Raw genomic sequence first — 122,452 nt, 5'->3', positions numbered from 1 at the left:
CTAACCCTAACCCTAACCCTAACCCTAACCCTAACCCTAACCCTAACCCTAACCCTAACCTACCTAACCCTAACCCAACCCCTAACCCTAACCCTAACCCTAACCCTAACCCTAACCCTAACCCCTAACCCCTACCCTAACCCTAACCCCTAACCCTAACCCTAACCCTAACCCTAACCCTAACCCTAACCCTAACCCTAACCCTAACCCTAACCCTAACCCTAACCCTAACCCTAACCCTAACCCTAACCCTAACCCTAACCCTAACCCTAACCCTAACCCTAACCCTAACCCTAACCCTAACCCTAACCCTAACCCTAACCCTAACCCTAACCCTAACCCTAACCCTAACCCTAACCCTAACCCTAACCCTAACCCTAACCCTAACCCTAACCCTAACCCTAACCCTAACCCTAACCCTAACCCTAACCCTAACCCTAACCCTAACCCTAACCCTAACCCTAACCCTAACCCTAACCCTAACCCTAACCCTAACCCTAACCCTAACCCTAACCCTAACCCTAACCCTAACCCTAACCCTAACCCTAACCCTAACCCTAACCCTAACCCTAACCCTAACCCTAACCCTAACCCTAACCCTAACCCTAACCCTAACCCTAACCCTAACCCTAACCCTAACCCTAACCCTAACCCTAACCCTAACCCTAACCCTAACCCTAACCCTAACCCTAACCCTAACCCTAACCCTAACCCTAACCCTAACCCTAACCCTAACCCTAACCCTAACCCTAACCCTAACCCTAACCCTAACCCTAACCCTAACCCTAACCCTAACCCTAACCCTAACCCTAACCCTAACCCTAACCCTAACCCTAACCCTAACCCTAACCCTAACCCTAACCCTAACCCTAACCCTAACCCTAACCCTAACCCTAACCCTAACCCTAACCCTAACCCTAACCCTAACCCTAACCCTAACCCTAACCCTAACCCTAACCCTAACCCTAACCCTAACCCTAACCCTAACCCTAACCCTAACCCTAACCCTAACCCTAACCCTAACCCTAACCCTAACCCTAACCCTAACCCTAACCCTAACCCTAACCCTAACCCTAACCCTAACCCTAACCCTAACCCTAACCCTAACCCTAACCCTAACCCTAACCCTAACCCTAACCCTAACCCTAACCCTAACCCTAACCCTAACCCTAACCCTAACCCTAACCCTAACCCTAACCCTAACCCTAACCCTAACCCTAACCCTAACCCTAACCCTAACCCTAACCCTAACCCTAACCCTAACCCTAACCCTAACCCTAACCCTAACCCTAACCCTAACCCTAACCCTAACCCTAACCCTAACCCTAACCCTAACCCTAACCCTAACCCTAACCCTAACCCTAACCCTAACCCTAACCCTAACCCTAACCCTAACCCTAACCCTAACCCTAACCCTAACCCTAACCCTAACCCTAACCCTAACCCTAACCCTAACCCTAACCCTAACCCTAACCCTAACCCTAACCCTAACCCTAACCCTAACCCTAACCCTAACCCTAACCCTAACCCTAACCCTAACCCTAACCCTAACCCTAACCCTAACCCTAACCCTAACCCTAACCCTAACCCTAACCCTAACCCTAACCCTAACCCTAACCCTAACCCTAACCCTAACCCTAACCCTTAGAGTACTTAACCACAACTCTAGCTGTTGTTAGAGTACTTAACCACAACTCTAGCTGTTGTTAGAGTACTTAACCACAACTCTAGCTGTTGTTAGAGTACTTAACCACAACTCTAGCTGTTGTTAGAGTACTTAACCACAACTCTAGCTGTTGTTAGAGTACTTAACCACAACTCTAGCTGTTGTTAGAGTACTTAACCACAACTCTAGCTGTTGTTAGAGTACTTAACCACAACTCTAGCTGTTGTTAGAGTACTTAACCACAACTCTAGCTGTTGTTAGAGTACTTAACCACAACTCTAGCTGTTGTTAGAGTACTTAACCACAACTCTAGCTCAAGTACTTTACCGCACACTCTAGCCAACTTTCCCACCCTCAGCCACGCCCACCCTCCTCCCTTTTTGCTCACTCTCTTTTATAGCAGATGATGGCAATATTTCAGTACTTATGGTTTCTAAATTCCATAGCATATCTACTTTGGCTTCCTTTGGCTTCCTCTACTGCACTGAGCTACTACTTTTACTTTACTTAAAATACAAACTTTTAATAAGCTACTACCTTCTGCACTTGTTTTCATAATTGCAAAACAACTTTGACTGACTTCACTTTTTTTTTCAGCAAACCACTATTAACAAAACAACTTTTTTTTCACTTAAACCAGCAAATACTGCACTAATAAAGCTAACCTACTTTTGTCTTTTCATCATCAAGCGCTACTTAAGCTTATAAGCAAAACCACTTTTTTCTTTTCTTTTCATGTTTTACTGCACTTTTTTCTTCACTAAAACAAACAATGCACTAAGCAAAACCACTAATTTATTGTAAGGCTCCCTGTCAGAAGCTGGTTAAACCAGCAAATGAAATATTGCACACTATTTGCTCTCCCTTTTTGCCTAATTTTTTTAGATTAGGGCGTGCAAGGCTCCCCGTCAGAAGCTGGCTAAACCAGCAAATGAAATATTGCACACTATTTAAATACGGGCTCTCCCTTTTTGCCTAATTTTTTTAGATTAGGGCGTGCAAGGCTCCCCGTCAGAAGCTGGCTAAACCAGCAAATGAAATATTGCACACTATTTGCTCTCCCTTTTTGCCTAATTTTTTTTAGATTAGGGCGTGCAAGGCTCCCCGTCAGAAGCTGGCTAAACCAGCAAATGAAATATTGCACACTATTTAAATACGGGCTCTCCCTTTTTGCCTAATTTTTTTAGATTAGGGCGTGCAAGGCTCCCCGTCAGAAGCTGGCTAAACCAGCAAATGAAATATTGCACACTATTTGCTCTCCCTTTTTGCCTAATTTTTTTTAGATTAGGGCGTGCAAGGCTCCCCGTCAGAAGCTGGCTAAACCAGCAAATGAAATATTGCACACTATTTAAATACGGGCTCTCCCTTTTTGCCTAATTTTTTTAGATTAGGGCGTGCAAGGCTCCCCGTCAGAAGCTGGCTAAACCAGCAAATGAAATATTGCACACTATTTGCTCTCCCTTTTTGCCTAATTTTTTTTAGATTAGGGCGTGCAAGGCTCCCCGTCAGAAGCTGGCTAAACCAGCAAATGAAATATTGCACACTATTTAAATACGGGCTCTCCCTTTTTGCCTAATTTTTTTAGATTAGGGCGTGCAAGGCTCCCCGTCAGAAGCTGGCTAAACCAGCAAATGAAATATTGCACACTATTTAAATACGGGCTCTCCCTTTTTGCCTAATTTTTTTAGATTAGGGCGTGCAAGGCTCCCGTCAGAAGCTGGCTAAACCAGCAAATGAAATATTGCACACTATTTAAATACGGGCTCTCCCTTTTTGCCTAATTTTTTTAGATTAGGGCGTGCAAGGCTCCCCGTCAGAAGCTGGCTAAACCAGCAAATGAAATATTGCACACTATTTAAATACGGGCTCTCCCTTTTTACCTAATTTTTTTAGATTAGGGCGTGCAAGGCTCCCCGTCAGAAGCTGGCTAAACCAGCAAATGAAATATTGCACACATATTGCACACTATTTGCTCTCCCTTTTTGCCTAATTTTTTTTAGATTAGGGCGTGCAAGGCTCCCCATCAGAAGCTGGCTAAACCAGCAAATGAAATATTGCACACTATTTAAACACGGGCTTGCCTAATTTTTTTAGATAGCAGGCAAAACCAGCAAATAAATTATTATGATGCTAGTCATCTTAATTGTACGTACAGCATGATATGTTTTACCTCCTTCTTTTTTAATTGTCTCGAATGAGCAAAAACATAATCACACTATTTACGACTAACGTTTGGCCTGGAGTCTCCTCTTGATACTTGGTGTTTCTTGATACTTGGCGTCTTTGATGTCTCTTAATATTCTGATGCTCTTGTCTGTAAGGAAAAAAATACTGATTTAACTTAAGAATTTTATTTACCTAAAAAAAAGTGTTGAGCTGTTTTTGAACTTAATACACGCGCCAGGAGAAGAATCGAGGCTAATTACTACCAGTCTCGATTTCAGGCCGCGACAAAAAATAAAAAGCTGCCATAGCAGGCGGCTTACATACACACAAGCTACAAGCTAAAGCCAGCGCTCAGCTGTAGGAGGCTTGAAGCTGACATTGGGAAGCTGACATTGGTAGGATTGAAGCTGGTAGGCAGCTATACCAACACTTAGACACTGACCTGACACAAGCTACTTCGATCAGGCAATTAAGCTAACACAAAGCCAGTGCTAGCTAACACAAAGCTCTACAAACCTTATAGCTTGGAGCAGTACTGGGTTAGGTAGAGGAGATCTGATGGACATAGAGGCTGCTGGGTTCCTCAGTAGAGTATAGAGAAGGTAGAAGAGAACTTGAGGTAGAGCAGAGGTAGAAGAGGCTGAATAATGAGCTAGACTGCTGGGTTGCTAGTTAAACTAAAATCGTTCTCACTAAGGTTTCTCCAGCATTACCTTACATGGTAGTACATCACATTCCATATTACAGAGTCTTGGCAAGGTTTCTCCAGCATTACCTTACTTGGTAGTACCTTACATTCCATATTACAAGAGTTTAAAGGTTCATAACTGTCAACACATTCAGATGACTAATAAAGATTAATGTACTAAATTGCTGTATAAATCATTGAAATTGCGGCACAAGTTCATAATGAATTAGCATACACTCGCTTTGGTTGTTCCACCCTAATTACTGTACACCCCTAGAGAGTACAGAACAAGGTAAACAGTGAACAGTAAGGTATCATGTCTCAGAACAACATAGAAGGACATGTGGCATGCTCGGTACGATCATGTAGCTATTCTGCTGTCCAATCACCAGTAAGTGTCATTGCGCCCTCTGTTCCGATTTATAAATCCCAGGGTCACAGCTAGTCCCTAAGGCAGGGCCTAGCACAGGCTCTACATCACCCTGAGGCATGATCCCAACTGTACAAAGCTCTAATCAGTACTAACCTAGATACAAAGATAATGGGCCACCTGCCATGCACACAAGCTCAAAGCTATTTTATAATTAACACACAGTAACTTACCCACTGGAATAGGTAGCACTCAATGGAGGTTTCCTCCTGTTCAGATGATGGAGTGGTTGGTTGATCCATTGTATGGTGGTACTCCCTCCGTTGCATGCACATGAAGAGAGAGAGAGGGATAGAATAGTCACCCATACACCACACAGTTACAAGCATAAGCACAGCATACACTCGCCTTGGTTGTACCACCCTAATTACTGTACACCCCTAGAGAGTACAGAACAAGGTAAACAGTAAACAGTTAGGTATCATGTCTCAGAACAATATAGAACCTGTGCCAGGACATGTGGCATGCTCGGTACGATCGGGTCATGACAACGTAGCTATTCTGCCTCATTCCTGTCCAATCACCAGTAAGTGTCATTGCGCCCCCACTGGGCAGTATTGCTCTGTTCCGATTTCTAAATCCCATGCCTTCAGGGCTACCGATACCGCAACGCGATGGCAGGATCCCAAAAGCAAGGAATCTAGAAATCGAACAGAGGCTATACTGTCAAGTTTTCCCAAAGGTAAGGATCGCTCAAGACGCTTGACTTGCTGATCATACAACAGGTCAACAGGGTCACAGCTAGTCCCTAAGGCAGGGCCTAGCACAGGCTCTACATCACCCTGAGGCATGATCCCAACTGTACAAAGCTCTAATCAGTACTAACCTAGATACAAACCTAGATACAAAGATAATGGGCCACCTGCCATGCACACAAGCTCAAAGTTATTTTATAATTAACCTTACCCACTGGAATAGTCAATGGAGGTCTCCTCCTGTTCAAGTGGCAGGATGATGGAGTGGTTGGTTGGTCCATTCTATGTGGTACTCCCTCCGTTGCACATGAAGAGAGAGAGAGAGGGATAGAATAGTCACCCATACACCACACAGCTACAAGCATAAGCACAGCATACACTCGTACCACCCTAATTACTGTACACCAGTACAGAACAAGGTAAACAGTAAACAGTTAGGTATCATGTCTCAGAACAATATAAATCCTGTGCCAGGACATGTGGCATGCTCGGTACGATCGGGTCATGACAACGTAGCTATTCTGTTTCATTCCTGTCCAATCACCAGTAAGTGTCATTGCGCCCCCACTGGGCAGTATTGCTCTGTTCCGATTTCTAAATCCCCTGCCTTCAGGGCTACCGATACCGCAACGCGATGGCAGGATCCCAAAAGCAAGGAATCTAGAAATCAAACAGAGGCTATACTGTCAAGTATTCCCAAAGGTAAGGATCGCTCAAGACGCTCGACTTGCTGATCATACAACAGGTCAACAGGGTCACAGCTAGTCCCTAAGGCAGGGCCTAGCACAGGTTCTACATCACCCTGAGGCATGATCCCAACTGTACAAAGCTCTAATCAGTACTAACCTAGATACAAAGATAATGGGCCACCTGCCATGCACACAAGCTCAAAGTTATTTTATAATTAACCTTACCCACTGGAATAGGTAGCACTCAATGGAGGTCTCCTCCTGTTCAAGTGGCAGGATGATGGAGTGGTTGGTTGGTCCATTCTATGGTGGTACTCCCTCCGTTGCACATGAAGAGAGAGAGAGAGGGATAGAATAGTCACCCATACACCACACAGCTACAAGCATAAGCACAGCATACACTCGTACCACCCTAATTACTGTACACCAGTACAGAACAAGGTAAACAGTAAACAGTTAGGTATCATGTCTCAGAACAATATAAATCCTGTGCCAGGACATGTGGCATGCTCGGTACGATCGGGTCATGACAACGTAGCTATTCTGTTTCATTCCTGTCCAATCACCAGTAAGTGTCATTGCGCCCCCACTGGGCAGTATTGCTCTGTTCCGATTTCTAAATCCCCTGCCTTCAGGGCTACCGATACCGCAACGCGATGGCAGGATCCCAAAAGCAAGGAATCTAGAAATCAAACAGAGGCTATACTGTCAAGTATTCCCAAAGGTAAGGATCGCTCAAGACGCTCGACTTGCTGATCATACAACAGGTCAACAGGGTCACAGCTAGTCCCTAAGGCAGGGCCTAGCACAGGTTCTACACCACCCTGAGGCATGATCCCAACTGTACAAAGCTCTAATCAGTACTAACCTAGATACAAAGATAATGGGCCACCTGCCATGCACACAAGCTCAAAGTTATTTTATAATTAACCTTACCCACTGGAATAGGTAGCACTCAATGGAGGTCTCCTCCTGTTCAAGTGGCAGGATGATGGAGTGGTTGGTTGGTCCATTCTATGGTGGTACTCCCTCCGTTGCAAATGAAGAGAGAGAGAGAGGGATAGAATAGTCACCCATACACCACACAGCTACAAGCATAAGCACAGCATACACTCGTACCACCCTAATTACTGTACACCCCTAGAGAGTACAGAACAAGGTAAACAGTAAACAGTTAGGTATCATGTCTCAGAACAATATAAAACCTGTGCCAGGACATGTGGCATGCTCGGTACGATCGGGTCATGACAACGTAGCTAATCTGCTTCATTCCTGTCCAATCACCAGTAAGTGTCATTGCGCCCCCACTGGGCAGTATTGCTCTGTTCCGATTTCTAAATCCCCTGCCTTCAGGGCTACCGATACCGCAACGCGATGGCAGGATCCCAAAAGCAAGGAATCTAGAAATCGAACAGAGGCTATACTGTCAAGTTTTCCCAAAGGTAAGGATCGCTCAAGACGCTCGACTTGCTGATCATACAACAGGTCAACAGGGTCACAGCTAGTCCCTAAGGCAGGGCCTAGCACAGGCTCTATATCACCCTGAGGCATGATCCCAACTGTACAAAGCTCTAATCAGTACTAACATAGATACAAAGATAATGGGCCACCTGCCATTATTTTATAATTAACACACAGTAACTTACCCACTGGAATAGGTAGGAGGTCTCCTCCTGTTCAAGTGGCAGGATGATGGAGTGGTTGGTTGGTCCATTCTATGGTGGTACTACCTCCGTTGCACATGAAGAGAGAGAGAGGGATAGAATAGTCACCCATACACCACACAGCTACAAGCATAAGCACAGCATACACCCTAATTACTTACTGTACACCCCTAGAGAGTACAGAACAAGGTAAACAGTGAACAGTTAGGTATCATGTCTCAGAACAACATAGAATCTGTGCCAGGACATGTGGCATGCTCGGTACGATCGGGTCATGACAACGTAGCTATTCTGCATCATTCCTGTCCAATCACCAGTAAGTGTCATTGCGCCCCCACTGGGCAGTATTGCTCTGTTCCGATTTCTAAATCCCATGCCTTCAGGGCTACCGATACCGCAACGCGATGGCAGGATCCCAAAAGCAAGGAATCTAGAAATCGAACAGAGGCTATACTGTCAAGTTTTCCCAAAGGTAAGGATCGCTCAAGACGCTCGACTTGCTGATCATACAACAGGTCAACAGGGTCACAGCTAGTCCCTAAGGCAGGGCCTAGCACAGGCTCTACATCACTCTGAGGCATGATCCCAACTGTACAAAGCTCTAATCAGTACTAACCTAGATACAAAGATAATGGGCCACCTGCCATGCACACAAGCTCAAAGTTATTTTATAATTAACACACAGTAACTTACCCACTGGAATAGGTAGGAGGTCTCCTCCTGTTCAAGTGGCAGGATGATGGAGTGGTTGGTTGGTCCATTCTATGGTGGTACTCCCTCCGTTGCACATGAAGAGAGAGAGAGGGATAGAATAGTCACCCATACACCACACAGCATACACTCGCCTTGGTGGTTGTACCACCCTAATTACTGTACACCCCTAGAGAGTACAGAACAAGGTAAACAGTAAACAGTTAGGTATCATGTCTCAGAACAACATAGAACCTGTGCCAGGACATGTGGCATGCTCGGTACGATCGGGTCATGACAACGTAGCTATTCTGCATCATTCCTGTCCAATCACCATTAAGTATCATTGCGCCCCCACTGGGCAGTATTGCTCTGTTCCGATTTCTAAATCCCATGCCTTCAGGGCTACCGATACCGCAACGCGATGGCAGAATCCCAAAAACAAGGAATCTAGAAATCGAACAGAGGCTATACTGTCAAGTTTTCCCAAAGGTAAGGATCGCTCAAGACGCTCGACTTGCTGATCATACAACAGGTCAACAGAGTCACAGCTAGTCCCTAAGGCAGGGCCTAGCACAGGCTCTACATCACCCTGAGGCATGATCCCAACTGTACAACGCTCTAATCAGTACTAACCTAGATACAAAGATAATCCATGCACACAAGCTCAAAGCTATTTAATAATAATATTAACACACAGTAACTTACCCACTGGAATAGGTAGCACTCTCTCCTCCTGTTCAAGTGGCAGGATAATGGAGTGGTTGGTTGGTCCATTGTATGGTGGTACTCCCTCCGTTGCAGAGAGAGGGATAGAGTAGCCATCATGCTGCCATACACGTACACAGCTACAAGCATATTTAAAGCGCAGCACTCATAGTAAGTGGGCGGGGCTATTCTTTGGGACAAAGGGCGACTCATTCATGAGACTACTATATCATATGCAGGCATGCATGTGGGACAAAGGACGACTCATTCATGAGACTACTATCATGCAGGCATGCATGATTCCGCTATAATTAATGATTAATTAATGGCAAAATTATTTTTATTATATTAATGGCAAAAATGCAGTTAGGTGTCTATTATTGTGTGTCAGTCTCTTAGTTGTCCTGCGAGTGTCCATAATTATTCAATCCATGGGCAAGGGAGGGCAGCAAATTGTATCATGATCGTAATAAAAAGGCGTATTACATGGTATAGTAGAGTCTGTCCCGGGTGGTGTGCTGTCCTAGCTGGTAGTAGGTAGGTCTTGTAGTGTTGGTTAGTTGGTGATGCTGGCTCTTAGTAGAACTTGCTGCTCCCTCCGACTAGGTGTGGGGATAAAGACACGGATGATGTGTGTACTGTACACAAAAACACAGCATGTACGACACAATGCATGGGTGGAGGTGTGGTCAAGAGGGTTACCATGTATGGGGGTGTGACCACATATCAGTACAGTGAGTGGGGGTGTGGCCCCATATATACAGGATGTGCAGGTACAATGTGTGTGGATAGAGGTGTGGTCTGCACTGATAATAATGAAGTGATTCCGTATGACCAGGTGAAAAACATAAAACAACCAAACCGACAATATACTAGACTATAGAATGAACTAAGAATGAACTAAGAATAAGCTTAGCCTGCGTAAGCAAGTTGGAGGAAGAAGCTGAGCAGAACAGAAACCGATCCAAACAGTGGCATACATTAATTTAGTGTAATAATTATACAGAATAACTTCTCCTGCATTGGTCCATCAGAGCAGTGGAGCCATCATCAGATCATTGCCACCATGGGAGTCCTCTCTGTATAAACTTACAACACACTTCACACTTCATGTAATATAAATGGAAGACACTCCCACGCACCATGCAAAGCTATGGTTTCCTGGCATTGAAATGAGAACAACTATACAACATTTCTCGAGGGCTCAAATAATGAACTTTCCCGCTACACAGTAGTAGAGGTCAATGCATAAGTGGAGTTAACTACCTAATGCTGGTACAATAATAAAATACAATTTCTTAAGCCAAGAGTAGAAGAAATGTTTTAAACTGGCTAGTGATTGAAGGCAATTGCATCTGACCCAAAACAGAGAAGGTACCGTACAATAATTATCAGACTATACCTTGTGTGGCCGACTCCCTTTGTTTAGAGTAGCCTTTCCTGTCAGAAAATCACATACACTGCCTGCAGATTGAGTGATGAAGAAAGGGGAGCTCAAGATGCTACTCTACAGTCAATTACTGATAATGTTACGAAATGTACAAGCAACAGAATATTCGTACATGATACAGTAACTGGACCTTTGGTGTCTATTATTGTGTGTCAGTCTCTTAGTTGTCCTGCGAGTGTCCATAATTATTCAATCCATTGGCGAGGGAGGGCAGCAAATTGTATCATGATCGTAATACAAAGGCGTATTACATGGGTATAGTAGAGTCTGTCCCGGGTGGTGTGCTGTCCTAGCTGGTAGTAGGTAGGTCTTGTAGAGTGTTGGTTAGTGGGTGATGCTGGCTCTTAGTAGAACTTGCTGCTCCCTCCGACTAGGTGTGGGGATAAAGACACGGATGATGTGTGTACTGTACACAAAAACACAGCATAGGATTGGGGTGTGGTCAAGAGGGTTACCATGTATGGGGGTGTGACCACATATCAGTACAGTGAGTGGGGGTGTGGCCCCATATATACAGGATGTGCAGGTACAATGTGTGGATAGAGGTGTGGTCTGCACTGTATAAAAATTAATGAAGTGATTCCGTATGACCAGGTGAAAAACATAACAACCAAACCGACAATAATATAGACTATAGAATGAACTAAGAATGAACTAATTAAGAATAAGCTTAGCCTGCGTAAGCAGGTTGGAGGAAGAAGCTGAGCAGAACAGAAACCGATCCAAACAGTGGCATACATTAATTTAGTGTAATAATTATACAGAATAACTTCTCCTGCATTGGTCCATCAGAGCAGTGGAGCCATCATCAGATCATTGCCACCATGGGAGTCCTCTCTGTATAAACTTACAACACACTTCACACTTCATGTAATATAAATGGAAGACACTCCCACGCACCATGCAAAGCTATGGTTTCCTGGCATTGAAATGAGAACAACTATACAACATTTCTCGAGGGCTCAAATAATGAACTTTCCCGCTACACAGTAGTAGAGGTCAATGCATAAGTGGAGTTAACTACCTAATGCTGGTACAATAATAAAATACAATTTCTTAAGCCAAGAGTAGAAGAAATGTTTTAAACTGGCTAGTGATTGAAGGCAATTGCATCTGACCCAAAACAGAGAAGATCATCTAAGTACCGTACAATAATTATTAGACTATACCTTGTGTGGCCGACTCCCTGTTTAGAGTAGCCTTTCCTGTCAGAAAATCACATACACTGCCTGCATTGAGTGATGAAGAAAGGGGAGCTACTCTACAGTCAATTACTGATAATGTTACGAAATGTACAAGCAACAGAATATTCGTACATGATACAGTAACTGGCCCTTTGGTGTCTATTATTGTGTGTCAGTCTCCTGCGAGTGTCCATAATTATTCAATCCATGGGCGAGGGAGGGCAGCAAATTGTATCATGATCGTTAATACAAAGGCGTATTACATGGTATAGTAGAGTCTGTCCCGGGTGGTGTGCTGTCCTAGCTGGTAGTAGGTAGGTTTTGTAGTGTGTTGGTTAGTTGGTGATGCTGGCTCTTAGTAGAACTTGCTGTCCCTCCGACTAGGTGTGGGGATAAAGACACGGATGATGTGTACTGTACACAAAAACACAGCATGTACGACACAATGCATGGGTGGAGGTGTGGTCAAGAGGGTTACCATGTATGGGGGTGTGACCACATATCAGTACAGTGAGTGGGGGTGTGGCCCCATATATACAGGATGTGCAGGTACAATGTGTGGATAGAGGTGCGGTCTGCACTGTATAAAAATTAATGAAGTGATTCCGTATGACCAGGTGAAAAACATAACAACCAAACCGACAATAATACTAGACTATGGAATGAACTAAGAATGAACTAATTAAGAATAAGCTTAGCCTGCGTAAGCAAGTTGGAGGAAGAAGCTGAGCAGAACAGAAACCGATCCAAACAGTGGCATACATTAATTTAGTGTAATAATTATACAGAATAACTTCTCCTGCATTGGTCCATCAGAGCAGTGGAGCCATCATCAGATCATTGCCACCATGGGAGTCCTCTCTGTACAAACTTACAACACACTTCACACTTCATGTAATATAAATGGAAGACACTCCCACGCACCATGCAAAGCTGTGGTTTCCTGGCATTGAAATGTGAACAACTATACAACATTTCTCGAGGGCTCAAATAACGAACTTTCCCGCTACACGGTAGTAGAGGTCAATGCTGGGTACAATAATAAAATACAATTTCTTAAGCCAGAGTAGAAGAAATGTTTTAACTGGCTATAGTGATTGAAGGCAATTGCATCTGACCCAAAACCGAGAAGATCATCTAAGTACCGTACAATAATTATTAGACTATACCTTGTGTGGCCGACTCCCTCTGTTTAGAGTAGCCTTTCCTGTCAGAAAATCACATACACTGCCTGCAGATTGAGTGATGAAGCACAAGATGCTACTCTAGAGTCAATTACTGATAATGCTACGAAATGTACAAGCAACAGAATATTCATACATGATACAATAACTGGCCCTTTGTCTCTCAGAGGTAGATCCACTCCATCCCCGGCCAATAACAGATTATCTTCTCCTCGATCAGAAAGCCAGCATTCTATGTTGCGGCCTGGAAGGCTAAGAATCATAGCACCATCCATACATCCATATAAAGTCAGTACCCAATGAATCATTACAATATGAAATACAGCAGATAATTGCATAATTATAGTGATGTAACTAATGGCTTGGAGATCTATATAATCCTGTGCTCATTAAAGGGGCTGAATACCAGAAGATAGTACACTACATCACTTACATAATTATTATACTGACCCTTTCCTGTCGTATCTTGTAGTGCTCTTATATATACGTACGTCAGCAGCCATTCAGTGATAAAAATTAAGAGTGGGGCGTCCCCCATAAAAGATGAAATGACAATAAAATTATGAGAGTGATTGAATGCTGAATCCTGTGCTGTGCAGCGTTGAGTAGTTATCTGTGAGTAAGACATGAGAGAACAATATAAGGACTTAACACAAGGCTGTCACTATAAAAATAATAATTATTAATATCCAACTACCACCTTGCTAGCTATATTTTTTATAGCACTCACCAAAAGTTTACCGACGTACATTAGGAGACAGCCGGCAGTACACCACACCTCGCGCGCCTTGCTCGATCTCTCTTTGCCTAGATCGTGGCTGCAAATGACATGTGCTCTATCGATAATTATGTCATGACATGCGCATATGCTGACAACTAAAATTAAGTTAATTTGTGGTGTGTACCTGAAGGTAGGCAGACAATTAATGTAAGGTTTCTCCAGCATTCGGTTTCTTCATTGGATGGGTTAGAGTTAGGTTCAGTGCATTTGGCCTGGATGGTATCACGTGACCGCAATGACATCAATGTACTGAACGTGATTCGTGCACACATGCATGCACACATGTCGGACCTCGATCCTCTGGGGCCGGAGTATATTATAGTACATATAATGATAGGTACACTATTTGCATTAAATAATTCAGTTTTATTAATTTGACCTCATTACAACAAAAAAACTAAGCGGCATGATATAAACGTTACTTGTGTGTATGGCATGTCGACACAAAATTAATACTACAACTGAAGGCAGCTACTGCCTTCATAGTTACAATGTTATGATCTTTTATTTACAGGTCCAGTTTTTCTCTGCTTTTCCACAATGAGGTGTGTGTAGTCACGAATAAGGTGGGCAATCTGGGAGGCCTGCACAGACCACATGCACACACACAGTCATACTGGGAATTACTACATGTACGTTCTTACCTGACTAGTGTTGAACACAAACTTAGTGCCTCGAGTCAAACTTTCAGTAACAATCATCAAGTTCTTGAGCGAAGGGCTACACAATCAGGCAATAATAAGTGTATACCTTATAAGGCAATTAGTTGCTTACCTATAGTTGACAATGTTCTTGTACTCATAGGTAACAAGAGAGTCCTTATCTCGTCGCTTGAGTATGTGTATGCCAGTTTGATTGACAGCCAGCCAGAGGTTCTTGGGTAGTGTGGTCGTGTAACCTTGTAACACATCAAATATGGTGGATCCATAGAGGGGCCATGTTCGCACAAAGCTCATGTAGGCTTCATTGCAATCACTCTCTGTCAGATCACTATATTCCCTGTGTTTCCTAGCAATGTCCTCAGGGCGCACACGCCCACGCATGTGCTTGGGTATGTTCCGCTCAATTAGTGTCCTGTGTATTAAGAGAAGTATGTACAGGTACACTAGTGTGATCTGCGTACGTGTAGTCGACAAGGTTTGATTGCTCTGATACTGTCCCCAGGACCACTTGTGCTCGCAAAGCAGCCAGATACACAGCTTCAGACACACTCACAGGGAACCTATCACTCACTACATCATCAATAGCTTGATGGAGAACAAGGTTCATTTCAACAGGATCATTCGGGTTCACAAAGGGTTTTACAAACAACCGTTTCTGCAAGTGTGCACTAGGGTAGGTATGTGCAGGTATAGAAACACTGTACCTTGAATGTAAGCTTGAGTATCTTGGGGGAGTTGGTACTTCGTGCATACTTCTCCCACTTGAACATGGCGTCTGCCACCTTTTCATTGACAAGCATGTTCCTCTCCAATTGACCAAACACTTCAAACAATGAGAATCCTTGTGCCCCACGCAAGAGACCAACACGATCCTTGACAACCTCCACCACCTAGGCGCAATACAAGAGAGGGGGGTACGTGAGAGGGGGGGTACACGAGAGGGGGGTACGTAAGAGGAGGACACATGAGAGGGGGATACATGAGAGGGGGTACGTGAGAGGGGGACACGTGAGAGGGGGGTATCGTGAGAGGGGGACACGTGAGAGGGGGACACATGAGAGGGGGTACGTGAGAGGGGGACACGTGAGAGGGGGACACGTGAGAGGGGGGTACGTGAGAGGGGGGTACATGAGAGGGGGACACATGAGAGGGGGTTACGTGAGAGGGGGTACGTGAGAGGGGGACACATGAGAGGGGGTACGTGAGAGGGGGGTACATGAGAGGGGGACACATGAGAGGGGGACACATGAGAGGGGGACACATGAGAGGGGGACACATGAGAGGGGGTACGTGAGAGGGGGACACATGAGAGGGGGGTACGTGAGAGGGGGGGTACACGAGAGGGGGGTACGTAAGAGGAGGACACATGAGAGGGGGGTACGTGAGATGGGATACGTGAGAGGGGGACACGTGAGAGGGGGGTATCGTGATAGGGGGACACGTGAGAGGGGGTACGTGAGAGGGGGGTACATGAGAGGGGGACACATGAGAGGGGGTACGTGAGAGGGGGACACGTGAGAGGGGGGTACGTGAGAGGGGGGGTACATGAGAGGGGGTACGTGAGAGGGGGGTACATGAGAGGGGGACACGTGAGAGGGGGGTACATGAGAGGGGGTACGTGAGAGGGGGGTACATGAGAGGGGGACACATGAGAGGGGGGTACATGAGAGGGGGTACGTGAGAGGGGGTACGTGAGAGGGGGACACATGAGAGGGGGTACATTAGAGGGGGTACGTGAGAGGGGGACACATGAGAGTGGGGTACATTAAAGGGGGTACGTGAGAGGGGGGTACGTGAGAGGGGGACACATGAGAGGGGGTACGTGAGAGGAGGGTAAGCTGTTTGGGGATATAGCCTACCTCTTGTGTCGTGGCTGATGCATCAAACTCTATAGCTCGGAACTGACCATCCATAAAGTAGAAGCGCTCGTGTATAGGACGTCTATATACAAAGAGGTCACACAAGCTATATGATACACACACAGTCTTACCTTCTGATGACACACTGCACTTCTCTATAGGACGGTGGGTACTTCCTGTTCTTGGCTGTTTGAGTGCGACTCATACACTATATACACAAATCAATAATTACACACACACATTTAAGAATGTACCTGCATGGCAAACTGGGCAAACTTCCCCTCTTCAGTAGCTACATCAACACCACAGCGCCTCAAGTGAGCCTGGAGATAGTTGACTATAGCTCTGTTGCGAGGTACCACCACTCCGGCCAATAGACATAGACAACGCCAGTTCTGAATGTTGATTCTTCCATTAGGGTCTGGTTGGTCAGTTGTCTGCTTGATGAGCTGTAGGTAGAGCTCATTGCAAAGTGCCTCTTTCTCAAGACATTTCTGAAGAGAGAGCTGCACCATCGTGACACAGTCGTCTGGGTCCACCTCCTCGAACCCTGACCCCGATGATGGCGTAATGCCTGCATGTACATGCACACTGACTTATTACACACTCCTCACACACTCCACATGCACACACACACACACACACACACACACACGCACACACACACACACACACTCCACTTACCGGCATGTTGCTGAACAGTGTAAAAGAGAGTGAGGGCCATGGTATCTAGTTCCCCTCCAGTCTCCCCTTCCAATACAGTCAATGGCTGCTTGAGCATGCTTTTACTGTACGACCAAAATGAGGCTTTGAAGATCTTCTCAAAGTCTTTCTCCTCTCGTGCTTTCTTGAGTTTCTCTAAGCGAGCACGATTATACCGTCTGAGGGTGGTAGTTAGGAAGTTGCCTTTGTCTGGAGGTTCTTGTAACATCTTGTGTTCCATTAAGGCTCTTCTGCAACTCCACACTTCTTGCCACAGCTTTGCCCTCTCCTCCTCTGACAGACGCACCTATAAAGCATGTATCATCTAATCATACAGTTCATGCACAACCAACTCACAGCTTTAGTTTTAGCCTCTCCCACTCGTTGCCAGTTGCTGTGTACTGGAGAGTAGCTGGCAATGAGGTTAGCAATGTCTTCCTTGTGGCCTGTCTCAAAGCTGAACACTTTCTGCTCCTCTGGTCCACCAGATTTCATGCAGAGAGTGATCACTTCTTCAATAATGTTGACCTCCACACTAGCCAGAGCATTGTAGGCATACTCTGCCATTATCTGTACACACAAGGGGACCATATTCAGCTCAACAACACCTCCTATATGATGCCACTGCACATTAATGTGTAAATGTGGTTTTTACTGTCTGTCTATAGTAGACCACGCAAATGAAAGCCATTACTAAAAAAGATTTTCCCAGGGATCAGTAAGTAGACGCCCAGTGTACACACACCTGCTTGCTTTTGGTGTTGACAAACTTGATTCCCTGCAGGTCTATAGCCAGTAGTAGGCTGTTGGGATAGGACCAGAAACCCTTGTAATAGACAGGGAAGAGCATACTACCATACAGAGGATAGTGCTTCACTGAAGTCAAATACCAGACCTTGGCCTGAATTTCAGTCTTCCCAGTTCCATATTTCTACACACACACACACACACACACACACACACACACACACACACACACAATAAGTGAAGGCAGTGGACTTAGTTTGTATTGAGTACCTTGTGTGCATCACCAATGGCCGCCTTCCATTCATTACGTGTGCGTGCTGGATTCCCTGACACTATTCTCTGTGGTAGGAAGCTCTCAATCTCATCATATCGATTAGCAAGTGCTTTAGAATGGTCCCCCCAGAGAACCTGTGCTTGCAGACCTGCCAACTGAAGAGCCACAGCTTCATTCACAGGGAACTCATCCACCTACACACAAGGACACAGTCATAAGCCACACACACACACACACACACACACACACACACCCACACACACACACACACACACTATCCATACCTTGACTACTGAGTTGACTGCCTGGGCATACATGAGGTGATACTCGACTGGGTCCTCTGGTATCTCCTTGGGGTGTCGAAACACTCTCTTCCTGAACACAAACTTTGAGTCCCCTCCTCCGAGTGCAGAGGTGTACGAAGGTTTCCTAGAGACAGTTGTGTACATCGTCATGGTGATGGAGGATCGTTTGTCTCTCTCCCATTGAGAAAGGACATCTCCCAAATATTCATGACTCTTTATAAAGTGCTCTGTCTCAGGATTTACCTGATAAACAGATAATTGGCATAAACATAATGCAAATGCTATTTGACCTCAAGTGTGTAGAATGAGTGTACAGAGCCTTCCCACCAGGTAATAACATCAGTGTGCATATTGTGATCACTGTACCTCATAGAGAGCCCATCCATCCACATTCTGTAGCTCAATCTTATCAGCCAGAGAGCGGATGACATCCTGTGCAGTGGCTGAAGGATCTACTCCCATTGCCTTGGCCTTGCCATCCAGGAAGTAGAACCTACAAATGAGCGGGTTCAGATTCTTGACCGCCTATATAATGGAGAGGGGTGACAAGTGAAGTGAGTGGGTTGTACACATTCTTACAGCCATCTCAATGGTGGACGGTGGCAAACGCCGTGCCGATACTTTGGTTAGCCTCATAGTGTGTAGACAAGCGGTTGCATAGCGACCAATGGTACGATCATCACTCAACGTTTGAAAGTAGGCCTGGAGAAACTAAGAAAACAGAATATTAATAATAACATTCTCAGAAGTGTATAATTATGATACCTTGTTGAAGTTCTTGCTGGGTGGGAAGGCAATGGTGCACAGAGTGAGGAAATGCCAGCCTCTGGAGACAGCTTCATCACTCGGGTTGTCTGTGATCTGACGAATCAGTTGACAAAATATCTCATCTCTTAGTTCAGGGCGCTCGATACCGTATGCAATGGTGCTCTGAATGATGAGATTGTATTGCTCTGCCTTGAGGTCTCCACGCAGCAGCTTACACAGATCCTTGAATATACCACAGGCCAGGTTCACATTCTCTGGGTCATGCATGTGCACAATGGATGTTGGTAGACTACTCGACTTGCTGAAGGAGAGCATATCTTGCTTAGAGACTGGGTCCTTGACTCGTGGGGCTCTACGCAAACTGAGAGTACTGAAGCCACCAGTGTCACGAGGGAAGTCATTGAAGTACATCTCAGCAAACTTGAGAAGAGGATATGCCGTTGGGTCAAACGCTTCTTCCTTCTTATTCGCATCTTCTTCCACACCCAGCAGCTTCTTCATGACTCTCCTTTGTCTACGTTGTGTGCGTGATAGCTCCCCTTTAGCTGAGGGAGGGGCTGGGGCACGACGTGACGGCTTCTTACGTCCTACCTCAGCTGCTTTCTCTGCAGCTTCAGAGCTCTGAAACATGGTCTCTAGATCAGCAGTGATCCCAGCTAGGAAGTCTTTCTCTTCCTTGCCCACTGCCTTAGGCCCATCTGATAGGAAATCAAACATCTTATCAAGGTCTACATCTCCAGTTTTGTTGACAGCTTTTTTGCTTTTGTGTTCGGCCATTTTGGCTAGTGTGAGTAGCTCCATTTGTGCAGCTTTGTACGCTTCTTCCATCGTACGCTCGGCAGAGGCTTTGGCTCGTTTCTCATCCTCCAACCTTTGTAGCCTCCTCCTCTCGGCCAACTCTTTAGCTCGTTTCTTACGCAATGCAGCAGCCAATTCTCTTGCCATCCAGCCGCGATAGTGTGCCTGAAGAACAATCACAGCGCGTCGCATTCTTACAAACTGTACACGAAGTCGATTTCCTCTATAAATCTTCTGCAGGACAAGTGCAGCAGACCTGAGACGCAGGAAAGCTTTGCGAGCCACCCATCCTCTCCACACCTTCTGTAACAAGATCATCTTGACACTCAATAGTTCCTTCCTTCTCTCTTCTAGAGGATCAAACACACTGTTCCGTAAGAACACTTGACTCTTGCCAATCTGCCACTCTGTGCTTGGTAGCTTGAGGGAAGTGAGAATGAGAGCAGCAGCTTTCTTATCATCGGCTGGTAGTGGATCTTTGGTTGCTAGGCAACTGTATTTGTTGAGGAACTCTCGAGCTGGAACATGAACGGGATAACCTTCTCGCCGAATCCTTACAATGTCCAACATTCCAGAATATCGTAGTTGAGTGACGATGAGGTCATCATCGTACAACTTGGGAGACTTGCTGTTGTTAGGCTTCAAGCAACGTACATACCTGCATGCATGCATGTACATGTGCAGTGTGTGTCTAATGGAGTCATTGCTTACCAAGGAGTGGTGGAATCCAAGACATCCACAAGAGCCAGTAGCTGGGTTCTAAACGTGTCCCCCACTGTGGGCTTGCCTTTGCCTGTCTTGGTAGCACTGATCAAACCCCTTGACTTTGTTGCTTGACTCTTGGCCCCCTCCATATAAGCAGTCAGCAAGTCCTGCATGGCATAACAACATCTTTCAACAGCCATAACTTCAGTATCGTTGATCCAATTTAATTTCTGAAAGCTTATAAAAAATGAATCAAATTTTTCGGGGCCATAATTTGTCTCTTTTCGGCCTTGGACCATCGGCTATAATAATAGTCAACACATTTGAAACGTCTCTTTCTAAACTCATGTTCTTGGAAGAATGGCTATAGTGGCTGTTCAAAGATGCTGCTCTAAACATTTAACGCTGCATACGAAATACACACATACACAAACGTACCCTGAACTTTGTGATCTCTCGAGTGAACGGAGAACTGGAGCTCTCGAGATAATCGAAAAACATATCTTGTTGCACATCTTTGTTCTTCTCTAGGAAGCCCTCTACACTGTAAGTGACAGGACCAGCATAGTGCGTGATGCCAAACTCTACACTCCATAATCGTTTGTCTGCTCCCTTGACAAAGTTGCCATGAGCACCCATCTCACGATGAAGCTTCTGAAGGAACGACTCATCCGTGGCCTGAGGGGTCATATGATGGGGGCAGTAACGAGGGGTCATATGAGGGGGGCAGTAACGAGAGGTCATAAGGGGGGGCAGTAACAAGGGGTCATATGAGGGGGGCACTGGGACTTACCCGTGGGAACCTGCACTCTTCATCCAGCAGCCTAATGATGCACTTGGGAGGTTTCTCTATGAGCTCCAAACAGAGAGAGTTGTCAGTGAAGGAAATGTGCGAGTAGTTTATACCCTCCTCCTTGTACTATAGGGGTCAGGGGTCAGTATAGAGGTCAAAGGTTATATGATATTTAACGTACAATCTGTTGCTCCAGTTGAAAGACATAATGATTGAAGAACTTGTGAAGCTTCTCGTTAGTGTAGTTGATGCATAGCTGCTCAAACGAGTTGTGCTGTATAGGGAAGTAGGGTCAGAGGTCAAAGGAGGGAGTTGGGTAAAAGGTTAAGGTACATGTAGGGAAGCTAGGGGTGAAAGTACAGGCAGAGGGTAGGGGTCAGAAATCAATTGCATGGATATTGCTCTCACTTTGAAGTTCTCAAAGCCGAATATGTCGAGAACACCGATGAATCTTGCAGACTCAGTGCCAGGGTTAGTACAAGAGTTGATCTGATGCACCAACCAAGAGAAGGTTCTTGAGTAGAGTGCCTTTACCATGGCATGTCTGTTCTCCCGTGCCTGCATGTATGGGGGGGATAGCTATTGACTCACTATATTATTATATCCTCACCTCATGGAACTTGAGGGCGATGTCAGTGGTGGTTCCCTTGACTGTGATCTGACGTGTAGTGCAAACCTTGCGCATCTGAGCCTCTGAAATACCAAGTAACTTAGCTATCTTGACAATCACAGCTCCATCTTCCTTAGTGAGCTGACATGCTTCAGACTCAGTGTCTTGGAAGTCAAGGTTACCAATCCACAATACAGCAGAGAGCACACGGAATATACCAGTGGAAAGGTCATCAGAAACATTGAGCACCTAAGATAATAATATATAATAATTACAGTAGAGACACATTAAAGATTACCCCCCCCCCCCCCCATAACCTGATGGCTGGTAGCTGCCACCCCCCACCCCCCCATAACCTGACTGGCTGGTAGCTGCCACTCACTTGAAGTGCTAGTCTCAACTGGTCAAACATCTCGACATCATTAACTCCCTCCAGTGTGTAACAGCCGCTCTGGTTGAGGTACTTGTAGGTGGATGGTGGCTCTAGCAACAACTCCCTACGCATTTCCTTGTTAGCCATTCCTGCAGCCACCAACTGATAGAATATGTGATAGTTGCGTTCATCTGTAGACTGGAAACTGATGCGAGACAACTCAAGCAGATAGTCCTGGATGATGCAGCCACTGATCTGAGTACGGTTGTCAAAGCACACCTGAATAAACTTGCCAAATCTGGAGCTGTTGTCATTTCTCACAGTCTTAGCATTGCCTGTGTGGGTGGTGTGTGGGTGATGTGTGGATGGTGTGTGGGTAGTGGGTGATGTGTGGGTGGTGTGTGGGTAGTGGGTGGTGTGTGGGTAGTGAGTGATGTGTGGGTATAGTGGGTGGTGTGTGGGTAGTGGGTGGTGTGTGGATAAACGTACCAAATGCCTCTAGGACAGTGTTAGCTTCGAGGATCTGATGCTCTACCCACCGTGTTACTGAACACGTAACAGAACATAGATACTGCAGAATGAACTTGGTAGTCTCAGTCTTGCCAGCGCCACTCTCTCCACTGATAATACACGACTGATTGCAACGCTCGTCTTGAAGCGATACAAGTGCTGACTCAGCAGTAGCAAACACATGAGGAGGAACGTCCGACATCTGGTGGCCATGGTAACGCTCAATCATGTCCTGTTATAATTATGAAGTGTATAAAGTGTGGAGTAGTTAGTGTGCTTAGTGTGTGTTTAGTGTGCTTAGTGTGCTTAGTGTGTTTAGTGTGTTTAGTGTGCTTAGTGTGCTTAGTGTGTTTAGTGTTTAGTGTGCTTAGTGTGCTTAGTGTGCTTAGTGGGGTACTGACCTTCTCGTATATATCCAACATATAGTAAGGATTCACTGCCACGAGGATAGTGCCAGTGTATGTCTGTGAGGGATGATAACAAGGCAGCGTGCAGAGCTACGATGACTTACATAGATCCTCCCCTGGTGGAAGCGGACCTTGAGGTTTGTATTGATGCCATACTCATCTATCTCACTTATAACAGTCATGTCGGGCACACCATCTTGAGGCCGAGCACCTGCAGGACACATAACGAGCTGCGCGTTACCCCCCCCACCATGCATGCAGGCGAGCTACGCCCCCCTTTTAGACTAGCTATTCCGCAGCCTCTACAACATGCATGCAGAGACAGAGAAGTGGCTAGTGCTTACCTTCTGTGACGAGCCTGGGTCTGTCCAGTATGGAGCTCATAGTTGCAGCAACTCAAGGACACACTGTCTATAGAGAAGCTGCTATGAGACCAGTTAGGAGACAAACAAACAAGTCGAGGCAACGCCCATCTATTGAGGCCTCCCACTCATGAGTCACGTGATTCTCTCATGGCGTACTAGCGCTATAGCTGCTCTGTGCTGTGTTTCAGTTGGTTGTTAGAAGTTACTTGATGGTCTGCCAAGGCTTGGGCTGTCCCCTTCAGCAAAGATGGCTGCCCTCCAGCAAGGGTGAGTCTGTACAGGCCCTGTACACACTCTCACCCCCCCCCCAGGTCAAAGCCTATGGGTCTAGGAGTAACCTCTGCTCTGAGTCATGCCGGCCCCACGGCCCTGGTGAGTACCAGTACATCATCAGTGTCCATTATTAGGCCCTGTCTGTAGGACCTGAGACTCACTCACGCTCTGGAGGAGTGCTTGCGATCAGCCGATATGTTTGACACTCGTGTAGGAGAAGCCCATCGTTTGCTGGTTCTGGGTCGTCTGAATGAACTAATGAAGCGCTGGGTTACCCAAATCTCCATTGATAAGGTGCCCTTCTCTTGTGGAGTGTGTGTCTATTAACAGTATGTGTTTCAGGGAAAGACAGAGGAAGAAGCCAAGCAAGTGAGTGGCAAGATCTTCACCTTTGGTTCATATCGTCTCGGTGTGCATGGCAAAGGTTAGACACACAGTGTTGGAGTGTGATATGACTGTCTCTGTAGGTGCTGACATCGACACATTGTTAGTCGCCCCTCGACATATCAACAGAGACGATTTCTTTGATTCTTTCCACACCCTCCTATCTAAAGAGAAGGGTGTGACCGATGTGCGGGCTGTGCCTGATGCTTTTGTACCTGTCATCAAATTAGTGTTTGAAGGAATAGAGGTGATGTATTCATCCTACTAGCTGTGTTCTTATCTCTGACTGTGTGTGTTTGCAGATTGACTTGTTATTTGCCCGCCTTGCCCTCCCCACTCTTCCCTCTAATCTCAACCTCCTGGATATGAGTCTCCTCAAGAACTTGGATCAACGCTGTGTACGCAGTCTCAATGGTTGTCGTGTGACTGACTCCATTCTGTCACTAGTACCTAACAAAGATACCTTCAGACTTGCCCTGCGTGCTGTCAAGCTGTGGGCTAAGAGTAAGGACACCACTGTGCCTATAACTATATGTGTCATTATCTAACCTCTCCATTACTCAGAGCGTGGGATCTATTCCAATGCCCTGGGTTACCTTGGAGGGGTGTCCTGGGCCATGCTGGTGGCGAGAATGTGTCAACTCTATCCCAACGCTGCAGCTTCAACTATCGTACTCAAGTTCTTCTTTGTGTTTGAGAAATGGTACGTGTCTGTGTGTGTGTGTGTGTGTGTGTGTGGGTGTGGGTGGGTGGGGTGTGTGTGTGTGGGGTGTGTGTGTCTGTGTGTGTCTGTGTGTGTCTGTTGTGTGTGTCTGTCTGTCTGTGTGTGTGTGTGTGGGTGTGTGTGTGTGTGTGGGTGGGTGGGGGTGTGGGTGTGTGTGTGTGTGTCTCTGTGGGTGGGTGTGTGTGTCATTATCTGCTGTTATAGGGAGTGGCCTAAACCTGTGCTGCTCAAGGCTATGGATGAAGACACTATGGGACTAGGTCATTCTGTATGGGACCCCAAGGTAATGAGTGTACTAGCCACACCCCCTTTAATGCCACACCCCCTTATTCAGGTGAACCCTTCTGATCGCTATCATCTAATGCCCATCATAACACCGGCCTACCCTCAACAAAACTCCACCTTCAACGTGACCCACTCTACTCGTGACATAATGATGAGGGAGTTTAAGCGTGGGCTAGCTATGTGCACTGACATGCTCTCTGGCTTTGATAACATCTCATGGACACAACTGTTTACACCCATCAACTTCTTCTCTCTATACAAGTGAGCACACACTAGACTGTGGTCGTCTGGGTTGGGGGGGGGGGCAGGGTTTCATACAGGATTTTTAGCTGGGTGGTGGTTATCTGAGGTGCAATTTGAGTTTTTTGTGTGCTTCAAACCATACATTTTACTAGTCATTGATGAGATTTTAAGTCATGCATTTTTATTATGACATCATTAATTTTCAGATTTCTAGGGGAGGGGGAATTTGGCTGGGGGTGGGAAATCCCAGGGCCCCCCCTTCTGTATGTAACCCTTGTGGCAGATTAGCAAATAGAGACATAAATGTGAGCAGTGGTTTTGTGGTTTGCTGTGTGGTAGTCATGTGCTGTATTGGAGTACAAGTATACATTGACCCTGTGTGCAAGCACTACATTGACCCTACATTGACCCTGCTTGTGTGTAGGCACTCATTGACCCTACATTGACCCTGCTTGTGTGTAGGCACTCATTGACCCTGCTTGTGCTTGTGTGTAGGCACTACATTGTCATCTGTGCCAAAGCCACGGATAGTGACAAGTTGCTCAAATGGAATGGACTAGTGGAATCCAAGATTCGTATTCTGATTGGTCAGTTGGAGAGCAATGAAGGAATAGAGTTGGCTCACATCTACCCTCGCTCCTTTGGTCCTCCCACACCAGACTCGTGAGTTGACCACACCCCCTTCCTTTCACACCCCCACCATTGTCCAAACAGGGAGGAGTGTCTACTCATGTGGTTCATTGGATTAGTGTTCCTCAAGAACTCTTCAGGAGGACTTAAGATCACCATCACCATCACCAGTGAGATACAGACCTTCACTAATGCTGGTAATAGCCATCCCGCCCACCTAGTGTGTGCTGTGTGTTTCATTCCCTCCTTTTTGTTCAGTTGTGGCAGCTACCAGTAGAAATGCAGAGGTCAGAGAGGGCACTGAACTAGAGGTCAAGCATGTGAGAAGGTACGTGTGTGTGTACTGTGTGTACTGTGTGTACTCTCCCCTCTCCAGGAAGGAGCTGTGTTCCTACCTGCCAGAGGCTCAAGTGCCACCACAGGCTAAGAGGAAGCGACCATTGGTGAGTGTGTGTATGCCGCACAACCTTAACCACACCCTCACACAGGATGTGATGGAGACACCATCTCCAGTGCTCTATAAGAAACCTCGGGTAGCTACAGAAGAGATCTCCTCGCTGGCATTGAGTGATAGCTCCCTGGACAGCAGTCTCAGCAGTCTCAGCAATAAGGTAACTGTCTCACTGTCCGTGCATTCATTGTCTCCGTCTGTACAGAGCTCTAGTGTGTGTGTGTGTGTGTGTGTGTGTGTGTGTGTGTGTGTGTGTGTGTGTGTGTGTGTGTGTGTGTGTGTGTGTGTGTGTGTGTGTGTGTGTGTGTGTGTGTGTGTGTGTGTGTGTGTGTGTGTGTGTGTGTGTGTGTGTGTGTGTGTGTGTGTGTGTGTGTGTGTGTGTGTGTGTGTGTGTGTGTGTGTGTGTGTGTGTGTGTGTGTGTGTGTGTGTGTAGTGTCTCCTTCTGTACAGAGCTCTTGTGTGTGTGTGTGTGTGTAGTGTCTCCTTCTGTACAGAGCGCTGGTGAAGAAACTGCTGCCCCTCCAGCCTCCAATAACAAGATTGTCCTTAAGTTGATCTCACCTCCCAACAAATCATGACCTGTCTGTCCTGCACAAACTCATCTATCCTTTCATGAACACTCTTATTATGTACGTCCTGTCTTGTCATGATCTGTGTCACTGTGTGTAGTGCATTGCATTCTTGTGTATACATTGTACCACAAATTAATAATGAAATAAAAATTAATAAGTTACTTATTACTCTGACGATTACCTCCGAGTATTAATTAATGACGAACATGTTCCCATCTGGTCGACCCACTGCTAGCGCTAGCGACTCTACTGAAGACAGTGCTCCAAGTAAGAACATAGCTCTATATAGACACACACACACACATCTCCATCCCCCCCACACACACACATCTCCATCCCCCACACACACACACATCTCCATCCCCCCACACACACACATCTCCATCCCCCCCACACACACATCTCCATCCCCCACACACACACATCTCCATCCCCCACACACACACACATCTCCATCCCCCCCACACACACACACATCTCCATCCCCCCCACACACACATCTCCATCCCCCCCACACACACACATCTCCATCCCCCCCACACACACACATCTCCATCCCCCCACACACACATCTCCATCCCCCACACACACACATCTCCATCCCCCCCACACACACACATCTCCATCCCCCCACACACACAGGTTGGCTGCATAATCCCAGCTTTGACCAGAGTGCGAGCAGCTTCGACTGTATTCATCCCAGCGAACCACGCCCCCCTGAGCACACCACCTCTCATAAACACAAACAACCTCCTACTAAACCTACTCAAGATGTCTACACAATTAATGCCACTCAAGATAAAAGCAACCTTCGTTATGATTCTCTATACAGTGGACATGTGAGTAGTTATACTCGACAATTCCCCGTATTGGGCCTCAGCTCAGACCAAGCTATCTCATTGGACGATGGACGAGGAAGAAGAGGAGGAAGGAACAAACGACACAAAGAAAAGTCCAATAGATATTTCACGTCCCCTTCCCCAGCCAAGTGTGAGGAGATGCTATCAGTGTGTGGGTCTGAGGTAGTGAGCCTTGGTGAGGTAGTGAGCCTGTCTCCATCTGATGGACCCACTCATGAGAGCTATAGCACCACTGATAGCAGGACGAGGGACTACAATCAAGCTTTAGCTGCAGACCCTCACAATGTTCAACTGTGGCTCAAGTTTATTACTGCTCAACATTCCTTATGCAACGGTGTAAAGGAGGCAGCAATGAACGATAGGAAGATGGCCATATTCGAGCGAGCCTTGTCTAGTAATCCCAAGAGTGTTGAGTTGTTGTGTGGACACATGCGACTATTAGCTACTCTCAAGGAGCCCAACTTTGTGCTCAAGCGATGGAAGGAATTAGTATTCATCCAACCAAATGTGCCACAACTTTGGATGGGCTACATCAACTTTTGTCAGAACGATTTCACTAATTTCTCTAGTGAAAGTGTTGGGTCTGTGTATGGCAAGTGCCTCCACACCCTCTCCATGATCCAAGAAGGCACTCTCAAGTCCCACTCTCCTCTTCCCAACAGCCAACAATGGACACTCCATATCTTCCAGTCATATTGTGAGTTCCTGAAGGGATCTGGACACACGGAGAGAGGAGTAGCTGCTTACCAAGCCTTGTTGGAGCTCAACCTTTGCTCTCCATCTCATCTGCTGGCAGCACCTTTGGAGACACTACTCACTGAACTAGGCCACTTCTGGAGGAGCCACTCACCTAGACTGGGAGAGAGACATGCTCGAGGCTGGACCAACCAACCACCTCAAGGTACTACACTGTTATACTGCATTGCAAGAGAACTCTCTCTTGCACTTTATATGCTATAATCATAGGTACATGTATCTATTCAGTTTGGCCCTATATATGAGCAAGCTTACATGATATGTGCTTCTGTTTTCGTAGCTAAATTGAGAAGCCAATACTTTTGTTGTGAACAAATATCCAATTTCCGTTTTGATAGTGCTAGAATAATTATGGTGCTCTTATACACTTAGCCTGGGGAGACGTTAACATTCCTTATTAGGTCCTCAGCTGGACATAAATCTGACCTCTGACCCCCCTCTGGAGGACGATGATGTTGACTTAGTGAGTGGTGTACCAGAGAAGGAGGCGTGGCTTAGACTGGAGGGTCATAGAGGGGCGTGGCATTTCCTGCCCTGGGTACAAGAGGAGGATCCATTGGACAGAGAGAGAATCGTGTTCTTTGAGAGCATACAGTCCATATTGTTTAGAGTGGAGAGCAAACAACTGAAACTGGAACTGGTTATGAGATTTCTGCAATATTTGGGTGCCCTAACGCCCACTCCATATACAGGGTATGTTGTTGAGCCTGTACAGTTGTCGTCAAGTATAGTGTCCGTGTTTAGCAGTCTGTTGTCTGATGGTGTGAATATCGGCTCTAGTTTGAATCCATCCCCCCTTGCCTGTGAGAGTATTGCTGAGTTAGTAGAGGTCCTATCAGAGAGTCTACTACACAACCAGCAACCTCCTCCCACCCACTCTCTTGTGTATGCCACCATCTCTTACCTGTGTCAGCAATGTCTGACCCACCTCTCCTCTTGTGAGCATGCAGGCACACAGTTAGGTCTAGTCTGGACTGCTAACACACTCAAGGCATCACAAGGAAACACAGCACTCAAGAAACTACCTCAGAAGGTCATCAAAACGTTGTTAAAAACTCAACGGAATAATCTCGAGTTGTGGAGGTGTTGTGCACTAGTTGAGCATTTGCTAGGTAATGATTGCCTGGCTGTATTCCACACTTTATTGGCTTCATCTCTGACACCTCGATTGGTTGCCACCCTGGTAGAGGTTACCATGACTACAGCGGACCCCCCACAAGCGGCACTCAATGCACTCCTGTGCCTGAGTGAGGGCACCTACACTACAGGTCCTGTAACACCTACACGAATATTGAGGGCCAACTTTTCACCACCCTCCAATGGTTCACCTTTGAATGTGTTGCACAGTGGTTTGTGTAAGGTGTATTTTGAGTATCTGACTGCAGGTTTGTCCCGTGCCTGTGCTACACTAGAGGAGCTGTGTTCTTGTCTGTGTGCCCACAGTGACCTACTACTAACCCTTCGAGTGCGGCAAGTGCGGTTGTGTCTTCAGTCTCCCCGCACTGAGCCCCGATATCTGAGAGGAGTGTTGGAGTCTGGGTTAGTTGTGTGTCCAGGTCATCCTTGGTTGCTGGCTAACAAGCTCTTGTTGGAAGAGCAGGCCTTTAGTGTGGGCCGGCTACACAGAGGAGACCCTAGCTACGGAGGGGGACAACTGTTTGCTGTGCTGCAAGAGCTAAGACGATTGGAGAGAATGGCCACCCTGAGTGGTAGCAGCAAAGGAGCTCTGAGGAGGGCACTGGGCCTACTGGAGACTGCTGTGGGCCGGGCCCAACCAATGGGCCTACTGGAGACTGCTGTGAGCCGGGCCCAACCAATGGGCCTACTGGAGGCTGCTGGTACACAGCCACTGCTGTGGAGAGTCTATCTTATTGTACAGGTGAGTGTGTGTGTGTGGTTTCTATTGATTGTGTATTGACCACGATTACCCACAGGCCCTGGTAGATCCCAGCCAGTTGATGGCACTGTTCTATAGAGCCATACATGCCTGTCCCTGGTCTAAGGTGAGTTATTTGTAAGGCTCTATAATGCATTCCAATAATATTTCTCCTAGGCTCTCTATATGGAGGGTGCTGCACTGCTACCAGGCAACCAACTCAAGCAAGTGTTGGAAGTCATGGAGGACAAAGGCATTCGATTGAGAACACCTTTAGAAGAAGTACAACTGCTATTAACTGAGTGACTACATTTTTGTATGCTTGGTTGCTTTTTCATGTATATGTGACTCTGTTTGTTGCTATGCTTTGTACATGTATCATGTGAACTCAGCTAAAGCACAGGTGCCAGTCAAGTATAGCTAAATAGAGATAGACCAAGAATGGCCAATGCTGTGGATAGAGGTCTGAAGAGGTCTCACTGTCAAGAGCAGCCCTGGGCACTTGCAGGAATGTGAGCTGCTGTATAATGAGTTGCTGTACCCTATTAGTCAGCATGCCACCCAAGACTCTAACTGTGTGCCTCATGCCTCATTAGACCCACTATTCTAGGAAGCCTTTATAAAGTAATTGACAATTTTAACTTTGTTGATGGTATTAAATTATATAAAGTGGACAAAATTTCACAATTAATTAGTTTTGTTGGGCTCTGTGTGCATTGTGATCATTCAGTGTAATTAGCCAACTCCAGTGTTGTTAGGGAACCCTCTTCATTGTGTGTGTAGGTATTCTAGGTATGGTGTTGTATTCTCTGCAGGGAGGCCAGCAGTCCTGAGGTGGTGTAGGGTTTAGTATGGTGTTGTATTCTCTGCAGGAAGGCCAGCAGTCCTGAGGTGGTGTAGGGTTTAGTATGGTGTTGTATTCTCTGCAGGGAGGCCAGCAGTCCTGAGGTGGTGGGGTGTAGGGTTTAGTATGGTGTTGTATTCTCTGCAGGGAGGCCAGCAGTCCTGAGGTGGTGTAGGGTTTAGTATGGTGTTGTATTCTCTGCAGGGAGGCCAGCAGTCCTGAGGTGGTGGGGTGTAGGGTTTAGTATGGTGTTGTATTCTCTGCAGGGAGGCCAGCAGTCCTGAGGTGGTGTAGGGTTTAGTATGGTGTTGTATTCTCTGCAGGGAGGCCAGCAGTCCTGAGGTGGTGGGGTGTAGGGTTTAGTATGGTGTTGTATTCTCTGCAGGGAGGCCAGCAGTCCTGAGGTGGTGGGGTGTAGGGTTTAGTATGGTGTTGTATTCTCTGCAGGGAGGCCAGCAGTCCTGAGGTGGTGTAGGGTTTAGTATGGTGTTGTATTCTCTGCAGGGAGGCCAGCAGTCCTGAGGTGGTGTAGGGTTTAGTATGGTGTTGTATTCTCTGCAGGGAGGCCAGCAGTCCTGAGGTGATGGTGTTTGATGGGTTCCCTCAACGAAAGCTCCACTGTCCAGCTCAACCTGACAATTATCTGATGGCGTTTCTGGAGCTATTGGATGATGACATCATTCAAGATTTCCTCTGGGTGGACGGATGTGCCAAGCTAGCTGATAAGGTACATACACATGTCCCCTTTACTGACAATGGCATCCCGTGTGTGTGTGTGTGTGTGCAGTATCTACTGGCCATGGTGTTTGTGTACTTCAGAAGAGCCAATCTCTCTCTCAAGGAATTCGACCGACTCAACTTCTTTATAGCATTGTAAGTGTTCACACACACACACACCCCCGTACCCCACACACACACACATACACACCCACACACGGTGCCTGACTCGAACCCTCTTTATTGTGTGAGCAGGTATTTGGCCAATGATATTGAGGAAGATGAGGAAGATGAGAAGTACGAGATATTCCCTTGGGCCATTGGAGAGGACTGGATGAGTCAGTTCCCCAAATTCCTTCTAGCGAGAGACAGTCTGTGGAATAGGATGGGGTTCAGGGCCGTGGTCAGTAGGAGAACCTGTGATGAGGTGAAGCCATGCACAGTTTCCTGTTTACACTGGCTCTCTAGCTAGGGGTATTTTAGAGCATTCCAGCCACTAATTGGATGTCACGTCTGTTGCCATGTTTAGTGTGTTGTTCCCACTGTAGGTGATAGGTATGGTTCCAGGCCACCCTGCTTGGTTCAGGGAGAGACAGGCTCATCATGCTGGAGCACTCAGACCTTATCTGAAGCCCCCCTCTCCACGTTATGGCCGCCAGTCACCTGCCTACTGCCCACACTGTGCATGCCCACAACCACTACTACCTAAGAGGGATCTGCTTGATGACATTGATGGACAACAAGGTATTTATAGCACTGCATGTATAATAATAGAATAGTAGCTGTCTGGCCTAGCCAAATGGTCCCAGAGTGCTAGCATAGAGAGCTGACTATATTGGGTAGAGTACATTCATCTCTTGCCAACCTCCCACCCACTCTCCAGGTCTGCTCATGATGGAAGCAAGAGAAGAGTGAAGTAACTCTATAGCTATAGTCATACGAACCAGTGTCATGCATCATGTGTATGTGCACCTTTTTAACTCATGTTACACTGATTTTTACCTGATCACTTATTATTCACTATTGCTGACAATCTCATGACTATTGATACATAAATTATATGACCACATTACAAGTGTTGACACAACTATTGTTCTGAAGTGTTCTAAGTGGCTAATAAGTCTTTGAGGTGCATGCCTAAGGCTTCCTCCTGAGAACTGAACACAAGAATTCTGTAGCAATGAAACATGATAGCTGTCAAGGTTGGCATGCATGCAAGATGACCTCTAAACCCATTATACCTGTGTGTTGGTAATGACTGGGTTAAGGTGTACTACCACTGCTGTGAGTGTTAGGGTGGCAATGACCAAGTGTCAGGTTCTCTAGTGTAGCTAGAGCAACTGACAGCTCTCACACTATGTGGCAACACTTTGTTAGGTACCAGTCAACAAGCAACACCTTGTCAGTAATTGAGAGACACCTATACTGTACTACAACAGAACATCTTGATTACTGTGCATGGTAGGTAGGCCATGCATCACAGTAGGATAGCACTGGATCCACCACACTGCCACCTGCATGAACAACATATCACATGTTTCTTGATCACACACAATCTTTACAGCATTCATTGTCTCACCGCATTAATTAGAGAGCTTTGGTGACATTGTCTTGTATACAGTGGACATTGTTTGCATGTGTAGTAGACCAGGTGCTCCCAGCTATACTCTCAGGGGGACCCAGATGGCCCCAATATACACACAATGATACATTGTATACTGCATGGTATTAGAAGATAGAGTGGTTGATTCTAATTCCCTAAACACACACTACTCTACATGCACACAATGTGTTGGTCAATCAAAGACACCAGCATGCTCCCTGTGTGTGTGTGTGTGTGTGTGTGTGTGTGTGTGTGTGTGTGTGTGTGTGTGTGTGTGGGTGTGTGTGTGTGTGTGTGTGTGTGTGTGTGTGTGTGTGTGTGGGTGGGTGTGTGTGGGTGGGTGGGTGGGTGTGTGTGTGTGTGTGTGTGTTGGTACTCAAACCCCCATCCTGCTCTCTAGTGGGAGGTACTGGTATAGTGTACAGTGTATAGTGAGTATAGGTATTGTATAGTGCAGTGCATGGGAGTAGGGACTGTCGCTGCTGCTATCACACAGCTGAGATATTCCCCTACAACTTGAAGCCACTATATGTGCAGTCTTGCCGGCAATATCTGTGAGGTAATAATGCATCACTGAAATGGATCACATGATTACCTTATAAGGGAGCAAGCATTAGGCGTGGGGCAGGAAGTGAATACCTTATTGGGAACTAATAAGCAACTATATAATTATGCATTACCACATCCTGTGGCAAGGGTTGTGCATATAAAAACATCCTTGCAAAACTGAAGTTCAGAAAAGCAAATTTGCTACAAGTTTTATAGCACTTCAGCTACAAAAGATTTATACTGCGAAGTTCAGACGTGCTGGCACGACTGCTGGAATTAACTTCTAAAATGCTTGGAGATAGAACCACCCACTCAATGACTACTACGGATCCCTTTGCCTCCCTTTCCCAATTCCCCCACCCCTCCAAGATGCACTCCACAGACAATGACGATCGATCATCGATAAGTACAAGCGATAACGACGAGAGCTGCAGCCTACAGCTCAACAACGAGAAACTCCACAAGGTTGGACAACTGCCTGCTGGAAAAAAGACCAGAGGACGAGTAAAAATCGAGATGCAGTACATACAAAACAAGTTGAGAAGATACACTACATTTTCAAAGAGAAAGTCAGGAATCATGAAGAAGGTATGTGGCTTCAGGGCTTGTACGTACATGTACACGCTTTACCTTGTACTTCTTAACCACAGGCGTACGAGCTGAGCACTCTGACTGGGACCCAAGTCATGCTGCTGGTCGCTTCGGAGACAGGCCACGTCTACACGTTCGCTACTCCCAAGCTGCAGCCTATGATCACCTCGGAGGCTGGCAAGGCTCTCATTCAGACGTGCCTGCATCAGCCCGACCCACCCAACCACAACCTGGGAGATTATGACATTAGGATGTCAGCGACAGGTTTCGAGGAGACCGAGCTGGGCTACCAACTACCAGAGGATGCCGACTTCAAGGTAAGCTAGCTAGCTAGCTATAGCTGTGTGTGTGGAGTGTGTTTAGCTAGCTAGCTATAGCTGTGTGTGTGGAGTGTATTTAGCTAGCTAGCTATAGCTGTGTGTGTGGAGTGTGTTTAGCTTGCTAGCTATAGCTGTGTGTGTGGAGTGTGTTTAGCTAGCTAGCTATAGCTGTGTGTGTGGAGTGTGTTTAGCTAGCTAGCTATAGCTGTGTGTGTGGAGTGTGTTTAGCTAGCTAGCTATAGCTGTGTGTGTGGAGTGTGTTTAGCTTGCTAGCTATAGCTGTGTGTGTGGAGTGTGTTTAGCTAGCTAGCTATAGCTGTGTGTGTGGAGTGTGTTTAGCTTGCTAGCTATAGCTGTGTGTGTGGAGTGTGTTTAGCTTGCTAGCTATAGCTGTGTGTGTGGAGTGTGTTTATGAACCTCCCTGTCTCTGCAGAACTCTATGGGAGATCCAATGGTCTCGACAGCCACTCCGATGCATACCATTGTGAACCCCTCTGTGGTGACTATCCCCCACGGAATGATGTCCATGGGATTCCACCCAATGCCAGAGTGTTCCCCTGTGCCCATATCCACAGTGTCGCCCCATCATTCCTCTCCCCCGCCCCCCGGGTACAGTCACAGTCCACCCCACCAAACACCCGGTAGCCCTCATAGAGCCTACGGGAGTCCCTATCACCCTGGTAGCCCAGCTGGAGGCATGCAGCAATGCATGATGGAGGAGCTAGGATCACCATCGCTACATCATGTGGCCCAAGGGACAATGATTGAGACCTACATTGACAGATCACCAAGCAGGAGCCCTATTCAACATCACAAGTTCCATCCGTCCCAAGGGCTTTACACGAACAGTCCTCAGGCGATTCGAATCTAAACTGTCTCTTATCTCACTTGTCTAGTCTGTTTCTCTAATTTGAGCTGGTCTCGCTTCTCGTTGTATTGAGTTTGCCCCTAAAGCTACTCACCTACTCATGTTCTGCTGGCAGAACTGGCAGCTGGCCTGCCAACATGCAATAAATTGTTGAACTCTATTGACTGTGAATTTGTTTATGTGGGCATGCACTGAGACACAATACTCCCCCCTAAAGTTGACATACCATGAATCATGAGGTCCATTAGACATAATGGCTAACAATGGCTGGACACTATTGCAGCATGAAGTAACATTAACGTAGGTGAAAGTATTCGTGCAGAAACACTAAAAAGATTTTTCTGAGGTTAGCTACAGTGTTCCAGTCTATAGCTTGAGCATTGTCCGATGACTTGTGCCAGACAGAGGGGAATGGGTAGGCTATGAGATGCACTATAGGTACACCTGCATGTGGGGGAATGGGGAGGCTATGAGATGCACTATAGGTACACCTCCATGTGGGAGAATGGGGAGGCTATGAGATGCACTATAGGTACACCTGCATGTGGGGGAATGGGTAGGCTATGAGATGCACTATAGGTACACCTCCATGTGGGGGAATGGGTAGGCTATGAGATGCACTATAGGTACACCTCTATGTGGGGGAATGGGTAGGCTATGAGATGCACTATAGGTACACCTCCATGTGGGGGAATGGGTAGGCTATGAGATGCACTATAGGTACACCTCCATGTGGGAGAATGGGTAGGCTATGAGATGCACTATAGGTACACCTGCATGTGGGGGAATGGGTAGGCTATGAGATGCACTATAGGTACACCTGCATGTGGGGGAATGGGTAGGCTATGAGATGCACTATAGGTACACCTCCATGTGGGGGAATGGGTAGGCTATGAGATGCACTATAGGTACACCTCCATGTGGGGGAATGGGTAGGATATGAGATGCACTATAGGTACACCTCCATGTGGGAGAATGGGTAGGCTATGAGATGCACTATAGGTACACCTGCATGTGGGGGAATGGGTAGGCTATGAGATGCACTATAGGTACACCTCCATGTGGGGGAATGGGTAGGCTATGAGATGCACTATAGGTACACCTCCATGTGGGGGAATGGGTAGGATATGAGATGCACTATAGGTACACCTCTATGTGGGAGGATGGAAGCATTAGTACATACACACACAAAGCTGTTTACTAGCTGTCAGTTGGCAGAGACCCAGGAAAAGGGCTTCAGTTGAGATCACAGGACAATGTAAGTCACACTAATTGCATTGACACTCTATAGGCCCAACAGAATAACTAGAGCAGACAGGTACCCACATCAAAACATACCTTTATCAAGAAATGGTTTGTGATCATCTTCAATGTGATAAAGACCATAAGCTGTGCGCTCATTGAAGTAGTGGCTGGAGTGGCCCTCTAAATGACCATCATCATGCAGCCTCCGCTCTGTAAGGGACGAATATTATACAATAGCTAATGAAAGTGCTGACATGTACACACTTATTATCACCAACAAGCGTAATCAAGCGTAAATCTCACGGATTGTGTAACCCAACACGCCCTAATATGGGAGACTATGAATAGATAAGATATTTATAGCCTTGGAATGCGTCCTAGCAACCAACAGGTGTCCTAGCAATCAACAGGTGGCCTGCATAATAATGGCCACATATTAGATTATGGTTACAACACCCACGCCTCAGCTAGAGGCCGCCCTCACACCTCAGCTAGAGGCCGCCCTCACCTATCTTGACCATTCTCTGGAAGAGTTGACTGCCTGGTTCATACATGTCATGGAAGGATGGACTCGCTGCTCCAATCAGGTCCAGCAGTACAAACGCTGTCATAGCCTCTAGCCCATTGTTATCCTCCACACTCAGTAGCTCTCCAGCCATGTCAGTAGCCAGCCTCCTAGCGCCATACAGGGAGTCGGTAGCTGTCCAGTAACGAAATGCTTCCTCCCCATCAGTGAAGATGAGTTGGAGTGAGTAGTCAGCTAGCTGAAAAAAAAAAGTCAGCTAGCTGGAGGGAACAGTACAGTACACACAGGTTGTAAGCAGTCAGCTAGCTGGAGGGTACAAGTACAGGTGGACCTTACCTCTCTCTCCAGTAGCTTCTCATCGAGAGTGAGAGCCAGGTCCAGTAGTAGGGCCACAGGGAGGGCAGAGTCAGTAGCTGCTAGGAACTGTTTCCCAGTGAGTATCTTAGAGTCGTAGTGAGCAGCCAGTACAAGTCTCTTGCTCACATGAGGGTCCAGAGTGGCTATGATGTTAGTGAATGGTTTCCTGCCTAGCGGAGTATCATCTTCAAATGAATGCTCTGTAATGTTCCATCGAGAGCAGTTCAGCTGACTCAGTCGAGACACTATATACTATTATAATAATAAATACTGTTATGAAATATTAATTAGATTTGTGAAAATATAGAGAACAGGGAGGAGGAGGGAGGAATCGAACCCACGCCTTACGAAGCCAAAGTCAAGTTAACTAACCACTAAGCTATCTAGTCATCATTCTGCCCCACCTATATATTTATAATACAAGTACCACTAATTAATTAATTGTAGCAATGTACAGCTTCTCATGAGATAGCTCCTTACCTTGCGCACTTCCTCATGACCGGGGGTCCCAGGCACTCTCTCCTTGAGCACTCCAGGGAAGTCATGTGTTCTCAGAGACTCTATATCACTGCAACGCATGATAGAGCGCACTCTCTGGCTACTGAGCATCTTGAAGCGATGCTGTGTACATGTGGCCCATGAATGATTGTGTGTGTACATAGTATAGTGGATCTTACAGTAGCAGCAGCAGCAGAGGTGACCAGCGTGGCCATACCGAGTAGCGCCAGCCACGAGCAAAGGTTTCGACCTTGACCGTAGACAGACATCTTTGTTGCTTTGTTGATGAGTGGGCTCTTATTAGAACAAATGCTCTTTAATTAGAAATGGCTGAAGGAACAGGACCGTCACGCTCGCTAAAGCTCTCTTACTTTGACTCTCGCGGACTGAACACGAAGGACTGGAGAGATGACGAGGAGAGGTCCAAAGCAGAGGGAGTACTGTCCAATCTCTCCACTGCCTTCAGTAGCATTATAGACAACCTCGGGGACCCGCGGCCACAAAGAGAGGGGCTAAGCAAGACTCCACAAAGGGCAGCCAAAGCTCTTCTCTACTTCACCAAGGGCTATGAGGAGGATCTCAGTGGTACGTACTCTCGTTGTGTCACTGCTACAAGAGCTCCGTACATGTGTAGAGCTTTATACACGTACATTATGCATATTAGATAAGAGGGTTAGTTATAATCATTATTATTATTATTATTATTATTATTATTATTATTATTATTATTATATCGGGCATGATTGAAGGCTATCTTCCCTCATGCTTGCTCAGGTGTGGTGCAGGAAGGAGTGTTTGATGAGAACCATGATGAGATGGTAGTGGTTAAGGATATTGAGTTGTTCTCACTGTGTGAACATCATCTGGTCCCCTTCTATGGTACAGCGCATGTGGGATACCTACCCAATGGGAAGGTGTTGGGTCTGAGCAAGGTAGCACGCATTGTGGAGATGTATAGCAGACGTCTACAAGGTAAGCAGCTCTTGTGTGTACCCTCCTTGCCTGCATGTGAGTGTGTGTGTGCAGTACAGGAAAGACTCACCAAGGAGATAGCTGAGGCCATTCTGAGTGCAGTGGGACCCACTGGAGTGGGTGTGGTGATACAAGCCAAGTAAGTGTACCCCCCTTACACACACTGACTCCACACTACTGTGTGTACCCCCCCCTCTCACACACACACACACCGACTGTGTGTACCCCCTCACACACACACACTGACACACACACACTACTGTGTGTACCCCCCTCACACACACACACTGACTGTGTGTACCCCCCTCACACACACACACACACTACTGTGTGTACCCCCCTCACACACACACACTACTGTGTGTACCCCCCTCACACACACACACTGACTGTGTGTACCCCCCTCACACACACACACTGACTGTGTGTACCCCCCTCACACACACACACACACTGACTGTGTGTACCCCCCTCACACACTGACTGTGTGTGCTTCCCCCCCCCATACAGGCACATGTGCATGACCATGAGAGGGGTCAACAAAGGTCACAGTCAGACAGTCACTAGCTCCATGCTAGGCACCTTCAGAGATGACCCACGCACTAGGGAAGAGTTCCTCACCATTATACACTCTAAATAAACAAGTATTTATGTATGATAAACAATATTATTTTATATATTTATTCTTATTGCTAATTAGGGTGAAGATTGATCGTTATCAAAAATAAAATTTTGAGCTGAATTTGTTTTGACATAAATCAGTCCTCGAGCTCACAAGGCTGTAATAATTATTGTCATATACAGCATACAAAATTAATATGATGATTGCAACACGAATCAATGAAAGTATAGAAAGACGCAGAACAAAGTGTGGACTTACAAAAATTGCTATGAAACTTGTTAAATGTAGAAAAGATAATCACAAAATATTGGCATGCAGTTTATTGATCAGCAGTAGTCCACTAGATCACATCCGGACCAGCCGGTTTCTCGCTTGATTGAGGGTCACAAACCAACGTCAGTGAGTGGGTGTGTGTGGTGTGTGTGGGTGTGCTCTAGTAGTCAGATTGCTCTGCAGAGGGAGACGATAATTTTAAATAATTTAACAATTTTTGACTCACCATCGAGTGCTTGCTCTGCAACCTTCTGAGGGAGGTCATTCATGTAATTATCCGCTGAGTCTTGTCGACCCCCTCTGGGGGGCAGTGGGGGTGGTGCATTGTAGGTCTGACTGGCCAGGGGAAACCCCTTCCCATTGGGAGAGTTGGGATATGTCACCAGAGACTTGGGTCTCAGAAATGCTGGTGTGTGGTGAGGCAGAGGCGCTTGTTGGAGCTGTCTAGCACTCATGCGTGGGAGAGTAGTGGAGGCCCGTGAGAATGCAGGTAGGGAGAGTCCCTTACTAGCTGGTCCACCAGTCATGCGGGGGGAACGAAGGGATCGCGTCTTAGACCCCCTTGGTTGACTCAGAGCGGAGGGGACAGTGTGGATAGTGTGGAAGCCTCCAAAGCTGCGCAAGGGAGGGAGACAGGAAATAACATTAACTAATAATTATAAACCTCAGACATTAGCACATGTACACACATGAAGTGATAGACTCACTTCCTCCCTCTAGCAGTAGCTGACTTCTTGGGTGAGATGACTCTCAGTGTCTGAGTACACTGTTGCTTCCAATCAAAGAAGAGGTTCTTCTGGTCCACTGTGAACACCTGTATACCATGAGTCAGAGTGATGTCAGAGTGAGGCTAGGCTAGTGAGTTACCTCATGTTGCAGTGCAGAGTCCAGTAGTCTAATGAAGGCTCCAAGGTTCTCTTCATTGGTGTCAGTATAGCTCATGAGAGTGCTGAACCCTGCACCACACAACACCAGTATATACACAACAAGCCTTGGGTCTCAAAACAACTGCTAATATTAATAATATAATCATTTGATATACCCCTTTCAAAGAGCTACGAAATGCATCCTTTAGATTTGTAATCAACACACACACACACACACCCACACACACACACACACACACACACACACACACACACACACACACACACACACATACACACACACATACACACACACACACACACACACACACACACATACATACACACACACAGTACACACACACACACACACACACAGTACACACACACACACACACACACACACACACACACACAGTACACACACACACACACACACACACACACACACACACACACAGTACACACACACACACACACACACACACACACACACACACACACACACACAGTACACACACACACACACACAGTACACACACACACACACACACACATACACACACACACACACACACACACACACACACACACACACACACACACACACACAGTACACACACACACACATACACACACACACACACACACACAGTGCACACACACACACACACACACATACACACACACACACACACACACATACACACACACATACACACACACACACATACACACACACACACACACACACATACACACACACATACACACACACACACACACACACATACACACACACACACACACACACACAGTACACACACACACACATACACACACACACACACACACACAGTGCACACACACACAGTGCACACACACACACTACACACACACACACACACAGTACACAGAGTACACACAGTACAGACCTTTCCCCATGGCCCTTGTGAGGAGAGAGGGGAGGTCCTCGTGGGGAAAGTTCCGAGTCAGCAGATCTTCTAGTTCAGAGTCAGAACTCGACTGGTGTTTGCTCTCATCCTCCTCGTCACCAGAGCCCACGGGGTCAGAGGTCACCTCAGTCGTCTTACGCACACTGGGACTGCTTGAGCGGTTGTATGGCTTGATGGGTGTGGCCAACATCTGCCGCAGCTCTTGTATACAGCATGTGAGGCGGCCGTGTTTCTCCATGTCCTGAGCCAAGGCAATGAAATGAACACAAAGACAGGGGTTCTGGCAGGCAGCCATCTTACCTGTTCTATCTCAACAAGGGTTTCTGGCCGACGTGCTAACTTGCGTATACTGAGAATGATCTTAGTCCTGGCACCCTTGGTCACACCCTGTGGCCAACAGAGTACAGTGTTGTTGCAGGTCATGCACAGGTCATGTACACACTACTCTGTAGTAGCTAGACAACAGGTGCTGACCTGATCTGTAAGATAGTCTTCAGTGATGGTAAGCATTTGTTCATACTCCATGTCAGCAAAGAGGACCTGGTACTTGTGTAGTCGTAGGCTCTTGAGCCACATAGGCACCTCTGTATGGACATAACACATGGCACTGTTGGTACAGAGACTGCCTTACACGCTGTGTACACAGTCTCCTTATGGAGAGAGCTCTCATTATTATTATACCTTTCATGCCTTCCTTCCAGTTAGTGAGCTCCTCTGGTCCACTGATCATAGCTCCAGGGGCAGTCATAGAGGTACTGGGTGCCATGCCAACCATACCCTTGTCCATATGTGCCATCAAGTATTCCTCAAACGATAGTGGTCCATCCTCAACACTAGATGGGCCATGAGTAAGCCTGCCTCCAGGAGGAAGTGAGTTGCTCTTAAGCTCATCATCAGAGAAGAACCCATCAGTTGCTCCCACAGCTTGCAGCTCCCCAGAGATGTTAATACGACCGCTACCAAGCCCAATGCCTGATGTCCAACTAGCCTCCTCAGGACTTGACTTGATTTGGTAGATCTTGGACGTAGGAGAGGAGGGAGGTTTCCGGTCGAAAATGTTCCGTTGTTTCCTATCGAGCTGAGAGAACCAGAATGTGAGAGCCTCTCTGTCGTCATGAGGGAAGGCAGGATGTACAAGGGCAAGAGATAGCAGCTGTCGACATTGATCAAGATAGTCCAGTACCTCGCTAGAGCCCAACATAACCTTAGGCAGTAACTTCATGTACTCTGCTCTAGCTTCGGAGCTACCGGGGTTGAGTAGAGGGAGATGCATTAAGAGAGATCCCAACGCTTGCTCTTCTGTCTGACTGTGCAGCGAGCTGAGGAACGCTGTGTGTGTGTGTGTGTGTGTGTGTGTGTGTGTGTGTGTGTGTGTGGGTGTGTGTATGTGTGTGTGTGTGTGTGTGTGTGTGGTGGATGGATACTTGAACTAAGTGCCATAGTTAGTGTGTGGAGTAATTTGTGGTCTATCTATCAACACACGAAATAGTATCTTACTAGCATTGTTAGCTTGTTTCTCCAGTTGAGCGATCTCTGGGTTCTTGACTCCATTCTGCAGAGAGTGCTCCAGTACCAGAGATAGGAAGCGCGCTTGTGTAGGAGACACCTTGCTAAGGAGAGAGTACAGAGCAATCGTCTGCTCGCAACTATTCCAACTCTGGAACCACTCGGAGACGAGACGAACGCGATCGCTGAACGCATTTCCCTTCATCTTGATAGGCTGTGTACAGAGAGCTAGCTACTCCATGACTCGCCACACACATACACACACACACACACACAGAGACGCTATTAGTGTTGGTTGGCTGACACTGATTGCCCCACAAAAGGCCTTGGTCCTCACAACACAACCCTAATAGGGAGAGAAGCCATGTAACAGCCTAACTGTATTCATTGCACTCCACGTGGTCTACTAAGATGTCTACTCCTAGTGAACCTCATCGCTCAGGTCCACTCAAGCAGAGGAACAAGGGACACAAGAATGGCAGGCACAAGAGCAAGGGAGAGATGACAGCCCTGGACAAAGGTGGGGGGTGTGTGGGGGGGTCATCTCATCACAGGGGGTCCTTGTACAGGTCGTGTGGGGGTTAAGACACTGTCTGGTGTGCGGAGGAAAGAGGCAAGAAAGGTTGACAAGAAGAACAAGGTATGTACGTACATGTCATCCAATGTAATCTGACGATGCATTTCTCCCTTAGTTACGTCAGTTGCGAACACACAAGCGGGACCAAGTGTTAGCGCATAAAAGGTGTATAGGGGTCGAAGGTCAACCTCCACATCTCGTTGTCCTCATCCCAGTATCTTCTGATGTACAACAAGTGTTCACTATGTTGACGGGTTGTCATGACAACACCATGGCAACAATAGCTGTTCCTGAGCTCCGAGAGCGTTTCACCATTTCCTACCCCCCTACCAGTAACCTGTACACCCTCCTAGACCTGGTTAAGGTGAGGGCTATAGCTCTAGTGTCCCCTCCATTGCCCTCTCCTCACAGGTTGCAGACACTGCAGTCCTGGTGTATGACATGCGTGAAGGTGGCTTCAATGCATCCTTATTAGACACTGTGTGTGCTCAAGGGCTGCCCACAACTCTGCATTTGGCTGTGGTGAGTGCATTCCCATGCTACCCACTCTCATACCTTACAGCCAATCCATACGCTGGTCACACACACACACAGGGTTGGGAGGAACTAGGTAGCAAAGCTCTCTCTCTGGCTAGGAAAAGCCTCCTCAAGAACATACACTCAAGGTACACACCGTGCATACATATTATGTGTGTATTGGTCCTTGTGCAGGTTTCCTGGAGAAAAGCTACATCTGTTCAATCAACAAGTAAGCAATTATTTGTGTACCTTTTGTGTGCCCACCCACACACTCACAGATCTGCCCACACACTCACAGATCCGCCCACAACTTCTGCGCACACTGTCTAATCAGAAGCGTCGCTCTGTGTTCACTAGAGACACTCATCCACACCTTCTAGTGGAGAGGTCAGAGTTCATAGCCTCGGAGGGTACTCTCAAAGTGTGGGGTTACATGCGAGGGAAGCCATTGGACATACACAGTGTAGTGTACATCCCTGACAAAGGGGAGTACCTACTCAAGCAGATTGATGGACCCTCTGACCCTTGTACCCTCAAGACCTCTACAAGCATGCAAGTGGTGAGTGGAGTGTCATTATGACATGCTATGATGCAGTATGACATCACACACAGGACCAAAGTGCAGTACTGTTGTTAGCAGATCCTTCACAACAGAGTTTAGATAGAGAGGTGACCCTTGACCCCATGGAGGGCGACCAGACATGGCCCACTGATGAGGAACTTGCTGCAGCCGCCGGTACTGTCAGTATATAACCACTATAATGTTATAATGTGTTGTGTCCCTATATAACCACTATAATGTTATAATGTGTTGTGTCCCTATATAACCACTATAATGTTATAATGTGTTGTGTCCCTATATAACCACTATAATGTTATAAAGTGTTGTGTCCCTATATAACCACTATAATGTTATAAAGTGTTATGTCCCTATATAACCACTATAATGTTATAAAGTGTTGTGTCCCTATATAACCACTATAATGTTATAAAGTGTTATGTCCCTATATACAACAGGTTCGCCTGATGGGAGGGGCCAGCGGAAGTTGCCTCGGGGAATGTCAGATTATCAAGCTTCCTGGATCGTGGACTCTGACCTCTCTGATAACGTGAGTGGTGGTTACTATGGTTACATTATTGTCACGTGTTGTACAGGCTGATAGCGGAGATGAGTGGGAGGATCCTCCAGTGTCATGTGACTCGATTGATGATGACAATGATATGAGTATCGGAGATCTGGAATCAGTGAGGAGTGTCCCTATATAAGTGTGGTTGTCATAACTACCCGTGGTATAGACTGCTGATGATGAGGACGGAGAGAGCTATGACCTCAAAATTGACCTCTCAGCAGAGCAGCGAGAGTAAGCCCACCCCCACACACACCCTCACACCTCACACACCCTCACAGGCTAGAGGCACTGCGTGCTGAGAGAGAGGCGTTGATGTTTCCTGATGAAGTAGACACTCCCCAAGACAAGCCGGCCAAAGAAAGGTTCCAAAAGTATCGAGGACTGAGATCATTTCGCAGCTCTCCCTGGGACAAACTAGAGAACCTTCCCAGAGACTACGCTAGGTATGCATGGTCTCCATAGCAACACCTGTATCTGTGTACCTAGGCAGCACTTCATATAATATCATCGTTACGTTGTGTGTGTGTGTGTGTGTGTGTGTGTGTGTGTGTGTGTGTGTGTGTGTGTAGGATCTTCCAGTTTGAGAGGTTTGGTATGAGCAGGAAGAGAGCTCTGTGTAGTCTAGAGGAGGCCAACGGAGCACTCGTGAGTGTGTGTGATGTGTGTGATATGTGTGATGTGTGTGATGCTGTAGCCCGGCTGGTACGTCACTCTACACATTGCCAACTACCCTCAAGGTAAGCTGACAACCTTCCTCACGTCTCTCTCTTTTATTGCTGCCTCCCAACAGATGCTTCACCCCCATCACTTGTGTATGGACTACTTCCACACGAACATAAGGTAGGTTATGTGATCTCTCAGGTAGTTATTACCATGTTGTGTGATATTAGATGTCCGTGGTGCATTTTGCTGTCAAGAAGAGTCCTGGTTACAGTCAACCCATCAAATCCAAGGTACAATACAATACAATGATTGCAGTGCACTTGCAACTCTTGCTCTATATAGGAGAGGTTAGTGTTTCATTGTGGTGTGAGGAGGTTCTCAGCTGCTCCTATATTCTCAGAGCACACTCCAGGAGACAAACACAAGGTAACTATGCACTAAGCTGATGACTATAGTATCCCGGCCCCTCCCTGTACAGTATGAGCGCTACATGGCTAATAGCGGTGTATGCATGGCCAGTGTGTTTGCTCCAGTGTCCTACCCTCCGCAACCAGTGCTGCTCTTCAAGCACCAGGAAGGTGTGTGTTGTGTGTGTGTGTGTGTGTGTGTTACCCTCCGCCCCCTCATTGTGTAGGTGGTGAGGCTGTGCTGGTGGGGAGTGGGGGTGTGGTGGGTGTGAACCCTAGTAGAGTGATAGTCAAGAGAGTGATACTCAGTGGGCATCCATACAAGATCAACAAGAGATCTGCAGTCATCAGATACATGTTCTTCAACAGAGGTACATCTACGTATTTCCTTTGTTATGCCTCGAGGCGTAGCCGCACGAGGGATACGGTAAATTAAGCTGACTGTGTGTGTGTTTGTCTGTGTGTCTGTGTGTGTATTCCAGCTATAACTGCTCAACGGTTACAATGCGACGAAAACTAACAGCTTCTATAGGCTTCTAGCCATGTTCTCTTGGATTTTGATTCGTGGATTAGTAAACTAAAGCTACTCGTGGTGTGTGCTAGTAACTAGTGTGATCTTGTGTGTACAGATGATATTGATTGGTTCAAGCCTGTTGAGTTGCGGACCAAGTTAGGGAGAAGGGGACATATCAAAGAGCCCCTGGGTAAGTAGCAATTAATGTGTGTACTAGCTCTCACTGCTTGTAATAATACAGGCACACATGAGCAATTAATGTGTGTACTAGCTCTCACTGCTTGTAATATACAGGCACACATGAGCAATTAATGTGTGTACTAGCTCTCACTGCTTGTAATATACAGGCACACATGGACATATGAAGTGTGTGTTTGATGGTCAACTCAAGGCACAAGACACGATCCTAATGAACCTCTATAAGAGAGTCTATCCCAAGTGGACGTATGAGGAGCCAGTAACCACACCCACCAACTGGACCCTATACCCTGAACCTTGAACCCATACATTGACTCTGTATAGTGACTGTGTGTGTATTGTGTTGCTTGTAATACAGCGGCCTATAATCGAGGCTATTGATCTATAATAATATTGCTACAGGTAAAGATCGTTTTATGAACATGTACCAATTATAGAACCAGCCTCGGTTAGGACGCCCTCTTTTATAACGCCCATAATCATTTTTTTGAGAAAAATAATTATTTTTTACTGGTTGTATAATTAGAACGTTTACGGTGAGAGCAAGTGGTACTCATGGTGATATGGCCGGTGTCGTTGTGAGAGCTCGATTGTCCAGCAAAGTAAGACACTATAGACACTGCATGACATTATCCTCTGTTCTGCAGTGCTTGTTGTGTGTGCGAGGTCTGAGTGAATGGAGCGCTCCCATTGGTCGACCAGCTCCAGTGGGTAGCACACCCTCAATACCATTCTGTGTGCACAGGAGCAAATACAAGAATCTTCCCGTGTACACTGACTACAAGAGTGGGCGGAGTCAAGTCCTCACAAGGGTCACAAAGGTCGACGGTGATGTCATGGTATGTGCATGTAGGTTTATAGTATAGTAATGAGAACAAGATTGCGTTCAGAAATAATTATTTTATTCTCCAAAGAAAAAAGTGGGCCAACTCATGGTTTCAGCTGCCATAACTTTAGTACAATGTCAAAAATGTTTATCTGAAGGAGACCTTTTAAATGGTGTCATCAAAATTTGAAGGATAAAAGTATTTGCCCATTATTTGGGCTTAATTATATCAATGGTTTGAGTACTCTTTCAGCTGCCATAACTTGAATTCCGTGGATCCAATGTCAATTTTTTTATGATTTTCTGAGTTCAAATGGTACTAAAGTTGAAAGATTGATATAATTATACAATCGTTTATAGCTGATTGCCCATAGCTTGAGATTGCGTTTTCAATAATGAGTGCATTTAATTAGCTAATGACCCCCATGACCCCTTGTGTAGGTGTTGGAGAGAATGCTGCGTCAGCATCTTGGAGTGGATGGTCTAAGGAGTAGAGCTGATGAGATCACAGGCAGTGTAACGCTCATTGGTAACCATAGAGACCAGGTTATCAAGTGGCTCAAGAACTTGGGATTCTAATAAACGCAATAAATCATATTCACTTTCAATTGTTGTCATGACGATCAGTTGTTTATTGACACTAATAATAATAATACAAAAAAACAATGTTAATAATGAACAATTAAGTGAACAAGTGGCATGGGATAAATGATTGTCCTGTAGGGTTATTTATTGATTAGTCTTCCACTTGACTGGTGGGGTCATCTGCACAGGGGTCAGAGGTGAACATTGCCCATCCCTCACTCGTTACATACCTCCAAGAGTCCTGTCAGTACTCGTACTATTAGTGACACTCTCACCTTCATCATCACTCTACAAGCACATGTATGCAGTACACACACACACACACACACACACACACAGCTCACCTCTTCCTGGGGTAGCTGGGACAGAATCTCTCTACCCTGCACAAATGGGGAGGGCAAGAGTAGGGGGGCTAGTATACACATGGGGGGGGGGGGGGAAGAGTGGGGGGGAGGCTAGTATACACATGGGGAGGGCAAGAGTAGGGGGGAGGCTAGTATACACATAGGGGGGGGGGGGCAAGAGTAGGGGAGGCTAGTATACACATGGGGGGGGGCAAGAGTGGGGGAGGCTAGTATACACATGGGGAGGGCAAGAGTAGGGGGGAGGCTAGTATACACATAGGGGGGGGGGGGGGCAAGAGTAGGGGAGGCTAGTATACACATGGGGGGGGGGGGCAAGAGTGGGGGGGAGGCTAGTATACACAAGTACACTGTGTGCAAACCTTTATGTCTCTATTCTTGAGGTTACCCATCCAGAAGGCCTCTGCACAGCCATGACTGCTCAGGAGCTCCTACACACGCCCACACACACGCCCACAAACACACAGTAAATGTACACGTAACTAGTTGTCTACTCACTCACCTTGACTTTGAACAAGAACTGCTCGAGAGTTTTCTTGAGTTGAGGCACATTGTTGATGAGGTTAGTGTCCTTGGCCACCTTACTGTGTCCACAATAACTCTGTAGTACTCTAGTGCTTTGCTGTAGATTCTTGAGCAATGCTATCACATCATCCTAGAGAGAGACACTGGGTACACACTGGGAGTAGCGTGTCAGGACGGTACCTTTCTGGTCTTGAAGAGTCCATCCAGCACTAGCATACCGGACCTGAGGAAGGCATCCACAAACTGACGGCCATTCTATAGAAGGACAGGGCAGGAGAGCATGGACACCATAACATAGGAACCTTAGCTAGCTAGCTATTGCCTGCATGCCCCAGATTATAGGCACACCTTGAGACATGATGAGAGGACTGCACTCTTATAGAAGGACTTGACTTGGCTGACTAGAATGAAGAGCACTCTAGCAGCTACCTCAAGCACATGTAGTCTCTCCTCTAGCTCCTCTTGTGAGGGAGGGTGACCTTTCTTAGGAGGAGGAGGTAAGCTCTTGATCTGGTGGACTAGACTGGACATCATGACACGATAGTACCAGGAATAGCTAGCCCTGTACGGTAGAGGGAGTAATAACGCATGCACGCACGCACGCACACGCACACACACACACACACACGCACGCACACACACACACACACACACACACACACACGCACACACGCACGCACACACACACACACACACACGCACGCACGCACGCACGCACACACACACACACACACACGCACGCACGCACGCACACGCACACACACACACACACACACACACACACACGCACACATACTTTGTGAGAGTGGGGTATTTGGTGGCCTCCTCTACAGCATTGTCCCCTATCAACTCAAGGACAGCCTCTCCACTAATTAGCTCTATAACGACTAGGGGCTCCCTCGCCCACTCAAGGTGATACTTAAGTAGATATTCGAGAGCATCCTTCCTAAGGGGTGTGGCCTCACTCACAAGCCACACCCTCCTCAACAGCCGCCCACACACCTCCCCTACACACACACAAGTGAGGAGAGGTAGAGAGCTATCATTTACTTACCTATGGTTGTGTGAAGGTGACTGGCCTTACACACTTTAGTGAGAGCGACCAACAGCTTTCCTAGAGAGTGAGCACAAGTGAGGGTGGGCAGTACACTGACACAGCCCTCCAGATACTTGCAAGCATCTCTGCATGAGTGCAGAGGTCGTTATCAGTGACATGAACCAATACAAGCATACGTGGCTTGTTGAGGTAGGGTAGGGCCAGTGGGTGTGGCCTGTCTCCTAGCAGCCAGAGTCTCCATACAGGAGGAGAGTAGGTTACTGTAGTCTCTATCCAATAGAAGTGGCCTGGAAGGGGTGTGGTCGTGTGGGTGTGGTGTGGGTGTGGTCTCACCAAGATAAGAAGGTAGCGAGACTCTTGAGCAGGAGATGGAGGCAGAGACAATGATGAGGGTAGTCGCCATGGGAACAACACATGTCCACTATACCGTCATTATCATCCAGCTGAGTCTATTAATGATACCATGATGCACGTACACACACCTCACACACCACACACACACACACACACACACCACACACACACACACACACACACACACACACCTGGAAGAATGCACAAGTGCTGTCAAGATGATCACACAAACTAGGCAGAATGGTTTCCATCATCTTGGAGAGTTCACCACCAGTGAAGTGACCACTCTTGCCCTATATACAACCAGGAGTACATGATAATGAAGGGGCTAGTACTTGTACACACCTTGCTGCCAAACACAGTGAAGGCAGTGCTGATCTTGGACTGGAGGTCCTCTAGCAAGAAGACTAGTTGAGGTGGTCTGATCTTGAGCTCATCTTTGCTCCTAGTGTGGAACTCAGAATCCAGGAAAGTGCGAGAGAGGACTCCGAACCCCAGGCTCTTGAATACACCAAGATCCAGCTCCCTGAAGAAGCCCTTGATCCTCCCTACACCACCACTCTTGTCAGTAGCAGCTATTGTCACCTCCTATACATGAGGAGGTACATGTGTGGGGGGCTATACACGAGGGGGTACGTGTGTGTGGGGGGCTATACACGAGGGGGTACGTGTGTGTGGGGGGCTATACACGAGGGGGTACGAGTGTGGGGGGGGCTATACACGAGGGGGTACGAGTGTGTGAGGGGGGCTATACACGAGGGGGTACGTGTGTGTGGGGGGTTATACACGAGGGGGTACGTGTGTGGGGGGGCTATAGCTCTCACCTTGTCAACATTGACAGTGGCAGCAGTCAGTGATGCAAGGCTCACTTCATTCCTGTACAAATGTAATGGGAGCTACACATAATAGCAGTAGCTAGCTCACGTCTTCTTCTTGGGTTTAGTGGTTGGTGTCCATGAGTTGACAAGAGGCGGTACCCAACCTGGTGTGGCAGCCATAGCTCTGTCCAAGGCCTCAGTGAGCTCTGTGATCCCTGTGAGTCTGAGCAATACCTTCCCTCGCATGTCAGGGTCTGTCTCGCTAGAGAACCCACACACCTGTGAATGAGTGGGTGGGACAGTGCCGTGTGGAGGAGGAGGACTTACTAGCTCTCTATACCAGTTGATGGTGTGGAAGAGAGAGAGGCAGATCTCCTGACACTTGTCCAGTGACAGTCCCTCTAATCCCGCTGTAGTTAACTGGTCTTCAGGAGGCAGTACAACCGGACACCCTGAGGTTGAGGGAGGGGTGTGAACAAGAAGTCGTTAAATCCATATGACATTCAGCTGGTGGCAAGTAAGCGCACAAGTTTAGAGTAAAAAACTCATAAGGAATTTGTTGCTGTGGCTAGAGCTTGAGTTCCACTGATGGGGCACTCACCTAGTAGAGCATCTATTCCCTCAAGGCTTCCATTAACCGCCGCCTCACACACTTTCAATAAATGAAAGCGTGCGGCTAGACTCCTCACCCCCTCAGCCCCCTCGCCCCCCACCAGGGGGAAGATGTTGAGAGCAATACAACCTTCATCCACGGTATCCAGTGCGTGTACGAGTGATGCTCCAGTAGGCAGAGGATCTGCTGCATCTACCAGATAATCATCCTGGAAGCTAGAGGTGACCTGCACATGCACACAGTATAATGGTGGTTGACTGACATGTGGTGTGTACCTGTTCTGACAGTGCTCTGAGTGTGTGTTCCTCCAGAGCTGGGGCCACTGCTGCCATCTCCTCACAAAACAATATCATAGAATCTACACTAACAGAGCAGAGCTCCATCACCTGGTCCAACAGTGAGTCAGCCTAGAGAAAGAGAGTTAGCTCAGAGTGTGTGTGTGGGGGTGTGTGTGGGGGTGGGGTGTGTGTGTGGGGGGTGGGGGGAGGGGGAGACTAACCATTTGTTTCCTGGAGGCAGTGAGGGATAAGGATGAGGACAGTGGGTCCCCTTCATTTGTGAGCTGCTTCACGCTTGTCACTGCTCCTATGATGCCCATATGACGGTAGCTGTGTGTGTGTGGGCGGAGGGTCACACTATACACACAACACACACAGGCACACACTTTACCTTTGCTCAGTGTGTAGCAACTGTTTGCGAATGAGTATCCTCAGCTCATCTTGAATGGCTGATCCCCTTTCTGGGTCAGAAAACCCCAACACTGCCAGCACTTGGTACAACTTGCGTATCTGAGCTGTAGTCAAGTACTCCAGTCGATCCAACACTCCCTGCATGTGAGTGGGCGGGTACACACAATACACACAATACACACACTCACTGCATGTGAGTGGGTGGGCACACACAATACACACAATACACACACTCACTGCATGTGAGTGGGTGGGCACACACAATACACACAATACACACACTCCCTGCATGTGAGTGGGTGGGCACACACAATACACACAATATACACACTTACTGCATGTGAGTGGGTGGGCACACAATACACACACTCCCTGCTGTACCTTAACGAGTACTGCAAATCGCTGCATGGCAGTGAAGTGTGTGTGGACTAGATCCAGGAGAAGACTCAGCGCTCTGTCCACCTCGCCACTCAAACCATTGTTGATGTGCATTATGAGCGCTCCCACCACCGCCTGTATGATCACATGATTAGACTGTATGCGTCACATGACTGATTGTATGCGTCACATGACTGATTGTATGAGTCACATGACTATACGTCACCTGTTGGTAGGGTATGTCTAGCGCTGCAAAGAGGTGCTTGTAGAGAGAGGCAGCAAACGAGGAAACAGTTGGTGACGCAGAGCATATTAGATTATCACACAGCACCAAGATGGACGAGAAATATTCCGTCAGTGCCTGTGAGGAGTATGTGAGGAGTGTGTGTGGGGTGTGGTATGTGTGGGTGGTATGTGTGGGTGGTGTGGGTGTGGTATGTGTGGGTGGTGTGGGTGTGGAGCGTACCTTAGCATGGGATCCTAGTGTTTCACTGATGAGGTCATCACTGAAAGCCCCAGCTCTTATCTTATTGGTCAGTAGTGTCTCTACACTCTTCCTCCGTCCTCGGATGGAGTGGAGGAAGAAAAGAACAAGAATGTCGATGACCCGATGATCGCTAGGTTCACTAACAGCCTCTATAGCCTGTAGACAATATGCCAGTACACACACACACAGTGTATGGTGTATAGTACCTTTAGCCAACCATCAGCGACAGGCTTGAGTAGTCTAGTGATGGCAGCAATGCTGTCAAACACTACAAAGTGAGCAGATAGTTCAGCAGATACTCTGTGAGGAGTGTGAGGAGTGGTGGGGGTGGAGTGTGATGAGTGAAGGGGCTTACTTCCTGGTCCCCCTAGGAGCATGAAGGGGCGTAGAGGTCATCACATTAGCATGAAGGGGACTGAAGTCCAGACACAGTTTAGACCGGAACTCTCCAATGAGCTGTATAATAATGAGTAGCAGAGAGTGTTGACATGCTTAGACTCACCTCTTGAGCATTCTTAGTTGTGACATGCTGCATGATGAACTGTATAATGGCTGGGAGGTCAGTCAAAGTGGCAGTTTGCAATTGTTCCATTGCTATATCCAGAATCTGTGACAAAGAGTAGCTGTAGAAATCAACTATAACTTTTGTACCTCTGCTGCAATGTGTCCATCAATGATTAGGTTGGATAAAGCATCCATTATTGGAGCAGTAAGTAATGGAGAGTCACTGAGCATGGACCTGAAACATGAATATAAGAAGAAAAATATTACATAGTCCATTCAACCAGCCCAATTAGCTCAGTCGGTAGAGCATCAGACTCTTAATCTGAGGGTCGTGGGTTCGAGCCCCACATTGGGTGTTACTTTTTGCGTTTATTTCTATTTTATATCAATCGTACTTGAGTAGTATGGCTGCTTCACCATGTTGTGGATCATCTACAATGTGTGGCAGAGCAGTAACAATCTCTCTTTGCACTTCAGGGGAAACTGCACCCACCACCTCCATTAGTTTAGAGCAAAACTCCTGCAAACATTAACAGTTTATTACACACATAGACCTATACATGTACAGTTGTGTAGCGTCGGCACACTCCCCACCTTTCCCTGTACAAGGTGGTCCAACATCTGTAGCTGATGCAGTATCAGTGTAGACAACTCTTGCTCATCCTTGGAGCTGTGAGCAGGTACACACAATAACAAGCCAACAGCATAAACCAGCGTACCTCTGACCAACCATTGTGCTGGCAGATAGTTTGTCAAGAAGGAGTATTACAATGGAGGGTTGCAGACAGTCCACTCCCAGGAGAATGCGTATGAGGCTCTCAAGACCACACACCCTCACACTGGCGGGGGAGGGGGAGGGGATAGTGTGGAGGAGGAGTTACACACATGCACTCACGTTATGTGAGCACCACCAGCAGCTTTGGCAGGAGACAGTGCCATTCTGAAGCGTTGTATATTAGCACAGTAATCAGCCAGACCTTCACAGAACTCAGTTACTGCAGGCTACACACACACACCAGTCATACACACCATACGCACACACACCAGTCATACACACCATACACACACACACCAGTCATACACACCATACGCACACACACCAGTCATACACACCATACGCACACACACCAGTCATACACACCATTACGCACACACACCAGTCATACACACCATACCCACACACACCAGTCATACACACCATACGCACACACACCAGTCATACACACCATACACACACACACCAGTCATACACACCATACGCACACACACCAGTCATACACACCATACGCACACACACCAGTCATACACACCATACACACACACACTATGAGACATACTTTGTCAAAACTGAAGGATGCTGAAAGCTTCTTCTGGAGCATGGATGGTTCAATGGCTGCAGTGTGTGAACTAGAGCAATGAATGAAGACGCACAATGACTAACGCAGGGTGGTGTGTTGGTCTCCTCCCAGCCCCACTCCAATGGCCTCCATCATACGACCAAATGATGATCTATTCCACGACAGCAGAACCCTCTTGCCTGTGTACACATTATGGTACGTAATTACTCTATACTTAATACTGTAGCTAGGTACGCCCCTACAGATGGAACGTTATGATAACGCCCTGATATACTGATATGTATACCTCACCACCCTTCAGTACAGAGCAATGCCTAGTCCCTCACCTGCTGGAGCCCCTGCCTGAGAGAGACTGCTCCTGTTGCTCCTCTTCCTGAGTGGCATAGCTGTGCCTTGAACAAGTACAATAGCTCTAGCTAGCTGCTGCTGCCGTTACAAGAGTATGTGTCGACTCTTTACCAGGTACCTTCATTGAAGATATCTGGTAAAGGTGACGGCGTCAATAGTAGCAAGAGTATGTGTCGACCTTTTACCAGACACCTCACTGTCGATGGCAAGCAAGAAGAAGCGTTCGTTGCAAAAGAAAGGAGTTTTTATATGCGAAAAGTGCGGCCTGTCCACCCCCTATCACTCATTCGGCACCAGCCACCCTTTCTCAAAGGCATTCGTGTGAGTTGAAAGTGTTTGCGCATCTTAATAAGCCTCTATAAGTGATCGTATTAGCCTACTGTAATTCACTCTAGCTCCTCCATTGAACCCCCTCCAGGCTTCTAGAACCCAGTTACTTGGCCCGTGATCCCTTCACTCCCTCACCTCAGCCACTGGTCCTGGGCTCTCACTGTAGCCTCTGTAACAAGACTGTGTGTGCAGCTTGCAGTATATTCTATACACGACGGTTCTGTACAGACTGTGTCCAGAGCAATATAGCCGAGTTCCCTAGAGAAGTACAACAGGTACTGGCTACTGTAGTTGTAGTGCTTGCTATCAGCTCTTGTATTGATGCAGGAGGTGCTAAAGAATGTCGAGTGTTAGTCCGCCCTGGACAGCAGTGGCATTGTTGGCTGGCCTGGGTGCGGGGTACCTCCTAGCATGCCTGCTCACCAGACACAAGAGCACTGACCCTCAACTATCCAGGACCATAGCAGCTCTCTCCAGCGAGGTGGCAAGACTTCGTGAGGTTGTGGAGGCTGTGAAGAGTGTGGAGCGTGGGCGGAGGAGTGTGAGGAGTGTGGAGACCTCTGACTTTGTGTCTGCTCAGAGTGAGAGTATAGACAGTGATGACGAGTTCTTTGAAACAACGTGAGTAATTCTAATAATGGTGGCTAATAATATTGTGTGTCCCTTAGGCCTAATACCTCTGAGGCCGGCCTGGATGAAAGGGGGCGTGGCACTCAGGAGAGTGAGGAGGTGTGTCTGGCGCTAGTGAAGGAGATAAAGGAACGACTAGAGGGGGACCCACACAATGTTGGGTTACTATGGCGACTGGCCAGAGTCCTGACTCACCAATCCATGCACAGTCAGGATGATGCAGAGACAGAGAAGGAGTTGCTACTTGGAGGTGAGGTTAGGTCAGGAGGTCAACTCTGTCATGATGTGTGATGGCCTGTGTAGCTGCTGAGTATGCCAGGGAGGCACTGTCTCTAGACGATGGTTGTTGGCAGGCTCATCAGTGGTACGCTACTGCAGTCGGTTCTATGTCAAAGTTTCAGGGAACACAACAAAAGATAGAGCAAGGCTTTGAATACAAGGTAACATGTCTGTACAATAGAGGTCATTCAGTACACTAGAGGTCATTCAGTACACTCTCCCAATGTGCAGGAACACATAGACAGGGCTATTAGTCTGAACCCAATCAACCCCACACTTCATTATCTGAGTGGGCGGTGGTGTTATGAGGTGGCAGGTTTGTCCTGGTTAGAGAGGAAAGCTGCCGCTGCTCTGTTTGCCACACCCCCGGAGGCAACGTACGACGAAACACTACAATCCTTCATGAGAGCAGAAGAGCTAAACCCAGGAGCTTGGAAGGGAAACATACTCATGATTGCCAAGGTGAGCACTGGGGCCCCAAATAGTCAATTTTCTGTATTTATAATTATAAGTGTGTGCTTTTTCAGAATCAGGCCGTTTGTAGCTAACGGTGATGGACATAACGTCTAATTACCTGTATGTAGAATGTGCACAATCACAGGTCAAGGTACAACCATATTATGTGGTCTCCCATGCAGTGTCACCTCAAGCTGAGTGATGTGCCCAGTGCAATAGAGTGGCTGCACAAGGCCTACCAACTACCCACCACCACTCCAGACGTAAGTATTGCTATTGTACTGACCCCTCAAGCTCTAACTACACCGTCCCCACTCTATAACACTACTGTACATCGTACATTGATTGTCACTATCCTGTGCAGGATGTGAGCTCTCAGAGGGAGGTAGAGGAATTGCTGACACAGCATGACCTGGACTTTGCTACATAGCACCTATTAAACAATTCTGCTGAGAACTTTATTCCATTCTATATAACTCTACCCTCTTGTTTATTTATATAGATCCTTGATTTATAGTACACATCAACTTTCATATTATCGTATAATTATATAAACTTTATTGGAAGAATATTTTGCACAAATAATTAGTCATGTGAACATACGTACTATATACTAAGAAACTACAAAATTGCTACTACCTATAAACACAGCTAGTGTACATGTACATTACCTAAAGACTAAACAGTCAGTACTTACTTGTACAGCACAGCTAGTGTACATGTACGTTACCTAAAGACTAAACAGTCAGTACTTACTTGTACAGCACAGCTAGTGTACATGTACGTTACCTAAAGACTAAACAGTCAGTACTTACTTGTACAGCACAGCTAGTGTACATGTTTATAGCCAGCACTTGAACTTAAAGAATGCTTGTAGATCAGGGTCATTCAATGGCTTCCTGTGGACACCAGCGTATATCTTCTTGAGGAGAGCTGACTTGAACTTATTCTCTAGTACTGCTACTTGCTTCTCCAACACCCCGATCCCCAGAGCTTGTCCCATGGCCACCATGCTAGAGACAAGGCGTGGATCATCATAAGCCTCAGCTGACATTAGCAGTCGTGATACTTCACCATGTAGATACGCATCATCGAATGTTGGAGGTTGTGAGAATGGATACTGACTGTACACATGTACTGCATCCAGAGGTCTTGTCTTGACCAACATCTCACCCAGCTCTATATAAGCATCGTGTGTATGAGGGGCCATTGTCATCACCTCTCTATACAAACTCTGTGCCTCCTTGCGCTTGTCTTCATGGGAGGACTTGGATAGTGTTCGTGCTAAACCCAGTCTGGGGACATGAGATCGCTTGTTCACCACTCCACTCTGAGGAGGGGTTCCTACAGTGGCTGGTGAGGGGGTGGATGGTGTGGGGGTGGCTGGTGAGGGGGTGGATGGTGTGGGGGTGGCTGGTGAGGGGGTGGCTCGTGTGCCGCCCACTGATGCTGGTAATGGTTTATTGGGGGTTGTCTTGCTGACGGCCTTTGCTTGAGTTGTCTTCGATCCAGTTACTGGTTTCCTAGCAACAGGAGCTCCTCGTACAGTGGTCTTGGCTGATGTTGCCTTGGTAACAGGTTTCCTCTGAACAGCTGCTGCTTGCTTCGTAGGTGGTTTAATTTGAGCGGATGTGGTCTTCTGTGCAATGGGTGTGGTCTTCTGTGTAGTGGGTGTGGTCTTCTGCATCTTCTTCCACCATTGTGAACTCTTCAGGTCATCAGGAACGTGGGTGGGGGATATGGTCTTTCCCTCCATTGCTATACTGGCTCGGAAACTGATCTCCGCTTCGTCCAACCAAATAGCATCATTCGTAGTATCGTATTGCGTTAGTTGTCCGTTGCCAAGGTAACAGAGAGCTTCACTACTACTTGGCTGTAGCACCACTCCTAACTCAAACACCTGAACCATGTGCGTGGGCGTGTGTGGGCGTGAACATGTGTGTGTGTGTGGGGAGGGGGTACAAGCAAAGTTAGCCAATCTTGGAAGACAATTGCATGTACTGTATAGCTAGACATTTCTGCGGCCCAAAAATTCTGCAAACGAATGAGTGAACGCAGAAATATTATCCTCAAATGCTTATTAACCATGCCTACTTTAACAGTTGAAAGTTTAATTCGCAGAAATGTTATCCGCAGAAAGTCTTTTTGCAGAATTTTTGGGGCGCAGAAATTTCTAGCTATAGATAGTGCCCACACGTGAGTCACCTTCATCTGTAAGTCCCTGACTTGTGGTGTGTTGGAGAGACTACTAGTTGAGGATACCAGTCCAGAGAGCTGCTGGCAATGACGTAGTACACTCTCCGCCCCCTCACTGTGTAGACGAGTGAGTAGATCAGAGCGTGCTTGTAGACTAGCCCAGAGGAGCTTCTCAAAGGTAGAGCCTCTACATTGCAGGGAGGCTAATGCTACACAAGGAGTCACAGCTAGCAGACAGTGGGTGGTGCTTAGATGACCACCACCACCTAACCTAGCAAGACTCAGGAATCCTTCCATCTACAGAAAGTGTGTGTACATGCATACAGGCCAGTCAGTACCATGAGAGCGTGTGTACATGCATACAGGCCAGTCAGTTATCATGAGAGCGTGTGTACATGCATACAGGCCAGTCAGTACCATGAGAGCGTGTGTACATGCATACAGGCCAGTCAGTACCATGAGAGCGTGTGTACATGCATACAGGCCAGTCAGTACCATGAGAGTGTGTGTACATGCATACAGGCCAGTCAGTACCATGAGAGCGTGTGTACATGCATACAGGCCAGTCAGTACCATGAGAGCGTGTGTACATGCATACAGGCCAGTCAGTTATCATGAGAGCGTGTGTACATGCATACAGGCCAGTCAGTACCATGAGAGTGTGTGTACATGCATACAGGCCAGTCAGTACCATGAGAGCGTGTGTACATGCATACAGGCCAGTCAGTACCATGAGAGTGTGTGTACATGCATACAGGCCAGTCAGTTATCATGAGAGTGTGTGTACATGCATACAGGCCAGTCAGTACCATGAGAGTGTGTGTACATGCATACAGGCCAGTCAGTTATCATGAGAGTGTGTGTACATGCATACAGGCCAGTCAGTACCATGAGAGTGTGTGTACATGCATACAGGCCAGTCAGTACCATGAGAGCGTGTGTACATGCATACAGGCCAGTCAGTACCATGAGAGCGTGTGTACATGCATACAGGCCAGTCAGTACCATGAGAGCGTGTGTACATGCATACAGGCCAGTCAGTACCATGAGAGTGTGTGTACATGCATACAGGCCAGTCAGTACCATGAGAGCGTGTGTACATGCATACAGGCCAGTCAGTTATCATGTATAATTATAGTGACATACTATGAGGGGGTTGCTTGCACGATAGAGTGTCTTTGCATTCAGTTCCTTGAGAGTCAGTCTGGATGGATTGGGTTGGCTCTCGTTGACCTCTTGACCTTGACGCAGGTACTCTGATAGTCCATGTAGTAGTAGTTGCTTAGAGTGGTTGCTAGTACTGAGGGCTAGACCCAAGCAATAGCGGCTCTCCGAGTGAGTGGGCTTGAGGGACAAGGCAGACATGAGGAGAGTAATAGCCACTTCACTCTCCCCTAGTAGCAGACACAGGCGACCCAGATGATAGCAGGAGAGAGGGTTGGAGGTATCACTACTGACAGCATCTTGTAGCTTGACCTTGGCTCTGTATAGTGGACTCTCACTGTCCACAGAGTAGGAACCAGCCTAGTGTAGGGAGGACAGGATAATGTATACAGTACTGTACTATACGCTAAAATAAACACTCCACACTCAAAACGTACACTCTCCTCCAGTATTTTCTTGGACTTCCATGCGTGCAGTGACTGTACATGCTCTGCCTTGTGTGTCTGGCCAGCTTCCTTGAGTGAATGATACTCTGCCTCTAGTGCCTTGAGTTGCAGGGGGAGGGGAGAGGAGAGGGACACTCCGTGGAGACCACAGATAGCTAGGAACTCTTCCTCCTTTGATGAACGCTCAGCCTCTCCCTCATCAGGCAAACCAGACTCCTGCAGCAAATACACACAATAATTATAGTACATACACAATGTATACTATTATGTACAAGGAATATTAATTAGTGTTTCAATACGTAACACAACTAACGTCTCTCTTAAGTCCATAGAGATCCTGTGCTAGGAAGAGCTCCTCCATTACTAGGCCTAGTCCTAGATGAGCCTTGGTCTCCCTTGGTGAGCTCTTGAGGGCACTGGCATAACATCTGGCAGCCCCCAGGAGATAGTCCAGTGGACCACTACCCTCAGGCCAATGCTGGGTACGCCCTGTCAACACACTCACACTATATGAGTATACTGAGTGTGTGTATTGGAGTACCTGGCTTGGGTAGTGACTGAAGGTATTGTAACTCCAGTTCCTCTGCTTTCCTCAGCAGTGACTTGACATCAGCCCCAAGGGAATCGTCCACTAAACTCTTCTCCCATGGCTTCATCTTTATCTGTCAGAGAATGTACGTATCCAGCTAGGTCAAACAGTTATAGACTGAGCCACCTCTTGTTTGGGGATTTTGTGTGTGTGCTTGGCAGAGCATAGCTTCTCCTTGTGTACCGCCATGGTCTCAGTGGGTACCTTCTTACTGCAGTCAGGACACCCAGTGGTAGCCTGTATACAGAGAGAGATAGCATACACATGAATGCACACACAATACACACCTCTTCAGTCTGTGCTCCCTTCATTCTCTCGGACAAGAGCCTTGCTCCAATAGTCCCCAGACTAGCCTCCACTTTGCCAGAGGATAGTGGACACACACCCATCTCCTTTGTGAGTGCATTGTCAAGTTGGATGTCCTCAATGAACCATTGCTCCTCTCCCAACTTCTTCCCAGTGAATGGATCCATCTTATTAGTGCGAGTGAGTTCCTCCAGACAAGTGTGACAATAGACGTATGGGCCATCTTTGATTCGTGAGGGACATGCCACCACCGCACAGCACACAGCACATTCATACTTGTCAGAGCTGCTTTTGAGTTGCAGCGTAACGGGCAGTCTATTCTTAACTACTTTGACAGAGTAGAGAGTGGAAGTGTTGCCACTAACAGAGGCCACTGATAGTTGCAGTAGGGTCCTGCCTGCATTGAGAGGTAGTGTGGTGCGTAGAGGAGACCCATCACTCATGGACAGTCTCATAGCTTCATCCTCAGTCTTGGCACGTATAGAGATGCTATCAATGCTGGAGGGAAGGTAGCACTCATAGTCAGTCAACAATGGGCTGAAGGCTGGTTTGAGGGCTCCAGCTGATAGCTCCAGTTGAGATAAGCTAGCATCATCAGCACTCAGTCTTCGTATGAGCAGAGTATAGGTCTTGGTGGCCTTACCATCCTCAGCAGTTACAAGGATCTCTACAGTGTGTGTCTGCCCCTCTGTGAGCTGGACAATCTTCTCCACTGCTCCCTATAATGGTGAAGGGGAGACAGCTGGCATGAAGTCAATATCTAGCTATCTAGCTGTAGTGGCAAAGCTAGTGGTCAGAGCTATTAGCTAGCTATTATATATGGAAACAGCCCACTCACTTTGATGACATAGGAAGCTCCTGAGTCACTAGTCAGTGGGGAGAGCTTCACCTCAGCTATAGTGCTGGCCACTATCACACTGTATTCTGTGACTCCTGCCTTGAACTTTGGAGCCAGCTTGCCAGGAGCTAACTTGAGCTTTCCAAGATCTGCATTATCCATCTTAACCCTCTCACAGCTAACACAAGTCTTCCACACCACTTGCACACCACTAGCTAGTAGGCTAGGAAACAATGGCAGCCCCTCCCCCCTTTTGCAGGTGATGATACAGGATGACAAGTACCTAGCCTCGATTCCAGGCCGTGAGAGGCTGGGATCTTAATTCAGTTGGTAAAGATCGCCAACATTAATCTCTTTGTCAACAACAAAACGTAAGTAGTGCTAGTGCAAGGCCCGGCGAAGGGTTTTGTTAGTCCCGTGGTGATAATGGCGAGTCCAGAAACAAGAAAAGCACTACAAGAGCTTAGGAGACAATACAACAATAATGTGAGCTGGTTGGATTGTCAACTTGTGTGCTTAAAAACAGATCTACTCTCTTGTACAGTCTTGTTTTGAGTGTGGTGCCCGCAACCCTCAGTGGGTGTCTGTGAGCTATGGAGTGTTCATCTGTCTCGAGTGCTCTGGGAAACACAGAGGTCTAGGAGTTCACATCAGGTGAGCTACCCCCCCACACACACACACGTTGACCACCCCCCACATAGCTTTGTGCGCTCTGTCACTATGGACAAGTGGAAGGACTCAGAAGTACAGAAGATGCAGGTAGTGAACTGCTTGTGGTGTGTGTGTGTGGTCATTATGGGATGCTGCTTCCTGTGTTCATTATGTACACAGGTTGGAGGTAATAGTCGTGCACAAGAGTTCCTCTCTTCTCAGTCTGACATTACAGCAGACATGTCTCTGTCCCACAAGTACAGCACGCGAGGAGCAGCTCTGTATAGAGACAAGGTGAGTACGTATACACAGGTGTGGGGGCCATTGACCAAGCCCCTCCCCCCTCACACAGATCCTGGCCTTGTCTGAGGGAAGGTCCTGGTCTATAGACACAGCACAAGTCAAGCAGCCCACCACCTCTCACAGTAATAGCAGTAATAGCAGTGGTGGTGCTTATGCTGGGGGAAGTCAGGCCTACACACTGTAAGCCCCCTATACCTAGTGTATGGCCTGTGTATGATAGCTAGCATGTCCACATGCAGAGAGGAGATCTCCAGTCAAAAGGAAGAGTTCTTTCGGAGGAGACAGCAACAAAATGCTGAGAAGCCAGAGTAAGACCCCCACCCATTAAATAACCTCTTGTCATTGTTTCCTGCCTCCAGGGACCTCCCACCTAGTCAGGGAGGACGCTACGGTGGATTTGGGAACACTGTGGAGGCACCAAAGAAAGAAGAATCGGAGTTCCTCTCAAACACTTGGGGTTCCATCAGCACGGTAGGTCCTCCACTCCACCTTTGTTGCCTCTACCTCTATACTACAGGGCTGGAGCTCATTCACGTCCAATGCAAGTAGCTGGGCATCTCAAGCTGGCACCTCCATTCAGAAGAATGTCTTACAACCCACATCTGAGAAGGTACGTACATAGTGTGTGAGTGTGGAGGAGAGACTAGCTGCACAACAGTATGTAGTGTGTGAGTGTGGAGCAGAGACTAGCTACACACATTATTGCAGGCACACACGTTTGGTCGATACATGAATGAGAAGGTGGTGGAACCAACTAAACAAAAGGTCAAGGAAGGTCACCTCTGGGATGATATGAAGACCTCTGCATCAGGACTAGCTGCTAAGGTGATCATTATACATAACCTGTGTGATATCAGCAAGGGCTTGTGGCTACATAGTCTGTGTGATACAATCCCCCCCTCCATACATGTCCAGGTGAAGCATTCCTTCAAGATGGAGAGAGAACCTTCTGATGACAGTGATACAGAGATCAGTCAACACACCAAGCAACAACAACAAGAAGATGATAAGGACGAGTATCCTCGCGATATTGACGATCTCCTAGGCGACGGTCCAAACATCCACGATCACCATGACAATGGTGATGCAATAGACGATGCTGCAGTTTATGAGAAGCCGAAAAAGAGCCGAAAGAAGAAATCAAAGAAACACAAGACCCCAGCAGAAGAGGAACCATCGCTGATATCATTTGATGCATCTCCTCCCTCCCAGACCCGGGGTTATGGTAGCACAGGTGGTACTACTGTAGTGAGCACAGGACATAACCTCATGGATGATGATTGGTCCACACAAGATTGGGGCTCTGGTTGGACTGAAGACACTGCTGCTAATAAAGAGAGTGGAGGCGAGACTAGAGAAAGTGGAGGCAAGACTGATGGTTGGGAGGATTGGGGTAACGAGGATTGGAGCAATGTCGACCTCAAGGCAAACTGAACCAACCTATTATATAATTATAGCTAGTGTATCATGTGTCTGCTTTTATTATTTGCAATCTCCATTAATTTGCAATTTCAATAATTATTATTGTGATCTCTATCTGCTAGTTTAGTATATAAGAGGAAAGATTTGTGCTCGAGTCCAACAAACAATGGGTAAAGATCATTAACAAAACAAATTATTATGTTCATGTCGTTAGTTTGGGAAACATCCGGCCTGTCAGCCTCCTCTATTTTAGGACGCTGGATGGACTAAGACTCGAGGCTAATAATAACCACGCCCACCAATACTTCGAGACTCCTAGATCCTAGCTAGCTAGCACTAGCTGCACTAGACATGACAGAGGAGAAGTTGAAGCCAGTAATGGTCGTCCTCCCTCAGAAGAAGTGAGTCCCACCTCACACACACACACACCCACTCACACACACGTACACACACCCACTCACACACACGTACACAGGACGGGGGACGCTACATGTGCAATGCCATATGTGGTGAATGGTGTCACCTTTGACCTCTCATCCCCTACACATGTCATCCGATTACCCACTGCCAAAAAGACATCGGAAGCTCCAGCCAATGAGAGCTCTGTAGCCGTGGCAACCAAGAGAGGCCAGGCACACAAAGAGATTGAGCGTCGGAGGAAGTTGAAGATAACAACAGCTATTTCACAATTAGAGTCCTGTCTGCCCTTTAAGATCCTTGGTAGAGTGGTGGGTACCTGTCTGCACACACACACACACACCGCCCACCCACCCCCCACGCATACACACACCGCCCACACACATACACAGCGCCATGGGGATGTGCTGGAGGGAGCTATTAATCACATCAAGAAGTTGACTCAGGAGAATGAAGAGTTGAGAGGACAAAGCAGTTCAACAGAGAGTGAGTGTCTACTAGTGTGTAGCGTCCTCTTGTACACAGCTCCCTGTGTGTAGGTGATCTGAGGGCAACACTGGCTTCACTGAGACTAGAGAATCTTCTGTTGAAGGAGCTCCACTCGATCATGACACCAGTACAAGAGGAGGTACCAGCCGCTACCACTACCAGCAGCTCTCAGGAGGGTCAGACATGGACTGTAGCATCATTATTAGCCTGTAAGCCTACACCCTCTACCAACCCTCCGCCTACCACTGGTGGTATCGTACAACCATGGTTGAGAGATCCAGTCCCTCAGTCCCCTACAGAGAGAACTCCGTATGGAGTGAGATACAAGCCTTATCAGACACCACCATACCAGCAGTACAGTGAAGGACCCCCCAGGGAGACAGGCTATATACCCCCCACACACTCGACTAACGATTACTCTCGATACATGCAAGACTACAACCCAGGGGGTCCTGTATCACATGATCCTCAGTTGATGTCACGTGACCCACATGTGGTGTCATACGAGTCATACCCCCCACATACGTCTGTGTGGAGACCTTACTCTGAGCCCCCCCACAGACTCTCAGGATTTGGACTGTCTGACATTTTGTCTCATTCTCCCTCTGACCATTTAGAGCCACCACCACCCTCTAGCTCATTCCTTGTGGACTCACTATTAGATGATATTTAATATTTTTATAATTATGCCTCGAGGCGTAGCCGCACGAGGGATACGGTAAAGCTGACTGTGTGTGTGTCTGTCTGTGTGTGTGTGTGTGTATTCCAGCTATAACTGCTCAACGGTTACAATGCGACGAAAACTAACAGCTTTTATAGGCTTCTAGCCACGTTCTCTTGGATTTTGATTCGTGGATTAGCAAACTAAAGCTTCTTTCTCGAGTTATGGCTAGTTTGACTCACATTGAAGGCTGTTGCAGTCTCTTCAGAATCTTTCATAGCATCATCTGTCCGCACAAACTTTCTATTCAACATATGAGTTAGCCTTGCACTAAAGCGCTAGCTTTTTGTTAGCTACAATACTCAGAAAATATCTGTTAAAACAGCTAGCTAGCAGTACAGTAGCCATTTGTAAAATTGATCTCTTTGGACACACCCTTTAATTATTCCTGTGGATGTAATGCGCATGCGCGCTCATTCCCCATGTGTGAGAAAATAATATCCAAGATCCAGATCCAGATCCTCCTGGCAGAATCATCTTTGTCTTGAGGGCCTGGTAAGCCACAAAACACTACCATATAACAATATAGATAACAATATGCATGTACACAGGTCTTTTCTTCTTAGATATTATATACACTGAACTACAGATCCTGGAAGAATCAATTTTCTTCTTTCTTGATGTCCTGGTAAGCCACATAATACAAAAAATAATAACTTACAATAGATGCATGTAAATAAGTCTTTTCTTCTCAGTGACTTTATATAGATAAGCTAACTTTAATATAAAATTCATTATAGATAACACTCTAATACTTTTGAGCGAAAGCAAAAACATGGCGAGAGGCATTAGCACAGCGCCAGCTTGAACACTAGTTATATTCAGCGAACAATTACATTTGTGTATTTCTGATCTGTTCATTCTAATAAATTTTTACACAGACTCTCAGGATTTGGACTGTCTGACATTTTGTCCCATTCTCCCTCTGACCATTTAGAGCCACCACCCCCCTCTAGCTCATTCCTTGTGTCCCATTCTCCCTCTGACCATTTAGAGCCACCACCACCCTCTAACTCATTCCTTGTGTCCCATTCTCCCTCTGACCATTTAGAGCCACCACCACCCTCTAGCTCATTCCTTGTGTCCCATTCTCCCTCTGACCATTATTTTAGAGCCACCACCCCCCTCTAGCTCATTCCTTGTGTCCCATTCTCCCTCTGACCATTTAGAGCCACCACCCCCCTCTAGCTCATTCCTTGTGTCCCATTCTCCCTCTGACCATTTAGAGCCACCACCACCCTCTAGCTCATTCCTTGTGTCCCATTCTCCCTCTGACCATTTAGAGCCACCACCACCCTCTAGCTCATTCCTTGTGTCCCATTCTCCCTCTGACCATTTAGAGCCACCACCACCCTCTAGCTCATTCCTTGTGTCCCATTCTCCCTCTGACCATTTAGAGCCACCACTACCCTCTAGCTCATTCCTTGTGTCCCATTCTCCCTCTGACCATTTAGAGCCACCACCACCCTCTAGCTCATTCCTTGTGGACTCACTATTAGATGATATTTAATATTTTTATAATTATATTCAGCGAACAATTACATTTGTGTATTTCTGATCTGTTCATTCTAATAAATTTCTACACAAACTAATTATATTTTTGTCCAATATGAAAATGTGATTGTTCAGAGCTAACATTTCATTGTCTTGCAATCAGCAATCTTGTCAATGCATCTCACAGCCAAGGCCGTCCATCCAGTTTGATGACTGCAGGGTATTAGGGAGGGTAGCATCGTAAAGGGGCGGGGGGGTATGAGGGAGGGTAGCATCGTAAAGGGGCGGGGGGTATGAGGGAGGGTAGCATCGTAAAGGGGCGGGGGGTATGAGGGAGGGTAGCATCGTAAAGGGGCGGGGGGGTATGAGGGAGGGAAGCATCGTAAAGGGGCGGGGGGGTATGAGGGAGGGTAGCATCGTAAAGGGGCGGGGGGTATGAAGGAGGGTAGCATCGTAAAGGGGCGGGGGGTATGAGGGAGGGTAGCATCGTAAAGGGGTGGGGCTACACTTCATAAACATTGCCACTAGCTATACTAATATAGACGCTTGCTACACAACTGACCTCTCAGACTTAGAAAAAGCACCCACTTTCAGGGCCATAAATACACACTGATCTAAGCACACCATTAGCACACTGCAGTACTGGTTACCTCGCTCCACATCCCTTTCCATTGTCTCCATTGAAATACTCATAGAACAGGACCAGATCCTTCCAGAAGGGGTCACTGGTGTAGCGAGGGTCGTTGCCGTGGCAAGGGCGACGCCCATTCTCATCAGGCACAAACAGAGTAACGATGCGATGACAGATTTCCTGGGACACCTCGAGGAGATTCATTAGATTCCCTGATCCAGTCGGACACTCAACCTTCAGATCATCACCATAATAGAAGTAGTAGCGCTCCAGACTCTCCAACAAGAGGTAGTTGACTGCATGTGAGAGGACATTCTCTAGTATCAACTACTGGTAGATAATTCATTATTAAGGCCACTCTGTACAAATTACATATACACAAGGTACATGTTGTAATCTCACCACAGAGCCAGACAGGTCCCCTCCAGTTGCTGTTCCCTCCGAACACGTAAGTGTTGCTCTCCCCTGGGACATAGCCCACCGTGTAGGTATCCCCTCCCACGTCCATGACAAAGGGATGCTTGTCGTGGACCTTGGACAGAGAGCGAATACCATAGGGGGAGAGGAACTCGTCCTCATCCAGGAGGTACTTGAGCACACGCTCCAAACGCTCTCTATTGGGAATGGCCAACAAATGGCAGAACTCCCCGCGGTCCAACGTGTCCAGATACGTGATCTGGAGGGAGCATATAGTGCATGGGTGACATATGACAAAACCTTATTTCAAAGCATTGTGTAGCTCAAAGAGAGGTTCATTATACGTTCCATTACTACTTAGAAGCTGAAAGGGCCATCATTCGTTACAATGATGATCAATCACATGACATGCAGTAATCTGGGGCTAATCAATGCGACGGCTATTACTACAACAGACTCAGTGTATTGCACACCTGCTTAGCCAGCTCTGGCTTGTTCTCGAGGAACCATTGAAGTCTTTTCTTGAATCCTGGCAGTTTCTGAATAACTTCATCTTCCAGCACAAGACATGCAAACAGTGGGATGAGTCCAACCATCGACCTCACCCTCATGGGCATACTAGTGCCTGGCAACCTAGGGGGGGGGGGGTATCAGTACACACATGGGCATACTAGTGCCTGGCAACCTAGGGGGGGGGGGGGTATCAGTACACACATGGGCATACTAGTGCCTGGCAACCTAGGGGGGGGGGGTATCAGTACACACACATGGGCATACTAGTGCCTGGCAACCTAGGGGGGGGGGTATCAGTACACACATGGGCATACTAGTGCCTGGCAACCTAGGGGGGGGGGTATCAGTACACACATGGGCATACTAGTGCCTGGCAACCTAGGGGGGGGGGGTATCAGTACACACACATGGGCATACTAGTGCCTGGCAACCTAGGGGGGGGGGGGTATCAGTACACACATGGGCATACTAGTGCCTGGCAACCTAGGGGGGGGGGGTATCAGTACACACATGGGCATACTAGTGCCTGGCAACCTAGGGGGGGGGTATCAGTACACACATGGGCATACTAGTGCCTGGCAACCTAGGGGGGGGGTATCAGTACACACATGGGCATACTAGTGCCTGGCAACCTAGGGGGGGGGGGGTATCAGTACACACACATGGGCATACTAGTGCCTGGCAACCTAGGGGGGGGGGTATCAGTACACACATGGGCATACTAGTGCCTGGCAACCTAGGGGGGGGTATCAGTACACACATGGGCATACTAGTGCCTGGCAACCTAGGGGGGGGTATCAGTACACACACATGGGCATACTAGTGCCTGGCAACTTAGGGGGGGGGGGTATCAGTACACACATGGGCATACTAGTGCCTGGCAACCTAGGGGGGGGGGGTATCAGTACACACATGGGCATACTAGTGCCTGGCAACCTAGGGGGGGGTATCAGTACACACATGGGCATACTAGTGCCTGGCAACCTAGGGGGGGGGGGGTATCAGTACACACACATGGGCATACTAGTGCCTGGCAACCTAGGGGGGGGGGGGGTATCAGTACACACATGGGTATACTAGTGCCTGGCAACCTAGGGGGGGTATCAGCACACACACACACACACACACACACACACACACACACACACACACACACACACACACACACACACACACACACACCTCTCACACCCACACACACATACACACACACACACACACACACACACACACACACACACACACACACACACACACACACACACACACACACACACACACACACACACACACACACACACACACACACACACACACACACACACCTCTCACACCCCACACACACATACACACACACACACACACACACACACACACACACACACACACACACACACACACACACACACACACACACACACACACACACACACACACACACACACACACGCACACACACACGCACACACACACGCAGTACCTGAGGTGATCATAATAGAAGCCATCGTTCTCATCCCACAGTCCCTCTGCCTTGCCACCCAGACTGTTCATGGCATCCACGATGAACACAAAGTGCTCCAGGAACTTTGATGCCATGTCCTCATAGATGGGGTCATAGTACAAAGCTAGCTCTAGGGCAATATTGAGCATGACTACACAGTAGGAAGGCCATCCAAGCAGTCCCATCAGCTTGCTCCAGTACTCCACCAGTGGGCAGCGGCTTAGAGCGGTCAAATATACCTACGCGTGCATGCAAGAAGGACACACACACGATAATGAGGTACTCATTTTAGCAAATTTGTAATTAACGCTAATTAAGTCTGCGCTAATAAAAATGAACCTCATAATGAAAATTCAAATCTGCCAAAATTAGTATCCAGCCTAAAAACAGAAAAAAATATGAAAACGCAAAATTACTACGTTACATGACATACCAATGTTGTCGAGGCCGAGGAATCCCCCAGCAAAGATGTTCCTGCCCTGGGGGTCCTTCCTGTTGACCCACCTGCAAACAAGGTAACATCCAGGCATCACACACACGCCCACACACTAGCTTAGCTCACCAGTTGAAGTTGAGGATGAGTTTCTGGAAGCACTTTGCCAGGAACTTGCCGTCCCTCTGACCTTTGGGGGCAGTCATCTTGTACACACGCAGCACCGCCCACGCATGCACAGGAGGGTTCACATCATCAAAGGCAAACTCATACGCTGGCATCTGACCATTGGGGGCCATGTACCATTCCCTCAGGAAGAGGAGCAGCTGGTTCTTAGCAAAGTCAGGGTCCACCTTGGCAAAGGGGATCATGTGGAAGGCCAGGTCCCACGAGGCATACTGAAGGAAGGAAGTGGGAGGGGCTTGTTATGCAACATCATAATCATGGCTAGGTCTACTTTGCACAGTCAATTAGTATTTGGCCGAAATTTTCCAAATTCTTGAATCTCAACATCGACAGTGCCATTTGAAACGTCTCGTCTAAGCTTTTGAAATTTGATCCACGGAATTCAAATACGGCAGTCCATTGTTTTACAGCCATAACTTATTACCCATGAGGGCCCTAATCACTTACCCATGGATATTCCCACTTGTCAGGCATTGAGATGATGTCTCTGTTGAAGAGATGGCTCCAATCTCCTGAGGCATTCCTGCCATTGTACCTCTCCTGAGGCGGAGGAACCATCTCTGGGTCACCTTCCAACCATGACTCTATCACGTAATGATAGAACTGTTTCGTCCACATGAGGCCTGCATACCAGAGTTACCATGGTTACAGTGTTCTTGTATACCAGGAAATACAGGGAAGCTATAAAATACTTTAAGAGTTGAAAGGTTACACCACATGTTTAGGTGAAGGTATCCCTACAAGAATATACTAAGAGACTCTTACCAGCATAGCCTTGTCTTGAGACGAGCTCTTGTTGTGGACCCAGCGTGGTCGGCATTAGCTCACCATAGAATTCATCTGCTTCACGGATCCTGTCCTCAAAGATCTCCTCAAACTCTGCTCCAAAAGCTTCTCCATTGAGAGCTTTGTTAGTGAGCCTCATACGGACCACCCTTTCCTCCCCTGGCTCCACTTCTAGCTGGTAATGGGGGGCCACCTTGGTACCCTTGCCATTAGGGCTGACAGCATCAGTCTCTCCATCAATAATGCATCTGTGTGTGTGTGCATGACGGGAGGACTCATCTTAGTAAGAGCACTCACCTGTGGAAGGCGTCCTTGGTGTATGGCGTGTAGTTGTCAACTCCGTACAGCCTTTGAGTGTTAGTCTCATTCTCTGTCCAGAGTAACGGTGGTTGTTGGCCATCAGGGCTCTTGTCCACATAGAAGTGGTTCTCCAAGAGGGTCTCATGCTTCCCCCGCACATGACCATCTTCCAGTTGCTTCAGTAGAGGCTTTGATGTGCAGCCCTCGTGCTTACAGCCCCAGATCCAGGTGTTGCGATACCACAGTGTTGGTAGTAGGTGGAGCTTGGCAGTGTCTGGACCACGATTAGTGACCGTGATGCGTATGAGCATGTCCTCAGGAGCAGCCTTAGCATACTCAGCCTGCACGTCCCAATAACGAGACTCATCAAATATCCCCGTGTCCTCTAACTCTAGTTCAGGGTCGTTGACGGAGCGTGCTGGCCAGCGATTGCCCTCGACAATCTGACCATAAGGGAAGGCAGCTTGAGGGTACTTGTACAATGCCTTCATGTACGAGTGAGTGGGCGTGGAGTCTAGGTAGTAGTAGCACTCTTTAGGGTCCTCGCCATGGTTACCCTCGTTGCCAGTCAGACCAAAGATGCGCTCCTTTAGGATGGAATCTTTCTCGTTCCATAGACCCACAGAGAAGCAGAGTCTGCACTGACGATCACACATTCCCAGTAAGCCATCTTCACCCCAACGATAGGCACGAGAGCGAGCATGATCATGAGGGAAGTAATCCCAACTGTATGGGTGTGGTGTGGGTGGGTGGTGTGGGTGTACAATGGATGAGCACGTGTGTGAAAAAGGTATTGGGATTCCACCCAAAACAATTTGAGTTATCTCACCAAGATCCGTTGGCGGAGTAGTCCTCCCTCACGGTGGCCCACTGGCGCTCACTGAGATAAGGTCCCCATCTCTTCCAGTTAGCCGTCCTCTCTTCATCTTGCTTGAGTCGTGTGGTCTCGGCTGATGTGATGAGTGTACCCACAGTCGTCTGAGCTCGGGTGAACTTGCCCCGAGCCTTGACTAGCTTGGCTGTGTCTGTAGCAGTAGTGGTAGCAGAGGAGCTTGCAGCACTTGCAGTGATGGTTGTATCTGCAACATCTGGTGGAGGGCTACTCACACTGGGGGTCAATGTAACACTGTAACTGTCAGCCATGGTAGAGCTAGAGATCAAGAGGAGCTATTAGCTGAGCCCTGAGCTGAGATAGTTGACTTCCTGTATGTACAAGCCACTCCTCTTACAAAGGGGGTGGGGCTGCTGGTTGGAGTTGCGCATGCGCTGTATACCGACCACACGACACCACAATTACACTTACAATGTAGGCCATAATACTACAACACCTTGTAGCTAGTACTCCTGCGGTCCTCTTATCGGGTGGGAACTGTCGGTCTCTATGGCATATCCTTGGAGACTCTGACGTCAACGGTTTGGAATATTCCCAGATCCAGTTCCAAGAAGCTCAGTACCTTGAAGTTTGAAGAAGAAGCGAAGTGTGTTGCTGGAAGATGTGAGTTTCTTTGCTTGTAGCTTGAGGAATGTTAGGCTAGGAAGCTTTGTGGAGCATTGTAGCATTGTTCTGTCTATTTGGTCATGTTTTACATGTGTGACAAAATTTATTCTTCTTTTGCAGGAGCAGCGCAAACCTTCTACTGTATCGCAGGAGCAGCGCAAGAGTCCTATTCAGCAGTGCAGTGCAGTGCAGTGCGCGCAGTTTGCAGGATCATTGCATTGTGAGTTGCAACCTTGCTCTGTAGCTTGTGTGCATGTACTATATGTACGCGTAGCTACACCGAGTTGTTGTTGCAGCTTTTGTCATGAAGTTGGTAGAGCGTTGAAGGCATTTGGTTGTGTGTATGCGAAAAAAATAATTTATGGTTTTATAGGGTGGCCACTTTAGTGACTGTGAGAGAAGTAGTTGATGCAGTTGAATAGATACATACTTGCCAGCACAACGCATGTACAGTTAGCTAGCTAGCTAGATACACGTACGCATGCCAAAAAATCGTATGTACGCATGGCTAAGAGTCTATTACCTGCATGACCTTGAACCCTTTGGGGGTGGTGGTGGGTGTCCGTAGCACTGGAGTAATCAATCAGAATGTGTGTGGAAGGTTCTTCAACAGTCGAGTCGCAGGACAGCATCTTCTTGTTCCTGAAACCATTGTCGAACCAGCCTTCGGGGTGCAATGATGGATTACTCATGGCATTCCAGTCTACCGGAGGGAGCACTTTGCTGTTAGTACCTGCCTAATGGGAAAGCAGCACAGGGTATGTTCCCCCGGGAGCATATCCTGCCATAATAGGGAGTGTTGAGATCTCGTTATCAGTTCCAATAGTTTGTTACAATCATTAGTCATTAGATATGCGTTTTTCTGGCTGTGGCTTTTTGGTGGATTAACTCTGGTGACAAGACATGGTAAGTTAAGGCTAAGCTTTAGCTCCTAAAATAGGTGCCAAGGGAACTGTAGCATTTGATTGGATTAGTGAAGATTAGTCTTGAGCACTTGTGCAAGCCTTGCGTGCCAGGCTTGTTGCAACTGGAGTCGACAAGGGCTTCAAGAGCAAGGAGGTGTTGTCTCTGTGAGTCTACTGTTGTTGAACCATCCCACACATTCTGGTTGATTACTTCTGTGCTCAGTTAATGGTACTCACAGTCACAGGGTCCCTTTAGTTTGTTATGCCCTTATTATATTAGTCCCTTGGGCAAGGAAACTACTGGTGGTGGTGTGATGGTGGTTCTTGAATTTTGGTAAAATTGTTTATTCCTGTAATCATGTTTTTTTACGTAAATTAGTTACTGCATGGGCTTGTCAGTACTGTGACTACTGGTTGAGGATAGTTCAACAGAGGTTTGAGCTGAGGAACAGCAGGTTGCAGGAAAGTGTCTTCTGTCTATCTGAACCCAGCCAGTGGGTTGACGTCAGTGTCGTGGACCTGTAGTGTACTGAACGGACGAGCATCTGTTGTGAGTATCAGCCTTGGTGAAAACAGCACGGCGGCCGCCCTCCTTGGAGGGGGTGTGAGGACTCCGGTCAGTCAAGAGGGATTGAAGCGATTGCTTGGTACATGGTTAGCACACTAACTGTTGTACCCGTCAATCAACTGGCTGGTTTGGACAGGCAGATGGTACTTCCCTGCAACCTACTGCTCTGAGCTCAATCCTCTGTTGAACTATCCTCAACCAGTAGTTCAGTACTGACAAGCCCATGCATAGTAGGGTTGGAGGTGGCCCCTTGCTAATTGATGGGTAATCAAGGAATTGGAGTTTCTTTGTGTCATTTTGTGGTATAATCTTGAACATAAATTGTCCTCTTGTGGTTGATTTTTATGATACCTTCTCTGCACAGTTGGTTTGGTATGGATTGATTGGCTGGTAATCTTGTGGTGTAGTCTTGGGTATCAGTGGTTGGTTGAGTGTCTCTCTTCTGTGCAGCAGCACACAATGTTTAGTGATGTCTTGTGTTATGTGATAATGTTGTCAGTTGTGGTGGTGATAATGTTGTCAGCTGTGGTGGTGATTGGTTGGTATTAGGTGCGTTCTCTCAGTATTGTTGTGGAGATGTTCTCAATTGGTTTTGTTTGAACTGCTGCGCTCAATGTAACCATGCATTTGCTTGTTCTCTTGCAGCCACAATGCACACACACACAGTTCCTCCTACTAGCTACTGTACTAGTGTTCCATTCTCTCACTGCTTTTGTCTCCTCTCTCCCCCAGGTACAGACAAGCCATGCTGCTCTGGGTGGGACCCAGGGAGGATTGTCAGACTACTGGATTATTAGCGCTTACTCGACTATAAGCTGTCTTTATTTTAAGCGCATGCTCAACTGCAGGCTTTTATACTCGAATTGAAGCGCTTTTCCAATTATGCAAAGGTTATTAGTGAAATTTTAGAATTGATTTTGAGCTAGTTATATAGCTATAGTGCACGGTAGCTATATATATAGCTGGTGATGTCTATCTGAAAGGACTCTCTGGGCATGCTGTTACCTGTCTGATCATGCTGAGAGAATGCGAGACATGGATGAGGTCCTTCTACTCCGTCAATATGAATGTTTTGATAATTAAATGTGAACTGTAACCTGATAGGCTATTAACCATTTTGTGTGTGTAGGAGGGGGAGAGGCTCATTATTGAAGTACAAGCCATGCCCACTTTGCTTTGAGGCGTTGAGCATGGTATGCACAGTATTGCATGATTCTATTCTCTATTCTCTGCAGTGGGGAATATCAAGAACTACTCGTCATTTCTACGACAAAGATAAGTAATTCATTGATGCCTTTTGTACACTATATAACTCTCCCTCTCCTGCATGAGATGATGCTGACAGTGCTCCGGGGAAGAAGAGGCACCGGACAAGTAATTCATTGATGCCTTTTGTGCACTATATAACTCTCCCTCTCCTGCATGTGATGATGCTGACAGTGCTCCGGGGAAGAAGAGGCACCGGACAAGTAATTCATTGATGCCTTTTGTGCACTATATAACTCTCCCTCTCCTGCATGAGATGATGCTGACAGTGCTCCGGGGAAGAAGAGGCACCGGACAAGTAATTCATTGATGCCTTTTGTGCACTATATAACTCTCCCTCTCCTGCATGTGATGATGCTGACAGTGCTCCGGGGAAGAAGAGGCACCGGACAAGTCATTCATTGATGCCTTTTGTGCACTATATAACTCTCCCTCTCCTGCATGAGATGATGCTGACAGTGCTCAGGGGAAGAAGAGGCACCGGACAAGTAATTCATTGATGCCTTTTGTACACTATATAACTCTCCCTCTCCTGCATGTGATGATGCTGACAGTGCTCCGGGGAAGAAGAGGCACCGGACAAGTAATTCATTGATGCCTTTTGTACACTATATAACTCTCCCTCTCCTGCATGTGATGATGCTGACAGTGCTCCGGGGAAGAAGAGGCACCGGACAAGTAATTCATTGATGCCTTTTGTGCACTATATAACTCTCCCTCTCCTGCATGTGATGATGCTGACAGTGCTCCGGGGAAGAAGAGGCACCGGACAAGTAATTCATTGATGCCTTTTGTACACTATATAACTCTCCCTCTCCTGCATGTGATGATGCTGACAGTGCTCCGGGGAAGAAGAGGCACCGGACAAGTAATTCATTGATGCCTTTTGTGCACTATATAACTCTCCCTCTCCTGCATGTGATGATGCTGACAGTGCTCCGGGGAAGAAGAGGCACCGGACAAGTAATTCATTGATGCCTTTTGTACACTATATAACTCTCCCTCTCCTGCATGTGATGATGCTGACAGTGCTCCGGGGAAGAAGAGGCACCGGACAAGTAATTCATTGATGCCTTTTGTACACTATATAACTCTCCCTCTCCTGCATGTGATGATGCTGACAGTGCTCCGGGGAAGAAGAGGCACCGGACAAGTAATTCATTGATGCCTTTTGTGCACTATATAACTCTCCCTCTCCTGCATGTGATGATGCTGACAGTGCTCCGGGGAAGAAGAGGCACCGGACAAGTAATTCATTGATGCCTTTTGTGCACTATATAACTCTCCCTCTCCTGCATGTGATGATGCTGACAGTGCTCCGGGGAAGAAGAGGCACCGGACAAGTAATTCATTGATGCCTTTTGTGCACTATATAACTCTCCCTCTCCTGCATGTGATGATGCTGACAGTGCTCCGGGGAAGAAGAGGCACCGGACAAGTAATTCATTGATGCCTTTTGTGCACTATATAACTCTCCCTCTCCTGCATGTGATGATGCTGACAGTGCTCCGGGGAAGAAGAGGCAACAGCGATGAACATTATCTGAGTTTTGTGATGCATAATTTGTATTAACAATTTTTAGCCAATAATAATTATTAGTTGCAAGCTCGCGCACAGTAGATGGGCACGCCCACTCCTGGTCTCGAGGTTACCGGGCTCTAATTAGCCTCGATCCCAGGCTGCTAGGTATTAGGATGTCTTTGTATCGATAACGATCTTTACCAAGACAATTGTATAACCTGAGTCAACAGTATGTAAGTAAACAAAAAGAAACTGTTAATATTATATTAAAGTAAGTTGTTTACCTATGTACGGCTGTGACAGGCTATACTTTATACTAATCTGACCACACTACAGCATCCAAACCACCACCTTGTACCATATATAAGATGCCGTGGTTTTTCGCGATACCAGAGTTTCTGAAGAAGCGAGCTTGCCGCTATCTGTTGCAACATTATCTCGGCCAATTTCTGGAGGAGAAGATTGCTCTGGATGACCTCACAGTTGACCTCTATAACGGCACTGGAACTATACATAACGTACCACTCAACGTCGACGTAAATTATATAATTATTGTGAATGAGCACGAGTGATTTCATTACCTGTACACGTGTAGGCTATTAATGATGTTCTGTTGGAGGCTGGAGCACCAGTGCGTGTGCTGGCTGGCTATCTGGGCCGGGTGACAGTGTCAGTGCCCTGGGCTGCACTGCTCACTGACAGTTGTAAGGTGGAGATAGGAGACCTGAGTCTCACAGTGGCACCAGACCTTCACCTAGGAGGGGGCTCAGAGGAGGAGGAGTCTGGTGAGACCACCCCCACTCTTGTGTCATGATAACTGTGTGTGTGTGTTTGTTGCAGGTGCTGACTCACTGTTCAGTATGACTTCAAGGTATATCGATTAAGAAAAGTCCCCCATGCCTTATGTATAAGCCACCACCTTAACCACTAAACCACACCTACTTATAGCTTGTACAGTTATGTAGCCTTTGTACACAATGTGTGTGTGTGTGTGTGTGTGTGTGTGTGTGTGTGTGTGTGTGTGTGTGTGCGCGCGCATGTATTAGCAGTAGCTTTATGACTTGGAGAGAACCTGCCTCTAACCTGTACTCTTATGTAACTGCTACTGTTCCCATGGTTACAGCATGCAGTTGGCTGAGGAGGTCTTAAGGAGTGGTCCTAGTTCAGATGATGAGGTGGGCGAAGGGTTCGAGGGAATGGAAGCACTTGCTCGAGCTATTGAGTTAGGTGAGGAGCTGTGTGTGTGTGTGTGTGTGTGTGTGTGTGTGTGTGTGTGTGGGTGTGTGGTTACTACTGGTTACTGTATACAGTCCTGGCAAGAGTACAGATACAACTGAGTGATGTCAGTGTGCAGATCAACTACAGAACACCTGATCAGACTCAGGAATATTTCCTCAGGGCGAGAGTTGACAGGTACACCTCACAATCTGTACTCTAGCAACCACATTACACATTAGGATATCAGATCCTATAAATTGAATTGCTTAATAATAATTATGCACTAATTTTACTAACAGAATATTTGAATTGCTCTACTTCATACAGTATTGATTTCTATGATGAGCTGAGCAAGAGTGAGTCAAGTGTGGACAGTGAGGGGGATTCCCCTGCACACCCCCTACCTGATTTCTCAGTGAAGGTGCTCCAACTATCGGGACTGTCTCTAGAGGTTGGCTCCACGTCACTTGACAATATAGCTCTTGATCAGAGCTCTGACGGTAAGCACAGCTATAGCAGTACCATTGTCATATCAACTGTTTTATGACGCACTTACAGAGTTTATGAGCCTGCCTCAGTGCCACGGTGTTCCCATAGCGATGGCTGGGGGTAGGTTGAGTGTGAAGGTAAAGATCAAACAGAGCGAGAATGAGTCAGGACCTAAACTGGAGGTTGATGGTTACCTGAGCTCCCTACACGTCCTTCTCTCCCCCCAGCAGCTGGCAATGCTACTAGAGATGGCATCTGGGCTCACCAGTCAAGGTCAGTCTACACTAACTCTCTTCCTTGTATCCCTATGTCTAATATCTTCATTGCCTCTATGTGTGTGCAGGACCTTCTAAAAGATTTGAGAAGATGAACCCAGGTCTGAGTAGACCCATCCCTAGGGCTGACATGAAAACCATAGAATCTCAACTAGCTCGCCACCAACTCAAGGAACAGAAGGTCATGACCCAGCAACAACAGAGAGAAGACCTATTCCATGCTGACCCCTGGACTAACGCTCTGGGTAGCCAGCCATCACGAGGTCTCACTGAGAGCACTCTCAGCTCACAAGATGAGTTCCAGTCACTGGACCTCAACACTAGTTATGCTGAGAGCAATATGACACAGTCGGTGGGTTTGGACGATTCTTTCATTTCAACAGATAGCAGGAAAAGTTCTGCCTCATCACGATGCGATATTCACACAAGGTATGGGACTATTGACACAGCTAATATAGCGCTACATGCTGGAGTGGGTCTACAACAGTTGTCAGGACAACCAGGTAAAGATCAAAATGTCATGAAACGGCTTCGAACAGAAAGCAGAAGTGAGAACAGTCCTCCAGGAGTTTCTCGGGAGAGGAGTGGGGAGATGTGTCGATACAGTCTAGTAGTGGGCGGAGTCACGCTGGCCTTGTTGGAGAGTCAACCTGTGCACATATACCCGACAGATGGTATGGAGGGAGATGTTAGGGGGACCTCTAGTGTGGATAATGGTGGTCTGGATCCAGGACGTTACTTCCAGGCCGTGTGTGGACTGCTGGCTGATGGAGTCAACAAGATGGAGCTTGATAGTCATGGAGAGGAACTAGCACAAGTACTGCCTAGTGACCACCTTCTGTGAGTTATGTATAATTATAGGAGTAGCAGTTCTGTGAGTTGTATAGTATTTGTGTTTGCCCAGTGTAGTATAACCCTCCCTCCCATGCACACACCCTCCCACGCACACACACCCTTCCACGCACACAGGCTGTGGTTATCAACTGTCAAGTCATGTGTGGTGACTAGCGGACTTAGAGTGGACTTTGACCTTTCTGTGGCCTCGGCTGAGTTGCTGGAATACTTATATCGTAACCAGACTCAACTGAACACCATCACCAAGCCAGTCTCCATCAGCCCAGTGAGTCAAGCAACCATAATTTTTAAGATTTTATGAAAGATGACAAAATTTGGTTGGGCCCATAATTAATATTCTCATTTTTCACCCATGGCCCATGGGTAACATACATGGCTATGTTGGTTAGTATAGGATTGACTTGCGTGGTGAACAGTGTAGTCCCATCATGTGTACAGTACATGTACTTGTCCCTCTACAGATAGTGCAGTTGATGGATGACCCGACCATGTCCCCTCCATTGCCATGCCTCAAGCTGAAGCTCTCCTCAGCCTCACCAGCCACTAGCAAGAAGGTTCACACACCATTACATGACACTTATTAATCATAGTCTTCTAATCACGTATTCAAGTAGTTACGAATGTGTGTACTGGCTGCAGAAATCCCGTGCCCCGAGTCCTGATCATGTGACCTCAGTAGAGGTCCAGCTGGCCACTGTTCATCTGTATGCTGACGTGACACTATTAGATCGCTTGCAGCCTTTGATCGGAGCCTTGTCTCACAGCACACACTCAACCACACTCAAGACCAGCAGTCTGGAGAAGATGAAGCAATCTCTCTACATGACCACCAGCAACTTCCACACCATCAACTTGGTGTGCCCCCTATATCTCTAGTGGTACCTCTTATCATGTACCCCCCTTCACCTTGTAGCAACGACAGGCCATGTTCAACCAGGCTGTCTCCAGTGACCCCCCAACCAATAGTGCCCACACCGTCACTGTCAGGGCTAAGGCCACCACTCTCAACCTATCACTAAGGTAACTACATGTAGTCTAGTGTTCATTCATCTGAACTGTACCCTCTCTAGGTTTCCCATTCCAGATCTGAAGGTGGTTCAGAAGCCACCCTGGTACCAACCATCCCTACAGCCTGAGATACTGTATGTAACCATGGCAGAGGTGGGTGTGGCCTCACACCCCCTGCACAGCGAGGGACACTCTATACTAGACTTCAAGTTCCAGTCCACCAAAGGTAAGACTAATAATTATTTTAATTTAGTTTATAATCATCTCTCCCCAGCGTACTTGAGCTGTGATGGCTCAGTTGAGGGTAGGCAGTTGTTCCTGACTATATCTTCACCACACCCCATGACCACACCCACCCACCCACCCGAGTGTGGGCATATACGTCTAGTCATTCAGCCGCCCACACACAGTGCTCTAGACGAGACTGGAGGCAGGAAAGGAGGAAGAGGAGTTGATATTCTGGGACGCTGTGACTCACTGGAAGGAGATGTGGGGTCAAAGGTTAACGAGCCATCACCTTTTTCCTCACAGAAAACAATGCTCTCCACCAGCAAAACAGCCGACAAGGTATACAGTACATGTACTCTGTGTGTTACTATAATATACTACTAATAGGAGTCTAGTGGTCGGACTGAAGAGCAAGTGCTACCAGGGTCACGACGTGAGATGAACCACTTCCAAAGCCACGCCTCTGACTCCGCCCATTACTCCGTATCCTGTACCCTGCCGCAGGTCAAAGTCCACTTACCCAGTAACAAGTTCCTGGAAGTGCTGTACAATAGGTGGGCTTGCAACTATTGACAGTGGGGCTGAGTTCATTGTCCCCATCCCTCAACTATTGACAGTGGGGCTAGTTCATTGTCTCCATCCCTCAACTATTGACAGTGGGGCTAGTTCATTGTCCCCATCCTTCAACTATTGACAGTGGGGCTAGTTCATTGTCCCCATCCCTCAGGTTTGCCACTGACCTAGGCTAGTTCATTATCCCCATCCCTCAGGTTTGCCACTGACCTAGGCTAGTTCATTGTCCCCATCCCTCAGGTTTGCCACTGACCTAGGCTAGTTCATTGTCCCCATCCCTCAGGTTTGCCACTGACCTAGGCTAGTTCATTGTCCCCATCCCTCAGGTTTGCCACTGACCTAGCGTTATGGGAGCCAGCTAGTCCCGAGGCAGTCGATAGAGCTAACGCCCACTCCATGCTCATGAGCTGTATGGACGTGCTCCAGCCAGCGGCTACCTCAGAGGATCGCTTCCAGATGTGCAAGTCTGTACTCAAAGAAGGTATGATAGTGAAGAGTTCCGGAACCACTTATCATAATAATGCACGATTAATTTTTATGAAAGCGATCTTCAAATGATGTGTTTAAATCCCAAATTTCGTCAGGGCCCTTTTGCATCCTTGGATCCATGCTATGGCCAAATTGGCTAATAATTTTATATCTCAAATATCAAGTTTGATGACACCATTTGAAAGGTCTCATTCTCAAAATTGTTGAAAGCAATTTTGGCAGCTGAAAGAGTTCATATAATTATAGTCATGTACATGCACTGTGACAGTAAGGCTGCTCCATTGATTAAATCCTTCTTTTGTCAACAGAGGACTCTGATGATGAGAGCACCATTGACCACGCCCCCTCATCAATTGACCACACCCACCCACCCCCTGCTGCCAGCTCTCTAACTGTGTCCCTATCTATACAAGAGGCTACAGTATCACTACTCACTGCGGGAGACTATGACAAGGTACACTAATAGCTATACCCTACTGCTAACACTAATAGCTATACCCTACTGCTAACACTAATAGCTATACCCTACTGCTAACACTAATAGCTATACCCTACTGCTACACTAATAGCTATACCCTACTGCTAACACTAATAGCTATACCCTACTGCTAACACTAATAGCTATACCCTACTGCTAACACTAATAGCTATACCCTACTGCTAACACTAATAGCTATACCCTACTGCTAACACTAATAGCTATACCCTACTGCTAACACTAATAGCTATACCCTACTGCTAACACTAATACCGTATAGCGCGAAATTTTCGAGGGGCTTAATTTTCGTGGATTTCGTGGGTTAGCAATCCACACGAAAATTAAGTCCACGAAAATCGTTCTTTACCTGCTATAACGTGCAGGATCTAAAGGCGTGGCTTCCGGTAAGCAGTCATTCCGCGAACATTGTGCAACGAAATGGCTTTTAGAGGCCAATCCACGAAATATAAGTGCCTCGAAAATTTCGCGCTATACGGTAGCTATACAATACTGCTACCTGTACCCTAACCCTACTCTAGTCTGGTGTGCCCAGTGAGGCCTGTCCAGAGGAGAGCATGGACTCTACCATATTCCACAGTGCCCAGTCCGTGGTCCAGTTGTTGGACCTGAGTCCTCGTGGTACTGGCCACCCTCCAGTCTCCTCCCCTAATAATGGTCTAGTGCTGTTACAAGCCTCGGGACTGCACCTGTTCACTGTGCTGGGGTACAAAGGTGACCCATCACACGACTTTGTCTGCATTCAGGTGAGGTATCCACACAATCATACAGATACTTGTAGGAAGGTTTGTTGTAAGTACGTTTCTCCTAAACTAAAATTTCCCTGAACAATTATATACTATTATGCACTGGGTCACTGGGTCACTGGGTCACTGGGTCACTGTGTCACTGGGTCACTGGGTCACTGGGTCACTGGGTCACTGGGTCCTGTAGCTACTTGTAAGAAATGCTGAACACACTCTCAGACTAGTGTAATGCAAGTTGTGCCCTCTCCCTCTATCAGATTGGTCAGTTGTCTTTGCGTCACTCTGGCAGTTTAGATGGTGACAGTTACTCATGTGTGGAGGACCCTCACAACACCCACTCACTACTAGCCACCCTCCACTCTGTGCTCCACTCCTCACACACTCTACACACCTCCGGTTACGAGCGGCCAGAACCCATGGTTGCCATCGCCATGGAGACCAAGTTTGACAAGGAGCGCAACTCAAAGGTGATTATAGACTGTTATCTTAATTATACAACTGACATGTTTAGCATACTTTTATTTATCTAAATTATTGCAGACAAACAAAGTATCTGTTGCTATTAGAGACACGACGCTGCAGTATCACATGACCAGTCCCCAGCAGAATGCCTTCAAACAGGTAATTAACCCACTACTCCCTGTGGTGTCACATTGTACCCCCCACATCCACTACCCCCTGTGTTGTCACATTGTACCCCCACACAGCTTGGAGAGTTTTTCACACTGACAGATGATGAGGTGCTCGGATATGAGCCGCCCTCTATCATCACTGAGCTACACACACATCTTCACTCATGCTGTCTGGAGTACAAGTGGGTACACGCTAGCTGTTGCTATAGCTACCGTCTGTTGTGTGTGTGTGAATCATGTCCTCTTCTGTGTAGCTGTTAACTAGTTGCCCTGTCGTTGATTATACCCTCCTAGTTGTATAACTGTCCCTACAGACCTCTCCACCTTCCTCTCCACCTCTTGCTCACACTGGACTCTGTTAGTGTGTCCACTAGTCTAGTGACTGGGGCTCCAGTGATGGTGGTCAGGCTAATAGCAGACAACACTCAGATACTACTATCACATGAGCAGGTCCACCAACCAGACCCAAAGCAAGGTGAGACACAGGGACACTGTGAGCTCAGCAATACTGTAGCTAGCTAGTGATTGATTTATGCTTTCTTTAACATTTCAAACGAGATGAAAATTTAAGGTTGGACTGCAAAATATTGTATTTCATAAAGATTTGTGTGTCCGTGTGTGCAGGTTTTGTGTGTGTAGTTGAGATGGAATGGTTTGAGTGTACCCTGAGGCTGTGTAGTAATGACCTGCTGGGAGAGGAGGATCAGGAGCTGTTCTCTAGACTGCCTGACCTTAGCCTTGAGTGCAGCAGTAATGTCATCCATCTGCGTACATGTGTTGACTCTTGTATTGCCCTCCGTGACCTCCTCGTGTATATGGCCACCCACGGAGATCTACAGACCCCCCACAGTGTTGTAGATCAAAGAGATTACTCAAGTCTTGGACACGAGCACTCGTCCATCAACTCTCAGGTGCACACAATAGCCTCCAGTACGATATTTAGATAACTAAACGTGACATGTAGCATATCAGCTTGGCCTGCTTCACTTCAATATTTTTTGGTTTCATTCTCCAGGGGTCGTCCGCTAGTGGTAGCTCTCCCCTCACAAGCCTCACAGAAACCACAAACATCGGAGATCTTATCAGCGATGCTATGGAAGATTCACCACCCTCACACCTCCATACATCACACTCACGCCCTCACACACCACACAAGAGTGGCAGGAAGAAAAAACCAGGAAAAACTAGCGCTATATCCAAGATGCCTGTTTGTGTAGAGACTGATAAATCAGTGGTGTTGGACTTTTTCTCTGACTCTAGTGACGAGGATGTGAAGAGTGAGGGTGGTGGAGGGGGCGTGAGGGGGCGGCTTCTGAGTCCCCCTCACAAACTAAGTGCCTCGGAACATAGCAGCATATTCTCCGAGAGTGAAGATGACTTCTGTTTTGTGGATACTCCCACCAGCACTAGAGTGGTGGGTGTGGCTTATACTCTTGTGTCTGTGATGGTGTTCAGTTAGTTCTAGCATAGCCTGTAACTAAGCCCCGCCCCCTTACAGAGTCCAGGCAGCCGGCCTCAGATGAAGAGTCTACTGGAGAGAGGGGAGAGGATTGATCTCGTGGACAATCACTTCTCTCTACCAGTGAGCCCAGCCATCACCTGCCTAATAATTAATATAGGGTTGTTTCAATTGTGTGTTTGTTATTTCCCTGTAGGATGGCCACACCAACCAGTTACAACGCCCCAAGCACTTCCCAGAGCCTGTGACTCAGTTCACACTCAGGGAGATGACCATTGTGTGGCATCTCTACGGGGGGTCTGACTTCAGCCCCCCTACACCCCCCACACAGCGTAGCAGATCTGGGAGTGGTGCTAGTCCCGCCTTGGGCAGGAAGTACAGCAGCTCTCCTGGGGCCGACTTTGTCAAGGTGCCCCCTGTGGGGGGTAGGGACCGGAAGATTGCAGGGGGTCCCGGCAGGAGGCATGACATTCTTGTTGAGCTGGAACTTGACAAGGTACTGTAACATGCAATGATGGTGGCCCTCGCTTTGATGAATGTACTCAATGAGACACTGTATGTTTCCTCCATGCAGCTACGTATACAGCACGAGCGTTACCCTGGAGACAGTGAGCAGGCTGCCAGATTAGTGGTCCTAGTGAACGAGGTGGAGATACGGGATCTACTCAGACACTCAAGTATCAACAAGCTCCTCTACCAGTACACCACTGAGACCACACCCAGGCAATGTCATGCTCACATGGTAACTAACCCACTCTCTGTACAGCTCAGTGTGTTAGACCACTCCTGTGTGTGTAGCTATCTCTGAAGATACTGTACACACGGCCTGAGCTGACCTCTGACCCCAGCCTGGAGGAGGCGTCCGTACGTGTGTCAGTACTACCAATAAGACTCAACATGGACCAAGACACTGTCCTTTTCCTGTGTGAGTATGTCAAGCAAGTCAGTAGCACTACAGCCGTGATGACAGGTGAGGTAATAGCTGCTACTACTGACATTCAGCCTCTGTCTTAATTACAGGGATTTCCCCGTCACCTCCGACCCCCAGTGCTGAGAGGAGGGGGTCTGGTGATAGCACTGCTGAGTCAGCAACACCACCACCCATCAGTGAAGTGTTTATCAAATCGTTCATCTTCCAGCCGGATCTTCCCATCAGAATAGACTATGAGGCAAAGGGATTCAAGACTGAAATGGTACGCGTGGTAAAATGTCAATGGATTGTACAAATAGTGGATGATACTGCTGTGTGTGTTGTATAACAGTAGCTATGGTTACGCTAGCTGGTATGCGGGGGGTCTGTAGATCTCTGTGGGTGGCCATATAACAGTAGCTGTAGTTGTGCAGGGCACACCAGCACGCTAGCTGGTGTGCGGGGGGTCTGTAGATCTCTGTGGGTGGCCATGTAACAGTAGCTGTGGTTGTGCAGGGCACGCTAGCTGGTATGCGGGGGGTCTGTAGATCTCTGTGGGTGGCCATGTAACAGTAGCTGTGGTTGTGCAGGGCACGCTAGCTGGTGTGCGGGGGGTCTGTAGATCTCTGTGGGTGGCCATGTAACAGTAGCTGTGGTTGTGCAGGGCACGCTAGCTGGTATGCGGGGGGTCTGTAGATCTCTGTGGGTGGCCATGTAACAGTAGCTGTGATTGTGCAGGGCACGCTGGTATGCGGGGGGTCTGTAGATCTCTGTGGGTGGCCATGTAACAGTAGCTGTGGTTGTGCAGGGCACGCTAGCTGGTATGCGGGGGGTCTGTAGATCTCTGTGGGTGGCCATGTAACAGTAGCTGTGATTGTGCAGGGCACGCTAGCTGGTATTCTGCTTGGACTGAGTCACCTCAACACGTCTGAAGTGAGGCTCAAAGCTCTCACTTACAAGAAAGGGTATGTTATTACTGCATGATGCTACAAGCACACTGTACAGTACTGCCTGTGTACACTAGTGTTGTTTGTGTGCTTACCAGTGAGTGGGTGGACACATGTACCCTCCCTCCCTTGCAGTGTGTTAGGCTGGGACAAGCTGCTGGAGTATGCCTCTAGTGAGTGGGCGGGGGATATCAAGGCCTACCAGCTTCCACACATACTCAAGGGCCTTGGTCCCATGCATCACGTCACTCAACTAGGTATGTGTACTGTTAATAATGTGTACAGTCATGTAGTTCCTGACAGTGTATGGCATGGTGGACCTGGTGTGGCTCCCCTACCAACAGTACCAGGAGGATGGACGGATCATGTGGGGACTACAGAGAGGGGCCACTGCTTTCACCTCTTCTACTGGAGTGGCACTGGTAGAACTCTCCAGTCGACTGTTAGAGTCCGTCCAATCAATGGCTCAGATGGCCTATGACATGGTGACCCCTACCGAGTGCCCGTCCCAAGCTCTGGTGCATCAACACAAACCTCACCAACCACTCGACTTCAGAGAAGGATTTGCCAACGCCTACGATGTTGTATCCGCTGTAAGACACACTTATAGAAGTACTAGAATTGTCTCTGTACGTAGCTAGAGTTTTGATGGTTATTATTTTCTGAAATCTTAGAAGAAGCCCGTTTAGACTGTATGCTATAATCCCAAATTTGGAACAGGCCATATTTCAGGAACCAATGGTATGTACTTTTTATTTTTAATTTGAACACATCATCTGAAAGGCCTCGCCAGCTTTCAGAAAATCATGTTTTATTGGACTATCGGAACTAAAGTTATGGCCTTTCAGAGATACTGTACATGCTAGCTGGTAGTTGCTGTGGTAGTATACCGTGACTCTCTGTACCCCCTCCCCCTCAGGGTATTGGTAGTATACCGTGACTCTCTGTACCCCCTCCCCCTCAGGGTATTGGTAGTATACCGTGACTCTATGAATGCTCTGTACCCCCTCCCCCTCAGGGTATTGGTGGTATACCATGACTCTCTGTACCCCCTCCCCCTCAGGGTATTGGTAGTATACCATGACTCTCTGTACCCCCTCCCCCTCAGGGTATTGGTGGTATACCATGACTCTCTGTACCCCCTCCCCCTCAGGGTATTGGTGGTATACCATGACTATGAATGCTCTGTACCCCCTCCCCCTCAGGGTATTGGTAGTATACCATGACTCTATGAATGCTCTGTACCCCCTCCCCCTCAGGGTATTGGTGGTATACCGTGACTCTATGAATGCTCTGTACCCCCTCCCCCTCAGGGTATAGTCTCATGGATCAGCCCCCTCCTGAGAAGGGGTCTGAGCACTCTTGATGTAGTTTTGTTGCACATGCTGGAATTCCAGCGGCTCAATCAGATTGACTTATTCTAGTCAGGTGATATTATAGGAGGCAATAAAGAACTGCACGTTGCTCAACGCATTTGGATAATCATTAACGCATGCATTACGCATGGTAAACGCTTCATACATAGACGCTGCTACGAAGCATAAGCAAGCCAAGCAGGGGTCCTTGGGCACAGAGTTAGCACCACAGGCAAAATACATAGATTGAAGCACCTTCTTCAGAGATAGAGAGATGCCTGCGCTTGACGCTTTGTACAATTAACAAATACGCGGGGGCGTAAGGTCAGGAATTGATTACATTCCATTGGTCTGGCACATTCCACTGTGAAATGACCTCAAGACAAGAGTGCTCAGACCCCTTCTCAGGAGGGGGCTGATCCATGAGACTACTCAGGGTATTGGTGGTATACCATGACTGCTCTGTACCCCCCCCCCCCTCAGGGTATTGGTGGTATACCATGACTCTATGAATGCTCTGTACCCCCCCCCCCCTCAGGGTATTGGTGGTACTGCACGAGACATGTACACAGCAGCCACTAGGGAGCATGAGGAGAGAGGGGTGACTGGTGCAGTGGGCGGAGTGTTGAGACAGATACCTGGGACTATTGTCAAGCCCATCATCCTGGCATCAGAAGCAACACGTCATGTACTGGGCGGAGTAAAGAACCAATTTGTTCCGGATGCCAGGAAAGAAGCCAACAAGAAATGGAAAGGTTCTGAAACTAATGAACAACACTAACTAACTAACTAACTAACTACATTAACTGCTTGTTGTGTGCTGACCATTTTTCTGCTTTCAAGTTCATCATAATTACTATTATTTTTTATCATCATTCCGATGCTGTTGTGGTACGTATATTTACAGAATTGAGTTGCAAAAAATGACATTATTTAATTATGATTGTACAAAAAACGCATGCCATCCGATGAGTGCATGGGTTCAAGTCACTAGCAACGTAAAACTATTGCTGGTGAATTGAACCCACTCAGGTAGGTTAAGGCAGATTTTAAGCAAAACAGAAGATGAAGTGGTACTGTATACAACTCAGATTTATTGTATAATATCTTGACAATAGAGTATATAAACGACGTCAGCAATGAGCCCCACCCACCATGGACTCCCCCCTTAGCAATGAGCTCCACCCACCCCAGAAAGCTAGGCAAAATTCTACATGCCTCTCCCAAACCTGCCACAGGAAAAAAATCTAGGATAGATCTACTCAGTGTGACAATAGTGTGACGTAGTGTGACGTTTGTGTACAGTAGTGTGATGGTAGTGTGGAAACACCATTTGAAAGGTATTTTTCTAAGCTTTCAGAAAAGCATAAAATATTTGACATTGGATCAACTTTACTGAAGTTATGGCAGTTAAAAGACACCCCCCCCCCCCCATCCGTTTAATCTGATTTTGGGAATCTTTCAGCTGCCATAACTTGAATTCTGTGGATCGAAAATCAAATATTTTATGTTTTTCTGAAAGCTTCACTGTTCCCTTCATGCAGGAAGTACCTGAAGGAGGCACACAACGTCCGTGTGTTTAGAACAGAGAAGAACCCGACATACTTCAGCCGTCGCCTGGCCACCTTCTCCAACCTGTACACCTCCTCTCTCAACAACCTCATGAACTATTCTCTGGACTACACCTTCATTCCGAGGAGGGCAGCCCTACCACATGAACCAGACCTTAACTTTGATTTTTGATCGATTCATTATTTTCCTCAAGAGTTTGGCTTTTACATGCTCTGAACAATTTACGATGAAAACTCAAAGATTCCCAAAATCATTGATTAAACGGAGGGGGGGTGTCTTTCAACAGCCATAACTTGAGTACAGTTGATCCAATGTCAACATTTTTATAATTTTCTGAAAGCTTAGAAAATTACCTTTCAAACGATGTGATTCAATCCATAATTTCATTGGGGCCCTAATTTGTAATTTTTCGGCCTCGGACCATGGGCTATAATTCATGGTATCGCCAAATTGGCAAGACACCTCCCCCCCTCCGTTTAATCTGATTTTGGGAATCTTTCAATTCTGTGGATCGAAAATAACCCTACCGAATCTTTCAGCTGCCATAACTTGAATTCTGTGGATCAAAAATCAAATAGATCTATTTTATGTTTTTCTGAAAGCTTAGAAAAAGACGGTACCATCAGTGTGACGATAGTGTGACGGTCGTGACTACCCCTAACCCTAACCCTAACCCTGTACTGGAAATTTTGCACTATCCTTCGTAAGTAGGTTGCAGGACACTACAGTCACACAGTCACTACAGTCACTACAATCACACAGTCACACAGCAAGCACCCTAAGACTTTCGCTAGCGCATTCAGCCAGGAAAGAAGCCAACAAGAAATGGAAAGGTTCTGAAACTAATGAACAACACTAACTAACTAACTAACTAACTACATTAACTGCTTGTTGTGTGCTGACCATTTTTCTGCTTTCAAGTTACTATTATTTTTTATCATCATTCCGATGCTGTTGTGGTACGTATATTTTACAGAAATTGAGTTGCAAAAAATTAATTATAATTATAATCGTACAAAAAACGCATGCCGTTAAAATAAAATATCTCTCACTGTAAAACATAGACAATGTCAGTTTTCTGGCTCTCACTTGTACCGGAACCACTGAACCATAATTCCTGACAAGCTCGGGCCCATTCATAATCAAACACACACCCGCTCCTGTTCCCCTCAGCAATGGCGGCTGCCACTAACCTCCTGGCCTCTCTTAGTCGGTTCTGACAATAGCTCTTGTAGCCACTGAGCAGCAGCTGTCTTGTCTTGAACACCACAAACTTATTACACAGCTTCTTCAGTTTTTTCATAGGCTGTGTACGTGTGATTGATTATTGTAGGTGATGGTAATTCAGTAGATTCAATCATAGGCACACCTTTGCTGGTATTGTAGCAGTATCTTCATTGTGAAGGACTAGTAGACACTCGACGTACCTCGCTAGTGCTCTCACAGCAAGAAAAGTCTCATATTCACTCAGAAACAGGCCTGCATTATAAGGAAGGGTACATGTATGTAAGGGGCCATCTGTATAGGGGATATGTGATTGTCACACACTCACACCTTGTGCCACTGTTTGGTAGCGCTCCGCTGAAGACTTGTTGCCTTGCCTAGCATGCCTGCACAAACCGATACATTATTATAAGTAAAAGACTTTCATCTCTCCAATTAGCAATGCATGGGAATAGATTAGACTATAGTTATGGCACAACATTCAATAACTGAATGTATCATTATACCACCCACCACAGAGCTAGACAGGAGACTAAAAAGAAACGTTCAGTGTCATCGAAATGGTAAATATCCTCCTCACAACAGGTCTCAGCTGCAGTTACCAATGTCTTGGCATCCTCCATACCAATACCTGCACGCACAGTGGTACCACACTCATCACTGTATTAGTGGTCTAGTGGTATAGCTTACCAAACTCTAAGAGGGCATCAAATTCACAGCAATCATGTAAAGCTTGTGCTCTTAAGTCGTCTGCTTCAGCGGCAAGCTCGTTGAGTTGCTTCAAGCTCTCCCTGCATTCTGTTATCCTGGGGGAGGAGGGGTGGGCAAGATATAATGATGAGATGCATGCTTACATGAAAGCGCTCATTTGTGTGTAGAGTAGTAGCGGTAGAGAAAGGAGTTGCATGGACACATCGTGCATCTTGCTGGTCATCCGATAGCTGGCAGAACCTGGGAGCCATGCATGAAGAAACATGTTGTAGAGCACTCATTTAATAATCAACATACCCAATTCCAGGGCTTCCTCGATGTTTCCCTGACATAGCCTGAGGTTAAGCCCCACACACAACAGGTGAGTGTACGTGTGCATATCCTCCATCCCCAGCTGAACACCAGAGCAACTATACAGGGAGTGGGCGCATGTACACACACACACACACACACACACACACACACACACACACACACACACACACACACACACACACACACACACACACACACACACACACACACACACACACACACACACACCGGGTAATGTGTATTGTGAGGACATAGAAGAGGAGTTGACTTACTGTGTCATGGCTGCTCCCAGATAAGAGGTAGCAAGGTTCTTGTAGTTGAAATGCTGGCAACACTCAATCATTGTAGCATAGGCTTCAATCAACTACAGTATAATATTATACACATGCACATGCACGGTCATAATAATTATTATAATTATTCCACACACCTCATGATTGTCCTGCTGGGCCTCCTCCACTGCATTCAGTTGTTTGAGTGCCAGCATCAGAGTCTTCATGTTCTTATGCTGAAGGTGGTAGACATGGATAACGTGTACCATGCATCGAGCTTGGTCTAGAAACATATCAGAGTCACGGCCAGACTTCTTCCCAATGAACCTAGCAGGGAACTTGCGATGCAGGTATTGTTTGAAGGCATGGTAGCCAAGAACTAAAGCTGATTTCACTGCACCGTTTGGCAGCTTGGCATGTAGCAGTGTAAGAGCAATCTCAAAGTGAGGCAAACACTCTTCTATTTCACCACTCTGAAACAGTGCCTGCAAACAAAACAAAACAATTAATTAATAATTATGACTTAAACATACCTGTGCAATCAAGCTCTCTAGTCTCGCATATGCAGAGTCTGAAATTATATCTCGTCCATATTTGTCCACCATATCGTTCTTGGCCTCATAGAGTAGAGAGAGTGCTTCCATGTTGCTGAACATATCCACTGCTGCAGCCCCAGCTTGTATGAGGTAGTGCAGAGCCTTGGGGATATTACCAGCTGCCCTCCAATGGTGGACAAGTTGTGGGTACACTCTGGCCAGTACTTTATCACATTGGCAGTTTTCCATGTTGATATCAAATAGATCGTCAGTACAAATGCTCTCAACTCTAACCCTTTGCATTTTCGATTGTCCTGACTCTGATGTGCTATCAGCAGCAGTAGCTGTCCCAGTGTCCACTACTCTCAGCACTGGTGGTGGTAGAGACTCTACTGTACTGGCAGAATCCATCGAAGAAGATCTACTCAGAATACTTCCATTTCTGGTGCCTCGTCTTTTCATCTTGTTTCTCATACTAGCTGCCCCAAGAAAAGCTCGTCCTCTACCACTACCAACCGATGCCTTCGATTTCTTTGTTTTCACATCAAATAAAGCTCTGCTACCCCCTGCAATGAAACCACCTCCCCCACAGTTGGTACATTTGTGAGCTTGGTTCTCGAGAAATACAGCAGCAGATTCGTGCAGTGCTTTCCTCTGAGTCTCAGTCCAGAGTGCATAAGCCGTCTCTTGAAGGTAGGTGTGAACAAACTGCAGGAGATGGCACTCGTCTAGGGGAGGGTGTACTGTGATGTGATGTCTGGAGCTAGAGGATGGTTTGACATGAAAGTAGCCTCTATGGAGACAAGGACAGTCTAAGTTAGGGTCATCTAGAGGAAGGTGGAGTCCTGATCTTGTGTCAATGTCCGTGTGCATGTTGCGAACTTGAGCAGCAGCTGCACACTCAATCATGCCTGCTTCAGTGAGAGCGTTGAGTGATTGATGAAACACTACTGGATTGCTATTAGGGACTATAGCTCCAAGCATAGGCTTACTGAAGGTGGTACCAATCACAGAGGCACACTTGAGAGACATTTGTCCAGGAGGAGAGAGTCGATCAATGCGTGTGAGTGCCATACCAGTCACGGAATCAGGTATGGGTATATCGCCGATACTGAGGCCCTCACTTAGCTGTGCTGTACTACTGCAGCGTCTTTGCTTGTCCTTTATTACCACCCTACGTGGTGGTGCCTGATGATTCAGATCCACACCAGATAAACTCTCATTATCTTCATCCTCTTCTGTTATGACATCACCTGTTTCGATAATCTCTAAATAGTTCATTTCTAGCATTGTTTCAACGAGTTCCTCCAACCACAATGGAACACCGTGGCTACGTTTGCGTATAATGTTTTGCATTTGTACAGGAAGTTCATCAACTTTGAGCAAATGACAGGCAAGAGTTATCATATCCTCCAGTTTTAGACCCTCCAGCTTCACGACCTTTGTGTGAGGATGGTTTAATATCTCCATCATAGCCGAATGCTTCTCTTTGAATCTCTCAAGTGGAGGGGTTGTCATGACGAGGATAGCGTTAGGGTCGAGGGCAAGGTCAAGAAGAAACGACCAAGAGTCATGATCAATCCAGTGGGCGTCGTCAATACCAAACACACACGGCTTGGTTAGCGCTTCCTGTCAAAAATAAAAACAAAACTGTATAAGCTTACACAGTAGCTAGAGACATGCACATGCTAGGGTACCTGGTGTACAATAGAGTAGAGTAGCTTGTGTCTAGCTACAGTCCTCTCATCGTGAGTCATGTGTGACGTGAGGTGGGTCTGTGGAAACTGTACACACAGAGTGTGCATGCAGTCAATATGCACACACAGATGTATAAGGGCTATATAGAGGTACCTTCATGATTAGGATGTCGTTGAGAAGAGGTAGCATGAGCCTCATGTCATCGTCTGTAATGTGTTGCAAAAGCAGCTGCTCTCTCTCATGAATATTCTTGCAACTGTCTAACTCCAGTAGACGTGTAATGAGCGTCTTCACAGTGAAGAATGGAGTGTTCTTCTCCACCAAACCTCCGATACCAGACACAATCCTGCACAACAACAATCAACTATAATATATCATGTATACCAGAAATATTGGTTACCTGAATCCCATGTGGGCAGCCTTGGCTTTCATGGCTCTGAGGATCTTAGTTTTCCCCATACCCCCACCACCAGTGAGTACGATGACACCAGGATCTCGTGGTGTGTGCTCTGAGACGTGCATTAGCTCTTCCAGAAACACAGCCATCTCTTTCTCTCGTCCTGTGTGTGTGTGGGCGTGTGTGTGTGGGGGGGGTGAACGTTAACTGTTGGGAGTACTCACCAATTATATTTTGATGGTCAGTTGGCAAGTGCATATCAGTGTAGTGATGTAGAGTCTGTTTTCTGGGTGATAAGAAAACACTGCATGTGAGTACTGTAATCAGCAGAAGCCTAATTAAGTACATTTCAAGGGAGACGTTGTAGATATTCTCTGGTTTAGATATTCCCTTTAGTGTGACAGGTGGTGTCAGTGTGAGCTCAGAGTTGGGTAGGCTGGATTTAGACCGAGTGGTCTCCTCACACGTGACAGCATTGGGAAATTTCATCATAAGACGGGCGGCCATATTCACCTTCTGACCTATCACTGTACAACGTGTGTATACGTATGGACAATAATCTCCTTTACAGCATTACATATGTACCTGTATACTCGTGCCTCTGAGGGTGACCCACAACTCCACAGAATGCAACACCAGTAGTTACCCCAATAGAGAAGCACTCTAAGTCCAGCTCTCCCAATTGGTTGTAAATGTGTCTGGCTGCCCTGAGTGCACGAGTGGCCTCATCCTCGTGTTTGGCATGAGGGAGACCAAATATGCACAGGAAAGTACAGCCCTGTACACATAAGGTAATGAGTGTGTGTGCGTATGCTTGAGCAGTGCATGTGCCCCTCACCTTATCAAACATGAAGACTTTGTTCAGTGTGCCTATTGAACAAGATGTAGGTTTAGAATGGGCAATGGGAAAACGTTAATTTTCACCTTCAAATTTCTGGAGGCAGGGGTAGATGACATCAAACGAGGTCTGTAGGAGGTAGAGTGTTTCAGCTGCATCCAATGCTTTGCCAGGGTCCAGGTTAATGAATAGTACACACACTTCCCTCAGCTCAGATAGCCAGCTCACTTCATGACCATGCTCCACCTGGTACAACACAGGTCCGTCAGAAAGTGATAACCAACCAGTGATTTCGTGCATACCTTGTGTACAACTGTCTTTGAAACGAAATGCTTTATCATTTGCTGTGTTTGTTCGCTCATTTTTGGGAGGGACTCTTTCAGCTCACGACGAGCTGCAGTATTGGCATACCTCTCATTCAACAATCACTCAGCTCTACTCACAATTTAAGCCGTGATCAATTGATCCAATCCTTGCTTCATCATCAGCTCTGGAAGTAGTCTGAGCTTTATTCGAGAATGTTGACGATCTTTTCTCATTATTAAGGTTCAGTGGTAGTGTGCTCTTCTGATATTCTGCAGGCAACATGCACTGTATGTTCACCTGCGTGAAATCACACGTGATAATCATAGGAACATGTATATACTGTATAGCCCATACCTTCATGCATCCAGCTTCACCAACTGTACTAGCCAAGCAACGCTGCTTATTGCACATCTCCCAGGCAGTCTGTGACACTACAATATCTCCAGCTTTGCACTCAGACTGAGCTTGGTTTACATCATCGATGGCTTCTCCAGTGATGTCAAACGTCTTGTACTCTTTGTTGCCAATGTAATGGATCTCTACCCTCCCCACACTCACGGCTAGTTTCATCCTCAGAATGTCTCCATCAGAGCTCTCAAAGTTGTCGTAATTAACTTGCATCTGTTGACTCTCGTGCAAGATACGAGCCAGGTCACCGCTGGCTGAGAATCTACTACCCTCCCAGAATGCCAGCAATGCATCACCAGCAAACTTGAGGATGTCTCCTCCAGCATCAAGTATAGCTATATAATTTATCCCAGAATAATATTACAATTCCCATTATCAAGTATAATTATAGTCACACCCTCTTTGTGCGTACAGTGCTTACATTGGACAATCTGGCTGAGATATGAATTGAGAGTGGCAGTGAGTTGATCCATTCTCGACTTAGATCGTGCTCCACTGCAATACTTCTCACAAAGTGCAGTGAAACCTGCTCAATAGGAATAGTGATAGTATATAATAATATAGTTAAGTCATAGGTGTACCTGAAATATCAGCAAACATTACGACACCATAAGAGTGAATTGTCTGGGGGAGGGGAGCATCATGCGGTCTGCATGCAACCAGGTCTGGCACATGAGTGATCAGTTGTTCTAGTACTGGATCTACAATCTCCTCATCTACACCTGAAGGGATGTGCAATAATGGAGGCGAAACAAAGATTGTGATGCATATTGTAACTGATAGCTAGATCTACTAGCTAGTAATTTTTACTTGATTCTTGTAGTTGGGTCACCAATGGTGGTGGTAGCTCCATAGTCTTCCTTAGCCTGTTGTCAGCCTAAGAGAAGGTTGGTGTTGCAATGAGCTCCACCTTGTAGTTAGCTTGTAGCTTACTAGCAACCCACGCGTCGTTAACTATGCTGCGCATGCGCAACACAACTACAACAATTGAAATGAAGGGAAAGGTCGTCAATAAAACAAACTGTTTACTAGTAATTATTGTTTTTACAGCTCTGTTAGAGACAAATCGGCACTTTGGATTTGTGTGGAGGAGGAGCCCCACCCCCTTGCTGACACACGTTGTTTACTGGGACAAGAAAGCCTTTCAAGACTATCATATCATATCCATATCTAGTTGGTAGCTGAGCTGACAGCCATGAAGACAAAGGTGAGGATATGTACCAGGCCTATGTCTATTGCTACCATCAATGTTGCTACCATCAATGTTATGTCTAATTTTAATCTGAATATAAATATAAATTCAAAGCTAGGTGGTATTTAATACAACCTGTTTTATGCAGAATGTAGACTTAAGGTAGCTACTTCTATCATTGCGACGTGCTATGTGAGACATGCTTTGCTCTATTCTGCTGCAGGTTTTTGTCTCCATTCTTGGTGAGTGCTGTCTGCATTCATGCAGGCTTGTCAACTAACAACTTGCATGTGGTCTGTTTACGAGTACCTTCCCTCCCCTATATGCAGCGCTCCTTGCACTGGGACAAGCTCAGGACACTACCCCAACGTGTCCACAAGTAGACTGTCCTCCTGGGACTCCTATATATAACTGCTTGCTGGATCCATGCAGGACTGCACGCTGCCCCCTCTACCCTGAGGCCACCTGTTGTTCCAACTACTGCGGTGGCTGCAATTATAACTTTACCACTTCTACCACTGAAGATGTCACCGCCAGGTGTGCTCAGAGTAAGTGGTTTAGTTCCAATAACTTCATTGATACCACCATTCCTGGCAGGTGCACAGTGCCCTCTCCCTGACTTGACTACCACATGTGAGAGGCCAGAGTACAGCTGCAGAGCTGACACTGACTGCACTAACTCCCAGGTCTGCTGTAGCATGAACAGAGCCTGTGGTACCGCCTGTCAGGACCCAGGTAACATGGCTACCATACTAGGCAACAATGCAATGACTGACTGTTAAGGCGAAATATATATAAACACATTGTGTGATAGAATTGACTGCTTGTGTTTTCTCCCTTGCAGTGGACATGTGTGCAGTAAGTCCAAAAACTGGTTGAGAGAGATAAGTTATTTCTGTTAATTTAAAACAATCCATCAAAAATACCTCTAAGTATTCACCACTGCATGTCCTTCAGACAATTGGCTGTGCTCTACCCCTCTGCCTGCCTGGGTACACTCCAGTGACCCCTGAGGGCGAATGCTGTCCAGTGTGCAGACGTGAGTGTGTGTGGGAGTGTGGTTGACTTACAGGCAGTGTTCCCGTTGTTATGTTGTTCGGTGTTTTGTTTGACATGTTCAACAACAGCCGGACACATATGGTGTGGCTGATATGATAATGCAATCATGAGACAGCACCTGCTAATAAAATTCATGGTTTGAATTACCTCATGTGATCCGTATTAGGTTCTTATTACATTGCAGTCACACTATATGGACATTGTTGGTACAGTCACACTATATGGATATTGTTGGTACTGCCTTTGTATATTCACAGCTAGGCTTCACATACTAGTGTGTTCTCACACATTTAGCCCCTCCCCCTCCCCTCCAGCTACTCTGACCTGCCCTGCCCCCTCTGCTGATCTACCCCTCACCTCACTATCTGGATCATGCCCTCAGACTTGCAGTGAGGACGTTCCCTGTACCTTGAATCATATGTGCTGTCAGATAGACAGCTGCTCTGGTACTGTGTGTGTGCCACCTGTGTCGGGCTGTACACTGGAGGAAGGCATGATCGTTCCAGAGGGGACCATCACTAACCCTGACAGCTGCACTGTATGGTGAGCAGGAAGACTATATCTATATATTAGGGTGTGTGTGCTCCTAGCAGGTGGTGGTGTGTGTGGGTGTGTACTGTGTGTGCTCCTAGCAGGTGGTGGTGTGTGTGGGTGTGTACTGTGTGTGCTCCTAGCAGGTGGTGGTGTGTGTGGGTGTGTACTGTGTGTGCTCCTAGCAGGTGGTGGTGTGTGTGGGTGTGTACTGTGTGTGCTCCTAGCAGGTGGTGGTGTGTGTGGGTGTGTACTGTGTGTGCTCCTAGCAGGTGGTGGTGTGTGTGTGAGTGTGTCACAGTTGTGTGTGTAGCAGGAATTGTTGTTGATTGATATTCAAGACTGATATCATTCGATTGCTCTTTGTTTTGTATATTGTACAGCACGTGTCTTCGCAACGGGACAATCTCTTGTGAAAGAACTTGCATCAGTAAGCCAGCTGTGCAGTGTGGTATCTATAGAACACTGTTTCATTTCGTTTCTATACCCTGACCTCCACACCCACACACACACACACCCCCCTACCCCCACCCACACACACACACCCCACACACACAGGAGAGTGCCCTGATCCCTCTAGCCTGGGCTCTGACTCGGCGGGGATATGTGCCTTCACGTGTCAGATTGACTCTGACTGCTCTCAAGATTCCTATTGCTGTGAGAACAACTGTGGGGGTACCGTGTGTTCGACCCTTGACCTCATGTGTCAGACACGCACTGGTAACCTCTTGAACTCTGGGGAGACATTCATGGATGACTGCAATACTTGGTGAGAGCAGCCATAGCAGTGCACATTGTGTTTGTGTTATACAGTTAGCATATTTAGCATAACTCAATTACACAATGTTCTGCAGCACTTGTGGGGACGATGGTTCTATAAGCTGCACTGAAATATTTTGCCCCGGTAAGTCCCGCCCGCCACCTCCTACCCCCCACCATGCATGCCTCACCCTACCTCCCACAGAGCGAGGTTGCCCCGCCCCCAGTGGCTCTATACCCCAGAACATGTCATGTGACTCTCAGGAGGATTGTAGGTGTTCTGATCGTCAACGCTGCTGCCCATTGTATAATGATTGTGATCTTGTGTTGTCTTGCGTACAACTTGTTGTTATCTGTCGTCATGACGATGGGACCACCGTCCGAGCTGGAGAATCTTACTCTCCTCCCAACCTGTGTCAGACTTGGTAAGCCTTCACTAGTCATGGGAGGTCAAAGGTTATATGATGTGCTAGTGTATATATAGTGACATGCACTTGTTCCCTGCATGTAGCTCTTGCAGTGGTGATCGTGTATATATAGTGACATGCACTTGTTCCCTGCATGTAGCTCTTGCAGTGATCGTGTATATATAGTGACATGCACTTGTTCCCTGCATGTAGCTCTTGCAGTGGTGATCGTGTATATATAGTGACATGCACTTGTTCCCTGCATGTAGCTCTTGCAGTGGTGATCGTGTATATATAGTGACATGCACTTGTTCCCTGCATGTAGCTCTTGCAGTGATCGTGTATATATAGTGACATGCACTTGTTCCCTGCATGTAGCTCTTGCAGTGGTGATCGTGTATATATAGTGACATGCACTTGTTCCCTGCATGTAGCTCTTGCAGTGGTGATCGTGTATATATAGTGACATGCACTTGTTCCCTGCATGTAGCTCTTGCAGTGGTGATCGTGTATATATAGTGACATGCACTTGTTCCCTGCATGTAGCTCTTGCAGTGGTGATGGACTGCTGACTTGTGTACGGAGGGATGGCTGTGACGGTGAGTCATCATTGCCATAGTAACGAGGCTTGGTGTGCTAGTGTGTGTGTCCGTGTGTACAGGTTGCACTATGGGAGATGTAGTGTATGCACTCAACCATACAGTGCCATCCACTGACTGCAACACTTGGTAAGCTCCAGCCATGTATACCCACCGTGTCATGTCATGTCTCCTTACAGCACCTGTGGGGAGAATGGTAACATCATCTGCACACAGATTGACTGTGAACGTGAGCTTTATATTGGTTACTTATAGAGCACTTCTTGTGGCATACCAATAATTATATAGCCTTAATTGTTATTAGGCTGTTTATTTTTACGTATATAATAATAACCATTTTTGTGTGGTCAGTGATGTTTGTACCTGTGTATAGAGTTCTGTGAGGGTCCTAATGATCGAATGATTGCTATTGGAGATAGCTTCGAGTCTCCTGATGGATGCAGTACATGGTAACTAGCTGTGGTATTCATACACCACTGCATCACACCTCTCCCACACAGCACCTGCACTGAGCAGAGAACGATAGCCTGCACTTATCGCTACTGTCCTGACCGTTGCTTCCAGCCTATTGATGTGGGCGACTGTGATGCTGTGGTTCCTCGCTATTGGTACGATCAGACACGCAGAGTGTGCTCTCAGTTTGACTGGGGTGGTTGTGATGGAAACAGGAACAACTTTGAGAACATTGGAGACTGCCTCAGAGCTTGCAACAGCACGAGTGAGTGTGGGTGGTGGTGGGGAGGTATCTTGTATGAAGTGACTCTTCTCTATGTAGGCACATGTCTGGCTACTATCTATCCTAATGATCAGGAGCCCCTCTGCTTGATTGCCCCTCAACAACGATGGACCTTCAACCTTGAGCTTGGTCTATGTACTGATGTTGGGTACATTCCATGTCAGAGCAGTGAGGGCTACAATATATACCAGACAGAGGAGGAGTGCAACAGGGTCTGTGTAGGGGGAGAACGTAAGGAATGAGGATACTCATAGTGTACTTTTCGTGGTTGTGTATCACTACCCCCCACACACTACCCCCCACACACTACTCCCCACACACTGCCCCCCATACATCACCCCACACACTGCCCCCCACAGCTGAAGGCGAGTGCCCCCCTGATGTGCCTATTGTGCGGTGCATTGCTGACCCCTGTGTCGTTAGCTCTTGTCCTAACATTCCTAACGTCAAGTGCGAGTCCAACTATTGTGGAGGCTGCAATGCTGTCTTCTATGATGCTGAAGGCAATGATGTCACCGCTGGTTGTGTTGATGGCCCAACCTGTGACGATGGCAGTGCATTAGCTTTATGCTTCACCAACCCTTGTGATGTCTCCAGATGTCCCAGCTTCCCTGATGCTGTCTGTCAAGCCAACTATTGCGGTGGTTGTAACGCCTGGTACTTCAATGGAACAGATCGTGCCAATGTCACTGACATGTGTGGAACAAGTAAGTCTCCATAGCAACAATAATACATAATTACGAGGATGGCTAAAGTTCCTTTCATTGTATAATTGGATCCACCATGCACGCACAGATCGCCCCACTCCCCTGGAGTTCCTCCAGTGTCCAATCCCTGACAGTGATGTTATTGGTACTTGCGTACAGTCATGTAGGAGTCATGATAACTGCACTGGAGGGAGTCTCTGCTGCTCTAATGGCTGTGGACGAACCTGTCAAGTGGCAGACTCCATTCCCTATTATCCTCTACCCTCCACATGTCCCGTTACCTCGGCAACTGACTTCCTCGGCACTTGTGTTATTAGTGATGATTCTTGTACTGCTGATGATGATTGTTCAGACGATGGAGAGGTGTGTTGTCGTAGTGGGTGTGGTCGAACATGCCAGGGGACGGTCCAACCCACCAGGCCTTGTCTGGCTGTATTAGATGCCATTGATGCTGCTCTATCTGGTTCTGCTAGCCATCCATTAGGCCTGTTCCTACCTGACTGTTTTGTTGATGGCAGCTTTGCCCCCACTCAATGTCACGGCTCCTTCTGTTGGTGTGTGGACACTAATACTGGATTGCCCACGTCCCCCCGGAGTCCCATTGGAACCATGCCGTCTTGCATCAGTGAGTGATGATTGTAACATGTCATCATACGCACGTACTACATGTGTGGTGTACATGTAGCTAGTTCCATTTCAATAGTGATATCAATATCAATAATGTGTTTGTGTGCGCAGCGTGTCCCTACGAGGGCTCCACCTACTATCCTGGACAATCCTTCCCAGCCTCTGATGGTTGCAACACATGGTCAGTCCTGGACACACTATATAGTAGCGTGGTTACCCCCCCTCTTCCCTATACAGCTGGTGTGGTGATAATGGAGGAGTGTCCTGCACTAGGATTGGTTGTGAGGAACCCACTCGCTGTAGTGCAGAGCCTGACACTGGTCCATGTCGTGGGTCTAACCCCGCCTACTATTATGACCCCCTGGATGCCACCTGTAAGAGGTTCACCTGGGGAGGATGTGGAGGCAATGACAACAAGTATAAGACAGTGAGGGACTGTCTGCGATCATGCAAACCAGATAGTGAGTGCTACTCTAGTAGAGGGGGTGTAGTTGACAAGCATGCAGCCATAACTTTATAGTATCGTTGATCTAATTTCAACAGTTTTATGATTTTCTGAAAGCTTATGAAGAGACATTCAAACTAAACTTTGGCTGGGGTCATTAATTTTATCATTTTTCGCCCTGTGCATGCATGGTATTAAATTTTGGCCAAAATTGTACATTGATATACCATTTCATTCTGAGCTTTCAGCTAATCACAAATCGTTGAAATTGAACCCACGGAAATCGAGTTATGGCGACTGAAAGAGTCCCCAAACCATTATACACAGAGGAGCATGGTAGCTGTAGAACTTTGGTTGCCTATAATTAACTTGATAGAATTGTCCAATTTCCAAACTAAAACGTACTTTTTATACTATAATAATGTTTTTTTTGTTGGGACTTTATCAGGCTCATTATCCATCGGCTATAGACCTGTTTTTCAGAGCTAACTTTGATAGGCTGTGTTAGAAACGTCCAATTTCAGTAGCTGTGCTGTACATGTCTCCCATTTACCCTATCATAATCTATATCCCCTGCAGGCCTCTGTCTGCTACCAACTGACACTGGTATGTGTCGGGCTTATATACCATCTTATTTCTTCAATGCCACGAGCGGACGCTGTGAGCAGTTTGGGTATGGTGGTTGTGATGGTAACGAGAACCGCTTCCAGAATGGTTCAGAGTGTGTGGACAGATGCAGTCCTGGTGGGGATTACGTGGATGAGTGTCTGGTGAGTGGGATGTAGTAGCCTGTGTTGATAGGTTCATTGAAGGATAATTCTTTGATAAAATCTACTCTCTTCCTCTAGGGCATTAGCTGTCCCGCGATAGCGTGCCCCCAGGGTTCAGAGTTCGTGTCTGATGGCTCGTGCTGCGGAGGAACCTGCTCTGATATTGGTGAGTTGTCAACATCTCCTCATTCTTTGTTACCTCCCCACAGAGTGCGAGGATGATGAGAAGATGTGTAGAGATGGATCAGGGTGTGTGAGTGAGGAGAGGATCTGTGATGTCTTCCAGGACTGTGAGGACGGCTCTGATGAGAGGGACTGCCCCGAACCACCATGTACGCCACTGCATTATAGCCAGGGGCTAAATTGATATAAGTTTGTACATTATGCCTTCTTCCCCACTTATCCTATGGCCCAGTATTGACCTATTGTATGCATTGCTTGTGGCCATGCACTGCCTGATAGTTGAACCCCACTCAGCTGACTGTGATGGTGGGTTCGAGTGTGGCACCGGGGAGTGTCTGCCTGCCAACTTCCGCTGTGACGACTATATTGACTGCCGGGACCGCTCTGATGAGCAGGGCTGCAATACCCTACCCCCCAACACCCAGTATATCTCAGAGACCCCTCGTGAGTGCCCCCCCATCACTGACCGCCTGGTGGACTGTGAGGAAGATAGCTGCTCTACTAACAGAGACTGCAGTGATGATGGCCTGTGTTGTCCTACTAGCTGTGGATCTAACCAGTGTACACGTGGTCGACCCATCACTCCACTCTGTCAGGCATTGAGACGAACACGTGTGGGTGTGGCCGACACGACCTTTGTACCCGAGTGTGATAGCGATGGAACCTTTGCCCCTGTCCAATGCTACAATGAATACTGTTGGTGTGTGGATATTCACGATGGTTATCCTGTCACAGTGGGAGCCCGGGAAAGGCCCACTTGCGGTAAGACCACACCCACTTATAATTATAGTGACACATAATTATAATAATTAATAGGCTGTCAGTTGAGAGATGACGATCGATCGAGTTTGATACCATTTGGTGATACATACCCGGACAGAGACGGATGCAACAGTTGGTGGGTCAATAGCTAGTGTGTGTGTGTACGGAATATTATATTCTTGTTTCCATAGTTTCTGCACGCCAGGATGGCCTCGTGAGGAGTATTGCACTAATGACCGTTGTCCAAGTAAGTGTACCAGCTAACTTTGATAGGCCATAACTTGTGTTGCGAATGTCCGATTTCCCACTGCATGTATTCAGTAGCTACTTGATAGTACTACAATATGTCACATGACCTGTACACGTTACAGCCGGGTGCTCCATCAATGCTATGAGGGTGGAGCATGGAGGAGTGTTTGATGATGAATGCATCAGATGGTGAGTATTAGATGGTGTGTGTGTGTGGGTGGTGTGTGTGTGGGTGTGGGTAGTGTGGGTGGTGTGGGTGTGTGTGTGGGTGGTGTGGGTGTGTTTATTAAGGTTCTTCTCACTCACAGCAAGTGTTCATTTGGAGCTCTCAACTGCACAAGAAAGGACTGCTCTTCCACAGCACCTATTAGACAACCGTATGTTATTGTCATGAATACAGATAGTCTAATGATGATTGTGTTGTCACAGAACCACAGTGAGGATGCCCTTCAACGGAGACTTTGACAGCATAGTGACTGATGACAATGCTAAGGAGGAGCTACAACGGTTAGTGAGGCATAATCATAGCATCACTATTGAGCTACAGAATGCTTGATTTTTGGTGAAGTTATGACCTCCCGAAAGCAGCTTTCCAAACTGTTTGCTTATCAGAACAACACGCTAGGCTATAGGCTGTATAGAGTGTTACACAAGTCATGATCTCCTCTGTCACGCAGTGAAGTGACTCGAACACTGCTTCTCATGTACAAGGATACACTCAACCTCAAGCAAGAGCAGATCACTGAAGTAACGGTGGGTATGCTGTAGTGGCTCTGATACAGTGAGAGATTGTTGCCTTGGTTACAGGTGGAGAAGGGCAGTGTCATCATCATTGTAGAGTTATCTGATTCCTCCGACACAAGCAACGCTAACCTGACCGTCTTGCTGAGTCAGCTAGAACAAGACGTAAGTGTCTACATTAAACCGCATCCAATTTACCCCCCCCCCCCACAGTTTGGCAGTGATGCCATAGTGATCAGGTTTGGTAGCAGTGTCCTGCAGCCCTCTGGTGATATAGTGGTGGCAGAGAGGAGTGGTGTGGTTGAGTTTGCTCCGTGGATCATTGCTGTGATTGTAGTTGCTCTGGTACTGACTGTTGTGGCTATCGTGGCCATCATCATGGTGAGTCCATTACCTTGCTGTGGGTGTGTGTAGCTATTGTCTGTGTGCGGTGTACATGTGTTGTCTATGGTTGTTGCTGTGTGTGTGTTGACTCCCTCCCTCGTCTGTAGACTGTGGTGGTGTGCTGTAAGAACAAGAAGGCAGGCAAGGGTTCAGGGTACGACGTCAGCACGGTGAGTGTACAGCTAGAGAGGTCCTTAAAATAATCCATGAGCACCGCATGTATATAATCTAACCCCTCCTCCCAGAATGACTACGACTCGAGGGTGGCCTACACTAAGAATGCCTCATATGAGACTGTCAAGGTGCCCCTGGACTAACAGCCTGTCCAGTGATGAACATTAATATACTCTGAGTAGTTAATTATACAGCTGCTGCACATTATTTTAACACTTTTATATTATGTATGTATCCCCCACACAATAAGGTTTTTATAATGTTTTTATAATTCATTGTCGGCTTAGTATGATTGAAACAACTTTACATGTACATAATTAATGGTAGATTGTCTTTACATAAAAACACAAAGTACTAGCTATAGATCAAGGTCACTGAAGCAGCACTAACACAACAGTCCACAGAGTGTCCTCACACTTGTAGAGCCAGGCCTGCGGCGGACACATTGTCCCCTCCTCCACCAGTCTGCAACACCTTGGTACACACCAGGTTAGGAGCCACACAGATACGACCCAGTGCCTCGTTCCAACAGGAGATAGGGGCAGAGTCAATAAACGGCATCCTCTGTGCATTCGTGTCCCTACTAACAGAGAATGAATCATCCATTATCAACCGAGCGTTCCTTGTGTTAATCCTAGGGGACTTGCACACATGTCTGTTAGCTGTGAGTGATGCCTTAGCAATGGCAGCGTGCATGCTCCTCCAGGTTGAGTGTTTGGTGACGAGGAGAGCTTGGAAGGCTAGGGTGTGGACGTGAATACGCGACACAGTTCTAGTATTACGAGATTGTCTCTGTGATAGCAGGTTGAGTAGATGTCTGGTCTGATCCAGGGCGGTGGCTACTCTAGGATAGGGGTCTGCTACCGTGGTGATATTACCAGCCTCTATAAAGTAACACAGATTGGCTAGTTCTTGTTCGTTCATTCCCAGAGAATCAGCATAGGGGATAATATACTCAACCAGTTCGTCCATCAGTCGGTGTTCTGTGAAGGAGGCCATTTCAAAATGTATTTTAGTGTTCTTTGGTAGCCTTGCCAACACTTTAGACAGCTGTTTGAGTTTGGCTGTGCGGATGTCAGGATCATATGGAGAATTATCGAGCATCTGCAGACCACCAATAATCACTAGCGTAGGGTTAAAGTCCTCCAAAGAAGCCACAAAAGAGTCTAACGAGTCTAACATCATGTTGGAGTAGTCGCTATGGACAATGTAACGATTTGCTCTGGGGGAAACGTATTTTCCCCACTCACTACCAAGATCGTATTCTAGTAGCAGATGAACATCGTCTCTCAAAGCTTGTGATGCATTGCCAGCAACTTTGATTGATTTGTGCAACATCTTGACTGTGTCTTCCTTCATGACAGATCCTAGTAGGACCTTCCATCCCTCCAGGGCCAACCGGTGAGCCATGACCGGGGCATTCCCTCCAATAGCCAGGGAAGTGGAGGGGAGGGACTTGGCTGCATCCACCCAGCTCTGGAAGAGAGCACGATCACTCACAAACCGTCTGCAGGGTATGACAAATGAGTTAGTACCAGCACAATCGTATGTTAATAGGCCACTAGTGAATCCTTGTAAAGTAACGTTGAGTTCTAATAATGCAATCTTGACACGTCTACATGCGTTATTATTATTAGATATTAGAGGTTGCTAAGCACTCCTGACGTTTATCATATAAACCATGTACAGCTATGAGGTGAATATGCGTGTGAGTACGTGTGGTATAAACACAATACACTATTATTGACATGTATAGACAATACACACAATCCACTCACTCCGCAGCAGCTCCATATTGGAAGAAATAAGCGAATCCCTCAGCTAGCTCGTTCTCATTGGAGACAGTATCGTAGTGGGCTGGCCTCTGGGGAGGTTGTATCTCTAACGCTCCCAGGACCTCCAAACCATCGCTAACCACATCGACACAGGACCCAAAACCAATAGCAACACGGTGAGTGGCATGACTGACTTCTCTGAAGGTCTCCTCTCTGAGCAGACCGTTCAGGACACGCTCAATGTCGGCAGCATTGTAGTCGGTGTGCTGGATGCGGTAGGCCAGGACCAGGAACAACAGAGAGACTAAACACTGCCCGTACATCTTTGTCTGCTATCTGAGCTCCACTTGCATATCCCGTGTCTTCAACAGAGCTTCTGTTTAGCCGGCCAGACTATAATAAATGTTAGCTGGAGTGTTTGTAGGCGGGGCTGCTCAACCTGCTCAACCAGCCCCTTGCTTCCTCCTTTATGTGGGTGGGCCATCATACCAAACAAGGATCTGCCCCAGCCTAGCCAGATATAACTGCTTCTTGAAGGTCTATATATATACTGTGATTGTACTGTACTGCACTGTGTGCGTGGATCAGCGCAGCTTCTCTACCAGTTACTGTCAACCAAAGGTATGCCATAAGACTGCATGCATTAAACTATGTGTGTGTGTGCAAGCTTTCTACATTTCTACATGCAAGCCTGATACATGGATACAAGCTATATATCTGTACTGATTGTAATATTTTAAGCAACTGACTTCCCTTTATTCTATCTCTCCTTCCCTACCCAGGTTCTGTGATTGCAATGGCGTACCAACAACAGCCTGGGCCCCCTGGCTATTCCCCGTATGCCCAGCAGCCACAACAAGGCTACCCCCCACAACAACAAGGCTACCCCCAGCCGCAGCAGGGGTACCAACCAGGACCCGGCTATGCCCCCCAGGCTCAACAGCAGACCAGCAACAACGTGGTGGTCGTGCAATCACAGCCCTCAGCGGTTAGTTTGTTTGTTTGTTTGTGGGAGTGCTTCTTTTGTTGGTCTTACAGTTAGCGTTGTATGGGGGAGAGTGTTCGTGTGTACTGAAGCAATAATTTCAGGCTTTAACTGTTTATGATAACAAGTGTTTGTGTTTGTGATTACTAGTGTAATGATGATGTGTATAGGTGGCTGGCTGTGTTGGTGGAACTGAAACTGTTTCCCAAACCTTTCTACTTGTTTACTTTCAAAGTGGTCTTAAAATCAGCACCTTTAGATTAGAACTTGCAATACTTATACATTAACTTTTAGCTGAGCATATGGCAGCTTGGCTTGGCAGCTGTGTTTGACCCTAACCTTTTGTGTGTGCAGGAATCACTAAGGGGAGTATAGTACACAATGATAGGAGTAATGAATACTGGTTACCTGGTTGTAGACGCTAATCATATCATACATGTGTCTGTGCTTACTTCCTATTACATGTACATAGTTGATGTGCATTAAATTGTAGATAATAATTTCTTAGTCTAAACATTTTTCAAGAGGTAGCTATTTGGAAGTGCACTGCAATCACGATATCTCTGGGTAGGGCATAAATAGTGATAGCTTTGGGACAGAATAGGTGTGGCTTAGTGGTTAGGGTGGTGGCTTAGTAGATCACTTTGATTCCCTCTTAGGGGACTCTTCATTTCTTTACAAATAATTTCCCTAAATTTCATAACTCCTGTTAAGTACCGTTTGACGACCCAACTTGCCTTTTTAGGTTCTGTCTTTATTTTACTCTTCTCAGATCTGCACTAGAATTATTTTTGTAGAATCAGATGTGGCATTATTGGCTCTTCTAAAGTGCAGGTTAACAATCTAATTGTGGTTTTGCTGTTGGCAATTCTCTGTGCAAATACACTGCAATCGTGACCATTGTGTATATACCCACAATCACATGACCTCCCCTCACCTGTAATCATGACCATTATGTATATACCCACAATCACATGACCTCCCCTCACCTGCAGATCCACACGACGGTGGTACAGCAAGACTCTACCAACCATCTCCTCCATTTCATCATCTGCCTCTTCTGTCCTTGGTGGATCTTTGTCTGGATGCTAGTGTGCTGTATCCAAGGCTGCTAGGGCGACTGTTACTAGCCAGCACGTATTGAACTATAACTATAACATTGTCAGTAATGATTGAGTGTGAACAATGGTTGTGTATTATTGCCTGTCAGTCCTCCACTTCATTTTGTACATAATTATAGCACTTTGTGTAAGCTAAATAATTATGTTTGTCCTATTGCAAAATGCGCATGCGCAGTAGTATGCACATTCCATGCCGAATTTTCTCTTAACAATTTATGAATTGAAAATTCGAAAGATCGTTGCAGTAAAAAGTAGTATTCAGGCATGAGCCCCAACTCTCCAGAATGGTGTGTTCCTTTATTATGTGATTACTGTATACCACAACACACATAACACATGAAGACATTAGTGCACTGGAGACTAGAGTTACTGAAGCATCTACGAGGACCACTGCTTGGCACGAGAGCTAAAGGAACAAGCTCCAACAAATGGCTGCACCGACAACAGAAGGTGAGGTCTCTCTCTGATCACTGTGTTGCTATGCACTGTTGCTATGCAGGATCCGCTGGTAAAGAGGGCAGTTGTGGAGCAGTATCGTTGTCGGAGTGCCTACAAACTGATTGAACTGGACGATAAGTTCCGCTTCCTAAACAAAGGAGCTGTAGTGGTGAGATTCTACCCTAGCCAGCAGAGCCACTGTCAGTATGTGTTCCACACTAACCAGTGAAGCCCCCAGCTGTAGTGGTGAGATCCTACCCTAGCCAGCAGAGCCACTGTCAGTATGTGTTCCACACTAACCAGTGAAGCCCCCAGCTGTGGTGGTGAGATCCTACCCTAGCCAGCAGAGCCACTGTCAGTATGTGTTCCACACTAACCAGTGAAGCCCCCACTCCCCCCCCCCCAACTCTCCCCTTTTCTTTCCCACTATATCCGGTGTCTTCCAGTGTTGTGTCTCCCAGCACCCACCCACTCACTATTATTAGGTGTTTGTGTTTGCTGATATGCAGTGAATCCCCTGCACTAGTGAAGCATGATGGTAGGAAGTGTCTGCTGCAGGTTGACTGTGGTGCTAGCCCTGGGGCATGGTCCCAGGTGGCAGCTCAGAGGGTTGACTGTGGTGCTAGCCCTGGGGCATGGTCCCAGGTGGCAGCTCAGAGGGTGACCACCACCTCAACCAACACTCAAGGTGGGTGGGAATGCTTCCTCTAATGTTTTGCTTGAGGTTGAATCTGAAACTCTATTATAGCCCTTACATACATTAGTTAGTGGTGGGCTGAGGCCTGGTAAGTGTGTCTGTGTGTGCTGCTGGTGCCTCTAATTGTGGTCATGTGTGTGGGTGGGGTACTGATAGTTACCTAGCAACACTCTATATAGGTGGGATGGTGGTGGCTCTGGACATTCAAGGTCAGTGAGTGCATCCTGATGGCTTGTGTGCATCCCATTAATGTATTGTGGTTCCTAAGAACTTGAGATAACATTGTTGTTATTGAATGAGGTTGTTGAGTGGTTTGATTATTTAATTGAGCAATTTGTCTCGAGAGCATTTGTACATACCCCCCACTGTGCCCTCCCTACCCCCCCCCCATAGAGATTGCTGATCTGCCTGGGGTGCTGGTGATGGGTGGCAGTGATGTGACTGACCCTCTAGTACAAGAGAGAGTGAGAGAGCTGTTGGGACGTCGAGGGGCTGATGTGGTTATGAGGTCTGCATGTATAGTAGAGCTCAGTGACTTCTTGTTCTACTTACACAAGGTTTGCAGAATCTTTGCAACAGTACTCTGCAAAGCTTTTAAGAGCCAATGTACTCTGTGGTTTATAGATAGAATATTTTGCCGAGCGTCGATCACTTCACAAAAATAAAAAACCTTATACTGGCACTGGTATGAGTATGACACAAGTCCCTGCCAGAACGCAATAGTTAGACGCAATATGGGTCACTCGTTCGCAAAAGTTTTTCATGTGCGAAATAAAAGTATAAAAAACGGGGATATATAGCCACAGCCAAAACAAACTATAGCATACTCAGCAGGTGGCATTGTTATCGTAAGTAGCTCAACATCTCTGCATCTACAGTAAGCACGCAGAACACTATTCAATACTAATTATTACATCAGTGGTATCTTATAGCCTCTCACCACATTGCTAGTACAATGTCTATATTATTATGTTATTATGCTACTCCACAGTGTACACTAGCTCTTAATTTGCACAGCACTTGCTGCAAACATTCTGCAAACCTCTGTACTAGTATATATACACATATACTGCATAACAGTGTGCTTGCTTGCTGCAGTGACATGGCTCCTAATGCCTCTGGTATACGTGAGATGGATCACCAGAAGATCATGGTATGTACTGCTACATATGGTGTGAGGTGTATATGGTGACCTGGTTAGGGTACCCACACATACATGTCTACTGGCTAGCTTAATAGTGTTTGTGTGTGTCCTCCCTCCATTGGCTGCTTGGCAGGTCCTCAATCAAGCTGTAATTAATCTAATGCCCAACCTGGCAATGTGTGTACTCATCTTGACTACCTCTTGTTGTTGAGTTGACCTCTCACATTTCTCATCTCTACAGCAACTAGCTGAGTCAGCACTGGCCTTATCCCACTCTGTTCTAAAGGAGGGCGGCGTGTTCCTCTGCAAGTTATGGCAGGGGCCTCTAGCTAATGGTGCGTGCATACTCTGCTTTAGTTGGCTCTGGATTTTAATGGGTTTTCCACACTATTTTCAGTGTTTAGAAGTCGGTTGAAAGCTAACTTCAGCTTTACTAAGGAGTGCCGGTTACAGTCAACTCGACAAAGCTCCTCTGAACTTTTTATTTATGCTGAACAATATCATAGCACCTAACTTCACTAGCAAAACCCTTCTTATCCCTTCTCACTGTTTCGTTGAAAGTTATTTATTGTGTACACATGATTTGTGAGTGTTACCGCTGTCACAGTGTGTTTAGTTGCCAACATCTCAGTATGCATAATTATGTGGCATCCGTACTCTGCACGCTTGCCACAAAAGGATTCAAAACCATATAAGGTTTGTGGATATGAGGTCAGCCTATTCCATTACCACTTGTTCTTGCAGTTCAAAGCATCTCTGTGAGTTGAGCAAAGGCTGTTGCTCTATCAGCTCTAGCAAAGCAGAATCATTACATATGCAGTGTAGCTTATAATTTCTTTATTGCTATATAGATCTAGTAAGTTTGTAGCTACTCTACTACTGTTCTTTAGGTGAGCTGACATGTCGTTGAGACTGCCTCTGTGCTGCTGGATATTGTCGGTGCTACTGGGAGGTCCATGCCTGAGCACTGTTCTTGCACAAGGTAAACTATAGCTAGCTACAGCCTGCACTACAGTACTGTGGCTAGTTGTGAGTCTGACATATGGAGGCAATTATTCACAAGCTATTGTTTTCTATACTTGCAGATACAACAAATACCAGCAACACTAGTACCACTGCGACCATCACCCCCACACCCTCCACACTCCCCACACCTTCCACATCCACCCCCACACTCCCCACACCCTCCACATCCACCCCCTCACTACCAGCCTCGGACCTAACAGCGTGCAGTACTCCTGTACCCCAGCTGTGTACACCATCACTCACTACACTTGTCACTGGCATCATCGTACTAGTAGCCCTACTGGTCATCTCTCTCGTGAGCTGTACTGTACTCTTACTCGTTGTCTGCTTGATATGCTGTAGGAGGAAAACTAGAGAAACTGAGATTAAGAAATACGTGTTTGAAGGTTAGCCAAAACTCTTCTCAGTCCAATGCATGTGTGTGCGTACCTATGTATGACTATATATAGTTTGCTGCCTGCAGAGTATAAATGTGATTGCCCATGTTTGCCAGTCACTATAGTCCATAGCTAGACACCTAACAACAGGTGTCCCTATGTGCTGCCTTGAAGCCACAGTAGCACTCAGGGTATGGGCTGCCAACACTTGCCCACAGCTTCCTTATCCCACAAGACTTCTCTGAAGTCATACATTGTAATGTTTACCTTACTTAAGTGCTGACAAGCATATGCAATTACATGTTTGTTGATGTGTGGTGTTTGCATAACTCTCCCCTGTATATACAGAGGGTGTTCAACCTCCTGAGTTGTGGGTGGACCCTGAGGAAATGCAGGAGAAGACTAATGAGTCCACCAACGTGTGGGAGGAGGCTACCACATTCACCCCCTCCCCTCACTCCAAGAACACCTCTATGCCATTTCCTGATGCAGTTAATGGGAACGGAAACATTCAGTCTGTATGCGATAATGGGAATGGAATTTTGCACTCTAATGGAAAAGAAACTATTCAACCTGTGCCAGTAGCGCCAGTTAAAGTGAAGAAGATCTCTCGATTCCGGCCAAAGAGAATAGCTCCACCACCTCCGAAAATGAGCAAACGAAAGAAGCTTCGACGTAACAAGTGTGAGGATGACAGTGTGGTTTATGCAGTGCCCTCCCCCTTTTGCAAGCCGGTGGGCGGGGCCAAGAACGGAGGCTATGATGTACCCAGAAAGAGCAAGTGGCGTATACCACACATCTACAAGGCTATTGACGTGTCAAAGGTCAACCAACCCAGCCCTTACGCAGACTTGGTCGTCAAACAATAAATTTAATCATATGCACTTAAACTTTTATCTTATTTTTATTTCTCATGTTGTTATACGTAACTTGCGTTGATAAAACCAACAAATTTTTGTCAAACTTTGAATTACATACAGTGAATTATGATATGCCACAAAAAAATGATTGCACAGAAAAAAGATTTTAAGTGAGATACTTAGTTACTTCTTCTTTAGTCAGTTCTAGCATTGGCCACATCAGAGTAGAGCTGTGCACTGGCTGGCACCTGAGCACACTCTATATAAGAGTCCTCTATCACGCAGTCAGAGCAACCATCTTTGAGGATTGCAAACAGGTCTTGTAGAATGATCCAAGCCGTGTGATCAGAGAGGCCATAGCAAGGAGCGGGCAAGTAGTTCTCGTAGGGGTGGAGTAGGCGGAGTCTGTGTCGAAAACCTGTATAGGAGAGAAAAAGGAATTAAGTATTTGGGAAAATACCATGTAACTAGATCAAATTCAATTCTAAAAGCTTGGAAAGAGCTCGTTCAGATGGTATGTTTTACTCCCAAATTAGGAACGAGCCATAATTTTCTATTTTCGGGATAAGTATTTTTTATAGCCCATGGAACAGTGTTTAACACAGCATTTGCAAAAGCATCTCTCTAAGCTTGCATAACTAAGACTTGTAATAAGTGTTAATTGGAAGCTCTCCTCACCTGTACACTCGGGTAAAGAAGTGCGAATAGCCCCGTTAGGATAATCCCTCCAGTTGAACAGAGTGGCCTCTCCACAATAATAGGGATTTCTGGGAGAGCTGGAAAACTCGAAGCGATGATCACACAACACAGAGCAGTAGATGGCTGTGGGGGACCTGAGGCAAGCGTATGCACCGCGTGTGGGGGGGCTCAACACTGGACACCCTGCATGGGAAGATGGATGCATAACAATTATACTCTAATCTTGTGTATATTTCAGAAAACAAGCAATTTGGTAAGCTACTTTCCTGAGGCCATTTCAATATAAATATCAATACTAAGATAATTGTAATAGCTGTATTGACATTAGGCCTGCTTAGAACAATGTCCCGGGAAAGGGGAAAAATACTAGTAACGTAGTGTACCTGAAGGGGGTAGGGGGGCAACAGGAGTGCTTGTCTGGTTGCCAACACCAGGTGTGGGGGTGGTATTCAAGCCAGGGCAATCACAGAATCCAACATCAGCTACAGTGTGAGTGTGGGTGGTAGTGTGGGTGGGGGTGTGGGTGGTAGTGTGTGTACGTGGGTGTGGGTGGGTGGGTCTTACGCAGTATCTGGCAGAGGAAGTGTGTTCCGTTGGATGTGAGGAACTCATCTGTTGCACATGGCGGAACAGTTACGTCCTGAGGAAACAGTCACACTCAGGTACTGCATTTTCATAGCTAGATCTACTAATTATTTGTGTCATCTACCTGTTCTCCAAATGCGTCATAATCTTGATACAGGTTGTCTTCAAGACCTCCACTGAGCACAGAAGCTGCCAGGAGCACAAGTAGCTGATGTAGTGTCTGCATTATTCCATCAAGACATGCTTGCAAGTATGGAGGCTTGTCTGATGACAAGGACGCAATGCGCACGCAATCACCACTAATCCAATTTGTGGCTAAGACATCGACAGTAAACAACATTCCAATTCAGAAACAATCAAAAATGTGTTCAAAAACAATGAAACAGTTTGAGCAATGATCATGGGTTCAACTCTGGGTGATTTGGAGGTATCACTGTGGTTACGGCAGTTTTAGGACACTGAATAAAGGCATTGCTAGTGGTACAATTGATTTGGTCTTTGTCTACAAAGTCTGATAAGAGGTCACAGAATCTTGTCTTGACAGTGTCGGCTTCAGTCTGTGTGACCAGTGGACAGGGGCTAGGGAGGTAGTACTCAGCCCGATGGAGGGGACGCAGTGTGTAGCGGAAACCTGTACAAGAACTTGCAGTATTAGTGCATATTGAAGCAGCTATAGACAATTTGGTAATGCAAGGATGCAAAACATAATAGGCAAGTTACTAGTTGTATAAGCATCCACCTGAACATTGAGGAAGGTCTTTGTGGGTTGTACGAGTGAAGTCCTCCCATTGGAACCTGGTGTCCTGGCCGCAGTGGTAGGGATTGAGGGGAGTGGTGGAGAACTCGTGACTGTTGTCACACAGCACAGAGCAATGGATGACTGTGATGTTAGGTAGACACACAAAGCCACCTCCATCAGGAGGGTCAAACACAGGACACCCTGCAGCAGTGAATAATCATCATTGCAATAAGGTGGTGTACAATCGCTTTGTAGTTTACCTCCTGGTGGTTCTGGTGGGAACGTGGGAGGTTCGTCCGTGCCCACCATTGGACTAGGGCAGACACACTTCCTCTCAGCTGTGTGTGTATACTATCAGAGGGCAATGCAACTATTGACACCCACGTATTTCCTTGCAGAGAAACTCAGTTCCATTATAAGAGAGCAGCTGATTGGTGGTACACACCGGCATGATCACATCAGTCAACTGCAGAATAGAGATACTTATACCATGCACTATTCAAAGCCAACCATATCTCACATTGATGCTGAACTGTCTATCTTGCACAGCTTGCAGGATACCACTGCCAGCTCCACTCCCCTCGCCCACACCACTCTCCTCACCCACGCCACCAACTCCCACTGCAGGCAGCATCACTCTCAAGGCTGCAGCAACCAGCAAACACTGAATCAAACTTTTGCACATCTTTGATAATTAATTTTATCCTTCTTTGTTGCCACGTGGGTCTAGTAAGTTGACCTTTGACCTGATTTGAGCAAAAAAAACTAGGGGAATTGTCGTCATAGTAAGAAGCTGTTGCAGCAGTTGTCTGCCATCAATATTAACTTATGCACAAAACAGTAATTGCAACAGCTGATATTGTCCCTATTATAACTATCACTGAAATGTCAGTCAGTCTTTAGGTCCTAGCATGTCCCCCGGTTTCACCCACTCTTGGAACTGGGCCTGAGTGAGGTAGCCGAGACTGATGGCTGCCTCCATCAAGGTGGTGCCTTCACGATGAGCAGTCTTGGCAATCTTGGCTGCCTTGTCATATCCAATATGAGGGTTGAGGGCAGTCACAAGCATCAGCGATTCATTCAACAGTTTATCAATTCTTTCACGATTTGCAACAATTCCTCGTACGCAGTTGACAGAGAAGGAGTGGCTAGCGTCGCCAAGGAGACGAACTGACTGGAGGACATTTCGTACCATCATAGGTTTAAAAACGTTGAGCTCAAAGTGTCCGTTGCTACCGCCAACCGTGACGGCTGTCTGATTGCCCATGACTTGTGCTGTAACCATGGTAATAGCTTCGGCCTGAGTGGGGTTGAC

At 46.9% G+C, this 122,452-nt stretch overlaps 24 protein-coding genes, 1 long non-coding RNA gene and 1 other non-coding gene across 54 annotated transcripts in view; 14 read left to right on the top strand and 12 right to left on the bottom strand.

The window, feature by feature from the left end:
• Window positions 1–9,718: 9,718 nt before the first annotated feature.
• LOC135348508 (unconventional myosin-X-like) lies at window positions 9,719–23,992 on the bottom strand. 14 transcript variants are annotated; one of them, XM_064546743.1, is made up of 32 exons: window positions 23,853–23,992; window positions 23,613–23,719; window positions 23,503–23,565; window positions 23,081–23,333; window positions 22,601–22,926; window positions 22,219–22,467; window positions 22,017–22,166; window positions 21,790–21,882; window positions 21,609–21,734; window positions 21,254–21,493; window positions 20,822–20,982; window positions 19,310–20,768; window positions 19,124–19,255; window positions 18,911–19,069; window positions 18,524–18,787; window positions 18,236–18,433; window positions 17,964–18,149; window positions 17,576–17,788; window positions 17,201–17,525; window positions 16,771–17,090; window positions 16,648–16,724; window positions 16,517–16,598; window positions 15,362–15,547; window positions 15,119–15,312; window positions 14,770–15,069; window positions 14,640–14,715; window positions 13,945–14,579; window positions 13,364–13,827; window positions 13,200–13,257; window positions 10,977–13,059; window positions 10,799–10,860; window positions 9,719–9,998 (listed from the first exon to the last, which is right to left on the bottom strand). In XM_064546743.1, exons 1-27 carry the CDS (start codon window positions 23,890–23,892, stop codon window positions 14,490–14,492), a joined length of 6,069 nt encoding a protein of 2,022 aa, XP_064402813.1. In that variant the 5' UTR covers window positions 23,893–23,992; the 3' UTR covers window positions 9,719–9,998; window positions 10,799–10,860; window positions 10,977–13,059; window positions 13,200–13,257; window positions 13,364–13,827; window positions 13,945–14,489. The 14 variants fall into 14 exon arrangements, with proteins under 14 accessions (XP_064402813.1, XP_064402815.1, XP_064402807.1 ...); XM_064546745.1 differs by having other exon boundaries at window positions 10,977–12,410; XM_064546737.1 differs by having other exon boundaries at window positions 13,200–13,466; window positions 13,648–13,827.
• On the top strand, window positions 23,981–27,601 carry LOC135348517 (poly(A) polymerase type 3-like). Of its 2 annotated transcripts, none has more exons than XM_064546756.1 (15): window positions 23,981–24,140; window positions 24,185–24,245; window positions 24,294–24,440; window positions 24,489–24,570; window positions 24,614–24,777; window positions 24,833–25,034; window positions 25,095–25,233; window positions 25,459–25,537; window positions 25,589–25,800; window positions 26,278–26,445; window positions 26,497–26,609; window positions 26,671–26,740; window positions 26,789–26,855; window positions 26,901–27,023; window positions 27,359–27,601. In XM_064546756.1, exons 1-15 carry the CDS (start codon window positions 24,121–24,123, stop codon window positions 27,440–27,442), a joined length of 1,731 nt encoding a protein of 576 aa, XP_064402826.1. In that variant the 5' UTR covers window positions 23,981–24,120; the 3' UTR covers window positions 27,443–27,601. The 2 variants fall into 2 exon arrangements, with proteins under 2 accessions (XP_064402826.1, XP_064402827.1); XM_064546757.1 differs by having other exon boundaries at window positions 27,342–27,601.
• On the top strand, window positions 27,572–31,325 carry LOC135348514 (nuclear exosome regulator NRDE2-like). Its single transcript, XM_064546753.1, has 5 exons — window positions 27,572–27,703; window positions 28,079–29,197; window positions 29,454–30,931; window positions 30,987–31,055; window positions 31,106–31,325. Exons 1-5 carry the CDS (start codon window positions 27,634–27,636, stop codon window positions 31,232–31,234), a joined length of 2,865 nt encoding a protein of 954 aa, XP_064402823.1. The 5' UTR covers window positions 27,572–27,633; the 3' UTR covers window positions 31,235–31,325.
• LOC135348524 (speedy protein A-like) lies at window positions 31,308–33,558 on the top strand. The gene is made up of 6 exons (XM_064546766.1): window positions 31,308–31,440; window positions 32,334–32,499; window positions 32,560–32,645; window positions 32,745–32,916; window positions 33,038–33,233; window positions 33,373–33,558. Exons 1-6 carry the CDS (start codon window positions 31,370–31,372, stop codon window positions 33,402–33,404), a joined length of 723 nt encoding a protein of 240 aa, XP_064402836.1. The 5' UTR covers window positions 31,308–31,369; the 3' UTR covers window positions 33,405–33,558.
• A 1,259-nt stretch (window positions 33,559–34,817) lies between these two features.
• On the top strand, window positions 34,818–36,580 carry LOC135348522 (serum response factor homolog). Its single transcript, XM_064546765.1, has 3 exons — window positions 34,818–35,229; window positions 35,292–35,549; window positions 35,986–36,580. The coding sequence occupies exons 1-3, from the start codon at window positions 34,930–34,932 to the stop codon at window positions 36,421–36,423; spliced, it is 996 nt and encodes a 331-aa protein (XP_064402835.1). The 5' UTR covers window positions 34,818–34,929; the 3' UTR covers window positions 36,424–36,580.
• Window positions 36,581–36,646: 66 nt separating this feature from the next.
• On the bottom strand, window positions 36,647–39,383 carry LOC135348519 (glutaminyl-peptide cyclotransferase-like). Of its 3 annotated transcripts, none has more exons than XM_064546760.1 (6): window positions 39,226–39,383; window positions 39,029–39,169; window positions 38,528–38,800; window positions 38,174–38,429; window positions 37,759–37,875; window positions 36,647–36,864 (listed from the first exon to the last, which is right to left on the bottom strand). In XM_064546760.1, exons 1-6 carry the CDS (start codon window positions 39,313–39,315, stop codon window positions 36,716–36,718), a joined length of 1,026 nt encoding a protein of 341 aa, XP_064402830.1. In that variant the 5' UTR covers window positions 39,316–39,383; the 3' UTR covers window positions 36,647–36,715. The 3 variants fall into 3 exon arrangements, with proteins under 3 accessions (XP_064402830.1, XP_064402831.1, XP_064402832.1); XM_064546761.1 differs by lacking the exon at window positions 36,647–36,864 and adding an exon at window positions 37,449–37,522; XM_064546762.1 differs by lacking the exon at window positions 36,647–36,864 and adding an exon at window positions 37,496–37,569.
• Window positions 39,373–40,760, top strand: LOC135348525 (GTP cyclohydrolase 1-like). The gene is made up of 4 exons (XM_064546767.1): window positions 39,373–39,631; window positions 39,821–40,018; window positions 40,073–40,157; window positions 40,529–40,760. Exons 1-4 carry the CDS (start codon window positions 39,373–39,375, stop codon window positions 40,656–40,658), a joined length of 672 nt encoding a protein of 223 aa, XP_064402837.1. The 3' UTR covers window positions 40,659–40,760.
• On the bottom strand, window positions 40,727–44,446 carry LOC135348516 (protein Smaug homolog 1-like). Its single transcript, XM_064546755.1, has 9 exons — window positions 44,233–44,446; window positions 43,417–44,064; window positions 43,210–43,319; window positions 43,036–43,122; window positions 42,715–42,976; window positions 41,781–41,869; window positions 41,621–41,727; window positions 41,140–41,528; window positions 40,727–41,090 (listed from the first exon to the last, which is right to left on the bottom strand). Exons 1-9 carry the CDS (start codon window positions 44,444–44,446, stop codon window positions 41,074–41,076), a joined length of 1,923 nt encoding a protein of 640 aa, XP_064402825.1. The 3' UTR covers window positions 40,727–41,073.
• A 180-nt stretch (window positions 44,447–44,626) lies between these two features.
• LOC135348515 (pre-rRNA-processing protein TSR1 homolog) lies at window positions 44,627–48,656 on the top strand. 3 transcript variants are annotated; one of them, XR_010398779.1, is made up of 22 exons: window positions 44,627–44,761; window positions 44,811–44,881; window positions 44,934–45,182; window positions 45,230–45,340; window positions 45,413–45,483; window positions 45,530–45,566; window positions 45,636–45,896; window positions 45,950–46,073; window positions 46,355–46,446; window positions 46,493–46,582; window positions 46,634–46,698; window positions 46,746–46,910; window positions 47,037–47,112; window positions 47,162–47,204; window positions 47,258–47,307; window positions 47,358–47,420; window positions 47,473–47,556; window positions 47,609–47,708; window positions 47,765–47,908; window positions 48,020–48,109; window positions 48,167–48,241; window positions 48,399–48,437. XR_010398779.1 is itself a non-coding variant. In XM_064546754.1 (21 exons), the coding sequence occupies exons 1-21, from the start codon at window positions 44,653–44,655 to the stop codon at window positions 48,548–48,550; spliced, it is 2,232 nt and encodes a 743-aa protein (XP_064402824.1). In that variant the 5' UTR covers window positions 44,627–44,652; the 3' UTR covers window positions 48,551–48,656. The 3 variants fall into 3 exon arrangements, 1 of the variants encoding a protein (XP_064402824.1); XR_010398778.1 differs by having other exon boundaries at window positions 48,020–48,241; window positions 48,399–48,473; XM_064546754.1 differs by lacking the exon at window positions 48,020–48,109 and having other exon boundaries at window positions 48,399–48,656.
• Window positions 48,657–48,732: 76 nt separating this feature from the next.
• LOC135348526 (uncharacterized) lies at window positions 48,733–49,757 on the top strand. The gene is made up of 3 exons (XM_064546768.1): window positions 48,733–48,851; window positions 48,897–49,088; window positions 49,517–49,757. The coding sequence occupies exons 1-3, from the start codon at window positions 48,813–48,815 to the stop codon at window positions 49,652–49,654; spliced, it is 369 nt and encodes a 122-aa protein (XP_064402838.1). The 5' UTR covers window positions 48,733–48,812; the 3' UTR covers window positions 49,655–49,757.
• On the bottom strand, window positions 49,668–57,291 carry LOC135348510 (Fanconi anemia group D2 protein-like). The gene is made up of 34 exons (XM_064546749.1): window positions 57,132–57,291; window positions 56,889–56,984; window positions 56,785–56,840; window positions 56,343–56,449; window positions 56,167–56,286; window positions 56,042–56,117; window positions 55,843–55,967; window positions 55,595–55,682; window positions 55,446–55,550; window positions 55,299–55,399; window positions 55,150–55,243; window positions 54,923–55,099; window positions 54,683–54,817; window positions 54,460–54,591; window positions 54,059–54,216; window positions 53,889–53,997; window positions 53,665–53,796; window positions 53,378–53,615; window positions 53,104–53,228; window positions 52,883–53,055; window positions 52,783–52,834; window positions 52,304–52,546; window positions 52,150–52,251; window positions 51,938–52,053; window positions 51,781–51,891; window positions 51,602–51,729; window positions 51,344–51,554; window positions 50,896–51,109; window positions 50,728–50,802; window positions 50,525–50,677; window positions 50,385–50,453; window positions 50,005–50,040; window positions 49,891–49,948; window positions 49,668–49,840 (listed from the first exon to the last, which is right to left on the bottom strand). Exons 1-34 carry the CDS (start codon window positions 57,187–57,189, stop codon window positions 49,812–49,814), a joined length of 4,002 nt encoding a protein of 1,333 aa, XP_064402819.1. The 5' UTR covers window positions 57,190–57,291; the 3' UTR covers window positions 49,668–49,811.
• Window positions 55,731–55,803, top strand: Trnak-cuu (transfer RNA lysine (anticodon CUU)). The gene has a single exon. It is a non-coding gene; the product is annotated as a tRNA-Lys (tRNA).
• Window positions 57,292–57,616: 325 nt separating the features above from the next.
• Window positions 57,617–59,433, top strand: LOC135348521 (regulator of microtubule dynamics protein 3-like). Its single transcript, XM_064546764.1, has 7 exons — window positions 57,617–57,758; window positions 57,811–58,104; window positions 58,152–58,363; window positions 58,417–58,553; window positions 58,624–58,854; window positions 59,031–59,111; window positions 59,213–59,433. Exons 2-7 carry the CDS (start codon window positions 57,824–57,826, stop codon window positions 59,276–59,278), a joined length of 1,008 nt encoding a protein of 335 aa, XP_064402834.1. The 5' UTR covers window positions 57,617–57,758; window positions 57,811–57,823; the 3' UTR covers window positions 59,279–59,433.
• Window positions 59,390–64,643, bottom strand: LOC135348511 (uncharacterized). Its single transcript, XM_064546751.1, has 9 exons — window positions 64,388–64,643; window positions 63,531–64,268; window positions 63,370–63,480; window positions 63,196–63,316; window positions 62,968–63,143; window positions 62,646–62,870; window positions 62,191–62,568; window positions 61,054–61,341; window positions 59,390–60,748 (listed from the first exon to the last, which is right to left on the bottom strand). The coding sequence occupies exons 1-9, from the start codon at window positions 64,547–64,549 to the stop codon at window positions 59,690–59,692; spliced, it is 3,258 nt and encodes a 1,085-aa protein (XP_064402821.1). The 5' UTR covers window positions 64,550–64,643; the 3' UTR covers window positions 59,390–59,689.
• Window positions 64,644–64,721: 78 nt separating this feature from the next.
• LOC135348518 (ADP-ribosylation factor GTPase-activating protein 1-like) lies at window positions 64,722–66,862 on the top strand. Its single transcript, XM_064546759.1, has 10 exons — window positions 64,722–64,873; window positions 64,932–65,041; window positions 65,089–65,146; window positions 65,219–65,332; window positions 65,391–65,521; window positions 65,581–65,649; window positions 65,701–65,812; window positions 65,859–65,951; window positions 66,050–66,166; window positions 66,257–66,862. The coding sequence occupies exons 1-10, from the start codon at window positions 64,814–64,816 to the stop codon at window positions 66,773–66,775; spliced, it is 1,383 nt and encodes a 460-aa protein (XP_064402829.1). The 5' UTR covers window positions 64,722–64,813; the 3' UTR covers window positions 66,776–66,862.
• A 182-nt stretch (window positions 66,863–67,044) lies between these two features.
• Window positions 67,045–69,494, top strand: LOC135348520 (uncharacterized). Of its 2 annotated transcripts, XR_010398780.1 has the most exons (5): window positions 67,045–67,164; window positions 67,239–67,491; window positions 67,573–67,666; window positions 67,720–68,885; window positions 68,942–69,494. XR_010398780.1 is itself a non-coding variant. In XM_064546763.1 (4 exons), the coding sequence occupies exons 1-4, from the start codon at window positions 67,115–67,117 to the stop codon at window positions 68,340–68,342; spliced, it is 1,020 nt and encodes a 339-aa protein (XP_064402833.1). In that variant the 5' UTR covers window positions 67,045–67,114; the 3' UTR covers window positions 68,343–69,493. The 2 variants fall into 2 exon arrangements, 1 of the variants encoding a protein (XP_064402833.1); XM_064546763.1 differs by having other exon boundaries at window positions 67,720–69,493.
• Window positions 69,495–69,885: 391 nt separating this feature from the next.
• Window positions 69,886–75,865, bottom strand: LOC135348513 (uncharacterized). Its single transcript, XM_064546752.1, is given in 12 exon segments — window positions 69,886–70,097; window positions 70,535–70,811; window positions 70,918–71,191; window positions 71,406–71,565; window positions 72,926–73,107; window positions 73,109–73,185; window positions 73,380–73,450; window positions 73,509–73,777; window positions 74,013–74,188; window positions 74,331–74,599; window positions 74,649–75,377; window positions 75,481–75,865. Coding segments are annotated over 12 exon segments (2,874 nt in total). The 5' UTR covers window positions 75,795–75,865; the 3' UTR covers window positions 69,886–70,021.
• A 4,670-nt stretch (window positions 75,866–80,535) lies between these two features.
• On the top strand, window positions 80,536–93,032 carry LOC135349343 (autophagy-related protein 2 homolog B-like). Of its 2 annotated transcripts, XM_064547867.1 has the most exons (34): window positions 80,536–80,680; window positions 80,746–80,945; window positions 81,005–81,194; window positions 81,250–81,280; window positions 81,533–81,636; window positions 81,720–81,822; window positions 81,955–82,127; window positions 82,186–82,389; window positions 82,460–83,231; window positions 83,361–83,511; window positions 83,708–83,800; window positions 83,886–84,101; window positions 84,160–84,266; window positions 84,317–84,480; window positions 84,529–84,821; window positions 84,870–85,036; window positions 85,382–85,536; window positions 85,853–85,998; window positions 86,562–86,786; window positions 87,044–87,253; window positions 87,327–87,407; window positions 87,494–87,600; window positions 87,733–87,893; window positions 88,043–88,329; window positions 88,434–88,832; window positions 88,917–89,000; window positions 89,074–89,373; window positions 89,452–89,619; window positions 89,676–89,847; window positions 89,898–90,070; window positions 90,670–90,752; window positions 90,870–90,991; window positions 91,038–91,327; window positions 92,628–93,032. In XM_064547867.1, exons 2-34 carry the CDS (start codon window positions 80,778–80,780, stop codon window positions 92,868–92,870), a joined length of 6,342 nt encoding a protein of 2,113 aa, XP_064403937.1. In that variant the 5' UTR covers window positions 80,536–80,680; window positions 80,746–80,777; the 3' UTR covers window positions 92,871–93,032. The 2 variants fall into 2 exon arrangements, with proteins under 2 accessions (XP_064403937.1, XP_064403938.1); XM_064547868.1 differs by lacking the exons at window positions 90,670–90,752; window positions 90,870–90,991; window positions 91,038–91,327; window positions 92,628–93,032 and adding an exon at window positions 90,304–90,372.
• A 1,615-nt stretch (window positions 93,033–94,647) lies between these two features.
• On the bottom strand, window positions 94,648–101,301 carry LOC135349344 (adenylate cyclase type 10-like). Its single transcript, XM_064547869.1, has 24 exons — window positions 101,177–101,301; window positions 100,948–101,088; window positions 100,788–100,892; window positions 100,313–100,701; window positions 100,096–100,255; window positions 99,955–100,046; window positions 99,739–99,898; window positions 99,653–99,684; window positions 99,400–99,592; window positions 99,161–99,341; window positions 99,039–99,100; window positions 98,818–98,977; window positions 98,571–98,763; window positions 98,417–98,503; window positions 96,717–98,348; window positions 96,342–96,668; window positions 96,184–96,275; window positions 95,894–96,006; window positions 95,740–95,836; window positions 95,576–95,691; window positions 95,399–95,516; window positions 95,216–95,271; window positions 95,031–95,140; window positions 94,648–94,967 (listed from the first exon to the last, which is right to left on the bottom strand). Exons 1-24 carry the CDS (start codon window positions 101,217–101,219, stop codon window positions 94,710–94,712), a joined length of 4,917 nt encoding a protein of 1,638 aa, XP_064403939.1. The 5' UTR covers window positions 101,220–101,301; the 3' UTR covers window positions 94,648–94,709.
• A 132-nt stretch (window positions 101,302–101,433) lies between these two features.
• LOC135349346 (kielin/chordin-like protein) lies at window positions 101,434–110,995 on the top strand. Of its 2 annotated transcripts, none has more exons than XM_064547871.1 (35): window positions 101,434–101,573; window positions 101,782–101,800; window positions 101,888–102,106; window positions 102,156–102,293; window positions 102,403–102,416; window positions 102,516–102,597; window positions 102,932–103,160; window positions 103,532–103,578; window positions 103,707–103,917; window positions 104,003–104,052; window positions 104,113–104,332; window positions 104,861–104,913; window positions 104,976–105,042; window positions 105,093–105,142; window positions 105,287–105,362; window positions 105,414–105,631; window positions 105,689–105,880; window positions 106,009–106,356; window positions 106,445–106,981; window positions 107,095–107,164; window positions 107,221–107,444; window positions 108,008–108,198; window positions 108,277–108,364; window positions 108,408–108,530; window positions 108,676–109,143; window positions 109,198–109,279; window positions 109,335–109,390; window positions 109,515–109,581; window positions 109,701–109,769; window positions 109,822–109,899; window positions 110,070–110,145; window positions 110,200–110,298; window positions 110,347–110,514; window positions 110,625–110,687; window positions 110,763–110,995. In XM_064547871.1, exons 1-35 carry the CDS (start codon window positions 101,562–101,564, stop codon window positions 110,832–110,834), a joined length of 4,776 nt encoding a protein of 1,591 aa, XP_064403941.1. In that variant the 5' UTR covers window positions 101,434–101,561; the 3' UTR covers window positions 110,835–110,995. The 2 variants fall into 2 exon arrangements, with proteins under 2 accessions (XP_064403941.1, XP_064403940.1); XM_064547870.1 differs by having other exon boundaries at window positions 101,538–101,573; window positions 101,707–101,800.
• Window positions 110,979–112,894, bottom strand: LOC135349351 (ADP-dependent glucokinase-like). The gene is made up of 2 exons (XM_064547878.1): window positions 112,470–112,894; window positions 110,979–112,198 (listed from the first exon to the last, which is right to left on the bottom strand). The coding sequence occupies exons 1-2, from the start codon at window positions 112,787–112,789 to the stop codon at window positions 111,103–111,105; spliced, it is 1,416 nt and encodes a 471-aa protein (XP_064403948.1). The 5' UTR covers window positions 112,790–112,894; the 3' UTR covers window positions 110,979–111,102.
• A 363-nt stretch (window positions 112,895–113,257) lies between these two features.
• LOC135349359 (uncharacterized) lies at window positions 113,258–114,445 on the bottom strand. The gene is made up of 2 exons (XR_010398900.1): window positions 114,389–114,445; window positions 113,258–114,336 (listed from the first exon to the last, which is right to left on the bottom strand). It is a non-coding gene; the product is annotated as an uncharacterized LOC135349359 (long non-coding RNA).
• Window positions 114,446–114,562: 117 nt separating this feature from the next.
• Window positions 114,563–119,224, top strand: LOC135349353 (rRNA methyltransferase 2, mitochondrial-like). 7 transcript variants are annotated; one of them, XM_064547884.1, is made up of 11 exons: window positions 114,563–114,859; window positions 114,915–115,022; window positions 115,072–115,179; window positions 115,569–115,698; window positions 115,887–115,916; window positions 116,101–116,215; window positions 116,806–116,860; window positions 117,093–117,186; window positions 117,249–117,833; window positions 117,937–118,263; window positions 118,603–119,224. In XM_064547884.1, exons 1-9 carry the CDS (start codon window positions 114,857–114,859, stop codon window positions 117,362–117,364), a joined length of 759 nt encoding a protein of 252 aa, XP_064403954.1. In that variant the 5' UTR covers window positions 114,563–114,856; the 3' UTR covers window positions 117,365–117,833; window positions 117,937–118,263; window positions 118,603–119,224. The 7 variants fall into 7 exon arrangements, with proteins under 7 accessions (XP_064403954.1, XP_064403956.1, XP_064403957.1 ...); XM_064547886.1 differs by lacking the exon at window positions 114,563–114,859 and having other exon boundaries at window positions 114,866–115,022; window positions 115,569–115,608; window positions 115,642–115,698; XM_064547887.1 differs by lacking the exons at window positions 114,563–114,859; window positions 115,887–115,916 and having other exon boundaries at window positions 114,866–115,022; window positions 115,569–115,608; window positions 115,642–115,698.
• On the bottom strand, window positions 119,190–120,702 carry LOC135349355 (uncharacterized). Its single transcript, XM_064547888.1, has 5 exons — window positions 120,523–120,702; window positions 120,378–120,453; window positions 120,197–120,295; window positions 119,793–119,996; window positions 119,190–119,532 (listed from the first exon to the last, which is right to left on the bottom strand). The coding sequence occupies exons 1-5, from the start codon at window positions 120,622–120,624 to the stop codon at window positions 119,309–119,311; spliced, it is 705 nt and encodes a 234-aa protein (XP_064403958.1). The 5' UTR covers window positions 120,625–120,702; the 3' UTR covers window positions 119,190–119,308.
• A 21-nt stretch (window positions 120,703–120,723) lies between these two features.
• On the bottom strand, window positions 120,724–121,887 carry LOC135349357 (uncharacterized). Its single transcript, XM_064547891.1, has 5 exons — window positions 121,658–121,887; window positions 121,522–121,603; window positions 121,398–121,475; window positions 121,138–121,338; window positions 120,724–121,029 (listed from the first exon to the last, which is right to left on the bottom strand). Exons 1-5 carry the CDS (start codon window positions 121,820–121,822, stop codon window positions 120,797–120,799), a joined length of 759 nt encoding a protein of 252 aa, XP_064403961.1. The 5' UTR covers window positions 121,823–121,887; the 3' UTR covers window positions 120,724–120,796.
• Window positions 121,888–121,917: 30 nt separating this feature from the next.
• Window positions 121,918–122,452, bottom strand: part of LOC135349350 (fumarate hydratase, mitochondrial-like) — a 2,450-nt gene continuing 1,915 nt past the window's right edge. For both annotated transcript variants that reach the window (XM_064547876.1, XM_064547877.1), the window contains one exon: window positions 121,918–122,452. This exon is cut by the window's right edge and continues 64 nt beyond it. In XM_064547876.1, the coding sequence (XP_064403946.1) occupies window positions 122,030–122,452 (423 nt within the window). In that variant the 3' untranslated portion in view covers window positions 121,918–122,029.

Source organism: Halichondria panicea, chromosome 15 (genome assembly GCF_963675165.1).
Source record: "Halichondria panicea chromosome 15, odHalPani1.1, whole genome shotgun sequence".
In the NCBI taxonomy this organism is placed as follows: Eukaryota; Metazoa; Porifera; class Demospongiae; order Suberitida; family Halichondriidae; genus Halichondria; species Halichondria panicea.
The sequence above is the reverse complement of the archived record's forward strand: the minus strand, read 5'-3'. Positions and strand labels throughout refer to the sequence as shown.

Coding starts and splice junctions, on each gene's coding strand:
- LOC135348515 (XM_064546754.1), top strand. CDS start 44,653: ATGTCTACTCCTAGTGAACCTCATCGCTCAGGTCCACTCAAGCAGAGG. Junction 45,341..45,412: donor CAACTCTGCATTTGGCTGTG/GTGAGTGCATTC, acceptor ACACACACACAG/GGTTGGGAGGAACTAGGTAG. Junction 47,205..47,257: donor CATTGCCAACTACCCTCAAG/GTAAGCTGACAA, acceptor GCCTCCCAACAG/ATGCTTCACCCCCATCACTT.
- LOC135348518 (XM_064546759.1), top strand. CDS start 64,814: ATGGCGAGTCCAGAAACAAGAAAAGCACTACAAGAGCTTAGGAGACAA. Junction 65,333..65,390: donor CAGCTCTGTATAGAGACAAG/GTGAGTACGTAT, acceptor CCCCTCACACAG/ATCCTGGCCTTGTCTGAGGG. Junction 65,650..65,700: donor CAAAATGCTGAGAAGCCAGA/GTAAGACCCCCA, acceptor TCCTGCCTCCAG/GGACCTCCCACCTAGTCAGG.
- LOC135349355 (XM_064547888.1), bottom strand. CDS start 120,624: ATGCAGACACTACATCAGCTACTTGTGCTCCTGGCAGCTTCTGTGCTC. Junction 120,296..120,377: donor CTTCCTCTGCCAGATACTGC/GTAAGACCCACC, acceptor CTCACACTGTAG/CTGATGTTGGATTCTGTGAT. Junction 119,533..119,792: donor TTCTTTACCCGAGTGTACAG/GTGAGGAGAGCT, acceptor TCTCCTATACAG/GTTTTCGACACAGACTCCGC.
- LOC135349343 (XM_064547867.1), top strand. CDS start 80,778: ATGCCGTGGTTTTTCGCGATACCAGAGTTTCTGAAGAAGCGAGCTTGC. Junction 84,822..84,869: donor CCAGCAAAACAGCCGACAAG/GTATACAGTACA, acceptor TACTACTAATAG/GAGTCTAGTGGTCGGACTGA. Junction 87,601..87,732: donor TCATGCTGTCTGGAGTACAA/GTGGGTACACGC, acceptor CTGTCCCTACAG/ACCTCTCCACCTTCCTCTCC.
- LOC135348516 (XM_064546755.1), bottom strand. CDS start 44,446: ATGAAGGGAAATGCGTTCAGCGATCGCGTTCGTCTCGTCTCCGAGTGG. Junction 41,870..42,714: donor CACAAGGGCCATGGGGAAAG/GTCTGTACTGTG, acceptor TGTGTGGTGCAG/GGTTCAGCACTCTCATGAGC. Junction 41,529..41,620: donor GCTACTGCTAGAGGGAGGAA/GTGAGTCTATCA, acceptor TCCCTTGCGCAG/CTTTGGAGGCTTCCACACTA.
- LOC135349344 (XM_064547869.1), bottom strand. CDS start 101,219: ATGGAGCTACCACCACCATTGGTGACCCAACTACAAGAATCAA. Junction 100,256..100,312: donor GTGAAGCTGGATGCATGAAG/GTATGGGCTATA, acceptor GATTTCACGCAG/GTGAACATACAGTGCATGTT. Junction 95,517..95,575: donor TGATGCCCTCTTAGAGTTTG/GTAAGCTATACC, acceptor CTGTGCGTGCAG/GTATTGGTATGGAGGATGCC.
- LOC135348522 (XM_064546765.1), top strand. CDS start 34,930: ATGCTTGGAGATAGAACCACCCACTCAATGACTACTACGGATCCCTTT. Junction 35,230..35,291: donor AGTCAGGAATCATGAAGAAG/GTATGTGGCTTC, acceptor TCTTAACCACAG/GCGTACGAGCTGAGCACTCT. Junction 35,550..35,985: donor CAGAGGATGCCGACTTCAAG/GTAAGCTAGCTA, acceptor CTGTCTCTGCAG/AACTCTATGGGAGATCCAAT.
- LOC135348517 (XM_064546756.1), top strand. CDS start 24,121: ATGGCTGCCCTCCAGCAAGG. Junction 26,610..26,670: donor ACAGACCTTCACTAATGCTG/GTAATAGCCATC, acceptor CTTTTTGTTCAG/TTGTGGCAGCTACCAGTAGA. Junction 26,856..26,900: donor CTAAGAGGAAGCGACCATTG/GTGAGTGTGTGT, acceptor ACCCTCACACAG/GATGTGATGGAGACACCATC.
- LOC135348520 (XM_064546763.1), top strand. CDS start 67,115: ATGACAGAGGAGAAGTTGAAGCCAGTAATGGTCGTCCTCCCTCAGAAG. Junction 67,165..67,238: donor GTCGTCCTCCCTCAGAAGAA/GTGAGTCCCACC, acceptor ACACGTACACAG/GACGGGGGACGCTACATGTG. Junction 67,492..67,572: donor TTAAGATCCTTGGTAGAGTG/GTGGGTACCTGT, acceptor ACACATACACAG/CGCCATGGGGATGTGCTGGA.
- LOC135348519 (XM_064546760.1), bottom strand. CDS start 39,315: ATGTCTGTCTACGGTCAAGGTCGAAACCTTTGCTCGTGGCTGGCGCTA. Junction 39,170..39,225: donor CCTCTGCTGCTGCTGCTACT/GTAAGATCCACT, acceptor ACATGTACACAG/CATCGCTTCAAGATGCTCAG. Junction 38,801..39,028: donor GTCATGAGGAAGTGCGCAAG/GTAAGGAGCTAT, acceptor TTATTATAATAG/TATATAGTGTCTCGACTGAG.
- LOC135349351 (XM_064547878.1), bottom strand. CDS start 112,789: ATGTACGGGCAGTGTTTAGTCTCTCTGTTGTTCCTGGTCCTGGCCTAC. Junction 112,199..112,469: donor CAATATGGAGCTGCTGCGGA/GTGAGTGGATTG, acceptor CATACCCTGCAG/ACGGTTTGTGAGTGATCGTG.
- LOC135348526 (XM_064546768.1), top strand. CDS start 48,813: ATGGCCGGTGTCGTTGTGAGAGCTCGATTGTCCAGCAAA. Junction 48,852..48,896: donor GAGCTCGATTGTCCAGCAAA/GTAAGACACTAT, acceptor TCTGTTCTGCAG/TGCTTGTTGTGTGTGCGAGG. Junction 49,089..49,516: donor AGGTCGACGGTGATGTCATG/GTATGTGCATGT, acceptor CCCCTTGTGTAG/GTGTTGGAGAGAATGCTGCG.
- LOC135348524 (XM_064546766.1), top strand. CDS start 31,370: ATGGCCAATGCTGTGGATAGAGGTCTGAAGAGGTCTCACTGTCAAGAG. Junction 32,646..32,744: donor CTCAACTTCTTTATAGCATT/GTAAGTGTTCAC, acceptor TTGTGTGAGCAG/GTATTTGGCCAATGATATTG. Junction 32,917..33,037: donor GTAGGAGAACCTGTGATGAG/GTGAAGCCATGC, acceptor TTCCCACTGTAG/GTGATAGGTATGGTTCCAGG.
- LOC135348508 (XM_064546734.1), bottom strand. CDS start 23,892: ATGAGCTCCATACTGGACAGACCCAGGCTCGTCACAGAAG. Junction 23,566..23,612: donor TCCACCAGGGGAGGATCTAT/GTAAGTCATCGT, acceptor CATCCCTCACAG/ACATACACTGGCACTATCCT. Junction 18,788..18,910: donor ATGGATGGGCTCTCTATGAG/GTACAGTGATCA, acceptor TCTGTTTATCAG/GTAAATCCTGAGACAGAGCA.
- LOC135349353 (XM_064547882.1), top strand. CDS start 117,752: ATGTCGTTGAGACTGCCTCTGTGCTGCTGGATATTGTCGGTGCTACTG. Junction 117,834..117,936: donor GAGCACTGTTCTTGCACAAG/GTAAACTATAGC, acceptor CTATACTTGCAG/ATACAACAAATACCAGCAAC. Junction 118,264..118,602: donor TAAGAAATACGTGTTTGAAG/GTTAGCCAAAAC, acceptor CTGTATATACAG/AGGGTGTTCAACCTCCTGAG.
- LOC135348525 (XM_064546767.1), top strand. CDS start 39,373: ATGGCTGAAGGAACAGGACCGTCACGCTCGCTAAAGCTCTCTTACTTT. Junction 40,019..40,072: donor GTATAGCAGACGTCTACAAG/GTAAGCAGCTCT, acceptor GTGTGTGTGCAG/TACAGGAAAGACTCACCAAG. Junction 40,158..40,528: donor GGTGTGGTGATACAAGCCAA/GTAAGTGTACCC, acceptor CCCCCCATACAG/GCACATGTGCATGACCATGA.
- LOC135348511 (XM_064546751.1), bottom strand. CDS start 64,549: ATGGATAATGCAGATCTTGGAAAGCTCAAGTTAGCTCCTGGCAAGCTG. Junction 63,481..63,530: donor AGGGAGCACAGACTGAAGAG/GTGTGTATTGTG, acceptor CTCTGTATACAG/GCTACCACTGGGTGTCCTGA. Junction 61,342..62,190: donor GTGCAAGCAACCCCCTCATA/GTATGTCACTAT, acceptor CACTTTCTGTAG/ATGGAAGGATTCCTGAGTCT.
- LOC135348514 (XM_064546753.1), top strand. CDS start 27,634: ATGACGAACATGTTCCCATCTGGTCGACCCACTGCTAGCGCTAGCGAC. Junction 27,704..28,078: donor TACTGAAGACAGTGCTCCAA/GTAAGAACATAG, acceptor CCACACACACAG/GTTGGCTGCATAATCCCAGC. Junction 29,198..29,453: donor GACCAACCAACCACCTCAAG/GTACTACACTGT, acceptor ATTCCTTATTAG/GTCCTCAGCTGGACATAAAT.
- LOC135348521 (XM_064546764.1), top strand. CDS start 57,824: ATGTCGAGTGTTAGTCCGCCCTGGACAGCAGTGGCATTGTTGGCTGGC. Junction 58,364..58,416: donor GAAGGAGTTGCTACTTGGAG/GTGAGGTTAGGT, acceptor TGGCCTGTGTAG/CTGCTGAGTATGCCAGGGAG. Junction 59,112..59,212: donor TACCCACCACCACTCCAGAC/GTAAGTATTGCT, acceptor TATCCTGTGCAG/GATGTGAGCTCTCAGAGGGA.
- LOC135348510 (XM_064546749.1), bottom strand. CDS start 57,189: ATGCCACTCAGGAAGAGGAGCAACAGGAGCAGTCTCTCTCAGGCAGGG. Junction 53,229..53,377: donor GGGAATAGATGCTCTACTAG/GTGAGTGCCCCA, acceptor CCTCAACCTCAG/GGTGTCCGGTTGTACTGCCT. Junction 52,054..52,149: donor GCACTTGTGCATTCTTCCAG/GTGTGTGTGTGT, acceptor TATCATTAATAG/ACTCAGCTGGATGATAATGA.
- LOC135349346 (XM_064547870.1), top strand. CDS start 101,758: ATGCTTTGCTCTATTCTGCTGCAGGTTTTTGTCTCCATTCTTG. Junction 101,801..101,887: donor GGTTTTTGTCTCCATTCTTG/GTGAGTGCTGTC, acceptor CCCTATATGCAG/CGCTCCTTGCACTGGGACAA. Junction 108,199..108,276: donor ATTACGTGGATGAGTGTCTG/GTGAGTGGGATG, acceptor CTCTTCCTCTAG/GGCATTAGCTGTCCCGCGAT.
- LOC135349357 (XM_064547891.1), bottom strand. CDS start 121,822: ATGTGCAAAAGTTTGATTCAGTGTTTGCTGGTTGCTGCAGCCTTGAGA. Junction 121,604..121,657: donor ATAGACAGTTCAGCATCAAT/GTGAGATATGGT, acceptor TCTATTCTGCAG/TTGACTGATGTGATCATGCC. Junction 121,339..121,397: donor CCCACCAGAACCACCAGGAG/GTAAACTACAAA, acceptor TCACTGCTGCAG/GGTGTCCTGTGTTTGACCCT.